This window comes from Myxocyprinus asiaticus, chromosome 13 (genome assembly GCF_019703515.2).
Source record: "Myxocyprinus asiaticus isolate MX2 ecotype Aquarium Trade chromosome 13, UBuf_Myxa_2, whole genome shotgun sequence".
In the NCBI taxonomy this organism is placed as follows: Eukaryota; Metazoa; Chordata; class Actinopteri; order Cypriniformes; family Catostomidae; genus Myxocyprinus; species Myxocyprinus asiaticus.
The window spans coordinates 21,067,303-21,197,345 of NC_059356.1; the positions used below are offsets into that span (position 1 = coordinate 21,067,303).

The following is a 130,043-nucleotide window of genomic DNA, read 5'->3' on the forward strand; positions in this document are numbered from 1 at the left end:
TATTTGCCATATTTTAAGGTGTGCACCTCTAGCAGTGTGGATGCAGCATCATTCAAACCACTGACTTAGGCACGGGTGGGCTACTACCCATGGGCATTCAGGCCAATCCAATCATTTTCTTATTGCCCCTGTTCCACCAAAAGCTAAAAGCTTGCTGGCCTCGAACCATGAACTACTAATGTCAGAGGCTGTTGGACTGGATAATGTCAGTTTTAAAGTTTTCAAGACAACAGCATCTCAAAAAATAAATAAATAAAATAAAATAAAATAAAATAAATAAATTGCTTTCATTATAAAAAGCTGTTTAAGCTGAAAACATCAGATGTGCTGTTGAGACGCACGTTCAGTTGACGGGCATACCGTATTGTGCAGCGGATCTAATTTTTAAGACAAAATAATGTTAATTACAAAGTATAATTTGTTGAACTTGATTATGAATTTAATTTGTTAAAACTTCTATTCATTGCAGCAGCTTGTGTGTGCATAAAAAATAAAAAATAAAAATTTTGGATGATAAAATATGCTCTCAAAACTCCTGTAAGACTTTTAAACTCCAGCCTCTTTTCCAACCTCCAGACAACACAAGTTGTGAAAAGTAGATGTAACCTGTATAAAATGCCCCACAGGAAAATCCAGCTTAAGCTGGTAACTGTGTTTTAGAACATGGTAGCTGGTCCAAGCTGTTCCTTAGCTGGTCCAAGTTGATCATGAGCTGGTCCAAGCTGGTCCTTATCTGGTCAACCTGCTACCATCTATCAAATACCAGCTTGACCACCTTGTACTGGTATGACAAGCTGGTAGCTGGTCTCCCAGCTTGGACCAGCTAATGACCAGCTTGGACCAGCTAGAAACCAGCTATCATGTTCCAAAACACAGCTACCAGCTTAAGCTGGATTTTCCATTAGTGTTTGCATTAAAAGGACACTCACAGCCTCGTTTTAATTACATTTACATTTATTCATTTAGCAGATGCTTTTCTCCAAGGCGACTAACAAAATGAAGAAGGATACAACAAAAGCGATTCATCTTAAGGAGACAGTAACACAATGAGTGCTGCAATGCAAAGTTTCAATTGTATCAGAAAAGTAATAGCCATGATTGAGATTAGAGTGCAAACATGGATTTTTATTTTAATTTTTTTAGTGTAGGGTTAAGTGCTCATGGAAAAGTTGTGTTTTTAGCCGTTTCTTGAAGACAGACACGGAGTGGGCTTCACGGATGGGGTCGGGAAAGTCGTTCCACCATAGACGTACAGCAGAAAGTGTGGGAAAGTGATTTGGTGCCTTACGGTGTTGGTACCACAAGGTGCCGTGCATTTGCAGACCGCAATCTCCCGTCAAAAAATAAATATGGCACTACTCTTAAAAGGCCTATAAGTGATGGTCATTTTCAATGAGTACTATCTATTCTTCTTTATTATACGTTATGCAGAGCAAACTCATTTCTATTGAAGTAGGCAAAAAGAAGTGCTCCTTTCCCTTTAATTAGGTCGAAGCTGGCGCGTGCCGCAGCCACTGCGCATGCGTAGGAAAAAGGTGCAACAGTGGCAAGAGAAAAACAACAACACTCATTGGAACAAGGGTGGAACTCATGGCACCGTGCGGCGACCCCAGATCCCACTGATTTAGTTCACTTCTGAGCCTCTTTTCAGTTCGACTTGATCTGTAAATGGTGTCGAGCCCATGAACCTGGCCAGTCAGAGCGGAGAGGCCGGCTGCAGCCAGCTGCTCTTCGCCAACTTTAATCAGGATAACACGTGAGAGAGCGCCGCAGGAACAATCATACTGCTGCTGGCCTAACAGCCCATCTGCACTGCAAATGCGCCACACAATAGCAGCAGAGCGCTTCCATTATAGTAAACGAATCTGTTTATAATGTACACTGCAGTCGCGTGCTTCGCTGTTTATATTGGGATCTCTTTAGATTTGTCGCGTTGTGCCGTTGCAGTGTGGATGGGATTTAAAAACGGGCTAACCAGCTAATACACACTCACTCACTGTTTATATTCTAAAATGTATTCGATATTCGACTTTCAGACAATTCATTGTGCTGTTTTAAAATAGTTATTGTCTTATTAAAATCAGTCCTAATTCTGACCATATGAAATAAGCACAGGAGCCATTTAGCACTAGCACCCATGCTAATTTAATTTATCTGTTGTTTTGAAGTGTGTAATAATGTGACTTTCTGTAGTGAATTAAAAAATTCGGTTGGATGTCTGTTTAACAGGCGTTAAAAGGGGCTGTTAGCAGTGTGTTAACCGAAATGTTGAAGTAGCTCGACAACGCAAAAGTGCCTCAATTGTCAGCCAGACACCAAAGTAACCCATGACTTTAAATTGAGCTTTGTTTGAACGTGTGTATGTTATCTGTCTAATTTGACAAAAGCTGTTTAAAATTTTCAGAAATCTTTGTTTTGTTTTTAAGCAAGCAGCGACATAATGCCGAGTTAGCCAGAGCTTGTTGTTTGGATTCCATTGCTAGTTTTTCTGCTGCCTCACTTCGCACTGCCAGTGTTTTTATAAGCAATAACAGCTGCTACATTTCAGCAGTTTATATAGTTTAGTCTAAATAGTTTAATGTCTCCTGCTCATCCATCCACCCTTTTAAGTTTAAGCATGACACATTACACCACCAGTATTGCAAAATACTCCTTTAACCCAGTTCACATTATGTTAACAACCCATTGCAGTCATCATGCAAGCCTGAAGTCCGTAGAGCAGCAGCTTTGTTTAATGCAGTATAATGCAGTAGCTTTAAATTACTGTTACCTCTTTTCATTCCAGATCATTAGCTGTTGGTACCAAGTCTGGGTACAAGTTTTTCTCCTTGTCATCCGTCGACAAATTGGAACAGATATATGAATGTAGTAAGTCATTATTTTTGTATTAATGTTGAACCATCTTAAAAAAACCTATACTTAACCACATGTAAATATGCACATCACATGTAGTGTGGGTACTTGTAACTTTGTCTGGTTTCGGTTCATGGAGGGGGTTGATAATGTCTTTCTGCTCTCTCTGGAACGCAGAGATAATCAGGGACATAGGAGTGATTTGAAAAGTGTGTGTGGGGCAGGGTTTTTTTGGGGGGTGGGGCACACTGTGGGTCCTTTTGGAAGAAGTTCTTGTCTTTGATGCTTAATGGACAATTTATCGTTCTGGTCATGCTAATGTACACAATATAGTAAAAGGTATGATGCATAACACCTGTTTACCTAGCTACTGTGTATAAGACAGTATTTTTTACATGTGAGGGACTACAGTGGAAGAATGGCACTAAATTAATTTGCTTAAAGGTGCACTCAGAAATTTCTATGCATGAAGTTTTGGACTTACACTGACACCTAGAAGCATGGATACAGCATCATTCAATCACAATATTTTCAGTTATCGATGCTATTGTAGAAATTCACTATTCACAGTCAGCCATGAATAATTTAATGAGTGAACATGTTCAATAACAGGGTGGTTACTGAGATTAAGCTATTAGTTTTCAGCTGGTTATGTGATCCAACATGGCCGCCCCATGAGGGGACCCTCTCCATCTAAAAAACAAAAAAACAGCTTTATAAGGTTACTGATATGATTGGAGTATTCATCTCATGTGAGTGCTCTTGATTTTATACATATGTTCAAAATGACAATTCTTTTCTTAAGGAGTACAACTTTTTTTAAAAAGGAAAAAAGTGCACCTTTAATTAAAAATGTTTAATTATGTACTGTAGTAGCTTTAATAAAAGCAAAAAGGCACTCAAGGGGGCATGCTACTATAGTCACAGTTAAAATGGTTGCAGGCACTCCACTGAAAATTGTGTCCAAGAAAGCCTTTTAGCCTTGACTACATTCACAATATAGAATGAGTTCTCATACCTTATTGTGTGATATAAAAAAATAAAGTTGGTGGGACAGGTGTAAAAGTGTTGTGGAAGTTGTTAGTTATGCCATTTGCTATGCCCCTGAAATCCATTATAAATGCTTGCATGACATAAGTTGGTACCTTTATCTTTCTAGTATGAAAAACATTTTATTTCCATGCATTTCTGCTCAGCTGACACCGAAGATGTGTGCATTGTGGAGAGACTGTTCTCCAGCAGCCTTGTCGCTATTGTCAGCCTTAAGGCACCTAGGAAACTGAAAGTCTGTCATTTCAAGAAAGGGACGGAGATATGCAACTACAGTTACTCAAACACTATACTGGCTGTGAAACTAAACAGACAGGTGAGTCAGTTATGTGTGTTCATGTGAGCAGTGAGTGTGTTCTGTGACTCATGGTTACTCCATTGTGCTTATTTTATTATCTGAGAATGTTGCACGATTATTTTATTTTCGCAGAGACTGATAGTGTGTTTAGAGGAGTCACTCTATATCCACAACATTAGGGATATGAAAGTACTACATACCATTCGAGAGACCCCTCCAAATCCTTCAGGTTGGTTTTCTTGCCAGACATTTTTGTGTAGAAACAGATGCTAGAGGTACTTTCTTTTTTTTCAGCTGTTGTGGTGGTCTATTTATGTTTGGGGAAGTGAAAGCAGAGGTTTAGAAGTGATGTGGCAACTCGTAAATAACGATCCTGTTGTTATTAGTTATAGGGTGGGTAACGGGTCGTACAGATGTTTTATTTTTTATCAGTAATATGTCATTTAATGTTTATAGGACTATGTTCCCTGTCAATAAGTAATGATAACTGCTACTTGGCCTATCCGGGAAGTGCAACAATTGGGGAGGTACAAGTTTTTGACACGGTTAACCTGGTAGGTGCTGTTTAGCTTTACTTTTTGCCATAATTATGGTTTTCAGGAATGGTGTTGGAGTAAGTTAATGTGTATGTGTGTAATATTCCTCCTCAGAGGGCAGCAAACATGATCCCTGCCCATGATAGCCCACTAGCAGCACTGGCATTTGATGCAAGCGGCACTAAATTGGCCACAGCCTCTGAGAAGGTAGAGCTGTGCGTGTATGTTTTTTTTTTTTTTTTTTTAAAGCAACCATTTAGAGTAGCACATATTAGGCTGGGCAAAATATTGAGTATTCAAAATCTATGTGCAGTTTTGCTGGTAATATAAAATACCTTTTATTTAGTATCAAGTTTCTTAAAGGCAATGTAATTAGACTTGCGAGTAAGTGTTAAGCGTTAATGTTTTAACAGCGTCGTTCTTAAACTTCAGTTGCACAAATGGTGTAAGAGTTTGCCAGTTAATTTTTTTTTTCATCAATTCATCCAGAAACTGTCCATTTCAATAAACCATTTCCAAACTCTGAAGTGTTTATATCTATCTAGGTAATTATTGCTTATTATTACTACTCAGTGTTTCATGGCTGCATATAAGTAAATTGTACAATGTTATTCTTGCTTATTAAAGACTGTCTTTGTAAGGATTTTAGTTGTTGTTTTTTAACCTATTATCATATTTTAATATATTTTAACCATGAAAATAGCCATAGAAGCTTGCATGGCGTTAAAAACAAACACTTTTTTTTTTATCCCCCTTTTCTCCCAATTTGGAATGCCCAATTCCCACTACTTAGTAGGTCATTGTGGTGGCGTGGTTACTCACCTCAATCCAGGTGGCGGAGGACAAGTCTCGGTTGCCTCCGCTTCTGAGACTGTCAATCCGCGCATCTTATCATGTGGCCCGCTGTGTATGCCACCGCGGTGACTCCCAGCATGTGGAGGTTCATGCTACTCTCTGCGATCCACGCACAACTTACCACGTGCCCCACTGAGAGCGAGAACCACTAATCGCAACCACGAGGAGGTTACCCCATGTGACTCTACACTCCCTAGCATCCGGGCCAATTTGGCTGCTTAGGAGACCTGGCTGGAGTCACTCACGATTCGAACTCGCAATTCGAACCCGTGACTCCAGGGGTGGTAGTCAATACTTGCTGAGCTACCCAGGCCCCCTACAAACACTATTCTTGTTTGTATTCATTTTGTGAAAAACACTGTGGAAATCATCTTCTTGATCAACTTTAAGCAGATTTTTACATAATTTTACTATTTGTATTAAACTACTTTTTTGTATATAACACCCAGCTCTTGTGCATTGTTTGGTTTAAAATACATTTTAAACATTTTAAGGTGCTAAATTATGGATTAATAATTGATTTAGGATGTTACAACAATTGTTCAAACCTTGTTTTCTTGGTATTATTTTTTAGGGCACCGTAATCCGAGTGTTCTCCATCCCAGAGGGCCAAAAGCTGTTTGAGTTTAGGAGGGGAGTAAAAAGGTAGTTAATTATATTACTGTAAATTCTGTCTAGTTGTATTGATTAAAATAGCCAGAGAAATAAATGTACCTTAAGCACACAGAATGTAAACAGAACTCATTGCATTATTTTTCCTTGACAGATGTGTAAGCATCTGCTCTCTTGCCTTCAGTATGGAGGGACTCTATCTATCTGCCTCAAGCAACACGGAGACAGTTCATATTTTTAAGTTGGAGACGCAGCGAGAGAAGTCAGTGTAACAAATCCCACTAAAATGGGTGGTTTTTCAAAGCTTGATGATTTAAAGTCTTGTTTCAACATGAACAAGGCCTCATCTGATAACAGATTTTTAAGCTACACTAACAAGCCAAACCATTTGGAGCATAGCTTTCTGTTTCATTTTTGTTTTTCGGAATCTTATCATGATTTCAAACTCACTTTTACCATCATAGGCCTCAAGAGGAACCCACTACTTGGACGGGATACTTTGGGAAAGTATTGATGGCCTCCACAACGTATCTGCCTGCACATGTGACAGAGATGTTCACTCAAGGAAGGGCGTTCGCTACAGTCAGATTGCCCTTTTCAGGTCACAAGAATATCTGTGCTTTGGCCATGTGAGCAAACCATTCTGAATGATCCCACTGCATGTTTTTTGAAGGCTAGATATGGTTTCTGTATTGTAGAGTTGCTATCAGAGTGGATGTATATCTGATTATTTTGCTTGTGATTGCTCTTTGATTTTCTAGAATCCAAAAGATCCCACGCCTTCTGGTGGCTGCAGCGGATGGTTATCTTTACCTGTACAATCTGGACCCACAGGAAGGAGGAGAGTGCACGCTAATGAAACAACATAAGTGAGAGATCCACTGTTACCATGTTAAAATCATCATACCATTAGTCTGAGCCTCTTTTTCATAAAAGACAGGTCATGGAAAACGATACATAATAATTAAATGATACATAATTGTGGAAATTTCTAGGGTGAATATACATTTTTCTAGTTATGGGCAGCTCTTAAACATTTCATGCGTTAGAAATACACTATTTGTAGTGCAATCTCTTTAACATTATATATTAAAAAAAATCCCCATCCATTAATCACGAATGACTGGAAAAGTGAAAACATGAACAATCTCAATTGCCATGGAAAAGTCTGTGGTGAACAGTGTTGGGTAATGTTTCTTTTAAAAGTAACTCATTAGAATATTGCATTACTCCTTAAAGTAACTTAATAAAAAAGTTATTTATCATGGAAAGTAAAACGTTATGTTACTTTTGCGTTACTATTGCATTACTTTTTTCTCACAGCCATTTTCTGTTCTGCTATGCTATGCATTCCATACAAATAAGCAATGCATTGCATACAAGAGACATTACAGGTCATGCTAGCTACTGTACAACACTCATGTCAAAACAACATAGTAAACAAACAGATATTTAGAAAGCAGGTCTTCACATCATATTTATAATAAAGAATCAATAACATGAATATGCAAGATTTGTTTTTCCATCAACATGGCAGCCAATATGAATAATGAAGAATAACCACTGTCTTACCTAAAGCAGCAAAGTCCAACACTTGAACCTGCATAATATCTGTCATCATGTGCTATGCCCATCGACAATGTCAGAGTCAACTTAAGATGTTTTTCAAAAGTCAGGATGAAATTCAGTGGGAAATGCCAGCCTAACATGTTCAAGGATTAAGTCTGATGAATAAATGAATATTTTTCACTTAAGTCATCTCAGTGCACACTTTTAGTTTATCCACGGTGCGTACAAACGCCACAACTTCAAAGGCGCATGTTGATACAACTTGAATGGAATCATTTTTAATGCTACCAAAATGTCATAAAAACAGTTTGTTTCATGAATCAAACTACTTGTTTATTATAAAACAAAAATGTAGAATATTTTTAGAAACTAAGACATTTTCTCTGCGTACACAAACCATGTAGAACGTTGCTTTTACCTGCAAGGCAGGACTTCCTTTCTACAACCATTGACTGTTGGGTGCTAGAGCTTCTTGGTTGGGCGTTCTAATTTCTCCCATACATTTAAATAGAAGTGACTTGTCTGCTAAATAGTCTCTGGCCTCACACTCTATAAAACTACAGTGCCAATCATGCACTACATCTCCCCGAAGTTTGCGCACTTACTCCTGATTTCTCACAATACAGAGACAGTAGAGGTGTACAAAAGCAACGGGTTACTTTATTTTAAAAGTAACTCCAATATTGTGGTCTAAAAAAATATTGCATTACTGTACTCATTACTCAAAAAAGTAATCTGATTACGTAACGTGTTACTTTTATCGTGTTATGCCCCAACACTGGTAGTGAATATACTGTACATTCACCAACCACTTTAGTAGGAACACCTGTGTACCTACTTATTCATGCGATTATCTAATCAGCCAATCGTGTGGCTGCAGTGCATAAAATCATGCAGATACGTTCAGGGGCTTCAGTTAATGTTCACATCAACCATCAGAATGGGGAAAAAAATGTGATCTCAGTGATTTCGACCATGGCATGATTGTTGGTGCCAGATGGGCTGGTTTGAATATTTCTGTAACGGCGAACCTTGAGCGAACCAATGTTTTTCCAGTCTTTAACTGTCCAGTTTTGGCACAGGCTCACCAAAACTGGACAGTTAAAGACTGGAAAAACATTGCCTGGTCTGATGAATCTCAATTTCTGCTGAGGTACACAGATGGTAGTCCCACTGCAGCCTCAGCTTTCTGTTCTTGGCTGACAGAAGTGGAACCCAATGTGGTCTTCTGCTGTTGTAGCCCATCCGCCTCAAGGTTCGATGTGTTGTGTATTCTGAGATGCTATTCTGCTCACTTCAATTGTACACCAAAATGTTACCGTAGCCTCTTTTTTTGTTAGCTCGAACCAGTCTGACCATTCTCCATTGACCTCTCTCATCAACAAGGCATTTCTGTCCTCAGAACTGCCGCTCACTGGATGTTTTTTGTTTTTGGCACCATTCGGAGTAAATTTTAGAGACTGTTGTGCGTGAAAATCCCAGGACATCAGCAGTTACAGAAATACTCAAACCAGCCCATCTGGCATCAACAATAATGCCATGGTCGAAATCACTGGGATCACATTTTGTTCTCCATTCTGATGGTTGATGTGACCATTAACTGAAGCTCCTTACCTGTATCTGCATGATTTTATGCACTGCACTGCTGCCACACAATTGACCGATTATATAATCGCATGAATAAGTAGGTGTACAGGTGTACCTAATAAAGTGGTCGTACTGTATGTATTTCTAGTTATTCTAGTTATCAAATAATAGGTGGGGTAGATAATTGCTTTTGTGTAGAGCATAACATGCTGATAAGCCATAATGATGTACAATTTGTCAGTGAATCGTTCTTTTGAGAGTTTTTTTAATGACTGTTCACAAATCGGTCATAATGATTCGTTTGCAGATCAGTCCTAATCAACATTCTTTTTGAAAATCTATATCCTGTAATTCCAAAACACCTGGAAAAGTCAGAGAAATTCATTGGTCAAAAAAAGTGGGAACCATGAAACATGAGATATGCTCTGATTGGCACTGATTTTTGTTGCTTTGCATGAGGACATCAATATATGAAATTGGTTACATTTTCTAGCTTTAGTCTGTTGTCACTGTGTATGATTCTTGTTTTGATAACATTAATATGCTCCTACATTAGGTTAGATGGAAGTGCAGAGCCAGCAAATGAAATTCTTGAACAGACAGCACATGACCGACCACTTGTGGCACAGACCTACAGTGCTGCTGTTGCCAAAGGTAAGTTGTCAGATCCTTTTAAATATAAGGAAGGTGGAGGGCAAAAGAATCTAAAAAAGAGAGTTCTCAAATGTTGCTCAAGGCCTTCTATTAAATGATTCCATGGTTTTCATTGGCTCAGGTTACAGTGAGGATCAGGGGGCGGTAGGGGGTGCTGGAGTGGAGGATGACATGAACACTCTGCACCTGGATGAAGAGAATGAGCAGCCTCCCTTAATCCTGGAAACAGACTGAGCCTCTGACAGTCATACCCTGACCAGAAGATGGTGTCGACTGAGTGACAATGCAGAGGAGAAGGAGGGGGGGGAGTGGGGGTGGCTATCCTCCTTCTGGTGTACTGCTATGGACATATGTGACATGATAGGGAAGGGATTAAAAGAGAAATAATTTTAAAGCAAGCCTAGCTGTAGCCTTACTCTGTCTGTTGTTGCGTATAGATGTTTTCCTTCCCCCACCCTTGTGGCTTTATAGAATCTGGTGAATTTCATTTTGTTTCATTTGTTTTTTTTAATGCCCAAATATGTCCTTAATTCAGACCAAAATATGAAGCTGCAGGTGTCACGTTTCTTAGCTTTGCATGTACATGTGCCAAGAATAGACATTCTAGAAAAACGTAGCTTTCATGTTGATGGTTCTGATGTGTTTGCTGGCCATTTCTTCTCTTGAACTTTGGTATTTGTGTCTTTTTACAATGTGATTGAAAGCTAACTGGCTTGCATTGCCTACCACATCACCACATAACTGTGCAATGTCTGCTTTGTGAAGTCCTATAAGAATCATCAACATCTGTGGCAGATGATTGCTCATGAAATAACAGAGCATAATTTTAGGTGAGGTCACACAATGTTAACACTAAGAGGCTTCTCTTTTTGCAAAAGGAAAACAATATATCTTTCTAAAAGGCATCGGTTACATTTTTCAGTGCAAGGTTACTGCGTTCTCTGTCTCGTGACAGTGGAAAGGAAAATCTTGTAAGCAGGATGTTGTGAGCTTACAATTGGGCATGTTCCCACAGACATCCACATCCTCGTGTACTACAGTCTGTTAAACAAACATGGCTGGAGTCCAGGTCACATAGTCTAGCAGTTGAATCAGAACAGGTCAAACGTATGATGTGAAATCCAGGGTTCCTGAGTTCTTAGGAGAAATTAGAGGATCAGGGCTTGTGAATGTGATTAACAAATATTAACAATACATAATGCTAGCCAGTGTGCCCAAATGAGCACACAGTGGAAAAAAACAATAAAGGCAATATAAGAAGATACTGCCTAAATTCTTAGATGGAGCTCTTAAGGCTCCATTTTATGCATGATTTTTTTTTCTTTAGCATGTTTTGATGTTGCATGTCAACATCATTAATCAGTCGACTTATGTTCTCATCAGCCAATGAGCTCTAATGCCCCAAGGCCACTTTAATATGTTTTCTAATGATTTTTGTAAAAAAAAAAAAAAAAAACAATACATTGTTCCATATAAAGATTAAATCAATCCTCTGTTGAAAATGTTTAATCGTCTATACATATAAATCATGTTGAGTAACAGTTTCAGCACATATTTTTAATTTGTTTTTAATTAAATTTAGTGTGGTGTACTGATTGTCCATGTTAATTCAACCGGTAGATAATCTGCATTGTTGTGTCCCGGATCTCATAAATATTTGCAATTTAACATTCAGAATGCTGCACCTCAGTATGTAATCATATTTATTAATTTCAACTGCAGTATTGAGGTTTAAGGCAAGGTACCTGTAATAATTAAAAACAGAAAAGCAGTCTATGACCAGCATATATATTCAGAAAATGGATCAATAAACAGCTCTTGGTTCATCCAGAACCTGTTTCCAAATGCTTATCAGCATCCTTATATCACTATAAGCATTGAACAAAATATACAGTATATATATATATATATATATATGAAAATGTCAAGACAATTGACAAAAGATGATTAAAAAAGCAAGCAATTTGCATTGAGATTTGGTTCTGGTGTACGCTTTGATTTCTTGCACTAAATAATCTTGAGGTCCTTCATTTCAGATGCGAGGGTCTAAAACAGAAGATATCAATCATCTTTATGCACTGCAATATTATTGCATGAATTAATGAATGATTCGGGAAAACAACAGTTAATCAAGTTTTACTTTTACATCCCAAATTGCCATGCCTCCATCCTGGTGCAGAATCGTACACTTGGCTTTTACCCCACCAAGAATTGAGATTTGGCTAAGATGTGTGTAAACGAAGGCATTAATACATCTGTATGCCCATTTGATGAATAAGGTTAGAAAACTGTTAATGAGAATAGGCCTAACCTGATGCTGTTCTTGTGCACAGGCTCCAGGACTGCTTCCTTGCTGTCAGTGGTGGCTTTCTTGTCCAGGTTCTGAAAGAGCTCTCTGGCTGTCATACCCTTCTGAGCACTCTGCTTGGGCACATCCAGTTTCCCACCAAAAGACAGGGCTGTTTTACTTGAATCATAGACAAACAGCACAGGGTAGCAGTCATGGCCCTGAAAAAGATGTGAGAGTCTCAGATTTGAAAATTATGGGACACAGTAACAATGTTCACATAGGAAAATATAGCATATGAAGATACAGCTGCCACTAGGCTGATCTCAGTAATGAAAGTAACACACAAAATAGTCAAGGTTTCCAAAGTCAGGCTGGCAAGATGAGAGAATAAAATAATAAAATATACAGTATGTAAATATGATTTGTCATGGTATCATCAACATGTGCCAGCAATATATTAAACAATCAGATGATCTTATTCCATTCTGCAATGAAAGTTCTGAAGACCTTATTTAATAAGGGTGACACTCCACAGTTAGGAGATGACATTAAAACTGAACACATTTATAATCTAATAAAACTAGGAAGCATCCTATTTTATATAACTATGTCAAACTATGGTGATAAACAGCAGCAACTAAAAAAAAAAGACATGTTCCTTTAAAGCTACACAGGGGCTCAAGTGAATTAGCAAATTATTTGTATGAACTAGTTAATTTATATGAGCCAACTTGAAGGACTTGATTTTAAAGGAATAGTTCACCCAAAAATGATAATTTTCTCATCATTTACTCATCCTATTGCCATATCAAACTCGTATGACTTTTTATCTTCTGCGGAACACAATTTTTTTTTTTTTTTTAAATGGAGATATGATGTCTGTTTGTCCATTCATACAATGTAAGTGAATGGTGACCTAATTTTCAAGCTCCAAAAAGGACAATAAAGCCACATAAAGGTAATCCATAAGACTCCAGTGGTTTAATCCATGTTCTCTGAAGCAATCTAATCGATTTTGGGTGGGATTTGAGTCTTAAGCATCTTAGAAACATGCACAACAAAACTTTGTCTCAGAAAATAATCAATTAATTATTTAAAAGTAACTAAACATTTTCTGTCCAGTAACGGAAGAGTAAATGTCTGCTGGAATCATTACCACATTAGAAAAACATTAGACAATAAATCACGTAGTGCCATCAGTCTTTGTATACTGGTTTTGCTTCAGGACCCAGATTTTACATTGGACATCAAGTGGCGACCTAACACAGTACCAAAATTGCTTATGGTACAAAAATAAATAAAAATGTCCTCAAAATCAGACTTAACTGCATATACCCAACAATATTTTAAATTACTAACATGAAATAGGCTTGTCTTTGTAGTTTTAGTGTTTGGTTTCTAAATGTCTCTTGAATTCAATGGTTTCTGCTTTCATCAACCAATAATTCAGGGCAACACACCCTATGGTCGGCATAAACCAGGTTTATCCTTGTCTGAAGTTAACCCGTATTTAATGTAGTCTGGATTATATATATATATATATATATATATATATATATATATATACAGTGGTGTGAAAAAGTGTTTGCCCCCTTCCTGATTTCTTATTTTTTTGCATGTTTGTCACACTTAAATGTTTCAGATCATCAAACAAGTTTAAATATTAGTCAAAGATAACACAAGTAAACACAAAATGCAGTTTTTAAATGAAGGTTGTTATTATTAAGGGAAAACAAAATCCAAACCTACATGGCCCTGTGTGAAAAAGTGTTTGCCCCACCTGTTAAAACATAACTTAACTGTGGTTTATCACACCTGAGTTCAATTTCTCTAGCCACACCCAGGCCTGATTACTGCCACACCTGTTCTCAATCAAGAAATCACTTAAATAGGACCTGCCTGACAAAGTGAAGTAGACCAAAAGATCTTCAAAAGCTAGACATCATGCCGAGATCCAAAGAAATTCAGGAACAAATGAGAAAGAAAGTAATTGAGATCTATCAGTCTGGAAAAGGTTATAAAGCCATTTCTAAAGCTTTGGGACTCCAGAGAACCACAGTGAGAGCCATTATCCACAAATGGCGAAAACATGGAACAGTGGTGAACCTTCCCAAGAGTGGCCGGCCGACCAAAATTACCCCAAGAGCGCAGCGACGACTCATCCAAGGGGTCACAAAAGACCCCACAACAACATCCAAAGAACTGCAGGCCTCACTTGCCTCAGTTAAGGTCAGTGTTCATGACTCCACCATAAGAAAGAGACTGGGCAAAAATGGCCTGCATGGCAGAGTTCCAAGACGAAAACCACTGCTGAGCAAAAAGAACATTAAGGCTCATCTCATTTTTGCCAGAAAACATCTTGATGATCCCCAAGACTTTTGGGAAAATACTCTGTGGACTGACGAGACAAAAGTTGAACTTTTTGGAAGGTGTGTATCCCATTACATCTGGCGTAAAAGTAACACCGCATTTCAGAAAAAGAACATCATACCAGCAGTAAAATATGGTGGTGGTAGTGTGATGGTCTGGGGCTGTTTTGCTGCTTCAGGACCTGGAAGACTTGCTGTGATAAATGGAACCATGAATTCTGCTGTCTACCAAAAAATCCTGAAGGAGAATGTCCGGCCATCTGTTCGTGACCTCAAGCTGAAGTGAACTTGGGTTCTGCAGCAGGACAATGATCCAAAACACACCAGCAAGTCCACCTCTGAATGGCTGAAGAAAAACAAAATGAAGACTTTGGAGTGGCCTAGTCAAAGTCCTGACATGAATCCTATTGAGATGCTGTGGCATGACCTTAAAAAGGCAGTTCATGCTCGAAAACCCTCCAATGTGGCTGAATTACAACAATTCTGCAAAGATGAAAATTCCTCCACAGCGCTGTAAAAGACTCATTGCAAGTTATCACAAACGCTTGATTGCAGTTGTTGCTGCTAAGGGTGGCCCAACCAGTTATTAGGTTTAGGGGGCAATCACTTTTTCACACAGGGCCATGTAGGTTTGGATTTTGTTTTCCCTTAATAATAACAACCTTCATTTAAAAACTGCATTTTGTGTTTACCTGTGTTATCTTTGACTAATATTTAAACTTGTTTGATAATCTGAAACATTTAAGTGTGACAAACATGCAAAAAAATAAGAAATCAGGAAGGGGGCAAACACTTTTTCACACCACTGTATATATATATATATATATATATATATATATATATATATATATATATATATATATATATTATTTGTCTTCTTAATTTTCCTAACTTTGTTCATGGTTTTCAAGGATGTTGGTATTTGCCTAATTTAGCCAGCTTCTACCAAGTACCTTGTGCTTAATTTGTGCCAAAATACTGTAAATTTTGATAGGAAACAAGGCCTGTGACATCAACAATAAAAGATATGGGAAGCATTTTTTCTTCCCTTTTAAAAGTTGATAAGCCTTTTATTTTGCTATCCTAACTTCACATGATTATGCAGGTAATTGCATTTTATAAGTTGCATTTAGTACCATTTTTTCCTCTGCTGTTCGCAAGCCTATCAGAACAGACCTGTGACCCATTTTTAGGACGTGACCCACCAGTTGAGAACCACTGATGTAGTGTCAACACATCATATGGTTTAATGTGTAATCTGTAATCCTGCATCCTAACACATGGGTGTTTCTGTACATGAGGAATGTGTTTGGGTTAGTAGATACATGTTGGTGAGCATGTCCCTCATGAACATAAACAGCATCTCTATCATGCACTGTTAAAGCCCTATTATCCAAAACACTGCTTTAATCCATGTCATTTAAAAGTAAAAGAGAGCCCATCTGCCTTTTAAGTAGATTAACCAACATCAGTTCTGCTCTGCCAGAAGAGCCACAATATCCATTTATCCAGCTTAAAACTCATCAGTCATTTTCCTGCTCAAAATAGCACACTGAGATCAAACGTGAGCCACTGCCCACAGCAAACTTGTTTTCTTTGGGAGACCACTTCACACAGTGGGCAGCACAGTTGATATTGAGAATGACTAGGGTGGGCTTCCATACATCTCCCTTCAGGGTCCAGACGTAGGCGTTACGGTCTGTGCTGCAGGTGACAATGTGATTGCTCTCCGGGGCCAGTCAATGACTGGTTGATGAGGCTTGGATGAGATGGTGTTGCTCATATTAATGCTCTGTGACTATGTAGGTCAGATGAACCTTCTAAACATACCTGTTACCTGCCCATTGTGCTCCTTCAGCACATGGATTTTGTTCCATTTGTTTCCTTCCTTTTTATAGATGTGGACTTCATGGTTATTAGGACACAGTGCAATTTCTAAAGGAGACAAGAAGCCAAGGTATAAAATATTCAACCAAAAGACAAGCATATGACCAAAATACTTTGGCTTGATGCATGGGATAACAGCCTAAATATTTGATCAGTTAGTTCTTGTTTATTCAAGGTTAATTAGTGGCGCTTTCTTAGGCAAGCTTCACTATTAGTATTGCGTTTGTGTTTTAGACATGAATGATACCTCACTAGAGCTGTTCAGGTTGTAGTCCAAAACCCAGAAAGAGAATTAGCATTTTAGAGCTGTGGGTTTCCTCTGGATTTTTCTATGGGGTTTTGGCCCAGTGACAAATAAGGTTTTCAATTCATCAAAAATTTAAATAGTTAAAACTGTACATCAAAGTAGTTTTTGCTTTTATGAGGATGTAATTGCCTTATTACTAAAATCTTATTTTCAAACAATGTATTTTAAGTGTTTTAATTGAGAATCATGTGACGACACCAGTCAAAATGTCATACGGGATAACGTTAATTAATTTTCAAAATATTATATATATATTTTATTTGTAATTAAAAATTTTTATTGATTCAAAGAAAAAACACAACAGAGAAAAACACAACATATACACACCGACATTTAACTTTTAACCCTCATTAACATCCCTCCCCAAACACCAACCCCATCTTACCCCAAAGAACACCCCTGTGGTCACATAAAATAATACACACACACAAACAATATATATATATATATATATATATATATATATATATATATATATATATATATAATATATACATGCATAATTAAACTAAACGTCTCCCTCCTCATCTCTTCCCCTAGAGTCCTCCAAAACTGCCAAATACCTACCCCACTTCCTGAAAAATAAGTCCTCCAGCCCCAGCCTTCCATCTATCATCTTCTCATAAGCCGCCACCCTCCCCATCTCCGCACACCACTCCGGAAATGGTGGTGCTCCGTCTGACTTCCATCCCCTTAAAATAATTTGTCTACCTATCATCACGCCAGTCAGAAGCCAATTTTTTATATATTTGTCACCCGAATTTATAACTTCCCCATCGCCCAAAATGCAAAGTCTGGGGCAAAGTAAAATTTGAGTGCCCAGATTGTCACAAAATATTATCATATTATAACTTTTTTAATCAATAATACTTAATGAATATATAAAGTGAGGCAATAACCAATATTTAGAGCTCAGAAAATTAAACTTGCACAATTATTTTTTTCTCATTATAATGTGTTTGCTTTAAACGTGACCCTACTTGTTAAAGTTCTTTACTCACATTTTAAAGCTGCAATGTGATTTAAGCTGCAAAATGTATGAAAATGTTTTTCAGAACTTGGCATCATACTATTATTGTTTTCTCAACTCCATAAAATGAAATTAGCGTTTTAAGGGAGAAAATCAGCGTTATCCCGCCTGACTGAAACTGTTATTCGGTATGACACCTTATGAGTTTACACATGAATTGTAATTTTTACACAACTTACACATAATTGATATTCATAAATAATATATTTTTATGTTATGCAAAGGGAGTCATACTGAAAATAGTTTTTTCAAGGAAATTAATTAGGTTATGCTGAAAAGAAACCTTGCTGCTCTCTTTGTTTGACAGTGGCATCTAGAAAAATCATCAAAATGTGAAAACTGTACATATACATATTAACTGTCAATGATGAATAATTATATAAATATTAAGCATCTAGGCAAATGAAAAATGTTATGAATGTGGTGCATTCTCTTTTGACACGTTTAAACATGAAATAACTAATAATGCACTGTGTATGATGAAGTATGCTTTATAACATGCTTTATTAACAGAGAAGAAAAGTTATTTCATGTTTATTAAGGCTTTATTAATGTGTAATGATGCTACACTTAATATACAATTTACTCACTCACCTCAGGGGCCGGTTGCACCAGCTATATGTAAGTTTCAACTTAGCCTAGTTTATGCCACAATGGGCACTGTCACAATTTACACACTACTAAATATTTGAGCATTGCCCCATTAAATTAATGTAGGACGTAACCTTACATATAAACTAAATATTTACGGAAGCTTCCGACCAGGAGTAACTGATGGAATAAAAAAGCAGACTTATTTAATAACATCAATGAGCTCATGTTTTGGTTGACAAGCTTCAGTCCTTTTGACATATCCTACATGATGATGTTGGCATTTACACTCGTTTATATTTGCAGGAGAAAATATTATGTAAAACACGTACTTCTTCTGCATGAAACCGATCTAACGGTGCACTTTCCTGTGTACGCCGCCCGGTGTCAAGTTTCAACATATACGAAATAGATATTAAAATGAATAAATATCTGTTGTATTAGTACTTATTTATTTATTGCCCCTTGTCATTTTAGATACAATTATTAAATATTGTTATTTACATATATACCATTAATTTAATCTCGTTTTATTACATATCGTATTTCAATGGGGATATAATTTATTACATCTGACAATTACGTGAGTACACAAGGTTTGAACATCATCCGTAACAAGATAAACTGAAATTCACAGCTTTTTAACACTTCTGTGTACAAATTTGAAGGCTGTTCATTTTGGATCAGTACAGGTAAACATCATATTATGCGACTACGCATTAGAGTTTACGACCTACTAGTTAAGTCTTGCTTTAAGAACAGGTGGTGCAACCAAATTAAGCACTGTCTTAGTTACAAACGAACTAGTAGTTACTAAGCCCTTAGTGTGAATTTTACGTCCTAACTTACGTGAGAACTTACGCACAGCTGGTGCAACCCTACCCAGTTGAATTTCCTGCCACTGAAGAGAGAAAAAAACTGCATCATGATGTCACTAGAGTGGATGGCCTTTTCTTAAAGGTGCAATATGTAATATTTTTTATGTAATATTCGCCTTTTTTTGCCAATGTGTGAACGGCTTGTAAAGCAACTTAAAAAATTAGCCCTTCCCGGACTTCCTAGGTTGCCTATTAAAGACTATAGACTGATTTTCATGCGAAGGGAGCGGGTTGGTTTTGCCGGGAAAATCCAAAGGATGTGACGTTTATGTACGCTCCAGAGAGCCTTGCCTCAGTAATAGCTTCTCTTCCACTATTCAACAGCGTCAACAGACAGTCTGCAACACTAAGTAACATTATCTTAGAGATGGAATCCAGCAAACGCCCGGCTCCCAGCACAACAGCGACTCCTACACATACTCAAGAGTAAGCCAAAAAAAAAAAACATTTATCTACTGAATCCCGTCTGGCTAAGTGGGAATCGTGGTCGAGCGAAAACTAGAGTGAACATCGGCAGGACATTTGATTCCTGGAGGAACCTTCGTTCAGTTTTGGGGATCAAAACCGGTTTTGGGGATCAAAACTGACCCTGAATAATTGGCGTTCTTCTTATTGGATAGGTAAACTTACATAACTGCAAAGCATATGAAATATAGTGCCATAAGGATTGATCTGTGTAATTGTAGCTAACTTGATCTTGCCTGCTAACGCTGACGAATTGCAAGCTACCTTGCTTCGTAACTTTCAAATAATTTCAACGATCTTCCCTTTATACTAAAAGTCAGGTATGCTGATTCACAGTAACTGTTATAAACAATGTTAATCTGTAATTATTCAGCAAGGTAAACTACAACAATAATACATTAAATGAATGCTAGACAATGTTCAAGATAATGCAAAAAGCTCCATTCATTAGTGTAACGTAACTTGGTTATACAGAAAATATATTCATTGTATTATTATAAAACAATAGCGCATCGATATATCAGAATGACAGTTGTGATGGATTCACATCAATACTGAATTGTGTCAACATATTTATAATGTACAGTCTATTTTATAAACAGTTACTGTCATCATCCATCAAATTTAGCTAACAGCTATTGATAAAGCTGGCAAGATAGCTAACGCCGACATAGGCTATCGTATAAATGCAGTCAATGTATCATGCAAAGAAAAGTGATTACTTCAAACTACAGTCTTGCATAGTCAGATCTATATCCACACTTTGTTTTAGCCCTGTTCCAGCACTGGAGAGTCAAATATAATATACAGTCTCAAAGTTTGTAGTAAAACAATCATAACTGTGTAATTTTAATTATGCTACCTCATCTGTCAGCATGATGCCAGTGAATCACGTTCAGTCTCTTTGTTTTTGTCATGCTTGCTCGCGTCCCTATAAAGTGTGTGCGTGCGCGATCATGAGCAACAGGTAGCTGGCTGCAGTTCTCTTAACAGCCACAGGTGTCATTAATAACAAGGGTTTCTGAATCTTACATACTGCAAATTTAAAGGGGCGGATTCCCCAATATGACAGGTTGGACAATCATTTAATTTAATTATAATTTAATAATTAAATATTATTATTATTATATAATTTGTTAGTATTTAACTAAACAATGTTCTTTAAAGTGTTAATATCACAATAAGAATGGAAATTATACAAATAAAAGCTGAAAACTGTATAAAAAGAATATAATGTCAAACGTGTCATCCAGGATAACGGATGACATTATGGGCTAACAGAAAAAGCTGTTATCCTATATGACAAAATTGTTTTCCGGTATGACAAAACTCAGTTTGAACCTTAATCAGGCAGTTCTTTTGGCTACCTATAGAAATCTGCAACCTTGACCTTCAACTTCCAAGTATGTAAATTCATATTAAATAAACACATTTGCGTAAAATTAACATTATATATGTTTTTTTAGCATTATTCCAAATGACACAGGATTTTACTACATAGTGTACCAGTGAGCGAAAAGGGTAAATTAAACACATTTTAAGAGAGACTTACTAACATTTCACCATTGTTTGGGGGTCCTTCAGGGTCTTCCTGATTGTGTAACATCCTGTCTGATAACGTGTCAAAATAAAAATGCCCCATAAAATTGCTCCAGATTGCTTGTCATTCCGGATGACATTGGCTGGCTGCCAGTTTTGGGACAGAATGCTCCAAAGCATAACAATCAACTGGATGTCATACTTTTTTAAATATTTAAACATATTGTTGGCAACACTCATACAATAATGCCTGTGGCAGAGATTTTAGGTTTTATTTGATTTTTAACACTTTTTGTAGCTTTTTTGCATTTCACCATGAGGTCCGGACAGTTATCTGGTATGATATTGTGTGACTATAGTGTCTAATCATTCTTAAACTTTGTAAAACCCTCATTACATGTTCATATCATTTGATAAACAGAGATTAATAGATTCAATAAATGCACTTTTTTATTAAAAACCAAAAAAACAAAGGGGTTTGGACATCAAAATTGCACGTCATGTCATTGGTCCTTTTGTAAGTACATTAAGGTTTCTACAAGAGAACAAAAAATGAGAGAACTGAAACTGCACCTGCTCTACAGTAGAAGACAGAAGTGAGGAAACAAATCTAACATAAATTTTGTTACAACACCTGCTTTTATCATCTGAGAAATATTCGGAGGAATTCGACCCTTTGGTGATGCTAAGAAATTAATTCACGCTTTTATTTTCTTTCACATCGACTATTGTAATGCACTTAATACTGGCTTGCCAAAAAATTGTATAGAAAGCTGCAACTGGTACATAACGCTGCAGTTAGAGTGCTTACAAGACCTAGAAGGAGAGATAACATTACACCTGCCTTAGCTAATTTGCACTTGTTTTACATCAAGTGCAGAATTTTTTTTTAAGGTTATTTTTTGGGATGGCACCAATCTGATACCTGGATCGGTATCGGGTCCGATACTGATGTTTTTACCCGCATCGGGTATCGGCCCGACAAACCCGATCCAAATCCGATACCGCATGCTGGTCATTGACGTTACTGTCAAGCTCAAATAAGAATCAGAATCAGAATGAGCTTTATTGCAAAGTATGCTTACACACACAAGGAATTTCAGTGCAAATACAACCATATATACATACATACAAACATATACATTTAAACATATATACATATAGTGACATAAAAAAATAAAAAATAAGATATAACAGATGAAATAGAGAAATATACAACAGAGCAATAATGTTGTTTGAATATTTTATATACAGATATATAGTTATGTGCAGGTGATGTAATATATTGAAGAAGAGGTAGGATATGTTAAAGAATATAAATGAAATATGGATATAAGTAGGAATGGATGGCCTGAATATTGCACATGGTTGTACTGACAAAAGGAAAGTATTCGGGGGCAGTTTTAACTGTTCATGAGGTGGATGGCCTGAGGGAAAAAACTGTTCCTGTGCCTGGCTGTTATGGTGTTCAGTGCTCTGTAGCGCCGGCCAGAGGGCAACAGTTCGAAAAGGAAGTGTGCTGGGTGAATGGGGTCAAGAGTGATTTTGCCAGCCCTTTCTGTCACTCTGGATATGTACAGTTCTAGCAGGGTGGGTAGGGGAGTGCCAATAATCCTCTCAGCAATCAGAACTATACTTTGAAGTCTTCTGATGTCTGACTTGGTAGCTGCACCAAACCAGACAGTTATAGAAGTGCAAAGGACAGACTCAATGACTGCTGAATAGAACTGTATCAGCAGCACCTGTGGCAGGATGAACTTACTCAACTGGTGAAGGAAGCACGACCTCTGCTGGGCCTTTTTCAAAATTGAGTCTATGTGGGTCTCCCACTTCAGGTCCTGTGAGATGGTAGTGCCCAGGAACCTGAATGACTCCACTGCTGCCACAGTGCTGTTCAGAATGGTGAGTGGGGTCAATGTTGGGGTGTTCCTCCTAAGGTCCACTGTCATCTGCACTGTTTTGAGCATTTTCAGCTCTTGGCACCAGACAGCCAGCTGTTCAACCTCCCTTCTGTATGTAGACTCATCGTCATCCTGGATGAGGCCGATGACAGCATCATCTGCTAACTTCAGGAGCTTAACAGAGGGGTCCTTGGTGGTGCAGTCATTTGTGTACAGAAAGAAGAATAGTGGGGAGAGCACACATCCCTCGTGGGCACCAGTGCTGATTGTACATGTGCTAGAGGTGAATTTCCCCATTCTCACTAGCTGCTGCCTGTCTGTCAGAAAGTTGGTGATCCACTGACAGATAGAGGCAGGAACAGAGAGCTGGGTTAATTTAGTCCATAGGAGAGCAGGGTTGATGGTGTTAAAAGCCGAACTGAAGTCAACAAATAGTATCCTTGCATAAGTCCCTGGTCTGTCTAGATGTTGAAGTATGTAATGCAGTCCCATATTGACTGCATCATCCACAGACCTGTTTGCTCGATAGGCAAACTGCAGGGGATCCAGAAAGGGTTCAGTGATGTCCTTCAGGTGGGCCAACACCAGTCTCTCAAATGACTTTATGACCACAGATGTCAGAGCAACGGGTCTGTAGTCATTAAGTCCTTTGACCTTGGGTTTCTTTAGGACGGGGATGATTGTGGAGCATTTGAAGCAGCAAGGAACTTCACACTGCTCCAGTGATCTGTTGAAGATCTGTGTGAAGATGGGGGCTAGCTGGTCAGCACAGGATTTTAGACAAGTGGGTGAAACACCGTCTGGGCCCTATGCTTTTCTTGTCTTCTGTTTCCGGAAGACCCGGCATACATCCTCTTCACAGATCTTAAGTGCAGGTAGAGTAGCGGGAGAGGTGAGGAGGGGGGTTACAGGAGGTGTAAATGTTTGTGTGTTGTGAAGGTCAGAGAGGGTTTGGGGTGTGAGACTGGGAATTTTCAAATCTACAGTAAAACATATTTAGGTCGTCAGCCAATTTTTGATTCCATACAGTGTTGGGGGATGGTGTCTTGTAGTTGGTAAATCTTTCAGGCCTCTCCACACTGATGCAGGGTCGTTAGCTGAAAACTGTTTTTTCGGCTTTTCAGAATAGCTTCTTTTAGCCACTCTGATCTCCTTTGTCACTCTGTTTTTGGCCTGATTATACAAGATCTTATCCCCACTTCTGTAAGCATCCTCTTTGGCCTGATGAATCTGCCTGAGTTTTGCTGTAAACCATGGTTTGTTGTTGTTGTATGATAAATAAGTCCTAGTAGGAATGCACATATCCTCACAGAAACTGATATATGATGTCACAGTATCTGTGAGATCGTCCAGGTCAGTGGTTGCAGCCTCAAAAACACTCCAGTCAGTTCAGTCAAAGCAGGCTTGTAGTTCCAGCTCTGTTTCATTGGTCCATCTCTTTACAGTCCTTACTACAGGTTAGCAGATTTTAGTTTCTGCCTGTAAATTGGAAGAAGATGAACCAGACAGATTTATTTATCTCAAAGCTGCTCGAGGGACAGAGCGATATGCATCCTTTACAATGGTGTAGCAGTGATCCAGTATATTTTGTCTCTGGTGGGGCATGTTATGTGCTGTCTGTATTTGGGCAGTTCACGTGTGAGATTTGCCTTGTTAAAATTCCCAATAATAATAATAATAATTACATAACCTTTAAAATCACCATTATTTTAATTCATTAGTCCATATAACTTATGCATTTTATTCAGGCTCTTACAGTCACCCAAAAGCTTTGTGAATTGCAAAAGGCTGTTAATAATAAATATAAAGTCAGCATGCACAGCTAAGTAGTCTCTGGGACCACAAATTACTGAACGAGAGCCGCTCTGCCGACACACACACATAAACACACGGAGGCTTGTGATGCACTGCTCAGCACAATATGTGGTCACTGCAAACAAACTCCATCTCAGATGTAGATGATCAATAGTTCGGTCCGCCTATAACATGCATTGAGAACGGCACCGGACAAGCATTTTACCAGATGCTGAATGAGAAGCGTATTACACTACTGTGAATTAGCCTACAAACAAACACTCAAACACAGACTTCTTGGAGCACTCAGTGCTGGACTTTCAAAATAAAAGCCTTAAGAAATTACAACTGAAATTTATCACCAATGTATAGTAAAATTATTACTATTATTATTATTATTATTATTATTATTATTATTAGAAATTACAATAAAAACAAACTGGGTTCCAAAAATTATTGTGTGATTGAAAAGTGGATTGATATAATAATAAAACTAAAGTGAAATAAATAAATAACAGAGAGAGAGAGAGAGAGAGAGAGAGAGAGAGAGAGAGATCTGAAACCATTTACAAGTCCAGATACAAGTTAAAATGTGTAAAGAGAACGGTCTTCTTTTCTACTGAAGACTTTCACTGGAATTACTGTTATTTTTGCTGCTGCATCCTGCAGACTAGTTTTTTGTAAAAACTAGTAAAGTTTTGCACATGCTCTTATGTAATTGTTTTTGTTATCCTATTTTATAATGAAACAATGTATTGTTAGAGGTTTTCGTTTATTTACACATAGAGTACTCCCAATCAGTTCCACACAGTGAATTATAGATGTTCTAAACTGATTGAGAAAAAAACAACACTGGTATCAGATCAGGATCGATATCGGCACTTAATGACTTAGCACAGTCACGCACAATACTGACTGCTTATCAAAATATATTCCAACTCGTAGTTTGAGGTCTTCTAATGCTGAATTTTTGACATACTGTAATATAAATCTTAAGAGATCAGGTGAAGCCAAACATTTATATTTTTAAAATTTGAAGACATATTTTTTAAGCTAGCTTTTGATTAATATACTTTGTCTTTTAGTCTTTATATTCAATTTTGTACCTTTTATTAATACATTTTTTCCCTAATTTTATTTTTATTCTTAAATTTTTTTAGATTGCTTTTCTGTCTTGATTTGATTTACTTTGTTTGAATTGCTTTCTTCTCCTTATAATGTTTTTATATATTCACCTGTGAAGCACTTTGCACTGCATTTAATGTATGAGAGGTGCTATACAAATAAAATGTATTATTATTAGGGGTTCAAGCCCAAAGGGCTAGAAACCCTGTTGTTTTTGTAAGTATTTTTGTTCTTATTATTATTTTTCTGCTATAAAACTGATCGTGCAGACCAAACCGTAAGGCCTAGAGACTTGAAACTATGAGGAAAGGTAGTACTCCTCCAGTCTACAATGGCGCAAAGTCTCGCCCCGATCGACCTCATCAACTTTCTCAAACAAAGAAAATTCACTTTTTGGGAAATATCTCTTAAACTGTAAGTGCTAGAAACAAAATTATTTTTCCTGTGATTTCTTGCATCCGGCCGAAGAGTTTTACCCCCTGTCAAATATTTGCTCCGCCCCTTCGTTTTCCCACTATTTTGTTCAAAGAATTTTTATTAATATTTTACATAGTATAATATAACAGCAATTTCAAAAACAGATTAAGATGAAATCAATTCTCTTGCTCCAACAGAGCTCCCCATCCCCACTGCACCATTACATATTATCTTACAGGCTTTTCTGTACCATATTATCATGGCCTCACAGGGTCAGATATAAGGAAAATAAGGAGGGAAAGAAAGAGAAAAGAATAAATAAATAAATAAATAATTCACACAGGAAAAATTACATTTGGATCCATTTGCTGTATGTAAGTCAGCACTGGCTGCCAAATAATGAAAAAAGTTTGACTACAGCCTTTAGTGGAGTATCGAATCTTCTCTAGTGCAAGATGATGAATAAGATCCCTGATCCAGTGACTAAAAGTAGGTGGAGATCTGTCCTTCCACTTAAGCAATATAAGACATCTAGCTAATAAAGTCGAGAAAGCAATCATATTTTTAGCATTATTATCTAAACAGAGTTCTGTAGTTAAACCGAATATCGCAAGAATGGGGTAAGGATTAATAGATAAATGCAGAACTCCTGAAAGAAAATTAAATATTAATTGCCAATAATTAATAAGCTTAGGACATGACCGAAACATGTGTGTATGATTAGCTATCTCAACTCTACATCTATCACACAAGGAGTCTATATTTTGTGAAAATTTTGCTAATTTAGCTTTTGTCCAGTGTAGGCGGTGAAATACTTTGAATTGAATAATTGTATGTCGTAAACAGATTGAGGTTGAATGAATCTTATTTATAATATCTTGCCATGCTTCTTCTGAAAATTGCATATCAAGTTCACTTTCCCATTGTTGCTTTGATTTTGTCAAAGATGTTAAATTCTGTGAGGAAATCAAAGAGTATATCAGACCTATATTATTCTTGGAGAATGGGCTGATTTTCAAAATGATATCAAGTAGAGATTCAGTAGGTAGAGCTGGAAAGTAAATAGTGCTAGATTTCAGAAAATTGCGAATCTGCAAATATCTGAAGAAATGTGTATTTGGAATATTATATTTTGCTCTTATTTGCTGAAACGACATAAAGCTATTATCACTATATAGATCTTTCAATGTGACAAGTCCTTTCTCTTCCCAACAATTAAAAGCAGTGTCTATAATAGAGGGAGTAAACATATGATTTCTCATGATAGGGGCATGCATTGAGAGATCAGTAAGCGAAAAAGCTCGTCTAAACTGGTTCCAAATTTTAAAAGATGCTATAACAATTGGGTTTAAAGAATGTTTAGACAATGACTCAGAAAGAGGTATCTTTGTACAAAGTAGAGCAGGTAATGATGTGGGCCTACAAGAAGCTTTTTCTAACAACAGCCATGCCGGGTTGTCAGAAGGGTTGATCCAATACAACATAAATTTAATATTAGAAGCCCAATAGTAATGCTGAAGATTAGGGAGGGACAGTCCACCACAAGAATGATGTCTTTGTAGTATATCTTTACGTATCCGAGGGATTTTCCTATTCCAGATAAAGTCAGATATCAGGGTGTCTATATGCATGAAGAAAGATTTTGTTAAAAAAATAGGAAGACTTTGAAACAAAAACAAAAATCTAGGCAACACATTCATTTTGACCGTGTTAATTCTACCCCCTAAAGATAATAAGAGTAGGTTCCAACGGTCAAGATCCTCTTTTAAATTGTTTATGAGTGGGCAGAAGTTAGCTTTATAGAGTTTATTATATTTATAAGTAATCCAGATACCCAAGTATCTAAACTTTTCTGTACTTATTTTAAATGGAAAAGATTTAGATAATGTAGAATGAGATGTTAGATTTATAGGCATGTGTTCATTTTTCTGTGATTAACTTTATATCCAGAGATTTTGCCAAAGACATCTAACAGTCCAATCAGTACTGGTAAGCTTGTAAGTGGATGAGATAAGTATACAAGCATATCATCTGCATAGAGAGAAACTTTATGTTTGATACCTCTTCTGTGAATTCCCCTAATAGCAATCTGCTCACGTAAAGCCACAGCTAGTGGTTCAATTGCTAACGCAAATAAAAGGGGTGATAAAGGACAACCCTGTCTCATGCCACGCTGTAGAGAGAAAAAGGGAGATAAGTTATTATTTGTATGTACAGCCGCCACAGGGGATGTATAAAGAACTTTAATCCCTTGAGTAAATTTTGAACCAAACCCGAATTTCTTCAAAACATAAAACAAATAGTCCCACTCCACCCTGTCAAAAGCTTTCTCAGCATTGAGTGATAGTATTACCTCAGGGACATCAGATGGAGTGGGATCATAAAGAATATTTAAGAGCCGACATATATTAAAAAACAATTGTCGATTTTTGATAAATCCAGTTTGATCACTGGATATTATTGAAGGCAGAACAGTTTCTAACCTACGAGCCAACATTTTAGCAAGGATTTTACTGTCCACATTAAGAAGAGAGATGGGGCGATAAGAGCCACAGTCAAGAGGATCTTTTTTTTTCTTGAGAATGAGCGATATGACTGCTTGTCGCATAGTTGGAGGTAGGGTATCAGAAGAAAAAGATTCCTCAAATACACTTAATAAAAGCGGAGATAATTCATTCTTTAATTTTTTATAAAACTCGCTCGGAAACCTATCTGGGCCAGGCGATTTTCCGTTTTGCATTAACATTACAGAGGCGTTAATTTCTTCAACCGAAAAGGGAGTTTCGAGTTCAACTGCTGTCTCGCTGTCAATTGAAGGAATGGTAATCTTATCAAAAAATGAAGAAAACAGCTTCTTATCCTTATGGGATTCAGAAGTATATAATTCTGAATAGAACTCATAAAAACAATGATTGATCTGTGAGTGTTCTGTATACCTAAGGCCTAATTTATCTTTTATTTGGGATATAGTGTGATCCGCCATCTTTTGTCTCAGTTGATGAGCCAAAACTCTCCCAGCCTTCTCACCATGTTCATATGTTTTATAGCATGTTTTGTTCATCAGATTTTCAATGTGTTTAGTATTTAAAAGATTATATTCTGTTTGAAGTGATAATCGTTGTTTATATAAATTAGGCAATGATTTCTGGGTCAGGGTTGCATCTAGTTTTAGTATAGCATTTTCTAATTTCTCAAGTCTGGCTGTTTGTGCTTTTCTAATGTGGGAACTGTAAGATATTATTTCTCCTCTCAAATATGCTTTCATTGCTTCCCGTATAACTGAAAAAGGCATTGTTCAAGAAATGTTTTTATCTTAGATGATATAAGTTTAACAAATGCTTCATCTGAAAGCAACAGTGTTTAAGCACCAGGGATGATATCTGTCATATGTAACTGGTATGCATAATGTCATTGATAGCGGGGCATGATCTGAGATAACAATAGCATGATACTCACAATAACTAATTAAAGGGAGAAGATTCTTGTCTAGGAAAAAATAGTCTATACGCGAATAAGTTTGATGAACAGGTGAGAAAAAAGAATAACTTCTTGACCTATGATTGCGAAAACGCCAGACATCAGATATCCCATATGTGTCAAGAAATAATTTAATGGTATCGGCTGATTTGGATGGAATGGTGGCTTTGATAGAACTACGATCTAACAATGAAGACACTACGCAATTCATATCTCCTCCTAGTATCAAATAGTGTGTGTCCAGTTTTGGTAGTCTAGAAAAAAATGTTTGTGAAAAAAAGACTATCATCATAATTTGGTGCATATACATTAGCTAGGACAACTGGTATGTTGTAAAGTTTACCAACTACTATGACATAGCGACTTGTAGAGTCTGCTACAACCATCGAAACCTTAAATGGGATATTTTTTTCAATAAGAATTGTTGTGCCTCTAGATTTAGAATTAAAATTAGAGTGATATAACTGACCTACCCACTCACACTTCAATCTAAAATGGTCTTTTTTACATAAATGAGTTTCCTGAAGAAAGGCAATCCCCACTTTAAATTGTTTTAAATGCAGAAGTACTTTTCTACGCTTGACAGGGTGATTTAAAGACTTAACATTCCAGCTAACAAAATTTATATTGCAGCCTGCTGATCTACTGGCTGTATTAACCATTTTTTATAAAAAAACAAAAAAACAGAATCCAGCCATGACCGCATAGGATCTGAGCAAGTACAACAGTAGTCCCTCCTCTAAATTAACAGAACAAATGCAGATTGAGTAAAGTGCAAAATAAGAATCTGGTGCAGTAAAAACCCACCCCCATTCACCCAAAAGAACAGAGTGAACCCCAAACCCATTGAAAAGACATCCACACATTTAAGTGCTTGTTATGGAGAAATCACAGTGTAGCAGGCGCTCCTAGTCAAAATAAAAATAAAGAGCGTATAACCTATTATCAATATTAGTCTCAAAGGCAATGTGGTCCTTTTACAAAAATAAAATAAAAAATGACATATTAATGAATATTAACATGTCCAAAAAAAAAAAAAAAGTCTTACTGCAAAATGTAGTGCCATGCCATACATCTTTAAATATTAAACAATATATTCGCAGCAAAGTCATCTACTCACCAACTGGAGAGAGATAGAGAGAGAGAGAAAAAAAAGAGAGAAAAAAGAAAACATGTTAAGTGTTTGTAAATATGTATGCTGTATCTGTCCTCGACAAGTTTATCTGCTATGCAACATTATCCAACACGATGTTTCTCTTCACATATGCCATGGCCTCGACTGGGTCACAAAACTCCTCCTCGTTGCCATTGTGAGTGATTCGAAGCTTCGCTGGGTGAAAAATGCCGTAACGTACTCCGTCTCGGCCTCGTAGCAACTTCTTAACATCATTAAATGCAGATCTTGTGCGAGCCACGCTGGGAGGATAGTCTGGGAATATGAAAATTGTGGATCCTTTGAATCGCAGAGGTCCAGTCTCTCTGGCTCTGCGTAGAATCTCGACACAATCCTGGAAATAATGCAATTTGGCCACAATTACCCGAGGTTTACCCTCAGTCTGCCTCAACTGGAGACGCGATGTGATCTGTACACAAGCACTTCCCTGTCCATGCCAAGAATGTCTTTTAGCAGCTTTGAGACTGAGGCTGGAGAGCTCGAACCTGGCCCCTCTGCCACATTCAGTATACGGATGTTTGACCTCCTCATCCTCCCCTCCATATCAATGCATTTCTCCTGTAGGCCCGCAACTGCTGTTTCAAGTTTACTCACAGACGCTTGTCATGAGGTCACATCAACTGAACAAGCCGATAACCCGTGTTCTATATCGGTTACCGTCTTTTTCATAGTTTCTAAATCTGAGCGCAACAGCTCGATGTTGCAGACAACCTCCGTTTTAACGCCGTGTAATTCTGACCTCATATTGTTGAATTCGTCCACAAGAACAGTCTTCAATTCAGCCCTGAGCAGCGCAGGGATATCATTTCTCAACAGCGACAGAATTTCTGCTTTCATATCCGCCATTTCTGTTTGTTTCTCCGGCGATTTCTGGTCACTGCACGAGGTGCCAGGCCTACTCGCAATACTTTACCCCGTATATGTGTACTGTAGCAGACTTTTTGCCATTTATGTACCGCAGTCAAAAAAAAAGTTGTTCAAAAACAAGAGGTGCTACAACAGAATGTTTTAGTGCCAATTTAAAGCAATAAAACGCCCAAAAATAGAATTAATTTAACGAAAATTAACGGAGCTCACCAAAAACACAACTTACTCCATGCCTGGTCTCCAGCTCCCCCCGTTTTCCCGCTATTTTGGATTGTTTGAAAAAAAATTCAAAACAACTCGTCCTGGGGGCCTGGGTAGCTCAGCGAATATTGACACTGACTACCACCCTTGGAGTCGTGAGTTTGAATCCAGGGCGTGCTGAGTGACTCCAGCCAGGTCTCCAGATTCACATGGGGTAACCTCCTCGTGGTCGCTATAATGCGTGGTTCTCACTCTCGGTGGGGCACGTGGTGAGTTGTGCGTGGATGCCACGGAGAATAGCGTGAAGCCTCCACACGCACTACGTCTCCGCAGTAATGCGCTCAACAAGCCATGTGATAAGATGCGCGGATTGACGGTCTCAGACGCGGAGGCAACTGAGATTCGTCCTCCGCCACCTGGATTGAGGCTACTCACTACGCCACCATGAGGCCTTAGAGTGCATTGGGAATTGGGCATTCCAAATTGGGGAGAAAAGGGGAGAATAAAAACTTGTCCTAGGTCATTTGTCCAATCAGATCCAAACCAGTGCAGAAAGATTCCAATATGTCCCAATATGAAAAGTTGTTAAAGGATTTTTTTAATTTTGATTCATCGTTAAACAGTATGCCAAAATGTACATAATGGGCGGGACCACTTTTACTTAAACGGATCTAACTCTTGGACGGAATGAGATATTATCACCAAATTTGGTACAATTATGTAAGAGGACACCAATGGTCCTTAAGGCAAAGATGTTCAGAAGGAGATCTACAATATGGTGTGAATAATGTGTTTCTTTGTGAAACATAGCGGTATATACAATGATTTACATGCATGTAAAACGTGATAGTGCCTCCCGGTGGCCAATTTTTTTTCACATTTTGCACAGACCTCTTGGGCCAAGAGACAAATATGCCTACCAAGTTTAGTTCCAATCGGCCTTATTTAACCCTATATAAAAGCTGAGAAAATTTATTGGTCGATGGCGGCCATGTTTTTCAAGATATACGACTGTCCCCATAGACCTTGATGACACCTTGGACAGAGACACTGCATGCAAAATTTCAAGTCGATCAGACCAACGGTTCCATAGTTAGAGCCATTTTTAGTTTTTTAATTATTATAGGACCACCAAGAGGCAGAGGCATGCAATTGTAATTAATTAATATAATAATAATGTGTCCTCAGAATGACCCCATAAGTGTACCAAATTTGGTGATAATATCTCAATCCGTTCAAAAGTTATAACTGTTTAAGTAAAAGTGGCCACACCCCTACGTACGTTTTGGCGTACCGTTTGATGATAAATCAAATGTTAAAAATTCCTAGGACGAGTTTGTTTAGAATTTTTTTCAAACAATCCAAAATAGGGGGGAAATGAGGGGGCGGAGCCAAAGTTGGCCATGAGGAAAGGAATAACTGGATACAATTATTTTGTTTCTAGTCCTTACTGTTCAAGAGTTATAGCCCCCTAAATTTTTCTTTTTTTTTTTCAGTATAGCACCACCTATGGGCCGATTCCATGCGTATGGCTAGCCAACTGGAGAACTACCATCCCTGAAAGTTTCAAGGCCTTACGGTTTGGTCTGCACGATCAGTTTTAGGGCAGAAAAATAATAATAAATATAGCCGCAAGCGACAATTATCGGGGTCCAAGCACCAATGGCTCAAGTAGACTATTATGTCTTACAATTGTCATGTATATTTTCAAATGCAATGTGTTTTTACTGCAAAGTCAACAAACTTGAATCTCCACTGAAAAGGTAGGGTTTGATGAAACAGCTTACAACAGGGCTAGTCAAATGGCGGCCCGTGGGCCAAATCCGGCTCGCCAATCATCTTTGTCTGTCCCTCCAACTGATTTTTGAAATTGTCTTGCCATATGAAATACCAGAGCGCTCTCTGTGCAAAACTCAGTGTTCGTAGGCACGAGCCTCAGCAATCAGGGGTTAGTTTAACAATGCTCAATGGCGTATGTAACAACCTTCAGCTGTCATCAACTGTCCAGACTGGAGTGTGTTTTAAGCTTTTCTGGCGATAGTTTAGTTACACTGCTTTGCTAAAAATGGATCACACTGTTTAGGTGAGCATTTGATATCGTCTTTTTCAATTAAATATTTATTTAAAATTGCTTATTGTGTGCTTAGTGTGGTCAAATCTACACATATATAAATTATCACTGCAGTTTTGACAGAAATGTTGTCAGCACATATATGCACATTAGGAAACAAAAGCAATTGATTATGAAAACTGAATGTTCAAAGTTCAAAGCGCTGAAAAGTTTGCTTTTATTTACTATTATTGAAGTGTCAAACTGGCGTGTCTCATCTGTTCAGGGTCTGTAGGGCTCGTAAAAAAGTGATAATGTGAAACTGAACCTGCTAATATCCTGATTATATTTGGTTCTATACAGCTGTGAGTTAGTTCTCTCAATCACGAACATCATCAACTCAGTTTGTTATTCTTTGTTACAATTATTATGTTTTGTTTTTTCAAAGTTTATCAAAATTATTTGTTAGTTAAGAGTATGTCATATTTGTTCTTCTGCCAGATCTTATAAAGGAATTTATGTCCAGACCTCTGTGTTTCGTAGTATATTTTGACTCATGTTAAACAACTAAATTTTAATGAATTGCACGTTATATGATCCAGTGGGTCCATTTAAATCGAATGTGAAGTAACAATTTGCAGTTCAAAACTTTGTAAGTCCACAAGCACTTCTTTTTAGACAAATATGTATTTCAATAATAAACATATGTGGCACTCTAACTTATACAGTGCATCCGGAAAGTATTCACAGTTCTTCACTTTTTCCACATTTTGTTATGTTACAGCCTTATTCCAAAATGGATTAAATTAATTATTTTCCTCAAAATTCTACAAACAATACCCCATAATGACAACGTGAAAATTTGTATTAAATCTTTGCAAATTTAATTTAAAATAAAAAAGGAAAATAAATAAATAAAAAATCATATGTACATAAGTATTCACAGCGTTTGCTCAGTACTTTGTTGAAGCACCTTTGGCACCAATTACAGCCTCAAGTCTTTTTGAGTATGATGCTACAAGCTTGGCACACCTATTTTTGGGCAGTTTCTCCCATCCTTCTTTGCAGGACCTCTCAAGCTCCATCAGGTTGGATGGGGAGTATCGGTGCACAGCCATTTTCAGATCTCTCCAGAGATGTTCAATCGGGTTCAAGTCTGGGCTCTGGCTGGGCCACTCAAGGACATTCACAGAGTTGTGCCAGAGCCACTCCTTTGTTATCTTGGCTGTGTGCTTAGGGTCGTTGTCCTGTTGGAAGATGAACCTTCGCCCCAGTCTGAGGTCCAGAGCACTCTGGAGCAGGTTTTCATCAAGGATGTCTCTGTACATTGCTGCATTCATCTTTCCCTCGATCCTGACTAGTCTCCCAGTTCCTGCCGCTGAAAAACATCCCCACAGTATGATGCTGCCACCACCATGCTTCACTGTAGGGATGGTATTGGCCAGGTGATGAGTGGTGCCTGGTTTCCTCCAGACATGACGCTTGCCATTCAGGCCAAAAGAGTTCAATCTTTGTTTCTCGTGGTCTGAGAGTCCTTCAGGTGACTTTTGGTAAACTCCAGGCGGGCTGTCATGTGCCTTTTACTGAGGAGTGGCTTCCGTCTGGCCACTCTACCATACAGGCCTGATTGGTGGAGTGCTGCAGAGATGGTTGTTCTTCTGGAAGGTTCTCCTCTCTCCACAGAGAAATGCTGGAGCTCTGTCAGAGTGACCATCGGGTTCTTGGTCACCTCCCTGACTAAGGCCCTTCTCCCCCGATCACTCAGTTTGGCCAGGCGGCCAGCTCTAGGAAGAGTCCTGGTGGTTCCAAACTTCTTCCATTTATGGATGACGGAGGCCACTGGGCTCATTGGGACCTTCAATGCTGCAGAAATTTTTCTGTACCCTTCCCCAGATCTGTGCCTCTACACAATCCTGTCTCAGAGGTCTACAGACAATTCCTTGGACTTCATGGCTTGGTTTGTGCTCTGACATGCACTGTTAACAGTGGGACCTTATATAGACAGGTGTGTGCCTTTCCAAATCATGTCCAATCAACTGAATTTACCACAGGTGGACTCCAATCAAGCTGTAGAAACATCTCAAGGATGATCAGTGGAAACAGGATGCACCTGAGCTAAATTTTGAGTGTCATGGCAAAGGCTGTGAATACTTATGTACATGGGATTTTTTTCATTTTTTATTTTTAATAAATTTGCAAAGATTTCAAACAAACTACTTTCACGTTGTCATTATCGGGTATTGTTTGTAGAATTTTGAGGAAAATAATGAATTTAATCCATTTTGGAATAAGGCTGTAACATAACAAAATGTGGAAAAAGTGAAGCGCTGTGAATACTTTCCGGATGCACTGTAAAAGTGTTTTAGTGAACTGTTGTGTTTAAACTCTAATGTGCAACATTTTTATAGAACTGAAACTACAACCACATAAACACTTTAACAAATATATTATCAGCTCAACTGGGTTCACAGCTTTTGTGTTCTTGTACATTGGTAAAACATATGAAACTGCTTACTGGTGTGCATAAAACGGCAAATACATAGTCTGAACAGGACAAAAACACATTACATTTTTAAAAGCCACATCCAAACCACATTCGTAGGTGATTTGGAATCCAATTAAAATCAAATTTTTCTTAATGCGTCTCAGTCTGAACGGTCAGATCAGATCATTTGCTGTGTGCGATGGTTGTTATACGTCAGGTTTTGCGGCATAATTAATGCCTTCACAGGGCACTTCAAATTTAATACAATAATGATGGCCACACAGTGGGATCATTACAAACAGTATTTTCAATAAAAATAGAAAAAAGTGAGTTCAACCTGTTTTATTACACATTTCAGTCCTAAACTGAAACTCTCACAGTGGAAGGTAAACAGGGCAAAGAGATCATCACTTCTGAATGAAACACCCTTATGTCATTTATATGTTACAGGAACGACATCTTCGGAACGATTTGACATATCAAAATTCTTTTGATAAATTTTTGTCTGGGTTTTTGGATGAAGCATACCAAGTTTTGTGCAACGGCCTAGGACAAGTTCGAAAAAGTAGGTTTTTCAAATAAATATATATGATAAAAAAAAAATCCTGCAGGAATGGAAATCCATGAGACCATGTCATTGTGGGGCACTTGTGGATTCAGAGAAGCTACAAATATGTATTGTAGCCTGTACGGTTCCGGAGTTATGAGCAAAAAAGTGAATTAGTATACTGCCACCGTGTGGCCGAATGTCACAATTTTATATGCAGTTTCGAGTTGACACCTGTGTATAGTAATTTCCATAACCCTCGGCCATTCCCAATTTATATAAGGTTCTGAAATTGATTGACCGGTGATGGCCATTTTTTTATTTTTATTTGTCGAATCGATTTTTTAAGAATATGTTAGCATTTCAACCAAAGAAGAGGCATACTTAATTTGAACTTTGTCGCTCAAATGGCTGCAAAGTTATGAGTTTTTTTAGTTGTAGTGCCCCCTAGGGGTAGAATTGTACAAAATTGTGCTGACATATTCTAAATGTCCTGTTGACTATGTGCACCAAGTTTGGTTACTTTTGGAGTTTGCGTTGAGTAGATATTGATCAATTACTCAAATTGCATTAAACCGAAGGAATTATATCATTAACATCTTCTGAACTTCTGACATATCGAAATTCATTTGATGACTTTTTATCAGGAAGGTCTTTAGATGATTTATGCCAATCGGACTAGGAGAAGTTCGAAAAAGTAGGTTTTCAAAAAATTTAAAATTGCGGAAAAACATTGAAGATGGAAATGAAATCGTTGATGTACATTTTGTAGTGCCTGACTCAAGGAATCAGAGGGGAAAATAATTTTGATTCTAGCCCTTATGGTTGCAAAGATATGCAGCAAAAAGTAAAAGCACCACCTAGGGTCAGATGGGTGTGTGTTTGTGTGCCTGAGTAGTCAGGGGATTTTGGGATCATCCTGCCAAGTTTGGTGTCTCCACGACTTACGGTCTCTGACACGCAGACACATAGAGGGCAGGAAAAATATAAATAAAATAAAATACGAAAATCAGTACAATTACAATAGGGTTCCAGCAGCTTCCCCCTAAAAATCCTGACAAAAAACAGGGTTTCTAGCCCTTCAGGCATGAACTCCTAATAATACAATTCTGACTTGATTCTGAAACATCGTCTGTTTTCTGCTACAACAGATGTGCTCCCACACTTTTTTAAAGGTGAGCTAAAAAACATTCATGGTTTTATAGCAGCAGTTAAACTTGAAAGTCACTCTGAGCCGTCTAGTTTCCTTGCTGTTGCTCTGCAGTCTGCTGAAGACATACAGCATCAGCAACAAAGCACCATCCATGGTAAAACAGGAAGTATGGGGGAATTAGTCATTACTGCTTCTCTCATCAGCATGGAAAGAAAAGCAGGGCAGCAGCAGAGTCAAGATACAGCTTTGACACTTTATTTTATTTTGCTTTTAAGACAACCTGTTTAGAAATTATTGATTAATTACACTTAAAACAAAGGGACCTCTGTTCCTAAACTGATTTAGCTTTTTGTGAGCAGTTTTGCACACTTTGATGCAGGTTTCTAACTGTGTCAACATAATAAAGCACACAAAAAAAAAATCAAGCAACAAAGTAACCCTTGTGCATGGTGCATGCATGTCCATGTATTTATTGATCCCTATTGGGATGTGCAGTTTTTCTTTCCAAAATTAAGCAGAGTAATTTAAACATTCAGCAGTGGCCTGACTGGCTCTCAGGGGTAATATGGAAGTTCATAAATGATAATAAAAGAAAGTTTAAAACAATAGCGAAAGTTAAAATTCAAGGTGAATGGCTGATATGGCATATCACAATCTTTGTGAGAAACTATTTTCAGCATATTGCATAATTCATCCTGTCATTGCATAAATCCATGCCATCATTTCTGATTTTCTCAATACTGAGGTTCAATGCAAAATCAGTAAATACTCAAAGGACTCATGGTCCAATTACTGTAGCATTTGTGAAAGAAAAGTTTCTGTTGTTATTTCTATATTCAGAAATGATGCTCATGTCATTACACAGTTCAGATGCTGAAGGATCTCTTTGGCCTCACAGACTGGGAACCAACCCAAGGACCAAGATACACTGTAACTATGAGAACTTAAGAGTTTGGTCCTTGTTCCAGGCATGGCAGCTGATAAGTTCAAGCAGAAAACTGTGATAAGCCATGGGTGTTTCTTCTGCAACTTAAAATTCAATAACATTTTTTTTTAGAAATTCCAAACTAAATGTAAATGTAACCTAAAACTACTGCAATATGAGTGCATGCTGCTTATTCACTTCCGCAGACGTACCAAAAAGAAGTGTTAGAACTTCCCAATAGATTTCTTGATGATATTCTTTTACAATTTTGACTATGTAAAGACCAATATAATATACATAACATTCATGTATAAGCAATGGTTTTGTCTTTGAAATAGCAAATCTTTCTTGTTGTTTGAAGTAAATTCAAACCAGACCAGCCAGGAACGTAACAAAAGCAGATGTTCGGTTGACCACTTTACAACAAAAACACATGAAACACCTCACTCATCTCATTCTTTCCATAAAACACATAACAGTCCTCTCAGCTGAGAGACTTTGCAGCAATGATACTGCAAAAGGTGTCTCATACATAATATGAAATAATTTTTATACATTCAGCCTCAACTCTTTAGAAATCCAGAAAAAACTTTATAGATGTCATTCTGCATGTGCATGTTAGTGCATGTTATGGGTTGCACCAACACAAGCATTCCGAGACTACGGCCTGCTCCAAAGCTAAAAAACACACAAACACACACACACACACACACACACAAAAAAAACGGATAAAGATCTTCCAAATTCAGCTAAACAAAACCATATGTTGTTATTCTACTTACCCAGGAAATCGTAAAAAAAACGATATTTGCTCTGAATGAACTTAAGTATTTCCTTAGTCATTTTTCTCTCTCTCTCTCTCAAAAAACCAAACAAACAAAAAAACCTACTCGTGAGGAGGGTTTTCAACTCAACTCCCCTTCACATTCTTATCGGTGGCATGTTTAACACATGTTCTTTTTAAAAACCCTTCATCTGTGCAGCTGGGTCAGTGGTCACTGACATGAGCAAAGTGCTTTGGACAAGCTACTTTTTAACCTTTTCATGATTTACTGGAGAAAACACTTAAAATACAGTTATACAGTCTACAATTGACTGTAAAGCTGTTTGTATTAAGTTGCACTAATTCATCTGGCAAAGAATTTGGAAGCCAAAACGTTTCCTATTAACATGCTTAAAGACAATCACTCAATCTCAGACACACAGACATTAATTCAAACAGATTAAGACTGCATTCCCAAATGGTGTGTAGTATATGTAATTTATTTCTAGCAGACCATTTACATAAAATTCTCCTTTTAATTTAACTCTCCGGTTCCCCTGGAGAGCCAGAACATCTTGATCAACCGTCACACACTGCTGGGGTGCCAGCTTTGGCATAGATTTGTTTTTTCTTAAAAAAGAGAAGAAAAAAAAAGAAAAGAAAAACTTCCTAAACCCTTTTTCCATTAGTGTTTTTTCCATTTTAAGAGTGTCAAACATCAGTTCACACCACTGCTCAGTGCTTTTTTTTTTCATTTAAAAACTTTCAGAAGTGTTATCGGAAATCTCCTTGTTAGTCTTCAAGCCACATTGCTTGTGCTGTGTCATGCTGGTTCAGCGTGAGTTTTACATGATCCGTAGGCCTTGGATTGAAGACTCTAAAGTCTGTGGGGGAAAAGAAAAAATCAGAGGTCTGGTTAACTGCCACTGAAAGTGACAAACTGGAAGCAAAATAATGCCATAAAAATTGTAGGACAGTTATAAATGTACAATGTTTACAATTATTTCAAAATAACAAATATAAACCTTGAAGTCCCATATGGTCATTGCTCCATCAATTCCTGTAGTGCAGAATTTGCGACAATCTCTTTTGTCTCCTTCATATATAGACACTTGGCTATAGGGAAATGACATTGTGCATACTTAAAAAAAAAAAAAAGTATAACTTTTTTTTAAAAAACACATTCAAGACAATGCATTAAGGTTTTGTCAAAGAAATCGGGAAATAATGCCTACGTGATGCTGTTCTGATGCAGGGTTTCTAGGGTGCTATTGCGGTCCTCAGTGGTGGCCCTCTTGTCCATGTTGCGGAAGCGCTCCATAGCAGAAATGTTGCGCTGGATGCTCTGCTTTGGAATGTCCAACTTGGATATGAAGGTCAAGGTTCCACCATCATCAAAACTGAACAGCATAGGGCAGCAGTCGTGACCCTAATAGAAAATACTTTATATTAGTTCCTAAAGGAGGCAGTCACCTCTTAAAGGGATAGTTCACCTAAAAATGAAAATTCTCTCATCATTTACTCACCCTCGTGCCATCCCAGATGTGTATGACTTTCTTCTACAGAACACAAATTAATATATATATTTTAGAATATTTCAGCTCTGTAGGTCCATACAATGCAAGTGAATGGTGATCAGAACTTTGAAGCTCTGGCAGCATAAAGTAATCCAAACGACTCCAGTGGTTTAATCCGTGTATTCTGAAGCGATCTAATCAGTTATGGATAAGAACGGACCAAAATCCATCTCCTTTTTTACTATTCTTCTTGGTGTTTGTGATTTCAAGCTTGATTACACCTCCTACAGCGCCATCTAGCGTTCTGCGCTTGCGTCAAGCACTAGTAAATGAAATTGAGCTTTAAATCATGATCATGTCTAGAGACTGCAATGGCAAGATGTGCAGTGAAAAAGGAGTTATATCTTCATCTGTTCTCACCCAAAACCAACTGGATCACTTCAGAAAACACATGGATTAAACCACTGGAGTCATATAGATTACTTTTTTGCTGCCTTTATGTGCTTTTTGGAGCTTCAAATTTTTGGCCACCATTCACTCACATTGTGAGGACCTACAGAGCTGAAATATTCTTCTAAAAATCTTTGTTTGTGTTCAGCAGAAGAAAGTCATACACATCTGGAATGACATGAGGGTGAGTAAATGATGAGAACATTTTCACAACCAAAATGTTACAACCCCAAAAAAAAAAAAAATAAATAAAACAAAAGTTCTTACTGCTGCCACAATGTTGTTCTCAGAAACAAAAGTCACACTCAGAAGGGCAAGGAATTCTGTCTTCAAATGACTTTGCCTGCAAAACAACAGAGGAACGCTATAAGTTTAGTTATTAGTGCGTTTTACTGTTGACAGAATGGAGAAGACAAAATGTTTAAAAGGTCTCCCAAAGCAAATAGTAAACAGGTCAACCAGCTGTGATTGATACTCACGTTGAGCTTTTTGTGGGGTCCACTACAGTTACAGTGCTGTCATGGCTGACCCAAGCCAGTCTGTTCCCACTGGCTGAGAAACACACACTGTGAACCCACCCTCCACTTCCTGCCCCGCTAAACTCTGCCATCACCTGCCCGAAGGGCATCTTGGACCCCCATGGGGTTGGAGCTGGTTTCTCATCCACCTCCTTGATGTATGCAGAAAATACCCTAAGGAACAAATACATAAATACAATTGTGTTGAAGAGCAATACATTCAAGAAAGGTAATAAAGTGTATTTGTAAATAAGTATTTACAAAGTCTTACCTGCATTTGAAGTCACATGACCCAGCTGCCAAAAGCACATTGTTTGGATGCCAGTCTAAACTGAGGACAGTCGAACGGATGGGCTTCTTGATGTGTTTACTAACCCACCTAAACACCACAAGAATAATAATAAAAACGTCCACATGACCTATTTTAAAATAGTCAAATACTATCAACTTAATGCATAATCTGAACAAAGGCACAGTGACCTACCAATCGTTTTCAGACTCAAAGTAGCAAACGGATATGAGCCGTGCTCCACTCCCCACTGCAAACTTGTTCTCCAGTGGAGACCATTTCACAAACGTGGCAGCACGGTTGATCCTGAGAATTACAAGGGTGGGTTTCCACAAGCCATCTTTCTGACTCCACACATAAGCATTTCGGTCCGCTCCACAAGTCACAATACGATCACTTTTAGGAGCCCAGTCAATCCCTTCAGAGATGTTAAAACATCAGGGGATTCATTCGATGTCTTGTGTCACATAGAATGTATTATGTTTCATTTAACTAATTTTAAACTGATGTATCACATTAATCTTCAGTTTGCTGTGAATTTTACCTGTGATGTGTCCATTGTGTTCTTTTAATTCGTGAGCTTTAACCCACTGGTTTCCACTTTTCTTGTATATGTGAACTTCGTGATTGTTTGGACTGATGGCAATTTCTGTCATTGGAAAAACCAAATGAGATGGAACATTAGTGCACAGGTGCATTGAGACTGAAATAGACAACAACGAAGACTCAATGTCAATGAGAAGGCTTCTTACGGGTCCTGTCCCGGTTCCATGCATGGCATGTGATGGGTTCCAACAGAAACTGGTGGAGTGACATAATCTTCAAGTAATTTGCCCCTCTGTCTGAAAACAAACACAATCATGTGATTGCAATGCCACTGTTGCTCCTAAATCGGTACACTAGACTCTTGTAAATGCATGACACACATAAACATGTTTGTAACAACAAGATCAGGATGAACTAAGCATCTGCTCTCTCAATACTGTTACAAATGACTCAAAATAAACAAAATCAACATGAACAAACTGGAAACCCGGGGCTAAATCTCATGCATCACTCTACTCCCGCAACTAGATCTGGCATTAGAAGAGCTATATTCCGTCTGTGACCATTTAATGAAGTCAACATCGCTCGTTCAGCTGGCAAAACCAGATCACGGCTGTCAGTTTCCCGGTTTCAGGGCGTGGATGAGGCAGTAGATCAATATCTGATGCCGTGGGCTCCTGCTCGCGAGCTGTCTGCCTGCTACATTAGCCTACAGCTAACCCATAAAAACAGCACCGATTCAGCAAAAATGACTCCAAAACCTCGAAATTAAACTACAGGCAATATGATAGAGATCCGCAGCACCTTGTAAAACCACAAACAGTTTTATCCCGCGGGTAAAGTCACATACATGCTCGCGGTTTTCTACATTTCATGATCAGGAAGGCCTTGTCCAAGATGCCGGTTTACTCCGCACCCTGCTGTCGGAAAAGGGCATGACAGAGGCCTCGAATACCTGAACTGATGCTCCGCTTCTCGTGGAAATGTTGGTAAATGATGTTCGCTCTCAGGTTTTCTCCTGTTGGACGGACTTGAATTCGCGGACTCTGGACAGTCGACACGAATCCACTCCGAATGCTTGCTCGTGCTCTCTCGCTCCCTGATTTCGGCCAGAGATAATTTAGCAGAGATGGGCCACTTCTATTAAAATGGGAGAAATTGGAACGCTCAACCAAGAAGCTCTAAGCGCCCAGCGGTCAGCAGATGTAAAAAGGAAGTCCCGCCTTACAGTTAAAAGAGCCAATCACCTTTTAACATACAGACATCGCCTGTCAATCAACTCTAGAACGCGCATGCGTATTAGCTATACAAGCCGGGAAATTTTTTTTGTTTTTTTTGTTTTAGCGTAATATGAGGTTGAATCACAATTTATGATTCCATTATTGTCAGATTTTATTGCTGATTTGAAAAATGTTCTTTGATCGCAATCTTTTTGATTGAAAGAAAGATTTTGGACTTTCTCCATTCAAGTAGATAGGAGCTGCACTGTCATGACTGGAAATAGCCTCCCGAGAGCGTTCCAAAGATTGCCGACAGTGGACTGACTTGCTAGAAAAACTTTGATGTTTCGGCCTGTCAAGGAATCCAGGAAATGACACAGGGCTCAGCGCGCATGCGTACGCACGGCAGAACTCTGGGCGTGGACCTGTACACACTGCGTAGTTATTCAGGACGACAGTTGAGAGCTGGGAGCAGTTTTTGATTTAGACAAGAAGATAAGGTCAATGACATTTTAAGCGTATCGAGGTTAATTCTGTTGATTGATTCATTTACAGTGTTTTTGTCTTTGAATATGGCTAATCCTTAAATATCTGAGCAAAAACAAACTTCTTGTTCACAAGATCATCTACTACTTTCTCATAGTAACACTCAGATGTGCACAATCAATGCTGCTCCCTTCCCACTTTTTACACAACCCAATGTAATTTGACACAATTTAATCATTAAAGGTATCAGTTAATCCTCTTTATAGAAATATCTGCTCTACTTGTAGTAAATAAAAATATTAAATGAGATCTCTTTCATATCTTAGTTGTTTCTCTTAGACGGCAATGAGATTAAATGGAGAACAAATGGAGACTTTGCTTAATAATCTCCTGCCATCTCGGATGTGTATGACTTTCTACTGTTGAACACAAACAAAGATTTTTAGAATAATATTTCAGCTCTGTATGTCCATACAATGCAAGTGAATGGTGACCAGGCCTTTGTAGCTCCAAAAATCAAATAAAGGAAACATAAAAGTAATCCACATGACTCCATTGGTTAAATCTACAGTATGTCTTCAGAAGAGATATAATAGGTGTGGGTGAGAATCAGATAAATATTGAAGTCCTTTTTTTCACCCTAAATCTCCACTTTTACTTTCAGATGTGAAAGTGAAAGTGGAGATTTAGAGTAAAAAGGGACTTAAATATTGATCTGTTTCTCACCCACACAGATTGTGCTCATTGATATCATTATGTCTTTGAAGAAAACAATTGTACAGCAAAAGCCTTGTTAACCGTTCACCTCTTGCTAAACAATATCTTCTGTCAATTCTGTAGCATTTTTTTTATGGGCATTATGTCAAACATATGTCAAAATATTTATACATTTTTAAAAAAATTATTCAGCAGACCCCTTGCAATTATGCTCTGCAGACCAACAACTGAGAGGCATCTGGTATAAGTGAGATGACATGTTCTCCTTTTGTCTGAAGGTAAGCAGATTATCAGAGATTATCAGCAGATTTATTTTCACTCAGAAACGAAAAAGAGAAAAACACTGGGTTCCTAAGCCAGGGGCCCCCGGTGGCTGAAGGGCCCTAAGCAGCCATTTATACCGCTGAATGGAGCGGGAATGGTTCTGGTTGTTTATCCAAAAAACACCTCATGCACTTGAGCTGTGAGCTTGCTATTGGTTTGATGAGACAGTTAACTTTGTCCTCCTCTGGCTAGAGATCATTCAGAATTTTCTAGGGACTGAGAATGTTTTAGATATTAATAACAGCTGCACTGATAGATGACTAATGGATAGTACTTTGTTAGATTGTCCCTTCTTTACCTGCTCAAGGCCCTCAAGAGCTTTCTTTCCTTCTGGGGCTTGGCGATGCTTTCATCCCTTTGGCCAAGGTCTCCTGTCAGATTGCGCACATTTGCGTCCAGGCTTAAAGATCCACAGCAGGTTTTTCAGAGCCAATAAACTGAATCATTTCGGATCATTATGCTACTTTTATTTGTAATGTGTCAATAACGCATTTGCTTGAATTCATACTTGATGACAGATGTGCAGGGAATTTACAACCATATTTTAGTGAATTCCTTTCTTGCTTTTCCATGTCTGACTTTGCCAATGACTACAGTCCTTCCAAGTCTCTTATCATGTTCCTTAGCTCTGTCTCTATCTTGTGTTTTAAGGCAACTAAAGCATTGGCAGCACTCTCCTCCTCCACTAACCCCTCTGTTATATCCTGAATATGTTCTCCCTTATACTGTTACAGTATATTACAGTGTTTCTCAGCATCTGCAACCATATCCTGTTCCTGAGAATGTAAAAATACAATAAATTTTCCTTAAAAAAAAAATTAATAACACACACAGACACACACTTTACTTGCAGCTGCCAAGGCCAAGTCATTTTATTCTTTGGAAAGAGAGACCAATTTTTCATCAAGTTCTTTGATCTTCTCAACCATTTCTGTAGTTTTCTCTACAGGCAGCTTGCAGCTTCTCTTCTTGGCCTTCATTTCATCCTGTTGGTGTGCCACATGGAGTAAAGGCTTAAACTAAAAACAAAAGTCTGAGGATTAAGACGAGAATATAAACAAATGACATATAGAAGCGTATCCTTCGTCAAGGTTTGAACTCACCTTTGCATGTAGTATCCACCATCCCCAATATTGAAGCTCAAGTCATTTTTCTCTGATTTCACTGATCGGCCTAATCAATTATATATATATATATATATATATATATATATATATATATATATATATATATATATATATATATATGTGTGTATATATATTATTTTTTTTATTTTTTAGTACTTCTGAAAAAAAGATTTTTTTTTTTTAAATCATGTACACCCACATGAGATAAAGACTCATATCAGAAGTCATATCAGTTGCATATTAAAAGTGGTTTTACTTTCAATTGAGTGGGTCTCCTCATGAGGGGCCTTCATATTAAGATTAGAGTTTTATCACCTTTAACATCTACAGGTGGACTCCTACTGTGATTGTGGGGCCAAAATCATATAAAAAAAATCATGTTTTTTTTGTGTTAATTCTCATATTTATAGGTGAATAGTAATGTAGACTCACAGACCCAAACATACTGGTTGGAGTCAAGAGGAGCTTTAGGTAAAAGGACAAAAGTGATATTAGTAATGTTTCATAGTTTATCAGGGATAATTTTTACATTTCTAGCACACTCTAATCAGTTCTGGTTTCTTCAATGACAGAAGAAAAAAAAGTAATCTGCAGCTTGTTGAGAGATCACACTGGACTTCTCCAGCAGATCTCCAATAATGAACCACATTCATTACATTCTAGAAATGACCTAGTCATTTGATAAAATAGTGTGACTATTACAATCAGTAGGCTCACAACTCTGATGTTGGGACCAGCCATCTTAGGTGTTGGATTTGGATCGATTTCCCTAGAATAAATATGACAATCAATATGTGATTCTGAATTGCCTATCAAAGATGCTGCAGTGAAACCACATTTAAAAGTTTGGAAAATGTTGTCCTTGGTAGAAGAAGAGCAGAAGATCCCTCACAAATCGAGAAGAGTTGTCATTCTTGGTGGTTTTAGCATTGCTAAACGCCTCTAAGACAGTTGATTTGATCCTTCAGGAAGCACTAAAAAGAAAACACAATGTTAAATTCATATTACTTTCATCAAGGTTTACATGTATGGCAAATTATTCAGTGATGAGATGAATATAAAATCAATCATTTAGTGTCAACCACTTATGGAGTGTAAATATTTTAAATCACAGATTCATCGTTATCAGAAATTAAAGGAAGAAAGTTGATTTTAGTCACAGTTTAGGATGCCCTGTTCCTCTAAATAATATTTCAGATGTATTTCAGCAATGAGTTAAATGTTTGTGAAAACATGACAGCTTTAAGTTGACATTTTGAAATTGATTCATTCAGTTCCATTTCTATATCAGCCATTTATTCAGTCAGTTATTTGGATCTTTCATTTTACTTCCGGGGCACTGTCTGATGCAGAGCAATCACTATTAATCAAATACTAGTTATCATGACCATTTTATGACCATAAGATGGCAGAAGTGAGCTACATCAATATCACAATCCGCTTAAATCCTGTCTATAAGAAATAACAGAGTATATTGAATAATAAAAAATGTCTATAATTTGTTTGCCTAATATCATAAAACTATATTGTTATTTGGTGTGCACCTGTTATTAACCACATTATAAAACAGTTTATTAAGTATGCTTCATATGATCAACGTCTTTATTCATTGAGCATAACATTGTAAATGGTAAGTTGGTAATAGTAATTATGTTGTTTACAAAGTATATTGTAACATTACGTACATTTGTGATCCTAATTTGTGAGATTATAAATAAGGCCTGTTTATATAAGTCCTAGACAAAATATAAAATGCTGATATGAGGAGAGGGAGTCTATTACAAAAATATTAATATTTAGAAATCTTTATTAACTTTAACTCCAAATAGACTAAGTGCATTGTCCATGCTGAATTACATAAGTCATTTTCTTAGTTCACATTACATTGCTGTAAATGTAATGTATTGTTCATGCAATATGTTAAATTAAAGTCTCTGTGTGCATGTGACTTCACTACAATCTATAACAGAAATCATTCACACATATGATAAATAACTGGGTTATTATAGTTTTGATTTCTATTTTAGTTTCACTTTATTATTCCAATTTAGCTTTGTTTTCTTTAGTTTTCATTCTTTGACTGCTAGTTTAGGTTTAGATTTTTCCAGTGTTCTCTAGTTTCAGTTTAGTTTAGTTAGTAAGTTTAGTTTTTATTTAGTTTAAGTATTTTATGGCTAAAATGTTACTGATATCATTTAAAAATGTTTAACATTGTTAATTTTCTTTGGCTACCTAGAGGCATTTTCATCTTTAAAAAAGGCAGATTGTAAATGTTTCACATTTTATAATATACTGTGTATCAAAAACTAAAACTAAAATTAATTTAAGGTCATTTTTTTATTTGGTTTTAGTTAGTTTTGGAGTTATGAAATAGTATTTTAGTATAGTTTCAGTTTTTTTCCTATGTTAGTTTTTATTTTCATTAGGTTAACACAATTGTTTTCATTTATTTTTCAATTTTGCTTTTGCTAATGGAAAAACACTGATTTATAGTCCAAGAAATTAATAAGCTTCAAAAACTCTCGCTGTTTTCATTTCATATAGCATTCAGGTATAAGCCAACTGTTGAAATCACTCACTTCAAAGCACACAAATGTTTCCTCAGTTTATACCTAATTGAAAGTGGTGTGGGGGCGTGGCCGAGCGACGTCTGTGGAGAGCAAGGCCAGGAGAGGAAGAGCGGTAAGGATTGACACCTGTGGAAAATCATCTCTAACAGCTATTTTGTGTTGCAGTGAAAGCTGGAGGGGATTTAAAGGGCAGTCCAGACCACCGGAGGAGAAAGAGAGAGACGCACACAGCATTACTGTGCATTTACGTTGTGCTGAAAAGCCAATCTTTTGATGTTACGCTGAAATGTGTGTAAAATAAAGAATTTGCATTGGACATTTACCTGGCCCTTGCTTCCTCCTCGATGAAGAGAGCAGAGATCTGTCACAGTGGTGCCAAAACCTGGGAATTAGGAGGAAGAAAATGCCATCATGGAGTCCTCGACGCTGGCCAAAGTATTCAAGACCCTCGCCAGCATCCACCAAGCCCAGCATCAGTCTCTGCTTGAGCTGCGTATGGAACAGGAGGCTTTCATCGATCTCTTTGAGCGGAAGGCTCGAACACGGAACTGGAATTACCCAGTGGGTGGCCCGCCTACTGCTGCTGTTGTCCGAGGAAGCCCAGCTCGTGGCCCAACAACTCCCTCGTCCAACCTCCTGGTGTACGAGGACTTGAAGAAAGCCATCCTGCAACGGGTCAGCTGCAGCTCAGAACAACATCGGCAACGCTTCCGCTCGCTGACGCTTGGTGAGCACGGCTGCCTGTTCACATTCGCCCAACAGCTCCGTGACACCTGCCGAAGGTGGCTGCAGGCTGAGGAACATGACGCCGAGGAAGTGCTCGATCTGGTGGTACTGGAACAATTCATCGCCGGGCTACCGAAAGGGACAGCGGAGTGGGTCCAGTGCCAGTGACTGGCATTGCTGGATGAGGTGATCCAGCTGGCTGAGGACCATATGGTGGCATATTCGGGGGCCGGCAAGCCCTCTTCTTCTCTCTCTCTCTCTCTCTCTCTCTCTCTCCTCCCTCTCCCTCTCCTTCCCCTCATCCTGTTCCTGTTCCCTGGAAATGGGGAATTCTGACCCCAAAACCGATTCCCCGGTCCCGGGGGCCATTCAACCCGCCGGTTTTCCCTAACCCTCTCCGCTCTCACCCACAGCTCTCAACCTCCTGGTGAATCCACTGCTGCAGGTATTGGCATGAAGTCTGGGCCGGACTGTTGAAGCTGTGGGGAACCTGGGCATTTCCAGGACTGATGCCCCGCGATGGAGGTGGAGACGTTGGTCCAGATCCCTGACGTGCCACAGGCCGCATCTGGGATCCAGATGACTCATTATAATCCAATGGCTGGTCACTTAGGACAGGAAAAGACACTGAACCGTCTAATGGCCCATTTCTATTGGCCGGGCATTCGTGGAGATGTTCGCAGGTGGTGTGCGGCATGCCATGAATGTCAGCTGGTGAATCCGCCGACCACCCCAAGAGCGCCATTGCACCCCCTCCCATTAATCGAGGTCCCCTTCGAAAGAATTGGTATGGACTTCTTCGGGCCATTAGAGCGGACTATGCAACACGTATTCTGGAAGCAGTGCCTCTGCACAACATTTCAGTGTAAAGTGCCGAGGAGGCACTTTTCAGAATTATCTCCCGAGTGGGGATTTTGAAAGAAATCCTCACTGATCAGGCACTACGTTTATGTCACGTACACTACGCAAACTGTATGAATTATTGGGGATTAAATCGAGTTGGACCAGTATTTACCACCCCCATATGGACGGCTTGGTCAAATGATTTAATCAGACCCTAAAGAATATGATTTGGGGGTATGTCATGATGGGGGCGTGGCTGAGCGACATCTGTGGAGAGCGAGGCCGGGAGAGGAAGAGCGGTAAGGATTGACACCACTGGGAAATCACCTCTAACAGCTGTTTTGTGTTGCAGTGAGAGCTGGAGAGGGTTAAAAGGGCAGTCCAGGGACCTGGTAGCTCAGCGAGTATTGACGCTGACTACCACCCCTGGAGTCACGAGGTCAAGTCCAGGGCATGCTGAGTGACTCCAGCCAGGTCTCCTAAGCAACCAAATTGGCCCGGTTGCTAGGGAGGGTAGAGTCACATGGGGTAACCTCCTTGTGGTTGCGATTAGGTGTTCTTGCTCTCAGTGGGATGCGTGGTAAGTTGTGCGTGGATCGCAGAGAGTAGCATGAGCCTCCACACGCTGTGAGTCTCCGCGGTGTCATGCACAGTGACTGACTGTCTCAGAGGCAACTGAGACTTGTCCTCCACCACCTGGATTGAGGGGAGTAACCGCGCCACCACGAGGACCTACTAAGTAGTGGGAATTGGGCATTCCAAATTGGGAGAAATTTTTTAAAAATAAAATAAAAAATAAATAAAAAAAGGGCAGTCCAGACCGCCGGAGGAGAGACAGAGAGACGCACGCAGCATTGTTTACGTCTGTGCATTTACGTTGTGCTGAAAAGCAAACCTTTTGATGTTATGCTGAAAAGTGTGTAAAATAAAGAATTTACATTGGACATTTACCTGGCCCTCACTTCCTCCTTCACGAAGAGAGCAGAGATCTGTCACAAAGATGACAAATTTATTTCTGTAACTTTATAATATCATTATTGAGAAACTGTTTGATGCACAAAGCAGGTAAATACAAAAGGTTTTCTACTCAAAGTTTCAGATTTAATTGGCCTGTTGTTAAATAATATTTTCATAATGAACAATATCTTATGAATAATATCTGTGTTCTGATGTCTCCATACATACCATAAATACATATGTCCAGTTCAAATCAATAATCAATCAAAATGTTATGTTTTCATTTATTAAACATGGTAAATTTCTAGGCAATAAACTGATTTGAATCCCGTGCAATACACTGATTTAATTAATTGCATTAATATGTATTTGTTTCAATTTTAATGACCCTTTGGATCAAATAAATTTCATTATAATGCCAATAGCACAATGCCCCTGCGCTCATTAAAGCAGTGATGGATTGAAAAAGGCCGATGTGTTGCCTCCCTCCCTCATTAACCTGCTGTTTATGTGGATTGGCTTTCCTCTGCACAACACTATTAAAAGCTCTATTGTTTCCAGTTACTAAAGTTCTGAAATCCAATCCTTTTCCCTCTTGCTCAGACCTTTTTTGTTCCTGCCACACAATTCCAGAGCCACAATTAATGCAATCAGACTCAATGCAAATGTAATGTCAATCAACTGCATCCATCAATGACTTAATTTGGTTATTTACAACAGTCCAAAATAACAACCTCTGCCAAATGGCAATTTATTCACATAAAACATTACAGAGTGCTGCCAAATGTCAAGATTACTCTTTGTTTTTGTTCAGGTCATGTTGCATGGATACATCTGTAAATCGTATATCTAATGTGTTAAACTGATTCACGTATTGAAAATAAATCTTTACGTTTGTTAAATGAAATAATGAGTCTGAATACCACATGACTTCTTTGAAACAACAGCCTACATACAATTTTCTACAGAGTAAAACCTTGATGACTGATGTCCTTTTACCGTATATCACACATCAGCCAGTGCCAGGCGGATGCGCGCACGCCCCGTCGCGAGTACGTGCACGTACAGCTGTACTAACGTGATGTCAGAACGCCGTTGAGCTCAAAAAATGTTAGGCTGTGTTGTTAAGTCTGGAAGCTACAGGGGATTTGTCAGACGGAAATAATACCGTTTTATCGACAGGAAACACATGCACGAGCCACATATTATCGTAGCGTGCTTTTTTAAATTTTTATTTCCGCTTGAATCGAGCGTCTTGGGTTTATCCTGAGAGAAAGTTCGTCGGTTATTTTGTGGGAGTGATGTCGAATCCTGGGACTCGAAGGAACGGGTCAAGCATCAAAATCCGACTGACAGGTAAAAAGACCAGCAAATAACACATTTTATCACTCCAATATAAACATAATGCAGTTTATTGTCATTTCACACCTCTGATTACACTAAAATCGGCTAATGTGTGACTGGTAAGCTAATGCGAGTATCCTGCTAGCTTCTGCCGAGGCGAGTTGCAGCAGCTCTGTTCTTCATACCAAGCCCGAATAACACACAAAACTGCCTTTCGTTCAGCATGTTTTGAAATAGTATATTAGTCTATTGACTTGCATTATTTTCACATATTTGAATGCTAGTCGCCGAAAGCAGCTCTGCATGCATGGATTGTTGGGTTGGATTAGTCATAAATCAGATGAGAATTAACCGGATGAAGCCGAGGCAGCTGTTTTTCTCCACTCCTCTCATCTGGATAGCTGTGTCTCCGTTATATATTCAATGTCAAGACTGCCCTGTATGGCTGATTCATTGTGAAGCTATTCAGTAATGTTTGGGGTATTTAGTAACTGAAATATGAATTAACAAAGGACTGGAGTGGTTGGGGTTTATATGCTAATATGCTGATTCACAATCCACTGTGTTGTGTGATGGGTTTTGTTGGGTGAAACCTTGTCTTTCTCTGCTCTTTTGAAATCTCTCCTTACTTGGAAATGAGCAGGATATGATTGCATACTGATCTCTCAATGATATCATCACTGACATAGTGCATTGGAGGATATGATTGACTTTGTTTTCAATGCTTTACAATAACCAGGCTCAATGACATTTCAGTGGAATGGTAAAAATATTTCTAAATGCATAAATATTAATTGTTGTGTATCATATGATAATTCTCTCACCATTTACGCACTCTAGTCATCTCAAACTTGCATGCCTTTCTTCTGCGGAACACAAACGTAAATGTTTTAATGGAGAAATGATGCCTGTTTGTCCATACAATGCAAGTGGAAGGGTGATCAAATTTGCAATCTCCAAAAAAGACATATAGGCATTTAGGCAGCATAAAGGTTATCCATGAGACTGCAGTGGTTTAATCCATGTTGTCTGAAGCAATCCAATCGGTTTGGGTTCTCTGTGCATGCGTCAAGCACTAGGAAGTCTCTTTGAGCTTGAAATCATGATCGTGTCTAGAGACTACAGTGGCAAGATGTACAGTGAAAAAGGAGTTATTTTTTGGTCTATTCTCATCCAAAACTGACTGCATTGCTTCAGAAGATGTGGATTAAACCACTGGAGTCTTCTGGATTAATTTTATGATGCCTTATGTGTAGTAGTCGACTGATATGGGCTTTTTAATGGCCAATGCCGATATCCAGAGAGCAGGGTGGCCGATATATCGCACAATTTAATATAGTAGATAAACATAAACTTGCTAAAAAAATTATAAACTCTTATTTAGCACTATATTTACTCAATTTCACACAAAACAAAAAAATAATATTGTATTTTAAATGGTAGATAGCAGTTTCTTCTGATTTCTGTTTAGTCATCAAATTTTAATAATTTATTTGCACAAGAAGAAATTGTTAATATATTAGGGAGAAGGCAATAACAGTACACACAGTAGTCCAGCAACCATGGATGGCGTGTCCACATTAGCAATTGCATTTTATCCAAAAATACTGAATCATACCAATTGTACATACAGTGCATAGTGAATAAGACATTTACTTATAGCGCACGTTTACTTTGGGCTGTATCCGAAAACGTAGGCAGCTGACTTGCTACCTTGCTGTCTTATCAGCTGTGTTTGAATGAATGGAACTCTTAAGGAAACTGGTCTCTGAATAGTTTGAAAAGCACCTTATTGTCATCTTGCCTCCGGAGGCAGCATTTTCCTGGTTTCGGACACAGCCTTGAAGTTGCACTCACACGCTCTCCTGATAGTTTAAACGGCCTGGATCGCCTACTTGGATTGCTATGGATTGACCATCATGATTTCTGAATGAGAGGAACTTTTCATCCTGATCCTGAAGTTTTTGATTCTGGCTGATAGAATGCACACTTCAGAGGAAGATATTAGATGAGCGCTCGACGGGAAGAAAACGCTGGATTTTCGTGAGGTTCGTGAATTACATCTGTTTAAATGAGATATTTGCATATTTTCAGCCGGTATGTAATAGAAGTTTTATTGATATTTACCTTTATCATTATAAAAGTTACAGGGAACTGTTGAGGAGAGACTGTTAGAATACGTGCTTTAGAGGTAAATAAATTAGCGTTGTGTGAGGTTAGTTTATTACATCTGTTTAAACGAGATATGCACATATTTGCAGATGGTATATGATATTAGTTTTGTTGATATTTGCCTTTTTATCATTAGACAAGACAGTTAAATGTTACAGGGAGCTGTTGAAGCGAGAGAGGGAGAATGAAACAGGCGAGCACTTTAACTTTATGAGCTCAAACGTCTGCCGCGGCTCTGATATCCGGACCGTTTAAATGACACTGTGTTGCACACCAGTCTATTATTGTAGTAACATGATGGCACGTAACAAGAAAACGAACCGTGACTGGTCGTTTACATGTCTCAGTCGCTTCACAAGCAAGCAGGCGATTCTCAGCGCCCTGAAGAAACAAATCGGCCAAAATTTGTACATCATTCACTCGCATTGTACAGAAAAACTTTTATTGAGATGTGTGCGACTAGAACAAGTTGCAAGTAGACTAGAACAATCTCCCTTTTAATTGGCGAGATAGTGTAATGGCTTTTTTACACCACTTATGGCCCCATTTGTTGTGTGACAGAATTATTTTGTTGTCCAACACTGTACTCTGAAGTGTTTTGATGCAGGCAATGAAAACACCTTATAAATGCATTTTGTTCTCAGTTCTAACACACACACACACACACACACACCAGAGAAGTCTGAATGAGATGGTATCTCATTCTTTATTTTGCACAGATGTGCTTGTGTCTCACAAAACTCCTGTGGCCTGTGGCCGCTTGAGAGTTTGTTTGTGGAAAAGATGTCCACAACAGAGGTGGAAAGCTCTCAGGCCCACAGACCAACTCAGCGCCTCCAGCTGTGCTGCTCTGCCCCCTGGGCCCATGAAAGGAATTCTAATTGAACAAGGAATGTCTGTCTCATGAAACAATTGAGTGTTGAATCTTTTCAATAGCCACTTTACTGTTTAGTCTTTCATAGTGTTTAAGTCAAGAGGATTGGGGTTACTGGAGCTTCCAAGGAGATTTTTATCTGTATTCCAGTAATTGGTAGATCGGCATTTGGGTAAAAATATTATTCCTAATTTTTTACTTGTGTTTGTCATTGGTATTCGCTTTTAGTTTACGTAATGGATGCTCAGTTTCAAACTGATGTCATGTTATCCTAACTTTGTAATGGGTGTTGAAGTGTGTCTTCAAATGAATTTGCCTAAACTAGACAGAAAGGCAACAACCACAGCATATGATCTTGTATATAGCATAAAAAGAATCTATCATATTAGCTTAATGACGTACTATTTTGTTAATGATGGTAGAAAGTGTAATAATATTTTGACATACCATCACCATTGTGACTGCTGTATTTAGTCAACCTGTATCTTTTTTTACACACAGATTCCTGGTAGTTAGTTGTTCTTTGTTTTGATGTGTTATGACTTTATACCATCCGATTAGTTTTAACAATCAACACCTTCATTTTTGATGTTGTTTTTGGTCTGGGAGGCCGTGACGGCACTATGTTTTGTGCAACCTTATCAGTGAAAAGTCATTGAGAGTGTTAACATGCAAGTTCTTACACAGATTTTGCTTAATTAGCCGACAACATGCGAGTTCATGTAAACACCTTAAATACAAATGTTGTGCCCATGCCTGTTTACGTTTTGATATCAAAAACAGAAAATAATCTGATAATTTCAAGTCTCATGTAAACATGGTTTTATTGCATTGTCAGATTTTTATAATTAAGAAAGAAAAAAAAACAATTTTATTAAGTTATCAGCATTTTGACCCTTTTTCCACCTGGTATTAAGATGCATCTCGGGTGATCCGATCACATGTGGTCAGATAAGACACACTGCTGTTTACACCTGGTCACTTAAATGTGTCTCCTGTGACCACTTGTGATCGGATTTGGAGGGGAGCGTTTCTGTTTCACGACGACATACATTAATCACCATGTCAGTGTGTTACTGCATGACATTAAAGCGTGAAAAAGTCCGAAAAGACAACAAAAGTGCAAAAAATGGCGCGCATTTCTCCCAGATGCAGCTGAAATTTAATCTAAGAACACATGCAACATTTCAATCAGAATTGTCTGTTATTTTAGTGGATTAGTTATGTTAACCTGAGCTGCAGATGTTCGTGCTTCTCACAAGTGTCCCTGCATGTTGATATCAGACACACTGAAGAAGATCTGTGAAGTTATCATACTTGTGTGTGTATTCAATTTTTTTATATTTTCAAAGCAGACAGTTATTTCCTTTTAAAGCCTCTCTTAACCGACAAAGTTTAAACTCTTGTTTTAGCGCAGCAGTTGATTGACAGGGGAGGGGGGTGGTGCTTCGCTGCTGTCGGGACACATACAGGACAGATTAGTGTTTACACCTCAAAGGCGATGCGGTCACATGCGGTTTTGACCACATTCGTCTGTGCTTTTTGTGATCCGATCTAGGGGTTGGTGATATGACAAATCTTATATCACGATATGAGTCATTTTATATCACGATAACGTTATATCATGATATAGTAAAGGTTTTCTGGAAAATCAATAAAAATGGGTGTATGTAAAATAACCATATTGTAATGCCTATTTTTGGAACTCCAGTCAGTGAATTAAATACTTTATAAATGAAAACTACCTCCTCTTTATTTGGAACAAGACAAACAATGTCAAAGTATATAAATAAAAATCAACTTGTTTTCAAAAATCAACCTTTCCAAAATGCTAAATATAACATTATGCCACATTTCAGTTTAAAATGTTGACTGTTATTTTTATTATTATTATTATTATAAACTTTGCACAAGAAACTTAAGATCTTCTCAAAGCAATGTGAAAAATAAAATAAAACATAAGTAAAAAAAAAATATCCAATGAAAATAAACACTTCTTGAAGAAAATAAATGGCACTACTTGCGAAAGAATAAATAAATGATGAATTAATGCGGAGTTCATCTTTTGGCTTTCATAATATTCTTTTACGTGCTTAATTTTGAGGTGGTAAAACAGATTGCTTGTATTATGAGTGATTATCGTCATGCGAAACAGTTTGCTTTGTCAGCTTTTGGTAACCTACAGCACTTCATTTTCATGACCTGTTTGGGAGTCATCCAGTTCTGTGGAGATTTCTTTCTCCATTTGAGGTTTTCCTGGGTCAAAACTGATTTGAGTTGTGTGAGTGATCCCGATCTGAGTTCTCCTGCTGTATTCGCGCGCACTTCGGAGCTCCAGAGAGAACGCGCGCCAGTGTCACGTGAAACATTCGTGTGTCAGATGAGAAGAATATTTAGCGCTTTTGAAGCACCAAACGTGGCCGCAGAAAAATGTTTAATGCTGGAAAAAAACCTGTCCATGTTTCTTCAATTCTCTCAGTTTCACGTGAAGCCCTGCCCACAGATAGATAAGACCACACTGTGCACATGGATATTTACATCTCATGATATACACGATATAGCAAAATCTCTATCGATTGACACTTTATATCGTTACCACGATATATATCGTCATATCGCCCAGCCCTAATCCGATCACAAAACGTTTTGACCTGTATTTAGCGCTGTAAACGGGGTCATTGGTGTGCATGTAAACAGTAATTGGCAAAAAATCAGTGTGCTTGAGGAAGACAATACAGTGCCTAGATCAAAATTCCTAAAAAAACAATGGGAGATTGAATTATTGTTTTTTCAAAGTTCCTCATTGCTGACACAAGGAACGTCTTTTTCTGATACTTGATGGTATGCAAACCTTTCAGTACGTCGAAGTACAGCAGTGTTATGTTTGACGACTATAAAATTTCCCTCAGAAATCCTGGTAAAATTCCTTTGACTTTTGAGAGGATGTTGAAGTTTTAATTTGCTATTATACACAAGGTTGTTGCATGTTTAGTTGTGTATCGAAACACTTGATGTTGATCTGCCATTTTGCAGTGGTTCTTTCCTTCTCTTAATCTTCTTTCTTTCTGTGGGGACATATTTCGAACAACAGGAAGTGGGATGGCTACGTTGACTTGAGATTCTTTTCCTTTAATTGCTTTGCAGAACACAATCACCCACCAAAGGACACTTTGAAGGGAAAACAGTCATGATAGTCATGCTGTAAGATCACTTCAAACAGAATTTCCAATAAAAATGACTTTTCGAATTACCCTTATTTTTGAGCCCCACACCTTTTAGCCCTCCAAAGCGCTCACAGTGGTTGGTAAAGTCTTTGAAGGGAATAGGGCAAAGGGATGATCATATCTGAATGTAACACACCCTCTGTTCAAAGAACAACACCTGAGTTGAATGAAGCTTGTGGCTTGAGCCTATCCTGTGAAAACGTGGCTGCGAGCTGCTTTTGGTAGTTTCATTAGAGGGGTAAAAAGAGGGTCAGAATTCTATAAATATTTGTGTTCCATTCAAGCATGCAAGCATGAATTTGAGCTTGCTCAGCAGTAATTGCACAGATCATGGTTACAAAGTAATCAGGGTGAAATGCATTTTTGTTTCCTTATTACTTGGCAAGGTCTTTACTGATGATGCCCTATGAACGCACTTGACTTCACATGTTTTCAACTGTGTTTTGCCGTGAGGGATTGTGGATTAGTTGGGTTGTTTAGGTCTTATTGTGTTAATGAGTAAGGCAGACTTGATGCAACTGAATATGAGAATGCAAAGCCATGCTAGCAAAACATTAATTGATTGGTATTCTGTTATGCTTTTGTAAGTTCTCTATTTACTTCTGCTATTACTTTACAACACACAAATGGGGATAATAAACTGTAAGGGCGTAAGCATTGAGGCTTCAAAACATGTTTGCCTTTTACTACTAAACAGCTGTGTTGAACTTGTGGTGTTGGTGTGACTGTGTTGTGTACTACCAAGACTTGTAAAGCAACCTGGTGATTTAGAAAAGCTGTTCCCTAAAGCCCCTGTAGACTTAATGATGTGTTGGTGTATTCACAATTAACATTTCTTTAACTAGGCTCCAGGTGTGCTATTGTGAATCCAATCAAAACACATGTATTTGAGTAATTACCATTATCAAAACTAGTCCTATAAAGTCCCGTTTTAAGTTTTTAACTGATTTTTACCGTGAAATTATTTTGACAAGTTGACCAGGCTAAAAGTTAATATCTTGCTCAGAAATTAGCATGGTGTGTCATGTTTTTTTTAGGAAAGACATTTTGTCTACATCTGGTATACAGGGTATGAAATTAGCACCTGCCACCCGCTAAATGCGGGTGTTTCATGCGCAGTGGCGGGTAATTTTGTGGCAGGTGACTTGTAAGACGTCTCAGAGTGACAAATGACAGTAAATGCCATTAGACACAGACACACATTTGAAGAAGCACACCTTAGCATATTTTGAAGAACAGACTAAAGAAAAGCCGGCGATGCGGGTGTGTGATTCACCGTGTGTTCAGAGGTTTATTGGGACTCACTTGCGGAACACGTGAATAGTTCTCACTATTTCTTCTGTCAATCATCTGGGAACAAATAGCAAGAATTGTGTTGTCTATTAACCTTATTCAGCTGCTCTTCCGTGTTTTGTCTCTTACCTTCCGGTTTGAATTGAAGCTACTGGGAAGAGTTGATCAAAAGTGATTACGTGTGGGAACACAAAGTATTTTTCACCAAGAGTTGATGGTGTGAGACTGCACCTCCCCTTTACTATGTGAAAATGCTCATGAGGTGTTTTTGCTGTCACTGTAAATGTCACATTCAGGCAGGTCACATTCAGACATTTTGAAAAAGGCTTAAAATGTGATTAAAATTGTTGTAAACGAAATATCCAATAAAACGTACACTTTCACATGAATATTTGTATGTTTGTGTGCGTGTATGAACTAGGGTTGCCATGGTGTATGGTGTTACCGGCTTTACTCGGTACAAGGGACAACAGTGGTGTGATTTTATACCGGTGGAAACTTATGAATGGAACTTCCAATATCAATACGATAGCCTAACGCAGTGATTCTCAACTGGTTTTGCTTCGGGACCCAGATTTTACACTGGACATCAAATGGCGACCCACCATAGTAAAAAACAAACTGTATTTAATGTATCCTGGGTCGCATTTTCTTTTTGTTCATGGTTTTCAAGTATAAATGCATGCATCAAGTGACTTTGTTTTTGTTTTTGTTGTTGTTCATGTTAAAGCCATTTATGTATTTGCCCTTATATTTACAGTGTAATGACATATAAGCACAGGCATAAGACCATGATGGCCCCTCATTACTATGGTTATAGGTCAATGTAGCTAGTTTTTCTAATAATAATAATATAATATAATAATAGTGTTAATGAAAAATAGTACAGATTCTACCTAATAGATTATTTAATATGAAACTATAACATTTGTTAAAATATTAGTTACTTTTACTACTGTAAAATCATGAAACATTTTTGTATGGGTGATGTGTAATTTTAAAAACAATAACTTTATTTTGGCACATAGCACAGTGTTGCTCTGTTCCACCCCACTGCTGTTTATAATGTCGGGGCTGCCTGTTTGAGAGGTTTGGCTTCCTCCATAGCGATTGAAACTAGAAAAATTCTCACTAGAATTCAAATGGGGTTGATGCGCAGCGGGCGAGCATGTGCGCCAGAGATACGAGTGGATCAGAGAACAGATCATCGGCACGAGTTGTTCCATTACACTCGTGTGAAAAACAAACTTTAATCGCCGCGAAAATATCACATTGCAGATGAATTTATTTTGTATAAAACGCTGAAATTTCACTTAGGCGGCTGGCTAAATATTTTCAATGGGAGAATCATGCATGTTCTTTCCCTGCTGTCTGCGACCCAGTCCGAACAATCCCACCAGTTGAGAAACACTGGCCTAATGAATAGAATAGCCTTAAATAAAGAATAGTTGCCTAATGATGAGTTTGTGACCTGTGATAAATGAACCTAAATAACGCATTGAAAGCCTGATGTTCCTTATCAACATATCAAATTACACAGGCAACAAAGTGCGTGCAATGACAGAAAACATTTAATTGTCTTGGATTCGGAATGACACAAGAAATGCTGTTAGACACACAGATATGTGCTTGAAGAAACTTTAAACACTTTATTATATTTTTAAGAACAAATGACAGAAGGGGGCCTGGGAAGCTCAGCGAGTATTGACACTGACTACCACCCCTGGAGTCGTGAGTTCGAATCCAGGGCGTGCTGAGTGACTCCTGTTAGGTCTCCTAAGCAACCAAATTGGCCCGGTTGCTAGGGAGGGTAGAATCACATGGGGTAACCTCCTCGTGGTCGCGATTAGGGGTTCTCGCTCTCAGTGGGGCGCGTGGTAAGTTGTGCGTGGATCGTGGAGAGTAGCATGAGCCTCCATGCTGTGAGTCTCCGAGGTGTCATGCACAACGAGCCACGTGATAAGATGCACAGATTGACGGTCTCAGAAGTGGAGGCAGCTGAGACTTGTCCTCCGCCACCCGGATTGAGGTGAGTAACCACGCCACCACGAGGACCTACTAAGTAGTGTGAATTGGGCATTCCAAATTGGAGAAAAAGGGGATTAAAAAAATAGAACAGATGAGCCGTCTATGCGTATGTCTGACGTGCTGTTTGTTCTGAGGCGTGCAGTCTCGTGGAACACGCATCTGTAAAAGGTTCTCACTCTTTCTTTGTTTCAGTCTTCTGAAATTTTTTTTGCAAGAATAGTATCATCTATGAGAATGCTGCAAATGGCCTCAGACCATCTCGGTTCAGGAGGTGCTCTGAGTTCAGTTCGCTTTATTTCCACAGAGCAGTTCGTTGTGAGCGCAACTCTGCATGGTCACTTTATATATAGCCTATACATCTGTGATTAAATCATAAAATAATACAAAAACATGTTCACCTCGAACCATGATTTGTATTTCAGTGATTATTATCATCATTATAATTATGATGTTTACATTTTAGAATTGTTTTTTGATCTTAATATGTACATTGCCATTAAAAAGTTTGGGGTCACTTGCCTGAAAAGCTTCTGAGGTGTATGCTTAAATGTTTGAAATTGGTTTTGTAGACAAAAATATAATTGCGCCAACATATTAATTTATTTAATTACAAAACTAAAATTTTATTTTAAAAAAAAGTTTTTGTCGTAACATGAGATCAGATTAAACTCTAAAGATGACACATGAGAGCAGCACTGCAGTTTGTGCCTAACTGAGGAGAGGAAGAAAACACAGCTCAGAGTTCTGAAAATATTCAGAAAAATCTGAATATTTTTTTGCCAGTGGCTATTAGACATATTTTAGTCACATAGTGTGGAATTTAGTTGCATATACAAGTGATTTCCTCAAAATGTAGAGGGCTGACACTTGTGGCTGCTAGTGTGCAATTGTATTTTAGAGCTCCTTATATGCAATGAAGCAATATCTATTTGTATGCCCACGTTAAGTAAGTGTAGGATGTCATGCATATTGGATGGAAAAGATGCTTAAAAAAAAAAAAGTCCATTGTCCACAATGTGCAAAGTCACATTTTTGATCCGCGATGTATCTTGCCACAATAAACCGTTTCTCCCCTATTAATCTATCCTTAACATATGACTATAATTACTAGGGGTGTAAATCGCAAGTTTCATCACGATACGATCTTGTATAGATTCTCTTAGCCAGTGACCCAATGTTTGCTGAAAGTCTGCCGCGATACAAATTCGATTCAGGGTCTGCAATCGATATTGAGATATTATGTGCCAATTTTAGACAATCAATTACATTTGTTATCTCACAAATGCAACCAAAATATCATTTGAAAATGTTGAGCTCTCTGAAAAGTGCAAACCCAGTATCCACATTGGGACATCCACAAAAAAAAAATATAATACTGAAAAATAAATAACATAAAAAAGAAAGTCACAAAACACTAAAAACACTATATTGACAATTTGTCATCTCTACAACAGTCAAGCTAGTCTTTCAATCCAAAATACTTACATCCCCATGGCAAGAGTGCTTCTTTGGCTACAACTTCCACAGTTGTATTGAAAAATTGTTACAGTTTACTGTGATAAAAACTAGTAAGGGTGCTGATGTGATAAGTCTTATCATTGATTATGGCGCAGGGCAGTTGTTTTTTTCTTTCCCTCGTCAGTGCTGTTCAGAATATCACGGCTGTTTAGCCGTTTGAATTGCTCCATAGCGCTTTTAAATAGAAAATTTACATGCAGAATTCAAATGCGCCCCGATATCGAAGAAAGGGCTGATTTAATCGCGCATGTGAGCCGCTCTGCTCTATTCTGTCACAGGAGCTCACAGCCCTGTTGACGGGCACGCACGGATAGAGCACAGCGCAACTTCAGACGTCAATCACTCTGCGCACATCTGTGTCCCACATGAGAAGCATACTGTAATTAGCTTTTATAAAACGAAATGAATATCATGTGGTTGCTGCATCGCCTGACAGAAATGCGTGCAGACGTGGCTGGCATGAAAATGTCAAAATAAAGGTGCATCTTAAAAAAATAGACATCTATTTTTATGGTTGAATTGATGACATTGCATCATTGGTGATTGTTACACCCCTATAACTACAACTAGAGGTTGCTGGTCCAGGATGGGTGCATGAGATAGCCTGTCTGCTTCTGTTAGAGTGGTGATCGTAAAGTGACACAAGTAGCGGGTTGCTGCTTAAAGGGATAGTTAACATAAAAATGAAAATTCTCTCATTTACACACCCTCATGCCATCTCAGATTTTCCTTCTGCTGAACACAAAACAAAGATTTTTAGAAGAATATCTCAGCTCTGTGGGTCCTCACAATTCACGCGAATGATGGCCATTCACTTAATTGTGCAGCCCTCCCTGAAGAATCGTGAAATTAGTGTAATGACGCAGTCTTCAGGAGACATAGTAGCCAAATAAAAAGCACATTTAAATCATCGCAATATTCCCGATATTGCTTAATATTGTATAGCCAGCATAAGCAATGCGATAATATTGTGAATATTCCATATATCATCCAGCCCTAGTGTTTCCATGTTTACCTGTTAACATGCAGATCTGAATTTAGAGTAAACACTATGAATGATATATGTGACGGCCCATATCCCCTGCACACGCAACCTCTGAGTGCAGAGGGCTAACCATAATTGAATGCCCAAAAGCATGACTCCACTTTCTTGTATTTTTTTTTTAATTTTTTTTTTCTGAATTTTTTATTTTTTTATTTTATTTCTGAATTTTTTCAAGACAGCAGTCTATTTCAAGCTTGGGTATGCTTCTATGTTAAAAAGCTATTACATGGCATTGCCAGCTAATATGCCAGACGTCCGGCACGACAAGTAGTGCAGAAAGAGGCTTACAGCTCCTGCTTCTGTGAGCCTGTGGCACTGCGGAATCTTGCTTATTCATTAAGGAGCACTTGCACCAGTCTCCTGTTTACTGTGTCACGTGCAGCCTGCTTGCCTGTTTCCTCTCCCTCTTTCTTCTCTGGTCTTTATCTTTTTCTCCCCCCTCCTCCTGCACACTCACACGTGAGTGTTTTATGTTCATGGCTGTGTAGGTATGTGGAGCATGCGGCCTCTCAGACATTCCTGAGCGTGATGTTGATGTGGAGTCCATCTGGGGGTTTGTAGGGGGATACTGTTTAATTTGATCGTCTGCAGTACTTTAAACTGACACTATTGAACAGAGCCAGGCCATTACCCGTCCTGTGTAAATACAGTGCATTCAGAAAGTATTCAGACCCCTTCATTTTTTTTCTTCACATTTTGTTATATTGCAGCCTTATGCTAAAATGCTTTAAATAATTTCTTTTCCAACATCAATCTACACTTCATACCCCATAATGACAAAGCAAAAAACAGATTTTTCATAGCTGAAATCACATTGACATAAGTATTCAGACCCTTAACTCAGTACTTAGCTGAAGCACCTTTGGCAGCGAAGTCTTTTTGGGTATGATGCAACAAGCTTTGTACACCTGGATTTGGGGATTTTCTGCCGTTCTTCTCTGCAGATCCTCTCAAGCTCTGTCAGGTTGGATGGGAACCGTCAGTGGACAGCCATTTTCAGGACTCTGAAGATGTTCGATTGGGTTCAAGTCCTGGCTTTCGCTGGGCCACTAAAGGACATTAACAGAGTTGTCTGTAAGCCACTCTTTGTTGTCTTGGCTGTGTGCTTAGGGTCATTGTCCTGTTGTAAGGTGAACCTTCAGCCCAGTCTGAGGTCCTGATCACTCTGGATCATGTTTTCATTAAGGATATCTCTGTATTTTGCTGCGTTCAGCTTTCCTTCAACCCTGACCAGTCCCCCAGTCCCTGCAGCAGAAAAACACCCCCACAGCATAATGCTACCACCACCATGCTTCACTGTTGGGATAGTATTGCGCAGGTGATGAGTGGTGCCTGGTTTTCTCCAGACATGATGCTTGGAATGGAGGCCAGATAGTTCAGTCTTCGTTTCATCAGACCAGAGAATCTTGTTTTTCACAGTCTGAGAGTCCTTTAGGTGCTTTTTTGAAAATTCCAAAAGGGCTTTCATGTGTCTGGCCATTCTGTCATAAAGCCCAGATCAGTGGAGCGTTGCAGTGATGGTTGTCCTTCTGCAAGTTTCTCCTATCTCCACACATGATCTCTGGAGCTCAACCAGAGTAACCATCAGGTTCTTGGTCACCTCTCTTACCAAGGCCCTTCTCCTCTGATTGCTCTGTTTGGCCGGACAGCCATCCTGGTTGTTCCAAACTTCTTCCATTTAAGAATTATGCTCTTAATGCTCTTATGCACTGTGCTCTTGAAAACCTTCAATGCAGCTGACATTTTTTTGTAGCCTTTCCAAGATCTGTGCCTCAACACAATCCTGTCTCTGAGCTCTGCAGGCAGTTCCTTTGACCGCATGGCTTTGGTTTTTGCTCTAATATGCATTTTCAGCTGTGAGACCTTATATAGAGAGGTGAATGCATTGTAAATGCCTCTATGGAAAGCATTGGGTATGAAAACCACAGATTGTCATTATAGAGAGGAAGTGTGCTTGTGTTTGTTTGCTTTCGGAGGTTAGGTGCTATTATTCCGCCCTGTGTGGGAAACCATTAAGTGATTTTGTCACACTGAAGTCACATGAACATGAATAATGTTTAATGTTTAACACCAATAGTTTTGTGCAATTTATCCACTGTTACATTACCATACACTTGCAGACAGATTTCACTTGTTTTAACTATGTTATCATACTCTTGCAGACATATTTCACAAGTTTAACCTATGTTGCAATGTTGGAGTGCTTTTTCATGGAAATTCTGTCCTCAGTGCATATGTGACTCAAGCATATCAAGCATGAACATTATTTTGCAGCAAATATTTTTCTTTTTGCCTAAAAAATAAATAATTTGTGCACTACTGTTCTTGATTCAGGGTTTTTGTTACACAGTTGTTAAGGGAATCGTGTACTTGAAATCACCCTGTTTAACGTACAGTATGTTATAATAGACTCACTGTTTATATAGTGTAGTTTGTCTGACACACTATACATTGAACTGAATGTTCTACACTGTAGACTTGCATAGCTGGCTAATTAGTTGAGACTTTGTATTGAAGTCGCTCAGTGTCAACCGTGACTGAACCAGTTAACCTCTATTATTTGATCTTTATTACTGGGTTAAATATAAACCACAGCAATGACGTTTCAGAACGAAGGGCAGTGAGCTTATTTGTGGCTCACCCTATTCAAGGTGATGAGCCACAAATAAGGGGCAGGGGCAGCGGTTAAGGCTCTGGGTTACTGACCAGAAGGTCGGGGGTTCATGCCCCAACACCGCCAAGATGCCACTGTTGGGCCCTTGAGCAAGGCCTTTGACCCTATCTGCTCCAGGGGTGCCGTATCATGGCTGACCCTGCGCTCTGGGATATGCGAAAAAATAATTTCACTGTATATGTTCAAAATGTATAATGTGTGACGAAAAAATAAAGGCTTCTTTCAAGACAAGGGTTGTGCAAAACTACATATCTTCAAAACTGACTAGTCTGTCTGGACAATTAGGCTGGTTTATGCCAGCCAGACACTAATCAGACACATTCCTGATGGGGTGTTCACACATGATACATTCATAAATAGCTTGATGGAGAGCAGCAGAAATTGGGGTTTTTCAGTTGAAGTTTTTTTGTGTTTTTATTTTTTTATTTTTTAACTTCACATGATCAATATGGACGTCAAAGACATCTGTCTGCTTATGAATATAGACCAACAATTTAAAAAATTAGACAAAACTTATAGAACCTCAGACAAATTGTTGGATCTACTGCTTGGTCAGAACCTGAGTTCAGTGTCTGTGCTTGGATGTATTACATAGGGGGGCATGTGAAAATTCTGGTCCCAATTCCTGCTAACATCAGCTCACCATATGAAGAGCAACACCCTCTGCTCCTTCACTGAACAAAATATATATCGCTTCAGTCTTTCACTTTTGAGGTCCTTGAATAATTTGGATTTCATTAATATTTGACTAAATGTCACTTTCTTTACACCTGTTGCCTTAGCCACAACCAGGCTTGATGACACAATAATGTGATACTTTTAAGCTGATTGAAAGGTTACAGTACAGGACAGGTCAGGTTAATCAAATCACAAAATAAAATGCACTCAGAGCCTTATATTGTTGTCAATGGTACCGGTACTTCAGTACCAAGTCGATACTAAAATAAAAAGATGTAACGATACCAGTGTTTCTGCAGTACCGGTAGTAATGAGCACTGACTCTATCCAGTACCAGTGCTCAGTATGACTGACACACGACTGCTTTAAAATGCTCACAGGCTTATTTTAAACACGTGTTCTGTTACTCCTTGTCCATTTCAGTGTAAAATGAATCAAATTAACATTGTGACGTCTTAGTGTGATTTATTAAACCGCTAAACGCTGCAATCTGACTCTGGATGAGCTGCGTACTTTAAACCCGACCGCTCATCCACTATAAACTCCGCAGACATTGACAATCATTCACGTTATAGGAGATGACAAAGCAGGACACCAACCCACTGTGAACCACGCAGTACATGTAAACTGCATATTTATTTAATTAAATCACAACATTTGCGATTTAATCTCAACTCATCTTTATTTAGCATTTAAAACAACAGAGTTGACCAAAGTGGTTCACAGTAATGAGATTTACAACATAATTCAACATTACCACATACACAAACACCAGTAATCTAAAATACAAACACTCCAAAACTGTGTCCTACATTTCATTTGTCAGACTCTAAGAGAACAGTGTAAACAGATGAGATTTCAGCCATGACCTGAACTGTTTATCCAGAAAAGTGAAGCTTCTGCCTAAAAATGCACATCATAATAAAAGCACTATTCAGAATAAAATCTAGATGCCTGTAATTGAAGAAATTGTGACAAATTTATTACAACTGTACAATAAAATGTAATATTCACAGTAATAATAATAATTAAGCAACATATCATAAGCAAGAATAAAAGTTTGGCAAAACAAAAAAATGCAGTGACATGTTGAAAAGTTAATTAGACACCATTTTGATGATAAAATTAAATTTAACTTTAAAACATGGAGTTCTGGAAAATTATGAAACTATAATTATTAAAATGATTATTAAATTATTAAAAATAACTAAAGTGGTGTGTTCAATCGCACAGTATTAGCATATTTTGGTAATCGAAATTGGTACCGAGAACCGTGAAATTTCACTGGTATCGGTACCGACTACTGAAATTTTGGCACCGTGACAACACTAAACACAACATCTAAAGCTCTATTCGGACAGCAATTATTTTACATGGGGACGCGATGTAATTCCAGCATTTACAGGGGGTAGTCAGTGATTTTTATTGCCGTCTGAATCCGAAATGTTGCGGGTGACTAAACATGCATACCCCATTGACCAATTTATTTGACTGCGTTGATAAACAGTCTTGTCCCTACAGTTTCTTAATTCGTTTAATTGCTCTTCGCAAGAATTTTTGCTTATTCCGTATGTGAAAATATACACTGTAAATATCCGCAGCGCTTTGCAGCATTGGTGCTTTAAATTTTTTTTTTTTTTGTTTTAGTGTAATTCCAAACATATTTAAACGCAAATACAGAGGACACAGTTTGTGGATTCATGAATTGTCCATATAACAGGCGCAACTGCAATCATGTGATCGACAAAAAGTCTCGCTCATCCCCCGTAATTTAATTGTCATCCGAACGCATGATTTTTTTATCACAGATGAGCCATGAAAATGTACTTTTACAGACATCACCCTGAGAAACAATTGCTGTCCGAATAGGGCTTAATACTGTAATATTTCACTTTCAATTGGAGAGTGCTCCTTCGGGATTTAGAGTCCATAGGGAACTTGAGACTTTTCTCACTTATTGGTGACATTCACACAGAGTACCAACAGGCAGTCGTATGATAACAATAGTACTAGTACTGACCAGGGCTGCTTTCATGAAGCATTGTAAGCCTTAGCAGATCGTAGAAACCATTGGCCTCAATGGTCTTTACGATCAAGCTTGCGATGTTTTTGGGAAACGCTGTACTTGTACAGAGCTCATCCCTTTCACAATGTTTGGCATTCAGCAGATAAAGACAAAGCCAGTTAATTATTATTATTTTTTTTTTTTTATTCAGCTGGCAATTACTTATAGTGTTCTGTATAAAATCCCAGTATATATTTGATTACAGCTAGTTTTGCGAGAAATGCGAACCCGAAAGCAGATTTAGGCTGCTACTAAATTTGTCCTGCAGTGTTTTTCCTGCATTGAAAGTTTTTCAGTGGCCGCCAAAGTGAAATTTCAGGCCACCTAAACAAATTTTATGATATTCATGTTGCTTTTGGCACTTTATAAGTGCTAAATATGCTTCGTGTGGTGCACAGATGTGCGCGGGTTGATTGAAGACTGGTACCCTGTGCGTGTTGCTCAATCCACCTGGAATCTCTCGCGCAAGTGATGAACTGTGATCTATCCTACTATTGTATACAGGAGCACGCATGTGCGCTCGTCAACCAGGCTTCCCTTGCTTGATATGTGAGCGCCACTAACAGCGCAGAGCGGATCACATGCATGACTAAACTGGCCTTCCCTATAGAAATAAGGTGTTAAGAAATTTTGATTTCCCACAGCACAATGAAGTACAAAAAACTGTTGAATTCAGAAGTTTCTAGATGCTCCAGTGAGCAAAAATAAATGATATTCATTACAAACATGAAAGGAAACAACATACCCTAATATTAATTGCAATTATGCACACAAAAAAAACTGCATCGTGATGAATGTGTATGTCAGCCACCACCGAAGACCATTTTTGACAGAGGAAAAACCCTGTCTTGTCTTCCTTTTTTCTTTTAGTTTCCAGACAAACTCACTTCATTCCCACAAATATTTAAAAAATGCGATGTCATGCAGTCTGTTTCCCTGATTAAAATGTTGGACGTGGTAGGCATTTGTTAGAGAGAATGAGACTGCATTTTGGTTAGCTACAGACAGTGCCATGTTGTACAGTGCTGTAAGTCTGTGTGGCCTTCAGATGGGATGATGTGGTGGTTTCAGCCTCCCTCAGCAGCCTGGTCGGCTCCCACATGCCTCATCTGGATTTAGGTTACTGCACAACACCCGGGGGTCACGCAGCCACCTCCCCAGGTCACTGCCGAACACAGATACTGCTAAACGCAGGGATTATTTCAACCCATCAGACTTTTGAGACTGTACTTTTCAGTATAATGTTTCTCACGTACTGATGGGACACAGAAGTAGGCCAGTGTGATATTAGGCTTTCTCTTCTGTGTGAGCAATCCTCTCAGCTCTCGTCACTACCCAGGACAGATGCCCATCAGAATCAGAATGAGCTTTATTGCCAGGTATGCTTACACAGACAAGGAATTTGTCTTGGTGACAGAAGCTTCCAGTGCACAAACAATACAGCAACAATGAAATAAAAAATAGAATAAAAATTAAAAAGTGAATAGAAAATAAGTTTTCCACGGCAGGCTCTCTGCAGGGATGACAATTGACCAAAGGACCTTCTTTGAACTGACCGACATAAATGGCCTGTTTCTTTTCAATCTTGTTTTAGGCCAGTTCTTGCAGGTGCTTTTTGTGTTAGCTGTGTGCATTCTGGAACCATCTAGCTTCCTCATAACAGACAAGACAGCCCATTTTTTTAGGCTTGTTTGAAAGCACTTTTGATGGTGTCAGACAAGCTGTTAAGAGCACAGACAGGCAGACATCTGTGGTCATTGTCGCAATAAGGTTTCAGTCTCTTTGGAGTTGGCTCATTGCTGTGATTAATGCACCACTCATCAGATTCAGGATATCTTCATCCAGTCACTGCCCCAATAAATGCTGGATGAGAACAAGCATGTTTCAGTTTCTTCACATCACATGAGCAGGAATATTTTTAATAGATGTACACTCTATGGAGCATTTAGATCTTCATGAAGCGTTTTAACTTTTTTTGGAATAAAATATTAACCAGATAACTACCTTAGTCGCTGATGTGGAAATAAAGGCGGTCAAACTTAAGAGACGAATAGACAAATTTCAGGAATTTAACATCGCGCTCAAGTTTGTTTTATAAATGAATGCATGGGAAACGTTACGTGTGACACGTGCAATACATCAATATAGACATTTCAAGAAGTTACTCTTGACAAGCTCTAGACATACACAATAAACGGAGACCACACACTGAGTCGAGATCGCGGCCATCCGATTTAAAATCACACCATGCACGTTTTCTTTCAGGTTTACACTTTAGTAATATTGGCTACACAGTCTCATGCAGTCCTTACTCGCACACACTCTTTCAGTTCTGCCCACAAATTTTCTATCTGATTGAGGTCAGGCCTTTGTGATGGCCACTCCAATACCTTGACTTTGTTGTCCTTAAGCCATTTTGCCACAACTTTGGAGGTATGCTTGGGGTCATTGTCCATTTGGAAAACCCATTTGTGACCGAGCTTTAACTTCATGGCTGATGTCTTGAGATGTTGCTTCAATGTATCCATATCATTTTCCTTCCTCATTTTGTGAAGTGCACCAGCCCTCCTGCAACAAAGCACCCCACTACATGATGCTGCCACCCCGATGCTTCACAGTTGTGATTGTGTTCTTCGGCTTGCAAGCCTCACCCTTTTTACTCCAAACATAACGATGGTCATTATGGCCAAACAGTTCAGTTTTTCTTTCATTAGACCAGAGGACATTTATCCAAAAAGTAAGATCTTTATCCCCATGTGTACTTGGTAGCCTGGCTTTTTTTATGGCGGTTTTGGAGCAGGTATTCATATAAGGTATTCAGCTTTGGCAGTGTTGGGGAAGCTACTTTGAAACTGTAGTTTGACAAGCTACAAGCTACTCATAATTTAAAGTAGTTTAGCTACAGACAAGCTACTATTTTGAAAATGTAGTTAGCTACACTACAAGTTACTATCAAAAAGTAGCTAGATACATTGAAGTTACTTAATGAGGTGATCATTTTTACAATGTTACTATCAAACCAATAATATTAATAAAATTTACACTAATAACATTTATTAATTAATAAATGTATTAAATACATTTCATGTAATTAATTAAATATATAAATGTATTTAATACATTTAATGAATGGTAACATACAGTTAATAATAGGCATAAAATAAAATACAACAACATAAAACAAAAAAACAAAACAAAAGATCAGACGTCATTAAAAATAATTTTTATACTATACTTCACACTTTTCAGTCCTGCTGTGGCCAGGTGTAGCGTGCTTCCCTAAAAATCAAATTTTTATGACAAACTCTCCTTGGGCTGATGCTTTGTGCTTGTCATATAATATTTATTATGGATAATATATGAATAGAGAGACACAGGGCTTGTTTCTTCCCTCACCTGGGTTTATGTTCATTGTATTTTCTGACTTTTTTGCCATTGACACGCAAGTGCCAGCTTTACAGGTCACATACAGAGGTTGCTCTACAAATATTTGTTTGCTTTGTTCAGGTCCAAAAAAGAAGGCATATGGTCACCCTAGATTGTTGCATAATACATGCCATAATAAGTTATTTCTTTTACCAATATGTAACAGTTCAAGGACAGGCAAGGAGGTGGGGGGAACTGGCTGAACAGTCAACAAAATTAAATGATATAAAAGAACTTAAAACAACATAAAATTAAAACGAACATAAGAGACACATGCAGTGCAGCCACGTGCGTATCTCTCTCTCTCTCTCGAGCCAGCGTCTCTCTTTCTCTCTCTCGAGCCAGCGTCTCCCTCTCTCTCTCGAGCCGGCGTCTCCCTCTCTCTCGAGCCGGCGTCTCCGGCTGCTCTTTATCTCGCTCTCCCACTGATCAGCTGATTCAGCGCCGGCCGTGCTCCATCACGGCCCGGCTACGCCCTCCTCCTTTTTGTTACGTTAGTAGCGTCGCTACTTGTAGTTAGCCACTCCCCAACACTGGACTACAGGGACATCCCTACCATCCACATTATTTCATCTCCATTTAAAAAAAAAAATGTAATAGCATGTTAAATTAAAATATGATAATAATTGCTGCACTACTCTGTGTGTTCCACTTTTAATCCTGACAGGGCGCCATTCGCTCACGCAGCACTTTCTGAAAGGGTCAATTCAGACTATATTTTAAAAAATGCAGCCCATAGCGGCTTTGTATTTGTGCAAGACCATATCAGTATTTTAATCTTATTTAAATCCATCATGCAGCCTTGATAGTTATATCATACAGATGTCTCAGAGATCAAAGTTACAAGTTTTAGTGTTTTGATTTCTCCCTCATCAATTAAGTGCCGCTTTCACAATTGTCATGCCCAACATTTCACAACACGTTCTTAGGAGTGTCAACCCTTCTACATTATGTGGCTGGGATTATTTCTGGATTTTGTTTTTTTTAATTGACAAAGTTTTTACTCATGTTTACACTGCAGGTGTCTATGATAATTCATTGAAATGATTCGATGCATACTGGTCATGGGTACTTGATATGTTACGTTTTACGTTTTCACTGCAAATGCTGGAATTGCCATTGAAGCTCTGTGATTGGCCAAAATGCTCAATTCATCTTCTCTGCAACCCTCTACTTTACTTGAATTTTAGAATATTGAATTTTAAAATATTGAATTTCTTCCGCTGTAATTTTATGATCTGAATATTTATAGCTAATTTCGCCTCTTAAATTCAGAACACAAATCTGCTGTTTTAAAATACAAATCTAAAAAAATACGCCACAAAAACAATTAGATTTTGTTAAATGCCACATGTCTAAAATTCAAATTCACAAAATTCAAATTCAAATCCTTTTGTCTTTTATTTAGCTCCATAAAATGCCAAAAAAGCTAAAATGTGACACATTTTAACTAATGATAAAATATATATATATATTTTTGTAATGTAAGTAGTTAGAAGGTTCCCTGTATAATTAACAGCATTAGCTGAGAGGATTTCTTTCATATATAAAATGGACATTATATCTGAAATATACCCATATGAACTGAAATCTGAAACGAATCAAATTGAGAGCTAATTGGGAAATCTGTATCAATACCCAGCCCTAAAATGTAATTCATTTCTTGCAAAAAAAGGTTTGTTTATACATACTTTTTTAAAGACTTCACAGACTTTTTAGAGGTGCCTTATATGCAATCCAATAATTGGACCAAGTCTACAGTATATTAAGTAAAAATACTGAGCAAACGAAAATGTTGTCACATTCACATTATATTCTGACTTGTTCACCAGAACCAGGTGATGGGAATTATTTGTTCGAGAATTGGGTTGCACTGGTCACGCTATCTGTTTTTGACTCTTTAAAAAGTAACTTGCACGGGAATCAGACTACAGGGATCGGGCTGCAGAATAAGTTGCGGCATCCTTGAATAGCAGTGCAAGAAACACTTGAGCATTTTAGTACAGTTTTCTGACTACTTCAGCAGAAGAATGCTCGTTAGAGAATTGTGAATGAAACAGAGTCACAAATTGTTTGGTTCTGGTAATTGTTTTTAATTTTTTTTATGTAACTGGTTATGAAAAAGAACAGATTCTCAATTCCTCCATACTGTGTTTAAAACCAAGGTTAAAACCCCAAGGTATGGCTCAGGTTTCTCTTTATTTCCACACCCGGTGACTCAGTGATGGGAAGTCTGTCTGCCTCTCCCTGTCGATGTTTCTTTTCCTAGGGGAGCTAGGCGGATCCAATGTGGAAGTAGGACTGGCTGTCCTACTGTATCTGTGCTCGAGGAAATGTCTTGTCAATTCATGCACATGGAGATTTTTGGCATTCCTGTATACCCTCCTGGCTTGCTACTGATTTGTACACGTTTGGATCGGGATGTTTTAAAAAAAAAAAAATCTTCAGCACAGTGCAAGGATTTGGCCATGGAGAGTGGGAGAAAGAGAAACAAAGAACCGGGAGGAAGGGTGGAGGATAACTCCGGAAAAGCTCATAGATATTTCATTCGTGCTGGGGACCGGCGTGGTGTTTCAGCCCTGAGCATGACGGGGCTTAGCATGAGTGTGTGCATGACGGCCTTTCTCATATCCCTCCATTCCTCACACTGCTGTAACACAAACCTAAGCTGTGAATGGGAGGAGTGCTTTGTGTCATCTCTGACTCTGGCAAGAAATGAGTGGAGTAGCCAAGACCTAGTCAAATTGGCAATGTTCTGCGGCCTCTGGCTAGTACTTTATCTGTTAATCAGTTAAACTGTCCTGGACTTATCTAGACTAAACAAGAACTAGACTAATCAACTGTTGATTAGTCTAGTTTTACGGTTTTCAAACTGGGGGCCACCAGAGCATGTTAAGATAAATGAAAATTAAATGCTTAATAGACCATAGCTCTATGGCATTTTAATACTGTTAAATGTCAAGAGCACATGTCATGCAAGAGCACATCAATGTACCAGTTCCACCAGCGTGAATTTCCTTCGCTCTCGCATAAAACGTGACGCACACTCTTAAATATATGCTGCTCTATTCTCACAAATTTATTGTAAAGCCGTTTGAGGAATCAGTTCACCTTTTGGCCGGTAAGATTTTTAGGAACTGCAGCATAATACTTGGTTAAATTAGTATTTCAAGAATGATATCCTGATGCTCGCTGATGTTATAAGCAATGTGAGCAAATCAAATGACATATAAACCAACTAAGAACATCTGTTGCGATTTACGTCTTACTAATTTCATGGGCATATGTAAAATCTGAAAATATGTGGAACAAAATCACAACGTGTCCATTATTATGAGTTTAACGTGATAGCGGGTTGACGCGTCTTCATGCGTTTATGACAAGTGCAGTTTCACGTAGAGACAGAGACTGGCTCATGTGATGCGACTTTATCTCAAATAGAGGCTAAAAAACAGTTAAGTAATCCTAATGTCAAACGAACATTTAAAAAATAAAAAATAATCAAAAGCAAAATACGGTTTTATATTAATAGAAATATTTGACACATTGGTGAATGAGTCTATCAGACTGAATTTTAATGAAATATTATGAATTTTGATATAACACTAGAGGACATTACCTTTAGTAGAAGATTAAACTTCAGTTGAGTTGCTTTGTGGTTGCATTAATAGTTTGTCTCTGTTGACTAGGGGTGTAACAGTATGAAATGTTCACTGTACGATGAACTTCACAAAAATTACAGCGGTATCATGGTATTCAGGTACCTTGCTAAAATTATTTGAAATGTACAGCAACGAGTGGTCTGACTGGATAATGGCCCTGGATGTGATGTTGGGGCATTTTTCTGGATAAATGAATAAATACATTTGAAATCTTTATAGTTCGTTGATTCCGTCCCAGACTGGTTTTTGAAACGCAGGCAACATTATAAATTATAATACATGTTTTGCGCATCTCTAATACATCTCTATGCTTTTTGCATATTTTCACACAATATACAGATTTACATTGAGGTTAAAAATAGAATTTCGATTATTTTTGTGATGCACTGTTTGTCTTGTGCATCCACAAGTGTCTGACTGACTTGTGTCTAACTGGCAAGTTTCTAAAAACTTTAAACTGTTTAGATGAAGTAACTACTACTTCGCTGGTTTTCGCATTTCATGCCGTTGTTGCACTCGTGGGTGATCTTGTTGAGCTACGATGGTTATTGAATCCCACACAAAGAGTGCAAAAGATATGTCCCCTCCCGTGCGTGCACACACACCCACACACAGGCATGCGCTCGAGTGCATGAACGAGTGGCCGAGAGAGAGGGAGGGAGCTGTGCTGCTGCTCTGATCTTGATGAACTCCCATTCTGATCACGCTTTTTTCTCAAAATGATTTCAAATTAGGGGACCATCAACATTGATGATGCCTTGTGGGTCTTTTAAATAACTATAATATTCCCACACCGCAAACAGGGAGAACTCATCCAAACGTTGTTTTGATTGGCTGTGATTTTGTTGTGTCATGCAGCATTTTCTTGATCAGTGTGGACAGAAAAGTTTTGTGTCACTAGAATCTTGTCACATCATACCTGGTTAGGACACTGCATTACACAGACTTTGAGATAACACTCCTGCTTCCCACACTGTGTACCTGCCTTATATCCTCCATCCCTGCAAAGGCTGTCCTCATCAAATGCTCTGCTCATACTGATTAAGTACAGTGATAAGTAACTGTTGGCCCATACCCTGTGTGTCAGCTTTCAGTGCCCTCAAGCTTTAACCTCATATGTCAGCAAACTACTTGCCTTGCAAACAACTGCAGACCCACTCACCTCAGACCCATTCCTGTGTAATACTGAGGACTAGGGCTGTCACGATTATGACATTTGGCTGACGATTCATTATCAAACAAATGATTGCGAGTATGACGATTAATATGTCTGTTTTAGGACTTTCACGATTATGACGATTAATCCTATATTTGTCATGCTACTTTAGGCTACATTCACACAGTCAGTGTTTGGGATTGACAACTGTATTTACTTACAGTAGCAGTTTGAAATCTGTCTGTATCAACGAACAACCGAAGTCACAACCGTATTCTAACAGCTGTAACCATAGTAACGGTGACTAAAAGATGGTGACGTCAATAACATCAGTGTGTCTTATCACAAATGACGCCGCGTTATTAAATAAACGAGTCCAATCGAGGTGCGACTTCATCCATCAGATCATAATTAACCGACAGCGGCTTTGAATGCTTTTTAACTGAGTGCACTCAGCATTTGTCGCGCGACTCATGCCCACGAGCAGCTCCAGTGGAAGACAGCAGCAGGATCTTTGTAGGATACGCAGCTCATTTCTCTGTTTACGAGACACACACACGTGTACAGTGCAGTGTGGCTGTATCATGTGAAATGACGTGACAGACTAGTTGTCTAGTACGGTTCCGTTCACACAGCACAGGTTTGCTGAAAATGCGGTTGTGAGACCTAAAAAATTGGTTTGTGTCAGTTAGGTTATAGAACGCGGTTGTCAATCTTGTAAATATCTGTGTGTGAATGTAACTGTATTAAGCACTCAAAACAGGGTTGAAAACCGTATTCTGCTGCTGTGTGAATGTGGCCAAAGTGTGTGTTCTTCATACACTTAGTCTTTCATTCACATTTGGAATCATATAATAAATTAGGGTTGTATGATTTCCTTTAAAGCTTTAAAAATTTATGGATGACGATATTTAAGTGTAAATAATAATATTTTAAGTATAAAATGTTTTCAAATGCTTAAAATATGTCTCTCTTTTTGGTTAACTTTAGTCTTGGTCCATTTTACATGTATACTGTTGTTTTTTGAACCCAGCCAACCTGAATAGCATATTATATTATTTGATATTATAGTATATTGTATAGGGCTGCAACTAATGATTATTTTGATAATCGATTAATCTAACGATTATTCAGTTATTCTGCGATTATTGCAACGATTAATCATTCGCTCTTAACCGATTATTCAGCTTGTGCCCCGACTTAAAAGGTTGTATTAAACATGCTTAATAAAAAAAATGACAAAATCATATTTTAAAAATACCTCTAAATGACATTCACTGAATTAAAGGGGGGGAAAAATACTTCTTATTAAGTTTAATTCAGTAAAGAAATTCACTGCAAAAAATCATATTGTTATCAAGTGTTTTTGTCTTGTTTTCAATTTAAAATTGTCTAAAAATCCTTAAAACACGATACATTTACTTAAGAAGCAACATTTAAGATATTTAGACTTGCTTTAAGAGAATGGATCTTAAATATAAGTGTATTTTTTCACTTGGTTTTACTTCTGCGAGTGCATTAAAGACAAAATATACTTATATTCAAGATCTGTTCTCTAACAACAAGTCGAAATATCTTATATGCTGCTTCACAGGTGAATGCATCTTTTTAAAGGATTTTTAGATATTTTAAAATATTTGTATTTTTAATATTATATTCAACATTCTCAGATAATTTTTTTTTTTTTCTGCAGTATAGCTGCTAAAGAAAATGTACATTGTTTTAAAGGCCTTTTAGATATTTATATTGGAGCCAAAACAAAAACAAATCAAAAATGTATCTTGTTGCAGTGTATAATGGGGCGAAGACTACCACTCTCACCTTTCTGTTCACTTCAATCCATCTTTAACTCACAAAAAAACAAACTCTCTCTTATTAATAAAGCTGCGTATTGTCAATTTTTGTCACTGTAAAAAAAATGCACAGTGACACATATATTATGAGTCAATAAGTCACAAGCTATCACGTTATAATCTAGCTGCATTAAGCATGCACACTCAAGGGATGAGCATTCCCATGACAGATTGTGCCTCAGCCGGATGCAGTTTCAATCTCTCCCCCTTAGATCGGGACATTTGCACAACTCAGAAAAGGTGCTGACCACACAGAAATGCTAGTTTCGGAGTTTGTAGTTATTTACGTGATCTGCTTCTGTATTATTTGAACATTAATAAAGCTATAACGCATTAAATATAACTGCATTTAAGATGTAATGCCGGGGTGTTTCCTTTAAAGAGTTCTGGCTCTGCACATACCACAATGTGAGTGCTTATGTATTTACTTATTTGGTATTTTTGTATAATTCCCTCATACTTTGTGATCTACATCACCTAAAGCTGTGAAAGTTTAGAGTGCATCTGGACTGTGAGCTGTGTTTTCTTCCTCTCCTCAGTCAGGCGTGAACTGCAGTGCTGCTCTCGCGCGTCATCATTAGTTTAATGTAATCTCATGTTACATTAAATGAGATCAAACGACTATTAGACAATGAAAATTTTTGTCAACAAATTTTTATTGTCGACGTTGTCGATTACACAATTGTTAAATTAAAGGAAACAAGTGCTTTGCAGTCACTTTAAAATCCTTGTTTATATTTTTTGCGGGAGTTTGGCTCGAGCCTCCACAGAGGGCATCATTCAGAGCACTGCAGAAGTGATTAATCTTTACGTGCTCTTCAGGAGGTGCTTCGAGTGCGGTCCATAGTGCGGGGTAAGACTTCGTATGAAGTGCTGTCATAATGCAGTAACTCTGGAAAATGAGTCACACAAACATAGCATTTATAAACGCATTATAAATGCAGTGCTTTATATTAAAGTCAGGGAATAAGAGGGTGGAAAACCAAGAACAGAGCCTCTTATGTCTCTTCTGGAATAAACTGTCTTAAGTATTTTGTATTTTTCTTGCCTAAGACACATTAAGGGGAGTATTTTAAAGAATCCTATAAATGCATTTAAAAAAAAATACAGAATAGAATAGTTAATCAAATCAAATTTCATTGTGTATCGAGTCAAATCTTTCTGAACCAATGAATCACTTTTAACCCAACGATTCACACCCCTACTTATTGCATATGTATATCCTATTGTGAGGTAGGTGGCAATACTCAGCCCCAATACAAACATACCCTGCTGCTGCGGATGCAAAGCTGTAAAAGCTAGAAGAAATTCAGTAACACTTTGGAATATGGTATTTGCGAAAGTTAAAGTTCGTAATTTAATACGAAGTTAAATGGAGAGACCACCATGAATATTTCGGACTCCTAGTTGGTGGAACAAATTGTCTCACTGCTAAACCAATGTAATGAAATGGTTAAGACGATGGATGATCTCCCATGCCTGATAGTACCATACCAGACTATTTGGCCTCCTATCAAAGGGCTTAATGAAAGTGCATGGGCAATGGTGTTTGCACAGCTCCGGTCAGTTCTCCGCACACAACACTGTGCAAATAACACCAGCTGAACAGACTGTTTACGTGTGTGGTGGGGTGGGGTTGTTTGTCGGTTTGTGCAGCTGGGCGGCAGTAACTCTGAAGTGTTGTGTATGTTTGTTCTGCCAGTCACCCACTGAGATAAGACAGAAGTTAAAGCAACAGGACATTTTTTTTTTAAATGTTCACTCCAGTCTGTACTGCTCTTAAACTTCATTTAGAGAATCCCTGCCAGCTGTTTTTATGCTAGTAATTTTCATGTGATCTATCATACAGTTTTGTCTGGGTTTTTTTTTTTTTTTCTTCCTTCAAGCATTCAAACATTGCAGCATTAACTGAGCTAGTAGATCCAATATGTAGGGGAAGTCTTATCAACCTCTTTTAGTCAAGGTGGACGTCATATTTAATTTGACACATGAAAACAAGGCTTTGAGGGATAGACTTACTGTATGTTCAGTTAGTTTTATTGACTTGGGACCATTCACACTGAGTGCTTTTTCAATGTTTTTCAGTTGTTTTCTATGCAAACATGCTAGACCGACATTTTCGAGCGTTGTGCCTCGTCTTGCTATTTTGGGAGCGTCTCGTACAGGAGGAGTTTTGTAGATGCAGTTTCAATTTATACTTGTTCCGCTGCATCTAGATTGTTTAGAGCAAGGACATGTTCATTTTGAACGGTCTCTTAAGGTCGGATGGCACATTTGTGTAAAAATGAAAAAAAATGTGTCTACCCTGATTAAGGTCCATTGGTTGAAGTTGACATTTGCACTCCACTAATGGCAAACAGAAAAAATATCCACCTGTAGTTAAAAACAATCCTTCCTCTTTGTGAATTAATTACTTGAAATGAAGGGAGCCTTGCTGCCCTGACTGCCTAGGATGAAAGTTCTGTCTGACAGCAAAGTTTCCACCTCCTAGTTTGTTTCCATGGCTACAGATGTGGAAAGGTCCTAAAGCAAAGTTAGGGTGGGAAAGCTTTGAAATGTCTTCTGCATGTATATTTGATTACTTTGTGACTGCTGTAGCTGAGGGATGTGCCTCGGCATCATCTTACCTGCGGACTTTGATCTGTGGTTCTTATGCATCACGGCACTTCCACTTGGGTTATTGGTTGCCACAGTAACCGTCATTGGGAGGTGATGGACAGCCTGGGGGCTAGAGAAGTGATGGAATATGGAACCACCCCACCCCACTCTCCGTCTCTCCCTCGAATGCGAAAGATGAATCTCAGGACTAATGAGGCAGTGCTCTCCTTGAGTGAGGGAGCTGTGAGTGGGTGGCAACAGAGGTATGCCATTTGGATATTCTGTCCACAGTGCTAAATTTCCAGTGCTCTGACCTTTTGAAGATCATATCCTTGCAGCTCATTATTAGGGCATAAACAATACCGAGCACTGAGGCAGCATGAAACCTCAGCGTAAACCAATTAGCACTGGCTCCGGTAACATGATTCTTTCCTTTTTTTTTTTTTTTTTTTTTTTAACCCAATTTGGAATACCCAATTCCCAGTGCGCTTTTTAAGTCCTCGTGGTCGCGTAGTGATTCGCCTCGATCTGGGTGGCGGAGGACGAATCCTAGTTACCTCTGCGTCTGAGACCATCAACCCACGCATCTTATCACGTGGCTTGTTGAGCGTGTTGCCACGGAGGCATAGTGCGTGTGGAGGCTTCACGCCATCCACCGCGGAATCCGCGCTCAACTCACCACGCGCCCCACCGAGAACGAACCACATTATAGCGACCACGAGGAGGTTACCCCATGTGACTCTACCCTCCCTAGCAACCGGGCCAATTTGGTTGCTTGGGAGACCTGGCTGGAGTCACTCAGCACGCCCTGGGATTCGAACTAGTGAACTCCAGGGGTGGTAGCCAGCGTCTTTTACCACTGAGATACTTATGCTGGCAACCACTAAACACCATGAAAAAACATCCATTGTAAAGCTCCAAAACTGCTCCAGTGAGAGAGCATTCATCATCTAGGCTATGATTGTTTACCGTGTTTGGCATTACGCAAGATCACTGATTATGAAGCAGCTGCGTGAATAAGCGGTGCCATTATTTTAGGTTAAACTGTTATTGCTGATGTCAAACTGTGGAATTGTTAATAGAGGGAGTGATTGTAATCATCAGTTGTGATTTATTATGTTTGTATATTGGAGGGTTGCTAGACTGTGTCATGTGCTGGACGACACTCATTTTTACTGCACCTATTCTGGCGGCAAGCATGAATGAATTAACAGGAGAAAGAAAAACCTCATACAAAGAGTACACAGTTGAGCTGTGTTTGTCCACTTCCATGCACTTGTAGAATCAGTTCACACAATTCAGAATCAGCCATTGTCAAGCTGTACTGTCTATGATGCCCCACTGTTGCCTGATGTACTGTGTCTGCACTGCAGTAAAGGCTTTTGCATTGTGCCACAGCACTCTGCCGCTTTTAAAGGTATAGTTCACCCAAAAATTTAAATTCTGTAATTATTTATTCACTGTGTGTTGTGTTGTTCCAAACCCATACGATTTTCTTCCTTCTGTGGAACACAAAATGTTAGCTACCATTCACTACAATGAAAGTGAATGGTGACTGAGACTAACACTTTGTCTAACATCTCCTTTTGTGTCCCATGAAGAACACAAGGGTAAATAAATGATGACAGAATTGTCATTTTTAGGCGAACTATCACTTGCACTGATATGTACATTTCTTGTTTAAAACATTACAGATCATCGGTTTGCTTTCTCCTTGCCTGCTGTGTACTCGCCTAGAATTTTTGATAAGCTGGATATTGCTGACCACACCTGCTCCGTCTCACGCCACAGCGTGCCAAACACGAGCTGACATCAACCTTCACAAACGCTGCTTCTTTTAAGAATTCCAAATCTCATTGAAAAGCATAAAATCGCATTGCAGCCTAACACAGAATGACCTTTGATATTTTCACATTAGGTGAAGGCTAGCCAAGAAAGAAAGCTTTTAAAGCAGGCAGCTTAAGCCTTAAATATCTAGGGGAAAGCTGTGGATTTGGGGTGCTGGCTAACAGCGTCGAGAGGAAGCATGTCTGATTTATTCTGTACAGGCTGTGCTTGGACGGCCCCAGTGGCCCCTCTTGGGGGAACTAGAGGAAAGGGGATCCTGATTATTTCAGTCAGTTAGTGGAATGAGGCTCAGTCCTCTCTTTAGGCCTGTCTCTGCAGATAAATGCTGCTTTCATTTCACACACATCAGCAGCAACCCTTGTGTACATTTCAGATGCATCAGATTGCAAAAGCATCAAATGGAAGTGCCCAATTAGTTTTCCATTGTCAGAAATTCCAAAGTGAATGGCACATGTGTTGACATGTAGAACTAATTTGTGATGATAATGATGGATTTTATTTCTTCTTTTCTTTCAGTATTATGTGCCAAGAATCTGGCAAAGAAAGACTTCTTCCGTAAGTATACATTGTTTTTTCCTCCTTAATGTCTCTGTCCTTTATTTGCGCTCCTTAAAGGAAAGGTTTGTCCAAAAATGTAAACTTATTTACTCACCCTCATGTTATTCCAAACCTTTTTTTCTTCTTCCATGGAACACAAAAGGAGATATTTGAAGGATGTTCTTGATGATCTTTTCCATACAATAAATGCATATAGTGACCAAAGGCTGTCAAGCTCCAAAAGCAACAGATCGCATGGACTATACTCAAAGTCTTCTGAAGCCATAAGATAGCTTTGTGTTAGGAAGGGACTGAAATTTAAGTCGTTCACTGAGAATATAGTATTCCGCCAAAGCTCTCAAATCTCATTCACGCTTTTGCATATTTACTTATTTACATATAAACTTAACGCATTATATTTGCAAACATCATAGGCAGGAACCATTGGTGTCAAACCTTACACAAAGCACCTCTACACACCAAGTCTTTTGTGTCCCACTGAAAAAAGAAAGGCGTTGGGTTGGAATGTTGGTGAGTAAAATTGAACCGAATTTTAATTTTTGGGTGAACTATTCCTTAAAGCCTTTAAAATTTTCAGAAACTGAAATTTAATGAAACAGTTAGTGATTCTATAGCTGTAGAACATTAGAGCCTCTCCCCTTGAATGCATTATAGCCACCCACTGCTGGCTGCCTTTATCAGTGGGGGAATTCACATCCTCATTCAGTGGCTCCAAATCAGATTCCACCCACATCACTGAGAGCACACTAACACTGTTCTGGAATCAGAGTCTGGGTTCTGTATCCCAGCTGCTCTGACTGACAGGCTTGTTTGCCCTACTGGCCACCTCAGTGAGTGGCCCACATATTATTCAAATGACTGATGTGCGTCATTCATAGATCCTGTTTCTGTGCCATGGCCATTATCCTTCTCACATAACAAAAGGCCAAATGAGAATGTGTGACAAAGACAGGCAAAACGAAACCAATTGTCCCTGACAATTATACAGTAAATTATAAGTACTTATGAGCCACAACATATTCCCATAGATACAGAATAGGGCTGGGTGATGTAGCCTAGTTAAACAATTAAACCTTGATTTAAAATGTTTAACCCTCAGAGACCCACTGTAGCGGCATTGCGACATTTGTTTAAAAGAATTTAAATGATACCTATTTGTATTAGAGATGATAAGAAACCACACATAACAGTAGCTGACACTCTGTATCACAGCAACATTTTTGATGGAAGAGAAATTGGCTGGTGAATGTCAAAGCTTGCTGCACACAAAAAAAGTCAACAAAAAGTCACTGAAATAAGGCCATATAACACATACTAAACATTTGTTCACAAGACTTTTGAGAACTGGATCTTGTAGCCTAGAGTTTTTGCTACAAAAATGATGTGAAAACCATCCTGATCACTCATTCATACAAAACACTTATTGTTAGAAAGGCCATATGCGAGGAGGCGTGGATGATCATGAATATTGATGTGATTCACACCTGAGGAGACAAAGACCCCTCCCCTGAGAGAGAATGAATGTGAGGAGACTAAATGATTGAATGTATTGTTTGTAGCTTATTCACAAAATGATTACTCATAAAAGTTAAAAGTAATCTGACTATACATTTTCTTTACATAAAGACTTTGCTTAAAAACTTTAGACCTACACTATCGTTTAAAAGTTTTAGATCGGTAAGATTTTTTAATGTTTTTAAAAAGTCTCTTCTGCTTAACAAGGCTGCATTTATTTGATCCAAAATACAGCAAAAACAGTGATATTGTGAAATATTTGTACAATTTAAAATAACTGATTTCTATTTGAATATATTGTAAAATGCAATTTATTCCTGTGATCAAAGCTGAATTTTCAGCATCATTACTGCAGTCTTCAGTGTCACATGATCCTTCAGAAATCATTCTAATATGCTGATTTTCTAATATGGGCATATTTACAGCACATTTTACTCATTTACACCTGAACAGATATTTGCAAGCACAAGCTTCATTGATGATAATGAGGCAGCATAAACACTAGTTAAAATATAATCTAAACATTCATATTATTTTTATATCATATTACATATCATATTTATATCATACAGCATACAATTTAAATACCTTCTTTAGCCGAAACAACATTTAAATGTAACTAAAACTTGCCTATTAGGACATATTTCAAATTTCAATACTTTGAATCCTGGCTGGCAAGTCTGGAAATAGTCCAGCTAGTAAAATATGTCCATGTTTATATAAAATAGCATGTCAACTAATGTAAGTAAAACTAAATGACTTACTCATCCGAAATTGTATCCTCGGCTGGATCAATTCGCTCTTCAAAATGTTCATCGTCGGATTCCCGCTCTTCTTCTGAGGAAAACGTGAACTCTTCGTCACTATCCAGGCGCTTCCTACCTGTGTAGCGTGCCATCTTCCAAACGCGCAGAAAAGTGAATGAACTTGATGCTTTTTAAGGCTCTGTTGGGGGCGTTTACCATTTGCATTGGTCGCCTCAAAACATTACCGTATGAATAGCGCGCTCTGCTGGTGGGTGTGATCACATTAGAGATAATGAGCTTAGCCAGGAGAAACTGTACATCGCTTTGTTTCATACAGATTACATTGCAGGAGAATATTTGTTTTAAATTTGAATTGTTTTATTTAAAAGTAGACATTTTAAGCTTTCTTTAGACATATGTTTCATGTTTGTGTGATAAATATTCGTGGAGTTTCAGTTCATTTTCGTGACGTGTTTCAGAAAGATGATCGCAGAGACAGAGACGGCTGAAAGCGCACCCTGTTTATTTTCTTTATTTTACAAAAGCACAAGGTTTTGTTGTTATTGTGAGTGTACACAAATAAAAGTAGACCCTTTATAGTCTCTAATGATGTCTTACACTTATCTGTATGCCCAAAAATGACGGCGTATTTTAAGTTGTTTCCGCTGTTATGAGGAAAAAAATCCAGCAGGACTCGCCGGTGTGTCCGTCGACCCCAGAGGGTTAAATACACACTGTTTTTCAAAAGTATAGCCACAGTATTTAAGAATAATATGTGTAAAAGAGACACTAGTGTGATAAAAAAGCTTACCTTGTCTGTGTAAAGTTATCCAGCATTTCAACTCCATTGTCATGACGACGGAGCGCCGCTAAACCATGTAGACTTTTTTCAATAAATGAGCAAAATGAATAATGATATTCTCTCATAATAATATTTCATCATTTCATCTATATGCACCAATATAACAATACAGAGTACTAAACAGCAATATTAACCTAATTTTTGCTAAAACAGTTTAAAGCTTGTAAAATGCCTTGTGTGGACTTTCAGGAACAATTTTGTTCATTGAATTGGGCAGTTTAACAGAACTTGGGGTGATTCAAGGAGGTAATGAATTGAACTTCCCAACACTGAACATTCTTGCTACTGAGGTTTAAATCAGACAAAACTGTATCTCTTTTTACACACTTTGGCATGAAAGTAGTCTATTGTCATTGTCTTCTTTAAGAACTTAAAAGCCAAATAAAAAGCACATTATCATGGCAGTATTCTTGATGTTGATTAATTTTGCCGACAACAAACTATCAAATGTTTCATAACTATACAATACTGTACATCACACAGCCCTGATACAGAATGTGTTTTTCAATAGCTTTTCCCCCCACTGACACGTGTTTTAGTTGGGTGGCTTTTCGCCACTAAATAAACAGTCCTCCGGGCATGAGACTGTCCTTTCAATAACATTGAGCAAAATGCATTGCCAAGTCTAAATCCAAAACAACACATGGCAAATATTTTCAGTCTGTCTAAATTCTTTGAGCAGTCATTGTGGAAGCTGCTTAGCTGTCCAGATTGTACCCAGTCTTTCAGAGGGCAGTTTTTTGCGGTGACATCTGAGTTTAGTTCTCTATTGTTTATTTGTCTTCCTTTGACACGGTCTTTCTGCTGCAGGGTTGCCTGATCCTTTCGCCAAAGTGGTGGTGGATGGCTCGGGTCAATGCCACTCTACAGACACGGTCAAAAGCACATTGGACCCCAAGTGGAACCAGCATTATGACCTGTGAGCAAATTCCTGCAATGTTTTGTCCCTCTTTGGAGTTACTGACAATTAATTTCCTTTATGTTCTCTGTGGTATTCATAATGTTGTGCAGTTTCGGTCATTTGGTTAATCTTTATACTGTATAAGGAAGCAACATAAGCTGGTTCGTTAAAACCAGGGTCAGAAATTAACCAAGGCACAGGACAAAATGTCGCAAAAAGTGACAAAAATGCCCCATCTATTTAAATGTTGGGAAAAAAGATGCCCTTGTAGTGCATAGTGAGTTCCTCTGTTTTTTAATCTGTTTTCTAAGATTTGAGATATTTAATAATATCCTTTTCTTGACACCGTAATGACCATTTCAATTAACTGATTCAATTGAAGTGTTTGGCATATACAGACAACACGCTGTGTGTAACATATTAGAAAGATGTGCTCTTATATAGGTAAAAGTAAAAACACCCCTGAAAATCAATTCCAGGGGTCAAATATTGCCCCTTACTAAAGTAATTTTCTGACATTAGTTAAAACAGTACTTCACAGTGTGGAACTTGCTTAATAAAGTTTCTCTGCAGGTATATTGGGAAGAGCGATTCTATCACCATTAGCGTCTGGAACCATAAGAAGATCCATAAAAAGCAAGGTGCGGGTTTCTTGGGCTGTGTGCGGCTCCTGTCCAATGCCATCAGCAGACTCAAAGACACAGGCTGTGAGTAGGATATCTTTATAGCCGTCCTTAATCTATTCATTGTACCATATCAGAGTCTTTATGATATTTATTAAATGCTTGATAGACTGTTACTTTGTACTCTGTAAAGATTTGGTCATCTCATACATCATACTTATGTAATGTCTCTCCGTTCTCACCATCAGACCAGCGTTTAGACTTATGCAAGTTGAACTCATCTGACAGTGATGCTGTCCGTGGACAAATCGTTGGTATGTAATGAAAACAGTAAATGTAGAACATGTACAGACTATTGAGTATATAAAACCTATTATCAGTTGGTTAAACCAGTGAATAAGTATTTTCTGGTGTATGATGCTTCTTTGAACAACATAATTTTGCAATGTGAAGTTTCTCCTTTCACCATTTTCTTTATCTGTAGTGAGTCTGCAGACTAGAGACAGAATTGGCAGTGGAGGTCCAGTGGTGGACTGTAGAGGACTGGTAGAGAATGAAGGGTGAGTCAACTTCTGTACGTAGAATGCATGTTTTGTATTGGCACAGACTGGATGCAGGTCACATGAAAAGAGAAATCTTTGTCAGCTTCCTAATGATCTTAGATGGTCTGATTTAGTTTTGACTGTAAAACCAATACACTAGTATTGGCTCTGTCTGTGTAACATGAAATAATGAAAATGCATTCTCAACACATTTCAGATCTGTGATATTACGTATTTCTATTTAAAACAGTAGTAAATAATGCAGAGCTGGACTTTATTTTATCTACCATATTTTATATTTTTTGAGAAGTCGACTATGATATTAGTCCACCCAAGTTGTTTCTGGGTGTTTTTTATGAATTTTTTAGGTTATTAAATTTCTTACAAATATTTTGAACACTATATATATATATATATTCAAATTGTAATAGTAATTTTTCACATTATTAATGTCCTGACTATACATTGTGATCAGTTGAATGCCACTTTGGTGAATAAAAGTGCCAATATCTTCAAAATCTGTACATTATTCCAAGTTTTCGGCCACCTGTGTATGTGTATGTGTGTGTGTGTGTGTGTATATATATATATATATATATATATATATATATATATATATATATATATATATATATATATATATATATAATAACATGCACTCATGAATTATGTACAATAAGATATGATGTATATTTAGATAGTAAATGGGGTAAATTTGATGTCATGTTGCCTTTAGTAGTGTTTGTTTGTCTGTGTGTAAATATTCTAACTGTATGTGTTTTCTCACCTGCTCTGTTTGTGTGTTTCAGGCCCGTCTTTGATGACTCGGGGCCCGGGCGGCCTCTCAGCTGCTTCATGGAGGAGCCCATGCCCTACACAGATCCCACAGGGGCGGCTGGCGGGGGCAACTGCCGAGCACTCGAGTCACCCAGTCAGGAGCAGAGGCTTCAAGCACAACGAATCAGAAACCAGGATTCCCGAGGGCATGCACACACACCCCAAAATCGACCACATGGACACCAGTCCCCCGACCTCCCTGAGGGCTATGGTAAGTGGATGCATGATAGGGATGTTCCACTAGTAGTCCAACAGCGATTTATTGTTTTATTTTTAAAGGGGATGATTTTAGAGACACAACTTCGTGGAGAGTGTACTGACAATCCAATAGTTAGCCCTTTTCATAAAGTTAGGTTCCTAAATTCATTCCCTTTAAAGCCCAGATTATGTTGGTAATTCACTTCCAGAATTGCTGTTGAACTTTAAATCACCTGTTGTGAGCCATTCCCCATCATTATGCATTATATATTGGTTGCTGTTTTTAGTGAGTACTGTGATTGTTTTGTGCAGCAAAAGGTTGTAGATATTTATTACACAGCTCTCTAAAATAAACTTCATTCTGATTGGTCAATCATGGCATTCTGTGGTCAGATATTTTTGTCATCTCACTTACTAAAATAATTTCCACTCTAATCAATTCATGCTGATTTAGGTAAGAAGCCTTGGAGTAATTGGGATCATGTATAATTGGCAGGTTATTTGGTGATTCTCACAACCAGTCAAGAAAATGTCTTGGTCTTATTTTACTCCAACAACAGCCAAAGAAACAAATTCATAATGGTCCTAAATGTAGGCTTAATTTTCTTTATGCAAAATAAAATGTCAAGTTTTTTTAGTATTGATTTTAAGTTAAATATGACCAGAACAGGCTTCGTGAGAATCACCCCATGACGACACAAAAATGCCCTTCAGGGTGATACAAGATCTGAAGTACAGTCCTGACCACCCTGTCAGGGTTTATTTTGCCATGATGACTGGCTGACTTTACATTTTACCTTACTTAACCTATTTATTTGTTGAATGTCTGTCAGTTATCCTATTGAAAGTCTGCGCTTACCAATAAAACTTGTGACCTAAATGCTGGCCCCAAACCAACCATTATACAGGGCCTCTTTTAGACAAAACACAATCTAGTTGGTTTTGAAAAGATGTAGTTTTACACCTCCCTAGTGTGCATGCCTCATGATCTCTTACCCGCAGTTACTGCTAGAGTTCTTCCATTGAGATTAATACAGCTTAGAGCTCAGGGGTAGATGCTACTAAAGTGCAGTGAACTGGAGAGACTCAGTCTGAGCTCTCAAAGGAGTCTATTCACTCCATTTCTACTGCTTATGCAGAGCTGTGTTGCTGCTGCAGCCTGCACTGTACAGGTGGATTGGCTATAGTAAAGCTTCTCATTGGAGTGCAGCTGTGCCTGACCCTGCTGGTGTTGTAGTAAAGTCCTGTGCTGTGACCAGTGGATGATGCCAGTGTGATTAAATCTCAGGCCAGATGTGCCACACTGGCCATGTGCAGCCTGAGAACTGGAAGCTCAGTGTCCTGTTGTAGTAGCCCTGGCATTCTGTCAGATTGTGCAAATTGCTGTCTGAGTTAGCTGCACCTCATTCACCTTTTGACTTGTTTCAAAATATTGGGTCTGTTCGTTAGACCTTGCAGTATATATTCAGCCTAATATACCTTCTGTTGTTTATGATTTTATTAAAACTACTCATACAAGAATATTGACAAGAAAATAAGAGAAATTCATACTGCTCTTAAAGCGACGGTTCACCCGAAAATGAAAGTTCTGTCATCATGTACTCACCCTCATGTCGTTCTAAACCAGTACAACTTTCTTCCATGGAACACAAAAGGAGATGCTAGGCAGAATGTTCGGTCTCGGTCACCATTCACTTTCATTGTATGGAGTAAAGATCCAATAAAAGTGAATGTCGATTGAGGAGCCTAACATTATGCTGCACATCTTTTGTGTTCCACGGGGAAAAAAGTCATGCAGGTTTGGAACAGAACTAAGTGGGTAAACTATCCCTTTAATTAAAAAAATGGTATTGGAATCTTACTGAAATTTTGGTATGCTGACAACCCTACTCTTGACATCTCTCTCTTCTTTTTTCTAATACAGAGCAAAGGACCACCGTACAGGGCCAAGTCTATTTTCTGCACACACAGACTGGCGTGAGCACCTGGCATGATCCCAGAATACCCCGGTAGGTTCAGTCACAACCCGCCTTTGCTGAAATAATGATCAGCCCTAGTTGATTGCTCCTCACTGCGTGATGCCACCCTAATCGTAGCTCTTTAATTTCTACAATCAGCTAACTTGATTATAAACAATCTCACTGTTGACATTTCAAGATAATAATTCTCTTTACATCACAATAACGACCTCATGAGCGTGAGAGGTGAGACTGAGTAGCCTGTTCATGAGGAGAGAAGGGTGGGAAATTAAAGTCTGCCACCAGCCAAGTGCGGCTGCTTTTCACATAGTAACAGGTAATTTTGCCTGACCTAAAACTTCTCGGATTGGCCTCAGATAAGTTGCTCAATCAATTACACAATTGTTTTTTCAAGACATGCATTTGAGCCTACCTAAAAGAACAAGCCAAATAAAGCTGGCAAGGTGTATCTTATTGGCTGTTTGTTTTGGATATTCTGTTTGAGTTAGTTATGGGGTCCCAGAACAGTTCACGGGAATTTTGGCTTGTATATCAGGTGGTCCGAATGAACTCGGATCATTTCAGAAGTCTGCTATGGTTTGCTTGATTGTTTGTTTTCATATATACAGTGGCCCCAGAGTGTATTTGGGCACTTAAGCCACACTTAAATGCATATATGTCTTCTCAAAACATTTAACAATAAGATTTTTTACTCTGAAATATATTTTATTTTCAAAATAAAGACAAAAAGCATTGTAACACTTTTTTGTTGTCAGACATTAGTGGATCATGTCCATAGTTAATGTGATGCTACACCTGTGGTTACTCTACTAGTACTCCTGTGTGAACTTGAGAGGTACTAACTTCAAAAGTTCACTAAAATGAACTAGACATTGCAAAAATGGCAATTAAAGATTGTTCTGAGAAAAGCTCTAGCATAATTTGTTTGCAGATATCACTTTCTTTGATATTTTGTTATCTATTCAATGAAACAATTGTAAGTGTGGCTTAGGTGTTCAAAAGTGTCCAAATACTTTTGGGGATTTTTATACATTTCAATTAAAAAAATAAAAATGTTTTGTAAAAAAGACAAGTTGCTTGTAAAATTAAGCATTCACCAGCCACTGTGGCTGCTGGGCAAAAAAAGTTAATTTCCCACCCTGGGAGAGGGTAAAGAGGCAGCATTATGGGGCACCATTATATATGTGACCAGTAGGGATGTAACGGTTTCACGGTTTCATGATATACCTCGGTTTTAAAACATACCTTTATATGACTTCTCATTCACATTATTGCATGAAAACAAAGTTAGGTTTCTAAAATCCAAATCAGTTTAATTGATACAGAATCAGCTACATTTACACAGCATTGTATATTCTTTTCATAATAAAATAAATCTCTAAATTGCGACTTCCTTATTTTACATTTGACCGTCATTTCTTTGTAAAGACAATATGCGTGAATGGCACGTTACAGAGCGCCTGCACATGGACATGTAGGAACCTGAACCTTTATTTCCCCCACCAAAGCAGTTGATGTATGTCCCACAAAGAAGCCAATGCCCTACACAAGATGCACGAGGCACCATCAGTTTTTCTCAGTTGCCCAGTTTGTAAGGTTTGACGCAAAAGAAGTGTCAGCTCAGACAGAAAACACTTCTAAGCAGCTCATCCTACAGAATTTACGGGAATTACTCTAAGTGGAAATAAAGTATATATGATGATAAATTATAGACCCTCTTTCACAACACCAGATACAGTACAGTTTTACATGATTTGTAATGACTCGTTAGATTTATAGGTAGACTAGCGTTATGTTTGTGCTTTCTGTTACACTCACAAACACAGCAAACGGATGTGCTTAAGTGCAGCGCAGCAGTAGGCCTACAATGTTTTTGAAGGGATTGTTCACCCAAAAATGAAAATTATCTCATCATTTACTTACCCTCATGCCATCCCAGATGTGTATGACTTTCTTTCTTCTGCAGAACTTAAATGAAGATTTTTAGAAGAGTATCTCAGCTCTGTAGGTCCATATAATGCAGGTGAATGGTGACCAGAAATTGGAATATCCAAAAATCACATAAGTTGGCATTTAAGTAATCAATACATCTCCAGTGGTTAAATCCATATCGTCTAAAGCATTATTATAGGTGTGGGTGAGAAACAGATCAATATTTAAGTTCTTTTTTTTTTTTTCATAAATCTCCACTTTCACTTTTACATTCTTATTTTTTTTAATTTTTTTGGTGATTCACATTCTTTGTGCATATTGCCACCTACTGTTCGGAGCTAGTCAAAGGTGGAGATTTAAAGAAAAAAAGGTCTTAAATATTGATCTGTTTCTCACCCACACCTATCAGAACACTTTAGACAATTTGGATTTAACCACTGGAGTTGTATGGATTACTTTTATCCTGCCTTTGTGTGCTTTTTGGAAATTCAGAGTTTGGTCACCATTCACTTGCATTTTATAAACCAACAGAGCTGAAATATTCTTGTAAAAATCTTTGTGTTCTGCAGAAGAAAGTCACACATCTGGGATTATTAATATACATTTTTGGTTGAACTGTCCCTTTAAAACAACTAAATAAGGTTTCCTGTATTCCTAAAGCACTACTATAAAAGTGACACCAGGCATACAGGAATTGGTCAGTGATACTGTAGCAGAAAATTAGTACTGAGAAAAACTAATAAATAAACTGTAAAATTATTAATTTATTTTCAATAGGTATTATTTAGGATCAAGCTAAATTACAAATGACATTTACTGAATTAAATGTTTATCTGAATTTTTAACCTGGGCAGTAATTATTACAAATGATTAGTTTTGTTTTTGCTAAATTGAATTTCAGAAATCTTAAAATAATCATTCAAAAATTATGTTTGATAGTAAAGCATGCAATTAAATTGCAGTGTAGGGAATGTCTTTTATTTATTTTTTTTTTTTTTTGGCTCAATTTAGCTAGAACTAAATATTAAACTGCTAATAATAATAGCAATGCACCTTAGTACCGTGATACCATAAATACCGTGTTATTTATTGTGACGGTTATCATACCGTGAAAATCTCGTACCGTTACACCCCTAGTGACCAGTGATGGTGTTGAGCAGCAGGGTGATGGGTGCGCTTGCTCCTTCAGGGATCTGAACAGCGTGAGCTGTGAGGAGCTGGGCCCTCTGCCGCCCGGCTGGGAAATCAGGAGCACTGTGTCAGGAAGAATTTATTTTGTCGACCACAATAATAGAACCACGCAATTCACCGACCCCAGGTTACATCACATCATGAGGTAAAACCCCACGCTTCACTGCGGCTTCGCTCATAACATCTGATTGCTCACCCCCATGGAAATTATCCCTCATCAGATCATGTTAATTATTCACCACAATAAAAAATTAAAGGTGCTAGTAATGATAATTGCTTGCTCATATGGGTTTAATAATTTGATTCTCAACATTTAATCCTTAATTGTCCCTAGTGAGAGTGTAACCCAAATGATGAATGAAAATTTCATGGCCCAGTGCTTAAAGGAATAGTTTACTCACCCTCATGTTGTTCCAACCCCGTGCCACTTTGTTTATTCTATGGAACATAAAAGAAGATGTTAGGCAGAATGTTGACCTCAGTCACCATGAAAGTGAATGGTGACTAAGGCTAACATTTTGCCTGACCTTTTGTGTTCCATGGAAGAAATAAAGGTTTGGAATGACACAACTGGAATGAGTAAATTATGACAGGATTTTTATTTTTGGTGAACAATCCCTTCTAATAAAACCTTATATTTGATAATGATTTATTGTGTGTTGTTTGTGTGTATTCGTGGTGAGCAGCCAACACTCTCAGGTGAAGGAGTCGAGCCAGGCTCTGCCCGTGCAGATGGAGGTTGGTATGGAGGAAGGTGATGGGGAGTTACCGATACGTTATGAGAGAGATCTGGTCCAGAAGCTCAAGATTCTCCGCCATGAGCTCTCCCTGCAACAGCCTCAGGCTGGACACTGCCGTATAGAAGTGTCCCGTGAGGAGATCTTTGAGGTACTTACAGTCATAACGCTGAATACCCTTCAAGTAGCGTGTTTGTTTTTTTGTAACAAAGACACTGTGGAGCTGTTTGATGCCTAGGAATTTTTTTTTTTTTTTTAGGTGAACAGCAAGTTTGCTTACTGATACTTCCTTTTTGGTACTTGTACCATTATACCAGTGCAAGACCAATATCAGTATTTTTTGTAGCGCTGCAATATTCGGTAACTGTATTATTTTAGGAAAGTATGTTTATTGTACTCATTAAATTCAACATGAAATTCAAAACTGACATTATTTACTCTCTTAATACATGTTCCTGGTCTTGTTGTGCATGATTCATCAGTGCATCTTTTTCCAAATCATTAAATATAACTAAATGTAATTAAAATGTATCCAGATAGGTAAAGATTGTCAAGACAAACTTTGATGTTGGCTTGAAAAAGTCTTGTCTGAAAGTTTAAACTTGCTTTAAAAATTTGAATTTTCTTTGTTATACAGACATTACAGTGAGACAAACATTAGCTATCTAGATAGTCAGACACTTTGTCACATAGATAGTCAAATAGATAGATGGATGGAAATAGAGTCGTAGAGCAAAGCAGATCAAAGGCCTTTTGTGGGTTTGTTTTCATCTGAATTTTTTGACAGTTAGAGTTTGAATTAACAAGCATTCCGTTGGCCTGTTTAAACACACCGTCAATGTAAGTGTATTGGATTTTTCAGATTTTTGATCGTCTACTGTGCAAAAACCATAAGTCTGATCAGTTAGAAAAGACATTGCGCACTAAAGGTGGTCACATACCGGACGAGAAGCGCTATGCCGCATCGCGGCTAGGACACGGCACAGGTATCAAACACAGGGCACGCCGATGCAGTTCAGGTGGCAGACAGTACACCCAAAAGTTTTTCCCTTCTTCAAGAATGAACAGTGCTAGAGTAAATAATCTGTGTCCTTTGATAATGATTTGGGTCGAATTTAATGGAAAATATACGATTTGCACTCCATGGCGCAGCAGAAATTTGAGCAGCCTCCGGAGTAATAGCTGGGAGTGCATACCTTCATTGAAAACAGTTGTTTCTAATTTTAGAATGCGCCATGTCATCCACCAGACGCGTCAGGTGTGCAACCCCCTTTAGTCATACAAGTTAGGTGGTTGTAACTTTCAAAGCTCTTGGAGGAGTTTGAAATTTTGGTCTCGTTTTAGGGATTTTGACAAAACCCTAAACAAAGTATGACTGACGTACTGGCTTCACATAGGCCACACGGGCAATTTTTAAAGTTAACCTACAGCCAAATAGTTATTTAGTGATTGTTTTAGGCTGCTGTTGTTGGCAATGCATCTAAAATCTTGCCAACAGGAATCATCATAATTTAATGCTGGTTGATGTTAAAGGGATAGTTCACCCCAAAATGTAAATTCTCACATTATTTATTCACCCTCATGATATCCCAGGTGTGTGACTTACTTTCTTCAGCAGAACACATTTGAAGAAAGCTAGAAAAATATCTCCGCTCAGTAGGTCTTTAAAATGCAAGTGAATGGAGATTTCTCTTTTGAAGCTCAAACTCACAGACAGTCAGCATAAACGTCATCGATACGACTCCAGTGGTTAAGTTAATGTCTTCTAAAGCGTTACGATCACTTTTGTGCAAAAAATATCAATATTTAAGTACTTTTTAAAACTATAAACCATCTTCCGGTCAGCAGCAGTATACGAATTCACGAGAGGGCAGAGCTCAAGCGGTGGCGTATTCGCGTTGGCTTGTTACGGATGTAATCTCACTTTTTTTTATTTTTTTTTTTTTTTTTTTGCGGTTGAGACATCCAGGATAAGCACACAAACGCACCATTGTGAGTAAACAATCAGATACAAATACAGATCTAAACCAAAACCAACAAAACTTAAGTACAGTTGTAAACAGTGCTGCTTCTCCGGCTGTGTTGCACGTGCACTAGTTCTCGCTTGAATGTGCCAATGCGATTGTCACACGCGTGTACCGCCGCTGACTGGAAACGATTTGTTATAGTTAAAAAGTACATAGATATTGTTATTTTTCGCACCAAAAGTGATTGTCGCTTTAGAAAACATTTATTTAAGCGCTGGAGTTGTTTGGATGATGTTTATGCTGACTATCTTTGAATTTTTTTTTTTTTTGAGCTTCAAAAGTCGAATCTCAATTCACTTGCAATTTAAGGACCTACAAAGCAGAGAGATTTTACTATTTTTCTTCAAATGTGTTCTGCTGAAGAAAAAAGTCATACACACCTGGGATATCATGAGAGTGATTAAATGATGAGAGAATTTTCATTTTTGGATGAATTAACCCTTTAATGTAAAGGCAAATAAGGATAAACTTAAAAAGAAGCTTTACCATTAAGCCACCTCACAAGTGGCTGCTAGCATTGTTTCAGATGGGCGTAGTCTTCCACAGTCAACTGCAAACTTGCATTCATGTCTTTATTCTGGAATGGAAAGCACTTTTTTCATTATCCAATCAGTTTCCAATGTATAAAAAGCCCTGCCCTACATGTTTTCAATGTAAAATATTTAGTTTCACTTGAAACTATGGAATTTAAATGGGCTGTGATTGTGGTTTCATATTGACTTTAACTATTAACTAACTACACTGTTACCAAATATACTGTAGTATTCTGTATATTTACAGTTGGTGTCACTGCTGTAAGTGCATGGCTTTATATCTGTTTTATAGGAGTCTTATAGACAGATCATGAAGATGAGACCTAAAGATCTGAAGAAACGTCTGATGGTGAAGTTCAGAGGAGAGGAGGGGCTGGACTATGGTGGAGTTGCTAGGTAACGTCTGTTTCATACAAAAGGTTCTCATTAATGAATTTCCCCTGTGCCCAGTTATTCCCTTGTCAAGACCAGACATGACTTTATAATTTCAACAATTTACCTGAATCTCAGACAGACTTATCAGAATGCAGGGCATCATGCTCACTATATTGCAGGTATTCCCCTGTTGTAAAAAGACTTAAGATTGAACTGCAAATAGTTTGGCCCAGAAATTAGCATTTTATCAAAAATGTGACTTCTATTTCTGATTTCCTGTCTTTGCTTTTTCAGAGAATGGTTATATCTCCTTTGCCACGAGATGCTGAATCCATACTATGGCCTGTTTCAGTACTCGACAGATAACATCTACACACTACAGATCAATCCGGACTCATCTATCAACCCTGTAAGTCATACAGCAACCCCATTCCTAAATAAGACCCCTCTCTGTAAATCATTACATAAAGAATACATACAATTAAAAGGTTCTAGGGCTTAACAGGAGTTTTTCTGTTGTCTTGGTTGGATTAGTCGTTCAAATTTTTACTTGTTTTTTCAATATTTGCTCTGGCCCCACCACAATATAAAAAAAAAAAATGTTGAAAAAAATAAAATTATATATGTCAGAAAAAGAAATATTTATATTTTCCATTTAACGTTGTTTATTTACAAAAAAAAAACTATACTGAAAATGTATTTTTTTGTTTATTTGCATAATTAACTGGAAATTATGCAACTCCATGAAAGCAATGATTGTTTGATGCTTCCAAGAGAATCACATGCCATTCTTGCAAATTTAACAAAACCTAATTTATGTTAGCGAGCTAAATAACAAGGACTAAAAACTAAATATTTTTCATTTAGATTCGTTCTGAGCAAAAAGGGTATTTTTTCGTTCCGGTTCAGAAGTTCCACAGCCTCCTTTCCAAATGGTGACCGGTTAGAACAAAATAAAAGAACGGTTAATAACATTCTTTTTAAAATGACAGTACACTAAAGCCCAAAGTATACTTTGATTTTGATGGGAACGCTCAGCGTCTGCATACTGTCGAATGTGAGCCTGTCAAAGTATACTCAAATTAACGGTGCGCGCATACTCAGGTGGTTGGCGCATGCACGCTACAACTGCTATGAGACACCGGACAATTTCTCTTGAGGAGTTTAGACTCATTAATGTGTCTTTGTATTCCTTCAGACTCGAGTTATACAAATGCAGGGATCTCCTGACCTCCTCACACATGCGCACTTGATGTGAATATCTACTGTTATTGTTTTTTCATTTTCGTTTCCTGTTATTTACCGGTGATTATGTCTTCTAGCATTTCTTTGTGACATCAATGGCTCAAATGTGAGTATTGCCACCTTGTGGATCCACTAATTTGTGCAAATAATTTCATGCTCGTGCATTCTGCGCGTTCAAAGACGCACAATTAGAAAAATCTGGCTACACGCGATCAGCGCTCGAGCGCTCTGCTGATGCTGAGATTTGCGTCACACGTCCTGTTCTGACCAAAGTATACTTTGGGCTTAAGGGGTGTGTGAAATACCCACTACAGTGTTGCCAGATCTGGCAAGAGAAACAAACAACCAGGTCTGGAAAAACAGGCCCAAAATAAGCCACTTGCCTCAACAAAATAAGCGAAAATAAGCAATTAAAGTTTTTCCTGTGTGGTGGATTTACCAGCATAGAAATCATAACCATACAGTTAATTATCAGTTAAGTATCATTTTAATTACAGATCTGCTTCTCAGTCAAACCCGGCAGCATCAAATCTGTATTCATGCATCATATCTAACAATAATTCAGTGAAGACTTGGAAACAACTGAAAATGTTATTTTTTACCTTTAATAATGTTTTCCTTGGAGCAGTCACGTGACGCCATGCGAGGTTTGGACGTGTGAACGGTGAGCTCTGTGCACTTTGCTAGTTTTAACACTATTAATGTAATAAACCGGTGAGATTCGATACACTATGTTCCATAACTGGGAGGACAATGTCAAAAAATTCAAAATCCTCAGGCTCTGGAGACATTAAAAGACACTTACGTACTCATGTTGACACCCCCCACCCTACCCCCCCCCCCTCCGGAGGCTCCGAGTCCGGGAGTCGATTTGGTCGGAGAAATGAGGGAAATTCGGTGAGAAATGTTGAATATGTCGGCAGTGCTAACGAAGGTCGTTGCTGACTTGGAGGATCTTTCTGTAATACGTAAATCGATCACTGCCATGGAGACAAGGAGAGGTGGTTACAAGAGTGGGGGATGTCGAGAAACGGATCGATTATCTGGAGTCATCGGAGAGGGAATTATCTGCTAATCCGCTAATGACCAAGGTGGACTTGGAGCATGTCTGTGAGAAGTTGGAGGACTTGGAAAACCGTAGCCGGCGGAATAACGTCTGTATTGTTGGAATTCCTGAGGCCGAAGAGGGTCAGGATATGGTGAAATTCCTGGATGGGCTCTTTCCGAGTCTGCTCGACACAACAGGCCTTTTACACTGATGTTCCCTGCCAAATTGAGAATAGATGCTAAGGATGGTCGTAAAACATTCACATGTCCCCAGCAAGCGATCAGTGGAGTGAGTGGGTTATTTTGTGGTGCTCATATTGCAGCCGAGTGGACCGACTCACTGAACATTCACTTGATTGTCCGAGGAAACTGAGCGCCTTTTTTGTTTCTTTTTGTGCTGGTTCCACCTAGCGGCTGGAGTTTGTTTTGTGAAGTGGCACTCGTTCGGGACAGTTCTGTGGATGAATCTGCACGTTCTTTGTGCTTGTGCCTCCTATTGGCTGGAGTTTGTTTTGTGGAGTATTTCTTGCTAGTCATTGGAGTGCTTGGGTCATTTGTTGCACTCATGTAGCAGCCGAATGGGTCGGCTCACTGAACATTCATTTGGCTGTCCGAGGAAACTGAGCGCCTTTTTTTGTGCTGGTTCCGCCTAGCGGCTGGAGTTTGTTTTGTGGAGGAACACCCCTTCGGGACAGTTATGTGGATGAATCTACACATTCTTTGTGTTTATTTTGCCTGTTGGCTGGAGTTTGTTTTATAGATTATTTTTGTTGTGTAATTCTGTCTTACAAAATTGTATAGAAACACCGGACTTCAGCAGTCCGACGGCAAAGTTGTCGCGGGGGCTCTCGTAGGCGTACATGCACTGTCTGAGTTTAGAGGGATGGACGCCAGTTGGCGCTGTCGTGCGTGGGGTTAATGCGCACGTTTTTCTTTTTGTTTGTTTGGATCGGGGGAAGTTTGGGGTTTGATTGTTGCACTGATGTTGGAATGTGGTCTTTTATCATTTTGTTTTTGACACACAATCTATTTTTTTCTAATATGTCAAAATGTCAAATGTTAATATGAGTGGATTGTCTCTCTCCACCTGGAATGTGAATGGGTTAGGGCACCCCATAAGAATAGAAATAACCTTCCTTCTTTTTAAGCGTAAGAAATATGATATAGTGTTTCTTCAAAAAATGCATCTTTCCCCGCAGGAGGCTGAAAAATTTGGGAAGATATGGGATGGGCATGTTTTCTTTAGTGTTGGCTCAAGTAAGGGCAGGGGAGTCATTACATTGATAAGTAAACATCTACAATTCAAATGTCTCAAACAGATTAAAGATAAATTAGGAAGAGTCATTATTGTTTTAAGCAGAAATTCAGGGGCAAATCTTATTTTGGCTAATATTTACGCACCTAACCTTGATGATCGGGGCTTTTTTATAGATCTTGAAGTGATATTGCAAGCTGCTGGTACCACTCATGATATAATATTGGGCGGAGACTTTAATCTTTTGATGGACTCAGTCCTTGATCATAGTAAAGCAAATGTGTGTAAGACCCCTAGAGCAACATTGACGCCAGGATGTGTAAAAATCTTGGTCTTACAGATATTTGGAGACTTTTGAACTCATCTGGTAGGGACTATACATTTTTTTCATCAGTCCATAAGATTTATTCTAGAATAGATTTTGTTTTATATATCTAAGTCCCTCATTTCATCTGTTGTTGATTGCTCAATTGGAAAAATCTTAGTCTAAGATCATGCCCTGGTGAATTTAAAGGTGTTGCCACATACGGAGAAAAAGAAATCATATAGTTGCCGCTATAATGTATCCCATTTGCAAAATCCTGAATTCCAACAAATGTTAAAGGCTGAAATCAATATTTATATGGAGAGCAACTGGTCCTCAGTATCCTCGATGGCCGTGGCTTGGGAGGCACTTAAGGCGGTTCCTAGGGGCCGGATCATACAGTATGCCTCATTCACCAAAAAATCCAAAGCACGAGAACTTGTGGAGTTGGAAGGGAATATTAAAAGTGCCAAGGCAGAGCTGAAGCGCCGAATGTCGTCTGAAATACAGATATAATACTATGTCGCGGAAGGTGGAGTTTTGGCTATTCAGGAGAAGACAGTCATACTTTCATACGGTCATACTTTCAAGTCATACTTGCATACAGTCATTGTCGGGGGACAAGGCAGGAAAACCTCTGGCTAGATATATAAAACAGAGAGAGTCTTTTTCTGCCATTCCCTTAGTGAAATCTGCTGGTGGCGAAATTTTTACCTCCGCCATTGATATTAATAATGCTTTTAAAGAATTCTATCTTGATCTCTATAGTTCCACATCTTGGTCTACTGATGAGGATATTAGAAACTTTGTGGAACCGTTAGAACTTCCTAAACTGACGACTGAGCAAAAACATTCTCTTGATTCTGAGATAACCTTGGAGGAGCTTGGCGAGGGAATTAAGGCCTAGCCTACAGGCAAGGCTCTGGGCCAGGTGGCTTTGCCGCCGAGTTTTTTAGATCTTATGCTACAGAACTGGCTCAACTTTTGCTAGAAGTTTATACGGAATCATTAAAGAATGGAAAGCTTCCGCCATTCATGTTGCAAGCCCGTATCAGTCTGATTCTTAAAAAGAACAAAGATCCAAGGGAGTGTAATAGTTACCATCCAATTTCCCTGATCCATCTAGACGTTAAAATATTGTCAAAAATTTTGGCTAACCAGTTAAGTTATGACATCTCTTATACATAAAGATCAGGTGGCGTTTATTCGGGGCCGCAGCTCTTCTGGTAACATTAGGCGTTTCATCAATATCATGTGGTCAGTGGCGAATGATCAGTCTCCGGTCGCTGCCATCACACTTGAGGCTGAAAAGGCGTTTGATATGGTAGAATGGGATTATCTTTTTAAGATTTTGGAAATGTTTGGGAATACTTTTACTGGTTGGATTAAGTTACTTTATAGACACCCAGTAGCGGTGGTACAAATGAATGGATTAATTTCAGATTATTTTATTCTGGATAGGGGCATCTGACAGGGTTGCCCTCTTTTTCCATTATTGTTCTGTCTTGCCCTGGAACATGAAATGTGACATCCACAATAGGTAATTAGGCAAAGAAGTGTGTGATGCAGCAGTTTCCTTCAGGATCAAAGCACATGTTTTATTTTTTCAGGCAGCACAAAGTGGTGAAATTCCAAAAACTTACTGTGATTTAAACCCTTGGCCTTTAGTTTCATGAAAAAAATATTGAAATGAAATTAACCGGTTATAATCGGTTAACAGCATTTAAAAATAACGTTTTCACTCCAGAACAATTGAAAATTACTTTGTTCCCATTTTCTGTTACGTTTTGCAAAAAATGTCATTTGTTTTCTTTCCTTGAACCATTTTTAGTCCCTGCTGAATAACATTACCTTTGTGACATTAAAATCATCAGAATGTGCAACACAAAATGAAATGGTTGTTTGCAGGTCATAAAAACACAGTATTTATCAACAAATGTAAGATGCGATGACAGTGCATCACTGGTCCCAAAACACTATGGCTCTGGCACTAGGCCACCCTTATTGTTGAGCCCTGGGGTCTTCTTCCTCTTCCTCACTACATATTGCCATCATGTATGTGTTAAAAGGTTGTCCAAGGCTTCCTGTGCTTCTGCTGGGTCTTGTTAAACTTACTCTTACACGCCCTCTGCGTTTTTTCCATTATTTTTTTTTTCTTTCCAGGACCACTTGTCATACTTCCACTTTGTTGGGCGGATTATGGGTCTGGCTGTTTTCCACGGGCACTATATCAATGGAGGCTTCACGCTGCCCTTCTACAAACAGCTCCTGGGGAAGCCCATCCAGCTTTGTGACCTTGAGACAGTGGACCCAGAGCTGCACAAGAGCCTCGTCTGGATCCTGTGAGACCACAGATTATTTACTGTATCAAATAAAGTATTCTCAGAGGAATTCTATTTCTGTTCCATGATTAAGTGAACTGCCTACCTAGGCAGCTAGTGCTTATTTTTGTGCTCATCACAGTATAGAGTTGTTAGCTTAACAACAGTTGAGGTCAGACTCTATTAGAATCAACCATGAGCAATAGTCGGGTGTCTCATGCAGTTCAGTTGAGAACCGCTGTGTTTGTGGCATGCCTGAGTGAACGTTATTGGAGTTGCTGCCTAAGTAGAACATTTCAAATCAGTCACTTATGAAGATCCATTTGGTTTGTATGCTGCCTTAGAAGCCACCTAAGTAGACAGACAACAAGGGATATAGCTTGTGTATTTTTCTGATACTTTAATTGGACCATTTGATGCTGTTGTTTTGAAATGGATTCACACAGTTTGCTGTATGGCACACTAACTGGGAAAGTCTAAGTTCTTCTGTGCTGTTTTATCAGCAAGATGTTAAATTTAAGCAACAAAATAATTTATTTGAACTGTGCTTTGCAGAGAGAATGACATCACATCTGTCCTGGACCATACATTCTGCGTAGAACATAATGCTTTTGGCAAGTTCCTCCAACATGAGCTGAAACCAAATGGCAAGAATATCCCAGTCACAGAGGAGAACAAGAAAGAATATGTCAGGTATGAGATGCAAACATTGTGGACCAACCAGGCACAGCAAATTTTTTACCCTGTCTCAGAGTAAATGTGCCACCAGAGGGCAGCAGTCATCCTGGGTATTGGAGCTTGGCAGGGTTTTTTGAAACCTCACTGTTTTTTCCACTGTAAATTTGATTGAGTGAACCCTGGTTGTATGAAGCTACTGGTCAAACATGTCAGTGGAAGGTCAATTTTAATGGCATTTTATTGTCTGACAGTCATTGCCAGATAGAAATTAATCAGAGGCTGTTAATGGAGAACTGTGGAGCACAGTTGACTGTGGTTGTTCTCCAGCTTTCTTTAAGCTTCTCTAATGATTGATTGGGTCTCTTTCAGGCTGTATGTCAACTGGAGATTCATGCGAGGCATTGAGGCCCAGTTCCTTGCCCTACAGAAGGGCTTTAATGAGCTCATCCCACAGCATCTGCTCAAGCCTTTTGACAACAAGGAACTTGAGGTACTTCAGTCATTTAATCAGTGGCTTTTTTATTATTTTAATTTGATTTATTAAAAAAAAATAAAATGAATAAAATTCAATTTCCCACCTTTTTACTTCGGTTTGGAATGTTAAATCACGTAACAACATCCACATATTTTTATGCACATTTTGGGACACAAACATTTCCAAAATGTGCTTAAAATCTTTTATGTGGTAAGAAGATATGCACATAAACTATGATGAAAACACATTAATTGAATAAATTGCTAAACAAGCCTCAAAGTCATGTCACTGAATAATTTGCTTATAACCGAACAAACCAGTGGACCAATATTATTGCATAGCATCTCAAATGTTGCTGTATTCATTTTGAAATTTCAGAGCCAAATGATTGGCTACTCAGAACTGTCTCCCGCAGACATAAGGCATCTACTGGCGATTGCTAGCAAACATGAATTTTGTCAGAGCATTTTTTTCTGTGCACTCTAAACCGCAAGTGATTTATTACATAAAAGAACCATCAACTGATGATTTTTGTGTCTTGAACACATGGAATGCAAACACTGCTTTATTCACGAAATGTTTTTGCGATATTCTGACATTTTTTCCGTATAAATTAAATGTGTAACTTGGATGGAAACCAGACTACAGTGAGTGTCCGGACTTATCCGGATCTGAGTAATATTGTATTGTATTGTAAATGTGTGTTTGTCAGAGCCGTGACTTAGCAGTTAGCACACATACTACTGATTCATAGAGCTGTGGTGTTCATATGGTAGACGAGGGTTTGACCCAAGTCACTCTTCATAGTTTCCCGGCATCTCCTGTCATCCACTTTAAATAGAAAATGGCAAAAAGCCCAAAAGACAATTTAGAAAATGAGTGGGTTGTAAATGTGTTTGTGCATCTTTGCATTGTAGCTGATCATCGGTGGTTTGGGGAAAATCGATCTGAATGACTGGAAGGCCAATACACGACTGAAGCACTGTGTGGCCGACAGTAACATAGTGAAGTGGTTCTGGCAGGCCGTTGAATCGTTTGACGAGGAAAGGAGAGGCAGATTGCTACAGTTCGTCACAGGCTCCACACGTGTCCCACTACAAGGCTTCAAAGCACTGCAAGGTGGCTAATTGATAAGCCATGTGTACTCTCAATACACTTGAAATATGATACATAGAACTTGTTGAAATGTTAAACTTCCTTGTCTGTCATTTTTTTTATTTTATTTTTTTGCATTTTGCATTTTACATAAATCAAGTTATCAAGTTCCTAGACAAACTTTTAAAAAGTAGTTTGTGTAGCATAAATAATGCAGGCTCAGTTTTATTTGAGCATGTTGATTTGGAGAACAGTGATAACTAGAATGTATCTTTGTAAGGTTCTACAGGTTCTGCAGGACCAAGACTCTTCACTATTCATTTAATTGATGCCAACACAGATAACCTGCCTAAAGCCCACACATGGTAAGATGTAGCTTCTGAACACTTAAAACTAATCCAGGATATTGTTGAAGTTGTGTTGTGTTTTCGATTAATATACATTGATTACTACATTAAAAAACAATGTTGAAGAAATGTTACAGAAATGTGCGTTACAGTAATGTTCTTACATTGGAATTTAATGGGGCATTGCACTGGAATAAACAGAAAAATATGTACTGTTTCAAAAGTATTGCCACAAGATATTATGTGTGAACTAGAGGTCGGCTGATTTATCAATTTTGCAGACTAATCATTGCCAATAGTTGCTTTTGGAACCAAATCTATTTTTTTCTGGTTATTATTTAGACAGAAAACTGCATCTGGGATTTAATACATTTTAGACTCCTGTTAGCCTCTGTTTGTTTGTGTCACCATAAGGAAATACACAGTCATATGATTAATCATTAATCTGCTTTCTTCCAATACCCTAGTAATCAGCAAAAATCCAATATCAGTCGACCTCTTGTGTTAATATGAGACTAGTGTGATCATATGATCACTTACTAACCTTGTCGTTGCAAAGTTATATCCAATAATTTAACCCTTTAAAGCTAAATACCACTAAATATAGTAACTGTCACATGATGTGTGCAAGGATACCGGAAAGGAACGGTTTACATGGATCAACCCTCATGAATTACTTTGGCAAAACAAAACCAGAAGTTCATCCAAGTGGTTTCACTGCCAAAAGGATGATTTTCACAACTTCACAGCACAAAGAGCACATTTTTATACAAAATAATTAAAATTAACACTTCTATGCATTTCTGCTTTTAAACCCCCTGAATATCTTGCCCCATAGACTTTCTTTGTACTTTTATTACTGTAAATGATTTTGGTTTGTTTTTACAAGACGTTTAATTATTTTCTGTGGTAATACACAACATTCCACAGATTCTGTCGATAGAGCTGAACGTGTATTTAACCCAGAGCATTTCCTTAGAAAAAATACCTTGGTTGTTGATGTAAAAACTGAACCCTAATTCCCTCATATTTCCCCAGCTTCAACCGGATTGACATCCCGCCTTACGAGTCATATGAGAAGCTCTATGAGAAGCTCCTGACAGCCGTGGAGGAGACTTGTGGCTTTGCAGTGGAGTGAGCGAGTGCCCTGTCTAGTCAGTCAGCAATGGCAGCAAACCCACCAAACAACAGCCCGGCCCAACCCTCTCTCTCCCTCGTCTTCTCCAGGACAGATAGACTGGTGTCTCCTGACAGACTTTAGCATCACCTGCCAGCCTGAATCCCTGGACTGCAACAGAGGGGAGCAACCACCCAAGGGCAGGAACTCTTGAAAGACTATTCCCTCATGGTGTGATTTGGGAATTGTTTTCGCATTATCATAAAGTTCCAGAGAACTCTGATCAACGTTTCTCCTCATTTGTTTTTTGGTTTCTTAAAACAGTCCAGTTTGTATTGTCTTTGTCACTGAAATGGTGGGGTTGATAGTTAAGAGTCTGACTGTAGTTCAGCTAAAGTTTGTGCTGCTTAGCTGCAGTAAGCAGAGCCTCACTGAGCTTCTACTTGAAGTAGAGCTCATGATTTAGCCTAGGAGGAATAATTTAAAGGGATAGTTCACCCAAAAATGAAAACTGTCATCACTTACCCAACCCAATTCTATTCCAATTCTGTTCCATCTCCTTTTGTGTTCCACAGAAGTCATATGAGATTTGAATGACACGAGGATGAGTAAATTAGACAGAATCTTCCTTTTTGGGCGCACTTCTCCTTTAACATACACATCCTGTGATAAAACCAGTTTACCTAAAGCAAATTTGTCTTGAAGGAAAAGGTAGACAGGGGGTCTTCGTTGTCATGCTCAGTATGTACTCAGTCTCCACTTATTTTCGTAATTTTCTTGATCTCCCTGCATCCTTTTCATTACTATAGGGTGGCATTTCAGTGGTATCCATTTTATTTGTACTCGTCACCATTCTCATTGTAGAAGTTTTTACTTGATTGCTTGAAATGTAGTAATGAAATGTATTTTTTCTACTATCAAGAACATGAAAGCTTAATGGTAAGTCTTAGACCTCTTTTGGGAGCTGTGGATGTAACAGTGCCCGTGAGTTAAAGTTTCTCACCTGAAGCACAAAAATGATGTGCAGTGTAGAGAAGGACCGAAAGTCCTGGGAAGTTCTAGTGTCATCATTATCCCGATTAAGCCAGTATTTTCATCAATGAAATCTTTTCACACATTTTTTTTTTTTTACTTTGTTTTATCCAGTGAGCATTCCTCCGTTATCAACAACAACAAAAAAAAAAACTACTTTTTAATAGTAATGTTAAATGAATGGTGTTTTTATATGCAGATTTTAAAGCGACTAAACTTTTGTCACTCTCTTGAACAACTTTCTGTTCCATTGTGATCTAACAGACCTAAACTATACTCATAACCTTAGTTGTGGAAGAAATGCAAAGAAAACCATTTTATAGATTGAAAAATGTTTTTAAAAAGCTGTTTCTGTCCTTAATTTCCCCCCAAATTAATATTGCTGTTATCTGATGGTGACTTAGCATTAACTGTTTTAACTTGTTTTGACATGAGTGCTTATGAAATTCACCTCCAGACTGTTATTCACACATCTTTGTAATTGAAGCTGTTGAAACCAATGCTTAAAGTACCATAATCTAGCACTTTCACTGGCACATGTACAATCACCGCTCATTTCTATTCTACAGAGAGACATGTAGTGTTCGCTTCTCCATAGAGATGTGTTGATGCCCCTCGGCTCTGCTTAGCTGCGGTGGAACATCTTGTCCTTTGTGACTGGGTTCAGACTCTGAAGTACGGGAGGCGTTTATTCCAGGTTAGGTTCAGGTTATGGTGTAGTGAAAGAACAGGGAGACATTTCAAATTTCTTTATGTAGTGCTTTGTGTGCATGGCATCAGATTATTCTTTGTAAATGTAAAGAATGAGCCAACCTCAGTGTTTCTGCAACCACTTTTTTTTTCTTTTTTTTCTTTTTTTTTAACCAATTATTTATTACCATGTAATGTCATTTTAAGTATTGCTGCTATTTCCATTATTCCCCAGTTTTCTGAGAAGGCAGAGTTCTTGTGAAAGCTGTACACTAATCTCTTTTATTCTATGTATGAATCAAAGTATTTAAACCTGCTGCTAATTCTTAAAGAGGTTATGGGGTTGGAAAACCTGACCTTTCACCTGGATGGAGTTAGCAAGTGATGTAGGCTGGGCCCTGGTGGTCATGTTCATATTTGTGATATATGCAATAAAATCCATCACATTTATATACTTGGTTCTGTCTTAAAATGTATCTTTTTCTCACTTGTATCAGATTGGTCAGAAATGTGTGTCTTTTTGACTTTTCCAAAAAGACCCTGAATGCCTAGAGTGGTGAACCATTTTTAAACATGTATAAACACAAAAGAGGTGACTTTAAATGTTGTGTAATTGTGGGAATGGTTAGTGAGCTTGAAGATGAGTATGGACTTTGGACTTTGCCTGAAGTTACAGTTGTTTTCATATTTCTCTAAGAAAAATATTTTCCAAGTAATGTGACCAGTATCATCACATTGTACAATTATTAGGTCCTGAGTGTCATTGTTTATTCGATGCAAGAGTAATGTAACTTACTATGTACTAAACATTTCTGAAAAATTCAGTGTAAATAAGATTATATTAAAGAAACTAAATTGCAAATTGCCTCTGCTTTTTTTTTTTTTTTTTCTTGGGTTACTTATGAGATCAGATTTTTTACCAATTAATTGTATTAGGAATTTGATTTGTTTTATTTTTTATTTTATTTTTTTGTCATTTCTGAGCTACAAATAAATCAACCGTTTCTCTTAATTACAAGCATAAATATGCACTTTATGCTAAAGGAACAGGTTGCACGTGTAATGTGTGGCTGAGGATGTAAGGTCCTTTGGCATCTGTGCTGAGTGCACAAGCAGAGCCTTTTGTCTGGGATCTCCCAGTTAATCCATTTGCATTAGAAAACTGTATTAATATATCGTAATTAACAACTGTCCTGGCATCATAAATAAAAATTGTTTAATGTTTTAGGCAACCTGGATAAAAAAAACAATGTATTGCATTTATTAATCTTGGTTAATGTAGTATATGAAAATGCTAGTTAATAATGCATTCATGTTTTAATTTTAATTTAAAAAAAAACTATTTTAATAAAACAATTATTAGTATATGAATAAATTAACTTTTAATAAATGCTTAAAAAGTATTGTTCATTGTTAGTTCATGTTAACTAAAGTAGTAAACAAATGCTTAGGACTATGACCTTATTTTAAAGTGTTAACAACAAATGTACACAGGCCAGTAAATAATTACCTTTAATTATGATTAATTGCCTAACATGGAAAGTGTAGTAAAAAGTTTAGGAATTAAGAATGCATCATTAAATTATCTGTCTCGACTAAAATTTGCTGTGGCTTTTCCACCATTAAATATGTGTGGAAAATGTATGTGAGTAGATGACATAAACCATGAATAACCCAACCAAAGAAATAATTGCAATATCCTCTGAGGTCTTTTCTTCCCTTCTTAGGTTTCGCTGAGAACATTTTTATAGCGATATCTAGACTAGACAGAAAAGAAACCAGATGAGACACCCGTGCCAAGCTGACAGTGGTGCCATGTTCCTGTAACAGTAAAGTCTGTCCTCACAAGTGCACAGAAAATAAGAAGGCAAGTTTCTGTTTCACTTTTTAGGCCAACTTAATAAGTTTTGACAAGCAAGATAAGATCAAAATTGGGTGGTTGTGAATCATACTTTCCTACACTCCAAAAAATATTTTAGCCTATTTTTAAGATTTACGTCAGATTTGCAGATTTAAGATTTACCGGATACGTAAATTTTTTTTTTTTTTTTTTTTTTTTGTCCGGACACATTTACCTGTATTTCAAGAATATAACCATTTGCAGATGTGGCTGAACGAGGAACAGAATATTAATTTCTTATTGCTGAGTATTTATAAGAACCACCTAAAAAAGATATCTGGCGTGCTTTTTAAATATCCCATGGTGGTTTATTGTGTTCCAATCAGTCTAAAACTATGAGTAAAATGAGAGTATCAATTTGCTCTAAAAATATTGGACGATTACCATGCCCAAGCGGAATCTCCACAGATTCCCACAGAATTGTCATTCACAAAAGTTCTACACATTCTCCACCCCTTGCAACTTTGTTTATTAAATATTATGACTGATCTGATTATACACTCAATGACCACTTTATTAGGTACACCTGTACATCTACTTATTCATGCAAATCTAATGCATTCAATGCATTATCTAATCAGCCAATCATGTGGCAGAAGTGCAGTGCATAAAAACATGCTGATACGGGTCAGGAGCTTCAGTTAATGTTCACATCAACCATCAGAATGGGAAAAAATGTGATCTCAGTTATTTCGACCGTGGCATGATTGTTGGTGCCAGTTGGGCTGGTTTGAGTATTTCTGTAACTGCTGATCTCCTGGGATTTTCACATACAACAGTCTCTGGAGTTTACTCAGAATGGAGGTGGTGGTGTAATGGTGAGGGGAATGTTTTCTTGGCACACATTAGACACCTTAATACCAACTGAGCATTGTTTAAATGCCACAGCCTTCCTGAGTGTTGTTGCTGACCATGTGCATCCCTTAATGACCACGGTCTACTGATCTTCTAATGGCTACTTCCAGCAGGATAACACATCATGCCATAAAGCACACGTCATCTCAAACTGGATCCAGGAACATGACAATGAGTTCAGTGTATTCCAATGGCCTCCACAGTCACCAGATCTCAATCCAATAGAGCATCTGGTCACATCAGCGTGGAGCAGAATCTCTAAGGAATGTTTTCAGCACCTTGTTGAATTCATGCCACGAAGAATTCAGGCTGTTCTGGGAACAAAGGGGGGTCCTACCCTGTATTAGAGAGGTGTACCTTATAAAGTGGTCACTGAGTGTAGTTTCAGCTACCAATGAAAGTACTCTAAGCTCCATTTAAAATATTTTACCATGTTTAAATCCCTTCAGCAGAATTCAGCAGATTTTGCCTGCCGATTACCTTTGTTTTGTCCAGTGGCACAGTTTCACTCATCTGATCAATGCACAATTCTCCATTACTTCCATTACCAAAAAAGACAATAAATCCAAAATTAAACTGGTGGGAAAACACTGCACTAAATAAAAAAATGAGTGCTGCATAGCTCGATAAGTAGTTGCTATTAAATTAAAGGTGCAGCAGTTTCGTTGTCCTTACACTTGCTGACCTGACATATACTAATGATTAATAAAATAAAATAAGTTTGACCAACATAAGAAAATTAATTAAATCGAGTTTGACAAACCTAATGAAGTTGAGTTAAAACTGCTACAGTATAGTACATTAAAGAAATAGTTCACTGTAAAATGAAAATTCTCTCATCATTTACTCACCCTGATGCCATCCCAGATGTGTATGACTTTCTTTCTTCTGTTGAACACAAACAAAGATTTTTAGAAGAATATTTCAGCTCAGTTGGTCCCTACAAAGCAAGTGAATGGTGATCAGACCTTTGTAGCTCCAAAAAGCACATAAAGGAAACATAAAAGTAATCTATATGACTTCAGTGTTTAAATCCATGTCTTCAGAAGCGATATAATAGGTGTGGGTGAGAAACTGAACAAAAGTCCTTTTTTTTTTTTACCCTAAATCTCCACTTTAACTTTCACTTTCAGATGTGACCTACATGTGACTTTTACAGTGGTTGTTCTAGCTTGTATAGCGCCCTGGGCGAAACCCACTTCAATATGCCCCCAAAGTTGTTGACAGGGGGGGGTAGGGGGTTGGTGGTGATTGTATGGCGCCATGGGCGAAACCCGTTTCAACACGCCGCCAAAGTTGACTGGGGGGGTCAAGATGCCGCCCTGGGCAACAGCACATGTCGCCCATGCCTAAATCCGTTACTGGACTTTCAGATGAAAAAGTAAAGTGAAAGTGGTGATTTAGGGTAAAGAAATTTTGATCCGTTTCTCACCCACACCTATTATATAGCTTCTGAAGTAATAGATTTAACCACTGGAGTCATATGGATTACTTTTATATTTCCTTTATGTGATTTTTGGAGCTACAAAGGTCTGATCACCATTAACTTGCATTGTATGGACCTACAGAGCTAAGATATTCTTCTAAAAATCTTTGTTTGTGTTCAGCAGAAGAAAGAAAGTTATACACATCTGGGATGGCATCAGGGTGAGTAAATGATGAGAGAATTTTCATTTTTGTATGAACTACAGTATTCCTTTAAAGGTGCAGTATGTAAGATTCAGAAACCCTTGTTACTAATGACACCTATGGCCGTTAAGTGAACTGCAGCCAGCTACCTGTTGCTCGTGCTTGCGCTCGTGCACACACTCCATAGGGACGCGAGCGAGCGAGCATCGACCAAAACAATGTCGTAATGTACAAAGAGGCTGAACGTGATTCACTGGCATCATGCTGACAGATGAGGTAGCATAATTAAAACTACACAGTTATGATTGTTTTACTACAAACTTTGAGACTGTATATTATATTTGACTCTCCAGTGCTGGAACAGGGCTAAAACAAAGTGTGGATATAGATCTGACTATGCGAGACTGTAGTTTGAAGTAATCACTTTTCTTTGCATGATACATTGACTGCATTTATACGATAGCCTATGTCGGCGTTAGCTATCTTACCAGCTTTATCAATAGCTGTTAGCTAAATTTGATGGATGATGACAGTAGCTGTTTATAAAATAGACTGTACATTATAAATATGTTGACACAATTCAGTATTGATGATTCCATCACAACTGTCATTCTGATATATCGATGCGCTATTGTTTTATAATAATACAATGTATATATTTTCTGTATAACCAAGTTACGTTACACTAATGAATGGAGCTTTTGCATTATCTTGAACATTGTCTAGCATTCATTTCATGTGTTATTGTAGTTTAGCTAAAATTACACAGATCAATCCTTATGGCACTATATTTCACATGCTTTGCAGTTATGTAAGCTTACTGGTCCAATAAGAAGAATGCCAATTCAGGATCGGTTTTGATCCCAAAAACCGAACAAATTTCCCTCCAGGAATCAAATGCCCTGCCGATGTTCACTCTAGTTTTCGCTCGACCATGATCACGTTCACAGTTAGCCAGACGGGATTCAGTAGATAAAAGTTGTTGTTTTTTTTTGGCTTACTCTGAGTTTGTGTAGGAGTCGCTGTTGTGCTGGGAGCCGGGCGTTTGCTGGATTCCATCTCTAAGATAACGTTTACCTAGTGTTGTAGACAGTTGTTGCTGTTGAATAGTTGAAGAGAAACACTGAGGCAAGGCTCTCGGGAGCGCGCATAAACGTCACATCCTTTGGATTTTCCCGGCAAAAGTGACCCGCTCCCTTCGCATGAAAATCAGTCTACAGGTTTTAATAGGCAACCTAGGAAGTCTGGGAAGGGCTCATTTTTAAATTTGCATTACAAGCCGTTCACACACTGGCAAAAAAAGGGCGAATATTACATGAAAATTGTTACATATTGCACCTTTAATTTGACCTAATCCAATTAAATGATGTTGGCTCAATGAAACTGACTTATTCTGAATGAAAGATATTCAATAAAAACTTTCCATAATTCAATTATACTGCATTAAAAAAAATGTTAACTTGCTTCATGTCTGTGATGAGGAGGAGGGTGTGGCCAGGCCGTAATGGGCGCTGAATCAGCTGATCAGCGGGAGCGAGATAAGGGGCGGCTGGAGACGCTGGTTCAAGAGAGAGAGACGCACGTGGCCGCATTGCATGTGTGTCTGTGTTTGTTTATGTTTGTTTTATATTGAGTTTTATCATCAAACTTTACGTTGACTGTTTAGCCGGTACCTGCCTCCTCCTCGCCCCGTTACATTGTGGTATTATCTAAATTAACCGGTCTGATTCAAGTCAAAAATATGATTTAACACCACTGTATCAACCTGAATACAAAAGGTTAAATCAACAAAACTCATTTTAAGGATTAGTTCAAGCAGAAATAGCTCCTTATGAATACAACTGCAGGTTCCCTCTTTTAACAGAGACTGGTGATGGCATGTTAAATTTCATTGCATTTGTTTATGTCTCTGAGACCCCAAATAGAAGTAGGCCTATTTTCATATTTTTCATGAGGGACATCTGAAGCGTGTAATCAAGTTGAAATTTTGTTCATAATCATTTTTCATATGATAAGGAAAAGTCGTGAAGTATCCACGAGGTAAATGTTAAATATGTTTTTGAACTATCTCTCAGATTCCAAACAAACAGAACATGAGGGTTAAAGGCAGTACAAGCTACATTTCATAAACACCAGTGGTATTTAAACGTTCGAAGAGGACATTTTATATATTTTTTTAACAAGGTTACATCTTCTATTTCATCCGCCCTGTTTGTTTTTAAAAATGACAAACCTATGACTCCAGCCAGGTCTCCTAAGCAACCAAATTGGCCCGGTTGCTAGGGAGGGTAGAGTCACATGGGGTAAACTCCTCGTGGTCGCTATAATGTGGTTTGTTCTCGGTGGGGCACGTGGTGAGTTGAGTGCGGATGCCGCGGTGGATGGGGTGAAGCCTCCACACGCGCTATGTCTCCGTTGCAATGCGCTCAACAAGCCACGTGATAAGATGCGCGGGTTGACGGTCTCAGACGTGGAGGCAGCTGGGATTCGTCCTCCGCCACCTGGATTGAGGCGAGTTACTACGTGACCACAAGGACTTAAAAGCACATTGGGAATTGGGCATTCCAAATTGGGTGAAAAAGGGAAGAAAAAAATATGTCAAACCTAGAACGAAGAAATGTAGTACCTTATTTCCAGCCAGGGTTGATTTTTAAGAGACATTTTATCACTCGCAGTTTTTACTGCTTGTGTAGGACTTGTTCACAGCAGGAGTGGGTCCTTGACACAATCAACCAAAATGCATTTGATCCTTATACTCCCAGAGAGAGGGAGAGAGAAGGTTACATCAGTCTATAGAAGCTTACTGAACTGATACAGTATGTCAAATCCCCTAATAAACGTGTTGTGTCATCTGAAATTACAACAAACAATGAGTCGTCTTGTTGAGTTTACCAGTCAAAACAACCATCTGCAATGAAAATCTTATATTAACGAATGCCAGATGTTCCTAGAGAGAAAGGTTTGTTACAACAAAGCCTGTTTTTTATTTGGAAATGTTAATCACCTTCTTCAGACGTGAAAATATCAGTGGACTCTAATAGCAGCAGATCATTTTCACTTTTTAATGTTAAGAATTCTTCTTTATAAGCTGATGGTCCACTGCATAACTTTCCACTTTCCTCTTTCTTTTTTCCGACTGGAGAAGGTATGGTTAGGAGGAGCTGCTGGATGCATCATTGTTAATCAGTATGAACGTGTTAAATGGAAAAAAAATTTCATGACCAGGAACAAATGGTGTCCATTTTGCAAAGATTGTGACCTTCTTGCATTCTCTCTCATTATATCTTCTCTAGGTTATCTGACATGATAATATTTCACATTTAATGTGTTAAGTGGCTGACTCGTGAATTCTTTGTGTTATTGCCATGACTACATAAATGATCAATGTTTCACTTTGATATATGACCTAAAATGTTTTTATCTCATGCTTTGTGTTACTTACAAATCCACACTCTTTTTTATGTAGTTAAAACTATATCATGATTCATTTTATAGTGAGGCCAATCAACTATTTAAGATTTAAGGGGACTAAATATAAAAGTTTAAGAACTGATCATTGAAAAACCCATTTAAAAAAAATCGCCCTCAGTGTTTATGATAGTTATGGGTGACCCATTAATCACCATTAAATCTCATTTTACACTCATCTGCCTGAAATGAAACTGAAAAATCTTCTAATTAGCAGTGTTTGGGAGTAGTTAACTGGGGGTGTCATCTTACCCTAAATGTGACGCAGCATTTTGACTCAGGGCATCACATGGTGTTTGTGCATGGCATTCAGTCTCAGATTCCTTTCAGCAAGAGCACATCAAACACAGCCGCAGTACTCAAAAGACAAGCTTGACAGGTCCTCTGGATCTTATTTATTTTTATTTTTTTTTATCAAACTTTGGACCATTCCCTCAAATTCTCTCATTATTTATAAATGAACAATGCATACTTTACTTTCAGATAGATCCAAGAACATTTTTGGCCATGTGATAGTTAACAAAGTCTTTCAACATGGTTTAAATAAAATTATGTTTATGGAGAAAATTTGGTTGTGAACTGATTTGTTTTAAATCTATTTATCATTAATTTTATGAAAATGGTGTATGAACTACCTATAACTTAATACCAAAAACCTGCCAGACAAGACATTAATTAAAATCTTTTAGTTCATAATTTAAGTACAATTATCTCAAAAGCTTGGGCTGACATATTTAATTAAGCTTGCGTTCTGCACTGTACTCTTTGTTATTATACTTAACATAGAAGTAGAATTAACTTTGTTTCAAACTGCATTTTTTTTTAAATCCTGTAATTAAAATAATATTTATGTTTTGTATTTGTCATCAGTTTTGAATAAAGTATTTCTAAAATGTAATCTGGTACTGAAAAAAATTGCACAGTTAAATTGTAATCAGTAACGTAATCTTTTAGATTGAATTTTTAGGTAATCTAATCTGATTATTGGATTAGATTACTTTTGGATTACTTAATGCATGTTTTGATGCAAATCTAATTTTAAGTGCAAGTACCAGTGAACGTTAGGTAAAGTAATAGATATGTAATCATATAATATATAAAGGTGACTTTAATCAGATTTGAAAATGAACTTTCTGTAATTCCAACTTGATTTATGTAATCTGATTAAGTAATTCATTTTACATGATACATGTAGTCCATTTCTCCCCAATGCTGTTTGCCCTATGAAAAGGAGGTTTATGTCTCACTGGGATACTGTTTGGTAGTATGGAATATCCCACCCAATTAAATCATGTTTGTATGGGTAACTGCTTGCCAGGTTTCTATACATTGGCAGCTGAAATTGAGACCAGGAAAAAGCATTTGCTCAAGTTTAGTGCACAATTTGTGTTTTTTTAGCATAGTTTCAGTGCACTGTGAATGAAATCTGAGATTATGCAGACAATATCCCAATTCAAATTTTTTGATTTAATTTCAGGTTTAATTTTTGATTAGGTATGTACTGTATTTCATTTCTTTTTGTTCTTTAAGATCACATTTGCAGGTGGATAAAGTAGACTTTAGTCCAGATTCATTTGCAGATAAGAGAAAAATGTCCCCTCCCTGTTGCTGTCACTTTGCCAATACAATTAAGGGCATCGAAGGTGAATTATAGACATGGCAAATATGCCAAAGACTGCAGTGTAATCAATACAGTCTAGGACTAAAATACAGCATTCACAGTGAAACAACATTTAGGATGTAGACAAATCTGATCCTCCGGAAACAAGCAGAAATGTACGTTAGCATAAAAAGCTTTTTTTATGAGGTTTAATTACAATGTGTGAGAGTTTTCCAAAATAACTTCCCAAATTCTTGTTATTAATAATTCCTCAACCCTCAGAGCACATATAACCTTCCATCTGAGTCGACCTACAGTATGTCTTTTATATGTGTTATTATATGCTTTCTTTGCAAATGAAGGCTAATGCTCAGAGCAGCCTCTTTGAAATACTTTCAGTTCAGAAAAAGAGGTGACACATGCACAAATGGACTCAGAGAGCACATATTTGTCTCCTAATGAAATGTTTACCAAGAATTTCTGCATTTGAAAAGATCCAGCGCTTTTATGATACATTAAAGCTTCTTTGAATCATGCACACAGTTGCATTTCTATGGCTGTTTTTGCACCAGTAAATGACATTTCTGACATTTCTTCTTTCAGCATTCAAATTCCTATTCTGAAGCAAAGAGTGAATATGCATAAATGAATCAACATCAGCCTTGTGTTTTTTAAAAGAGTCGTTATGGCTAGAAACATGCTCAATGCTTCTTCAGAGCCATGATGGGATGTATTTTACAGAAAGATGAGATCTGAAGGGCACAAAAGGGCACTGGTGGTTATTTTCAGCATAATGGTCAAATGAGAAGTCTGCTCCCTGCTTTTATACTTTTGTGTTCATGCACATCATCTCAGGTGGACAGTGCTCCAGAAAAGTTGATAATTGGGCAGAAATTATCGGTTTTTATCCTGCAATCACTCAACACTGATGGCGCCAAGCTATTTCTTCACACTTACTGACCAGGTTGCAATTGACAGACAGTTGAGTGTGAATCTGGGCCAATGAATTTTCACTGTCTCCTGGCACTGATTTAATTTCACTTGACAGTTACATTTACATTACATTTACATTTATTCATTTGGCAGACGCTTTTATCCAAAGCGACTTACAAAAGAGGAAAACATAAGCGAATCATCTTAAGGAGACAGTGCTATGAAAAGTGCCATACTACAAAGTTTCACTAGCATCAGAATAGCAACAAGATTTTTTTTTCCAGTTGTTCTAATTTTTGAGTCATAATCATAATTAGAATATTTATATATTATTTTATCAGCACAATGAATGAACCCCATTACCCATATTTAGATAAGAATAATGCATGACCCTTAATAATTCCACTATTCAGTACTTTTTTGTTGTTGAAATGTTTATATTTAATATTTGCAGATGTAAAGACATTTTAGACTTCTTTGCAAATCCAATATCTGAATTCCAATTTAAAAGGTTGTTTCTTTAACTTGGGGCACTTTTAGACTTCTAGAAAGTTAAGTCTTGATAAAACATTTTTTACACTCTCACTAGTTAATTTTTTATTTATTATTATTTTTTATTTTTTTTATCCACTAACAATGTCCAACAGTGTCTGTACATGCATCAGGAGATTTATGTAATTTGCACCACATCTCAAATACTGTATTGTGCTGTATTCTATGGTGGAAAAGACATTTTTTATTTTTATTTTTATTTTTTATGTTTTTGAAATAAAATGGCTTTGTCTTCCTAAGGTTAAATTCATAGATAACATTTTATGTATCATAAATATACACAATTAAGTATTATCTTTACACTTTTTGCATAATTTGGCAAAATTATAGGTTGACTCGAAGTGATGCCCAGTAAAAATATTCTGCTTATATACTATACAGGTGATATTGACCTTGATTTTTCTTTGTTTTCTCCAAAAATCACTCATCTGATCCACAAGCATGTGCTTCACTGACACTTTTATCGACATAAAAATTACACTAACTTTTGAAATATACTTTATCAGGGGCAAAATTCTTCGGTGTTGGAAATGATGCCACAACCTTGGGCCAACTGTAATTTTTGAAAAATTGATAGAAATAATTTTCACATGGTAAATATTGAAACAGTTTAAGTTTGTATCACTCTTTGTTTAGACTGTCATAGTTATAAACATGTAATAATTGTTATTTTTATAATGGATTCTCATAGTTTACTGTTGCAGTATACTGAAAGTCTTTGTCTGGACTCTGGACAAGGCTAAAACAATCAAATCCATGCATAAAAGGCAGTTGAAAAGTATGATGAATGCATGATGAGAGTCTGTTTTAATGTCACCTTCATATAACAAAAATAAAATTGTTTAAATCTGTTAGTTTTGTTCAAAAATCAATCCCTGGGACATAAAAGAGACCTTAGTCCAAATATTGATGGGTAAATCACAATTAATTTTTTTTATACTTTTATGAACATATAATCAGGGTTGGGGAGTAATGAAATACATGTAACGGGATTACGTATTTAAAATACAAAATATAAGTAACTGTACTCCACTACAGTTACATTTGTACAACATTAGTAATTAGAATACAGTTACGTACATTCAAAAAGTATTTTGATTACTGAAGAGATTACTTTGCATTTTATTGTCATTTGTTTCATTTAATATTTAGTCCTTTCAGATGTAAGAATGCATACATATAAATGATGCAATCCAAAGTGCATTTGAACAGCGGTGAAACACTTTTTTATGATGTGTTACATTCATACGAGCAGACAGAGAAGTAAGTCTGAAGTAAGTTTGGAGCAGAAGAAATAGAAATAAACCTTGTGTAAATTGTCAGCTTTACGCTAAGCTAAAATACTATTTCTAGCCATTTTATATGCACGTTACCAGAAACAATCATATTTTTTCATCAAGAAAATTCATGTTGGATCATAATTTCTTTTTTTCTAGTAAGACCTTTGATATTAGGGCAAAAATCATATTCTTGATAATAATTTTTGTATTGTTTTCCTGTAAAAATATCTAAAAATCCTTAAATCAAGATCAGTTTGATTTATCTTGTTTTAGAAACAACACTGCATAAGATATTTAGGATTTTCAGAGAATGTATTTTTAACATGTGTGTTTTGTCTTACTGAGACAAGCATGTATTCTGTAATCTGTAGTGGAATACATTTCAAAAGTAACACTCCCAACCCTGCATATAATGAACATGGGTCATAAAACAGAGGTTTTAGCTGTCAAGAATACGTACATTGGGAAAACGTTATAATAATATCTGAGCTGCAGAAAACACGTTTTTTAATTGTATTAATAATAAAGACTCTCCATCAAAGGCTGTGGAGTGCACTGTCATCATTGTACTCTTTGTTTTACTCGTGGATTGATTTGGTGTGGATCAGGACTAGGCTTCACAGATCTACATTTCTCTCATGTTGTTGATAATTCTCAACAAAGAAAGAAAGACCTGAAGCATGCGGTTAATTGTGCGCAGTGCGCATCCAAACGCTGTTGCGTTGCGCTCTAGAAATACTTCATTGTTCTCTGGTACAGTAGGCTACTCACTACACCAAACTGATTGCCATTCCTCACCAGAGCGAGCGTGGGATTGTGACAATATTACTCCAGCTTGACTCCATTAAATACTCGCAGTCTGAGAAGTTTTACACGAAGATGATGAGAACGCGGCACAAAGTGAAATACATTCTGGCCATAATTATTGACAAATTACGGCTTCATACGGTTGGACTGCATGCACATTTGAGTGCGTTATCTGGATTTGCACGTTAATTAGTTATTAAGATTTTTTGGGATACGCATTTGGTTTTTGGAACATGGAAATATCAGGTAACATGAGAGAACTACTTTTTTCTTGACGTTCCTTGACCGAGGACAACACATTTTTTGAAATGGGGACAGTTGAGCGTTTTGCACTTGGATTGCGCGTTCAGGTGAATATGTCCTCGAACGCTTTTTCCAACGCATCACCAACAATAAAAGGACCTTCCGAAGATGCGCCCGTGTCCTCTTACGACATCCTGATAACATCTATACTCGGCACAGTTTTGACCTGCATGTGTTTGGTTGGTGTGATCGGAAACCTTTACACTCTGGTCGTCATTAACATCTCCGTCCGAGTGACTGGATCCATGTATGTTTACATTGTAAACTTGGCACTTGCGGATCTGCTGTACCTCTCCACCATTCCGTTCGTGGTTTGTACCTATTTTGTCAAGGACTGGTACTTCGGCGACATCGGGTGCCGTGTTCTGTTCAGCCTGGATTTCCTCACCATGCACGCCAGCATCTTTATCCTGACCATCATGAGCACGGAGAGATACCTGGCTGTGGCGAATCCGCTGGACACCTTCGGTCGCTCCAGGCGCTCCAGGCGCACAGTCACTTGCATGGTCTGGCTCGTTTCTTTTGTCCTGGCTCTACCGACCATGATCATGATTGATCTGAAGAGAGACGTGCACAGCGGCGTAGAGAAACGCATGTGCCACCCGACTTGGCAGATCTCCGCGTACAAAGTGTACCTGACTGTACTGTTCAACACTTGCATCTTGGCTCCTGGCTTCATTATTGGCTATCTCTATCTGAAGTTAGCCAGGACCTATTGGGTATCACAAACCTCTGTGTTCTCATCCAGAGAAATGAATAGGTGTCCTAAGCAAAAGGTCTTGTATCTGATATTTGGTATTGTTCTTACCTATTGGGCATGCTTTTTACCCTTTTGGTTATGGCAGTTATTAAGTATCTATTATTTTGGGCATGGGGGGCTGTCAAGCAGTACAGTTGTGTACATTAACTTTGTTGTGACTTGTTTGGCATACAGTAACAGTTGTATCAACCCTTTCTTGTACACTTTATTAACAAGGAACTATCAGGAATATGTGAGGGACAGACAAAGGAGCAGCACGACCTTTAAGAAAAGGCTTAGACATTCACCTCAAAGGTCCGTGTCATCTGGGAGTCAGCAGTTTTGAAATACTTTGACTAATACGCATCATAATGGCATCCTGTATACTTACAGCAAACTTTACATTTGCAGCATTTGCAGTGTCATAATTGATTAGAAGTCTTTGATTCATAGAAGTTAAAGTCTGCATGAGTCCGCTTTGAAATCAGGAAATTACATTTTTAATTTAAACCTGGAAAATAAACAGAATGTTTTGAGAATGTAAAACTTTGAAGCAAAGAAATGTTATGATGTAAAGTGAACAAGATATATGTGAGATTCTGCACTATTTCAAGGTCACTAATCAAATGAGCAAATCCGTGGCACTGTATTAAGTTTAGAAAAAGGCAAAATAGAAGTGGAATTTTCCACTAATGATCTATAGACCATCTCTATATAGCATTCAAAAATGGCACGTTATCACAAGCATAAATATGAATGTTAACATTTTGCTCTATTCATGTTGTGCATCCAGAGAGATGTTTTACATTGCTGACCAAGTATGAAGATATTAGTAAAATGGTGAAGTAGACGTTGTTCTGCACACAAGGAACATAAAAACATGCAGGGTTGAAAACGATGTTTATAAAGAAACTGATTTTCTTTTCGCCAGATTATTATGATGAAATGTGTGCAATCATAAATAGAGAGGTTCATGTACGTTTAATGTTTTTCGGATTATATTTGAATGTGCAGTAGTCTAGTTTCTACAGTCTAGTTTACACATAAAATGTTTTGTACATCAATGCTTTATATTGCAGTTTGTGGTTTTGTCAGTTGCATGCTGTTTATAGTTATAATGGAGTTAGGATTGAGAGCAGACAATCTGCTTCAACTGCTCAAATGATAGCATACCAGAATGTAACCACAAGTGACATTATCTCATGTTCTTTTAAAGCACGGATGCCTGGAATATTGGATTTTGTGTCAGTGCATCACCTCCTTATATATTATGTGGTCTATTTTAATAAATGGTCTAAATGCAACAGAGAAACTTGTTTTAGTAAAAAAAAAAATTGATTAGCATTATTATCTTTTGTTATCCTCTTATGTTTAATCTTGCAAAAAATGTTAACTTGAATATGCTGCATGTGGTAACATCTAAATGAGCAGGTTTTAAAAATATTATTTCACATCACTGAATTAACCTGAATACATTAAGTTGCATTAAAATAAATACAAATTAAGGGTTAGATCATGTAGAGAGAGCTCCTTTAACTGTATTGCTTTTTATAATGCAACTTTTTTCAGGAAACCTAAAAAAAACCTTGAGCTTCGTGTAACCTCTAAACTGGTTTTATTCAAGTCAAAATGTAATCTGGCTAAATAAACCTGATAAATAGGTTACACCATCAAATTCTTTTTCTTTTTCTGGATTAGATCAAGTAGAAAGATCCTTTAGGTAAGCATTGCAGGTTACCACTTTTTTCACAGTGTCAACACTGAAAAACAAACCTACAAAAACAAATTGTCCTGAAAACGGCTTGCTTTTTTCTGACACTGAAGAGTTTGTTTGTTTGTACAGTATTTGTTCTTTTGCTGAAAGATGGCCCACATTTTGTCATTCAGCCCCTTGTGGAAACTCACTTAAAACCACATGGTTAAGCATTTCCATAGCTTGCAGTGAATGAGATATTAGACTATATTCATGGACTGTGTTAACTTTGCTTAAGTGCTGAGCAGTGAGGCGTAAAAGCATTTTCACTAGCTAATGCACGCTCACACCACCAACAAACAAATGTTTAAACAAAATAGCTGGGAAGCACTTCATAAATTGTGAAGTATCCAGTTGTTTCTAGAATTAACACTCCGTATATGTGTCTGCTGTTCTCTTGGTCAATCCTTTCTGACTTCTTGACTTGCCTTCAATTGTGCAAACAAAGCTAAGGACTGACCAAGAGAACAGTAGACACATATATGGAGTGTTAATTCTTTGGTAGTTGTACTGTGCCAAAATAGTTCATGAACTACAGGCCTGTCTGTTGACAGAATAAGGTTTGGATTTAATAACACAGGACCATTTAAATAATTGCATGATTTGGAATAACAAGCTGGTTAACCTATACCATTTGTTATTCACGTCAGGTTTTGCAATCCCACTGTCATTTTGGTGTGTCACAGATTTAAAAAATTTACTCTTAACAAGAGCCAACCAAGAGATGTTCCAAGGAACATTTTAAAGCCTTGCAAGGCAGTATTTTTCTATAATGATAGACACAACCAGAAATCAAAGATCAAAAACACTTTTAAATCAGGATATGTTGAGAGTGTCCTCATTTTCGTGATCTTATGTATTTTTTATTTATTAATTTAAAGCAAACATTTGCAGCTTCCTTTAACCAATAGGATGACTAGAGCCATCTCCTCCATTGTTTTGAAAGCAAATGCTGCATTTCTTGACTATTTTGATGAAAACTTGGTTTAGGAGGTAGGTTAGGTAATAGAGACAGCAAAGAATTGCCATCTACCAATTTTAGTGGTTTGGCAGTCATAATTGCAG

The 130,043-nt window shown here is 38.0% G+C and overlaps 5 protein-coding genes across 7 annotated transcripts; 3 read left to right on the forward strand and 2 right to left on the reverse strand.

Annotated features, from left to right (window-relative positions):
• The first annotated feature begins 1,516 nt into the window (after positions 1–1,516).
• LOC127450192 (WD repeat domain phosphoinositide-interacting protein 2) lies at positions 1,517–11,605 on the forward strand. Its single transcript, XM_051714062.1, has 12 exons — positions 1,517–1,756; positions 2,786–2,868; positions 4,050–4,219; positions 4,334–4,430; positions 4,658–4,755; positions 4,852–4,944; positions 6,167–6,237; positions 6,359–6,466; positions 6,669–6,833; positions 6,966–7,073; positions 9,917–10,014; positions 10,136–11,605. The coding sequence occupies exons 1-12, from the start codon at positions 1,683–1,685 to the stop codon at positions 10,246–10,248; spliced, it is 1,278 nt and encodes a 425-aa protein (XP_051570022.1). The 5' UTR covers positions 1,517–1,682; the 3' UTR covers positions 10,249–11,605.
• LOC127450623 (actin-related protein 2/3 complex subunit 1B-B-like) lies at positions 11,446–12,683 on the reverse strand (the record flags this gene model as incomplete). The annotated part of the gene is made up of 4 exons (XM_051714858.1): positions 11,446–12,060; positions 12,155–12,236; positions 12,326–12,522; positions 12,609–12,683. Coding segments are annotated over 4 exons (393 nt in total), but the record flags the coding sequence as incomplete, so codon positions are not given.
• A 28,045-nt stretch (positions 12,684–40,728) lies between these two features.
• Positions 40,729–44,750, reverse strand: LOC127450198 (actin-related protein 2/3 complex subunit 1A-like). Its single transcript, XM_051714068.1, has 10 exons — positions 44,525–44,750; positions 43,776–43,865; positions 43,568–43,672; positions 43,219–43,441; positions 43,006–43,113; positions 42,696–42,908; positions 42,484–42,559; positions 41,485–41,678; positions 41,275–41,365; positions 40,729–41,133 (listed from the first exon to the last, which is right to left on the reverse strand). The coding sequence occupies exons 2-10, from the start codon at positions 43,837–43,839 to the stop codon at positions 41,095–41,097; spliced, it is 1,113 nt and encodes a 370-aa protein (XP_051570028.1). The 5' UTR covers positions 43,840–43,865; positions 44,525–44,750; the 3' UTR covers positions 40,729–41,094.
• Positions 44,751–53,628: 8,878 nt separating this feature from the next.
• LOC127450180 (E3 ubiquitin-protein ligase SMURF1) lies at positions 53,629–114,021 on the forward strand. Of its 3 annotated transcripts, none has more exons than XM_051714043.1 (18): positions 53,629–53,895; positions 86,514–86,552; positions 90,489–90,597; positions 91,153–91,286; positions 91,451–91,516; positions 91,687–91,762; positions 92,554–92,792; positions 94,704–94,788; positions 97,880–98,026; positions 98,568–98,769; positions 101,471–101,574; positions 101,848–101,962; positions 107,568–107,746; positions 108,281–108,418; positions 108,773–108,893; positions 109,796–109,997; positions 110,254–110,338; positions 111,359–114,021. In XM_051714043.1, exons 1-18 carry the CDS (start codon positions 53,841–53,843, stop codon positions 111,456–111,458), a joined length of 2,196 nt encoding a protein of 731 aa, XP_051570003.1. In that variant the 5' UTR covers positions 53,629–53,840; the 3' UTR covers positions 111,459–114,021. The 3 variants fall into 3 exon arrangements, with proteins under 3 accessions (XP_051570003.1, XP_051570004.1, XP_051570005.1); XM_051714044.1 differs by having other exon boundaries at positions 110,263–110,338; XM_051714045.1 differs by lacking the exon at positions 97,880–98,026.
• Positions 114,022–126,491: 12,470 nt separating this feature from the next.
• LOC127450940 (urotensin-2 receptor-like) lies at positions 126,492–128,781 on the forward strand. The gene has a single exon (XM_051715446.1). It carries the CDS (start codon positions 126,492–126,494, stop codon positions 127,569–127,571), a length of 1,080 nt encoding a protein of 359 aa, XP_051571406.1. The 3' UTR covers positions 127,572–128,781.
• The last annotated feature ends 1,262 nt before the right edge of the window (positions 128,782–130,043 follow it).

Bases quoted from the DNA above. Each gene is read 5' to 3' on its own strand.
- LOC127450192 (XM_051714062.1), top strand. From the start codon at position 1,683: ATGAACCTGGCCAGTCAGAGCGGAGAGGCCGGCTGCAGCCAGCTGCTC. The intron at 1,757-2,785 runs GTGAGAGAGCGC...TTTTCATTCCAG, and splicing joins AACTTTAATCAGGATAACAC to ATCATTAGCTGTTGGTACCA. The intron at 4,756-4,851 runs GTAGGTGCTGTT...ATTCCTCCTCAG, and splicing joins TTTTTGACACGGTTAACCTG to AGGGCAGCAAACATGATCCC.
- LOC127450198 (XM_051714068.1), bottom strand. From the start codon at position 43,839: ATGTCACTCCACCAGTTTCTGTTGGAACCCATCACATGCCATGCATGG. The intron at 42,909-43,005 runs GTAAGACTTTGT...TTTGTTCCTTAG, and splicing joins TCATGTGACTTCAAATGCAG to GGTATTTTCTGCATACATCA. The intron at 41,366-41,484 runs GTAGGCATTATT...ATTTCCCTATAG, and splicing joins CTGCATCAGAACAGCATCAC to CCAAGTGTCTATATATGAAG.
- LOC127450180 (XM_051714043.1), top strand. From the start codon at position 53,841: ATGTCGAATCCTGGGACTCGAAGGAACGGGTCAAGCATCAAAATCCGA. The intron at 98,770-101,470 runs GTACTTACAGTC...TCTGTTTTATAG, and splicing joins CCCGTGAGGAGATCTTTGAG to GAGTCTTATAGACAGATCAT. The intron at 101,963-107,567 runs GTAAGTCATACA...TTTTCTTTCCAG, and splicing joins CGGACTCATCTATCAACCCT to GACCACTTGTCATACTTCCA.
- LOC127450940 (XM_051715446.1), top strand. From the start codon at position 126,492: ATGGGGACAGTTGAGCGTTTTGCACTTGGATTGCGCGTTCAGGTGAAT.